This window comes from Equus asinus, chromosome 15 (genome assembly GCF_041296235.1).
Source record: "Equus asinus isolate D_3611 breed Donkey chromosome 15, EquAss-T2T_v2, whole genome shotgun sequence".
NCBI lineage: Eukaryota > Metazoa > Chordata > Mammalia > Perissodactyla > Equidae > Equus > Equus asinus.
In genome coordinates this window covers 46,165,212-46,308,279 of record NC_091804.1, presented here as the reverse complement: position 1 = coordinate 46,308,279, position 143,068 = coordinate 46,165,212, and the positions used below count along the sequence as shown (strand labels likewise).

The 143,068-nt window shown below is 48.0% G+C and overlaps 2 protein-coding genes and 1 long non-coding RNA gene across 10 annotated transcripts; 1 reads left to right on the top strand and 2 right to left on the bottom strand.

Moving 5' to 3' along the window:
- Nucleotides 1-27,270: 27,270 nt before the first annotated feature.
- On the bottom strand, nt 27,271-51,272 carry NPEPL1 (aminopeptidase like 1). Its single transcript, XM_044748290.2, has 12 exons — nt 51,024-51,272; nt 50,135-50,320; nt 49,408-49,578; nt 45,038-45,127; nt 44,485-44,566; nt 42,596-42,738; nt 35,927-36,004; nt 30,812-30,912; nt 29,732-29,855; nt 29,176-29,352; nt 28,531-28,641; nt 27,271-28,028 (listed from the first exon to the last, which is right to left on the bottom strand). Exons 1-12 carry the CDS (start codon nt 51,171-51,173, stop codon nt 27,870-27,872), a joined length of 1,572 nt encoding a protein of 523 aa, XP_044604225.2. The 5' UTR covers nt 51,174-51,272; the 3' UTR covers nt 27,271-27,869.
- Nucleotides 51,273-62,071: 10,799 nt separating this feature from the next.
- STX16 (syntaxin 16) lies at nt 62,072-89,398 on the bottom strand. Of its 8 annotated transcripts, none has more exons than XM_014831764.3 (9): nt 87,300-89,398; nt 79,612-79,623; nt 72,503-72,610; nt 71,938-72,078; nt 70,764-70,929; nt 69,604-69,695; nt 68,918-69,061; nt 67,592-67,672; nt 62,072-65,136 (listed from the first exon to the last, which is right to left on the bottom strand). In XM_014831764.3, exons 1-9 carry the CDS (start codon nt 87,429-87,431, stop codon nt 65,032-65,034), a joined length of 981 nt encoding a protein of 326 aa, XP_014687250.1. In that variant the 5' UTR covers nt 87,432-89,398; the 3' UTR covers nt 62,072-65,031. The 8 variants fall into 8 exon arrangements, with proteins under 8 accessions (XP_014687250.1, XP_014687283.1, XP_044603902.1 ...); XM_014831797.3 differs by having other exon boundaries at nt 87,351-89,398; XM_044747967.2 differs by lacking the exon at nt 67,592-67,672.
- On the top strand, nt 79,630-87,416 carry LOC123277125 (uncharacterized). Its single transcript, XR_006513815.2, has 2 exons — nt 79,630-86,892; nt 87,220-87,416. It is a non-coding gene; the product is annotated as an uncharacterized lncRNA (long non-coding RNA).
- Nucleotides 89,399-143,068: the final 53,670 nt, after the last annotated feature.

Genomic DNA, 143,068 nt, shown 5'->3' with positions numbered 1-143,068 from the left:
CAGTGCTTTGGATCACCAGACATTCCCTGAATTGACTACCTTCCCCAAACTTTTAAGGGTCATTTGCCAAACTGCCCTCCCTCAAGTCCACACCTGCCTGGCTCTGACCTGTGTGGCCCTCTTCTGCAGAAATACCCCCAGCCTCCAGGGCAGCAGCAGCAGGTTTGAAATACAGAGTTGGGGGCATTATCACGTTTGCTTTGGTTTTCCTCATGTGGTTCCCCAGTTTTCGTGTCCTTGTTGGAGACAGTGGGCAGTGTGACCAACCAGCCCCTAGATGTCTCTGCCAGGATGGCCATTAACGGTTATCAGGTGGCTGGAGCAGAAGGGGAAGGGAAGTGCCTACGTTTGTGGGGAGGCGGTATCAGCACATGCTTCCTAGCCTGAAATCTTTGCTCCTTGAGCTGTGGTCCTACATGTGGATTCAGAGCTCAGACTGGCCTCAGAGCCTTGTTCTTGCTGTTCCTTCCCCCAAACATACTCTTTCCATCTTCTCCCTTGCCAGTTTCAAAAGAGAAGAGATCTGAGTCTCTTCTCCATCTGTCCTCTCAGCACCTCAGCCCATTCCAGATCATGTGCTTAGTGCTGACACACATCACCCCAGAGAACAGAAGCTCCTTGAGTGCAATGTGTCAACTCCTTGCCTCTCTGCTCCCATCACTAGCATGGGCCAGCTTTCTGACCTGTACCCCACCATCCTCCTTTCTCTCAGACCCTGTTCTCAATGAGATCTCAGCAACAGAACCTGGTCCCCTTTTCAGATGCAGATTAAGACCAGCTGACCCAGCAATATACTCTTCAATCCACGAGTGTCTCCCAAGCCCAAAGAAGCTACCGGGCATCCAGTTCCCACTTGTGCATTTCCTTCCCCTACCAGATACTAGAATCCTGTAAAGCTACAAGTATTAAAATGGAATGGACCTGGAATAGGATATGGGAGGCAAATCAATGCAACAGGAGCACAAAGATGAACCCAAATGACAATAAAAGAGGTGGCATTGCATCCTGATGTAGGTTCCTTTTTCTTCCAAGCCCACCATGCTGCTCCTAGCGAACTACAGACCAGAGGACGTAGTTCTTGCCAAGATCAAAAGTCATGCCAGTCTGCTATGGGGCATCAGCCCTGCCAACAGAGCAGCAATGGTCAAGGAACTAGCCAATACCACTTTCATCTACATCACCACCTTCTGGACCATTCAGAGGTAATCTGGGGTCATCCAAATCCACAGCCCTGTCTTAAGCCCCCAGTTGTTTGTGGGATCCTACAGGTAAACATTAAGAAGTTCTGAGCACTTTCAAAAATAATCATAATGACTGATCTTGAATGAAGACCACATAGTTGTCAGTCACTGTGTCGGTCTATCTGTCCTTCCTTCCTTCTCTCTCTCTCAAAAATAATTTCTATTTGGAATTTATCCATTGTTAGCCAATCTTTCGCTATGGTTAACTTTTTAGGATTAGTCTTTGCTTTTAATTTTATAAAAGTATAATTGAGAAGCACTGAGAAAGTGTATGTATATATACATGCACACACATATAATCAGTGCAAAGGTTGACGAATTTTCACAAACTGAACACACCGCTGTAAGCAGCACCAGATCAAGAAACAGAACTTCACTACCCTCAGTCGCTACACTCTCCTAAGGGAAACCCACCACCCTGACTTCTAAAAACACAGATTAGGTTTACCTTGCTGTTTTCTCAAAATTCACTGTTTTGCTTTGTTTTGTGAAACGATACCAGAATAAAACAAATACCAATTATTTTTAATTATATGGTTAGAAAGAACACGTTTTAAAAATGGACTAAGGAACAAACAATATTACTTGTCCCAAAAGTATTTTGGCATTATGTGAGTAGATCTTTTATTATCGTTTTGCCTTATGGTCTATTTTGTGTTTTGTGGTAGATTTTTTGAGGAATGAATGTGGAACATTAAATGGGATATATGAGGATGTAATGATGCTGGCTGAAGGCTGAAGAAGAATATGTATTCATGATAACTTTTTTATTGCATCAAAATTTACATACAGCAAATTCACAGATAAGTGTGCAATTTAATGGAGTTTTGAGTAATGCAAATACCCACGTAACCACCACCCCAATCAAGACTGATAATATTCCTATCATCCCAGAAAGTTCCCTCATGGCCCTTCCAGTTCATGCCATGGCAACCACTGTTCTAATTTTTTTTTTTTTTTTTTTTTGAGGAAGATTAGCCCTGAGCTAACTACTGCCAATCCTCTTTTTTCTGAGGAAGGCTGGCCCTGAGCTAACATCCGTGCCCATCTTCCTCTACTTCATATATGGGATGCCTACCACAGCATCGCATGCCATGTGGTGCCATGTCCACACCCAGGATCCAAATGGGTGAACCCCGGGCCGCTGAGGAGCAGAACGTGTGAACTTAACCGCTGCGCCACTGCCCGGTCCCCCACTGTTCTAATTTTGATCACTGTAGATCAGTCTTCCCTACTCGTGAATTTCATACACATGTAATCATAGACTATGTACCACTTGTACAACACAATGCTTTTGAGATTCATCTACATTGTTGCGTGTATCAGTTGTTCATTCTTTTTTTAATATTGAGTAGGATCTCACTGTATAAATATATACAATTTATTTATTCATCCTTCTAATAGACATCTGAGTTATGCCCATTTTTGTGGACATATGTCCTCTTTTTCTCTTGAGTAAACACGTAGGAATGGAATTTGTTTTGTGATGAAGTGGTTCCAGGTTTAACTTTTTAAGAAACTTAGTTTCCAAAGTGAGTGTACCATCTTACACTCCCACCAGCAATGTATGAGAGCTGCAGTAGCCCCAGTTGCTCCACATCCTCTCCAACAATAGATATCATCAATCTTTTGAATTTTGACCATTCTGATGGGTGTGAGTGGTACGTCATTGTGCTTTTGTGTTTCCCTGATGACTAATGATAAGGAGTAACTTTATATGCACTTATTGTCTATTTGTATATCTTCCTTTGTAAAGTGTCTATTCAATATTGTTCTGTTTTTGGCTTTTACTGAGTTGTAGGAATTCTTTAAACATTCTGGATGTAAGTCCTTTGTCAGATGCATGTACGTAAATATTTCCTGCAGTCGGCGACTTGCCTTTGCATGCTGTCAGTGCTGACTTTTGCTGAGCAGAGGTTTTTAATTTTGAAGAAATCCAATTTGTCAATATATTTTTTTGCAGTTAGTGTTTTTTGGGTCCTCTCTAAGAAATTTCTGCGTACCTGAAGTTCATGAAGATATTCTTGTATGTATTCTGCTAGCTTTATAGTTCTAGCTTTTATGTTTAGGCCTATAACCTATCTCAAATTAATTTTAAACGTGATGTGGAGTAGAAGTCAAGACTCATTTTTTTCTATACATTTTCCTAGTTTTTCCAGTCGATTTGCTGAAAAAAATGTTTCTTCTCACTGAAGGGGCCATTGCCTTCACATTTTTGTAAAAAATCGACTGAATACATACAAATCTATCTCTGGATTCTTCATTATGACCCACTGATCTATTTCTCTATGATTCCATCAATACCACACCATCTTGATTACTAGTTTTTGATGCGTTTTGAACTCAGGAAATGTGAGCTCTCCAACTTGGTTGTTTATTTTCAAGATTGTTTGGGCTATTCTAGGTCCTACGCACTTCCATTTCCATTTTAGAAACATCTTGTCAGTTCTACAAAAAATCTTGTTGCTATTTGGATTGAAATTATGTTGAAACTATAAATGTCCCTAGTTCGATTTGGAGAGAACTCACATCTTAACAATATTGAGTCTCCAAACCACGTACATAGTTTATCCATTTAGATCTTTAATTTCTCTTAGCACTGTTTTCTACTTTTTTATATACAGGTCTTGCACACTTTTAAAGTTATTCTTAAGTATTTTTTGATGCTATTTATCAATGAAATAGTTTTTAAAACTTCATTTCCAACTATTTGCTGCTAGAATAAAAAATATAATTTATTTTATATATTGGCTTTGTATCCTGTGACCTTATTAAAAGTACTATTAGTCCTAATATTTTCTTTAAAAATTTTCACATAAATAATCACGGCATCCATAAATATAGAGAGGCTTGCTCTTTTTCCCCAATCTACACAGCATTTCTGCCTTGTTACACTAGCTGGGAATTTCAGTACAATAGTCAATAGGAATGGTTAAGAGCAGACATTCTTGCCTTGTTCCCAATCTTAGGAGAAAAGCCTTCAATGTTTCAGGATAAATATGATGTTAACTAGGATTTTCATATATGTCCCTTATAAGATTGAAAAAGTTGTCTTCTCATCCAAGTTTGCTAACACTTTTGGTCATGGACACAATTTTGGAATGGACAGTGAATTTTGTCAGACACTTTTTCTGTATCTTTTGAAATGATCATATGCTTTTACCCATTTATGTTAATATGGTGAATTATATTAGCTGACTTTTAAATGTTCTACCATGTTTCCATTCCTTGGAAAAACTCTACTTAGTAATGATGTATTATCACATTATAACCACTGGGTTCAATTTGCTAATATCATGCTAGGGATTTCTGTGTCTGTTTCATGAGGAATACTGGTCTGTAGTTTTCTTATGATGCCTCTGTCAGGTTTTGGTATCAGGATTATGCTGACTTCCTAAGATGATTTGAGAAATATTTTCTTTTCAGTTTTCTGAAAGAGTTTGAATAAGAGTTGTATTATTTCTTCCTTCTGTGTTTGATAGTACTCACCAGGAAAGCACTCTGGGCCTAGAATTTCCTTGCAGGAAGAATTCAATATCAAATTCAATTTTGTTAATAGATAATGGACCATTCAGAGTATTTCAAGTTGTATCAGTTTTGTTATGCTGTGTTTTTCAAGGAATTTGTCCGCCTCCTATAAGTGATGCAATTTATTGGCATAGAGTCTCTCATAATATTCCCTTATTTTTTTATGTTTGTAGTCTATAATGCTGTCTTCTCTTTCATTTCTGATACTGCTAATTCGTGAGCTTTCTCCCTTTTTTCTTGTTCAGTTCTGCTAGGGATTTTACAAGAGATTTACCGAAATATAATTGACATATAATAAACTGCACATATTTAAAGTATACAATTTGATGAATGCTGACAAGTATACATCAGTGAAACCATCACCACAATCAAGATAATGAATATTTCCATCACCCACAAAAGTTTACTCATGCCTCACTGTAATTCCTCTCTCCCTCCACCCCTATCTCCATGCAACCATTGATTTGCTCTCTGGAACTATAGTTTGCATTTTCTAGAAGTTTATATAGATAAATTCATGCGGTATATACCATATTATTTGATCCGCTTCTTTCACTCAGCATAATGATTTTGAGACTCATCCATACTATTGCATGTATCACAAATTTCTTCTTTTTTATGGCTGAATAGCATGTTCTAAAGAAATACCAAAATTTATTTTTTCATTCACCTGGTGATGGACATTGGCGTTCTTTCCAATTTTTGCCCATAATCAATAAAACTAATATGAACATTCATGTATAAGCCTTTGGATGGATATATGCTTTCATTTCTCTACCTAAAGTAGAAATATTGGATTGTATGGCATATTTTTAACTTTTTAAAGAAATTATCAAACTGTTTTCCAAAGTAATTGTACAATTTTATATTTTCATCAGCAGTGTATGAGAATTCCAGTTGCTCCACATCTTCTCCAACATTCTATGGTCAGTTCAAAAAATTTTAGACATTCTAAAGGCTTAAAAAAACTATAAAATGATAGTTTCCAAAAATTATATAATAGTTTTATCATATTGTTTTAATTTGCAGTTACCTACTGACAAATGATGTTGAGCAGCTTTTCATGTGTTTATTTGCCATCTACATATCTTCTTCAGTAAAGTGTCTGTTCAAATCTTTAGCTCACTTTCAAATTGGTCATTTGTCTTCTTATTAAAGAGTTGTTAGAGGTCTATATATTGCAGATAAAAGTCTTTTGTCAATTATATGTTTTGCAAATATTTCCTCCCAGGCTATGGCTTGCCTTTGCCTTCTCTTAACAGTGTCTTTTGAAAAACACAGCTTTTTAATTTTGATAACATCCACTCAGCATAATGCTCTTGTGATCCATCCAAGTTGTTGCATCTATCAATAATATGCTCCTTTTTATTGCTGAGTAGTATTTCATGATATGGATGTACCACAATTTATTTAACCATTCACCCAGTGAAGTTCATCTGGGTTGTTTCCTTTTTATCTGTAAAATCTGTCTACAGGTTTTTGTGTAAACAAAAGTCTCCATTTCTCTGGATGAATGCCCAAGAGTACAACTGCTGGGTCATGCTGCATGTTTAGTTTCACAAGAAACTGCCAAATTGTTTTCCATAGTGGCTACACCATTTTACATTCCCCTTATCAACGTATGAGTGATCTGGATTCTCCACAGCCTTGCCAGCATTTGATATTATCACTATTTATTTCAGCCATTCTGGTATATGTGCAGTGATAGGTCATCGTGGTTTTAATTTGCATTTCCCTAATGGCTAATGATGTTGAACAATTTTTCATGTGCTTATTTGCTTATCTGTATATCCTCTTCAGTGAAATGTCTGCTCATGTTTTTTGCCCATATTCTAATTAAATTGTTTGCTTTTTATTGTTGAGTTTCAAGAATTCCTTATGTATTCTAGATACAACTGATTTGTTAAATATGTAATTTACAAGTATTTTCTCACAGTCAGTAGTTTGTCTTTACATCCTTCTTAAGAGGGTGTTTTGCAGAGGAAAAATTTTAAATATTGATGAGGTTGAATTTATCAATTTTTCCTTTTATGGATCATGCTTTTTGTACCAACTTTCTTTTGTCTAGCCCTAGATCCTGAAGATTTTCTCTTATGTAGTCTTCTAAATGTTTATAGTTTTATGTCTTATGTTAATTTCATAATCTGTTTTGAGTTAATTTTTGCATGTTTGCTCAGTGTTCTTTTTTTTTTTTTGCCTATGAATATCTAATTGCTCCTCCAGCACCATTTGTTGAAAAGGATATCCTTCCTCTGTTGACTCGCTTTCTCATCTTTGTAAAAAATCAGCTGGGCATATTTGTGTGGGTCTATTTCTGGGTTCTCTATTCTGTTCTATTTTTCTATGTATCTATCCCTTCACCAATACCACCCTGTCTTAATTACGGTAGCTCTAGGAATCCCTCCAATACCAGTTTTGATTACTGTAGCTCTATAGTAAGCCTAGTGTCAGGTAAAGTAATTCCTCCCACTTTACTCTTTTTTGTTGTTTTAGCTATTCCAGGCCTGGTGCCTTTCTACATAAATTTTAGAATATGGTTATGTCTATTAAAAAAAACTTGCGTGGATTTTGATAGGAATTGCATCAAACATATAGATCAATTTGGGGTGAAGTGACATCTTCATTATATTGAATATTCCAACACATGAATATGGTATGTCTCTCCATTTAGTTAGGTCTTTATTTCCTCAGCGTCTTATAATTTTCAGCATACAGATCCTGCACATATTTTGTTAAGTTTCTACTAAGTATTTTGTTTTCCTTGGAGTGACTGTAAATACTATGGCATTAAAAAAATACTTTATTTTCTCTAGAGCAGTTTTAAGCTTCACAGCAAAACTGAGAAGGTACAGAGATTTCCCATATAGCCCCTGTCCAAAGGCACAGCCTTCCCCATCAACATCATCCACAAGCATGGTACATTTGTTACAATTTACAAAACTACACTGACACATCATTATCACCTAGAGTCCACAGTTTACATTAGGGTTCACTGTTAGTGTTGTACATTCCATGGGTTTAAACAAATGTCTAATAACATGTATCCAACATTACAGTACTATATAGAGTATTTTCACTGCCTCAAAATTCTGTCCCACCTATTCATCCTCCCTCCCCTCTAACTCCCAGCAAACACTTATGTTTTTACTGTCTCCACAGTTTTGCCTTCTCTAGAATGTCATATAGTTGAAATCATACAGTTAGACTTCGCCTTTTCAGATTGGCTTTTTACTTAGTAATATGCATTTAAGTTTTCTCCCTGTCTTTTTATGGCTTGATATCTCATTTCTTTTTAGCTCTGAATAATATTCCATTGTCTGGATGTACCACAGTTTACTTATCCATTCACTTACTGAATGACACCTTGGTTGCTTCCAAGTTTGGCAATGATGAATAAAGCTGCTCTAAAAACCTGTGTGCAAGTTTGGTGTGGGCATAAATTTTCAACTCCCTTAGGTAAATATCAAAGAATTCAATCGTTGGATCATATGGTAAGAGTATGTTTAGTTTCGTAAGAAACTGTGAAACTGTTTTCCAAAGTGCCTGGACCATTTTGCATTCCCACCAGCAATGAACAAAAGTTCCTGTCGCTCCACAGCCTCATTAGCATTTGGTGTGGTCAGTGTTCTGGATTTTGGCCATTCTAACAGGTGTGAGGTAGTATTTCCTGGTTTTAATTTGCACTTCCCAGATGATATAATGTGGAGCATATTTTTACACATTTATTTGTCATCTGTATATCTGTGGTGAGGTGTCTGTTAAGATCTTTGGCCCATTTTTTAATAAGGTTGTCTTCTTATTGTTGAGTTTTAAGAGTTCCTTGCATATTTTGGAGAACTGTCCTTTATCAGATATGCCTTTTGCATATATTTTCTCCCAGCCTGTGGCTTGTCTTTTCACTCTCTTGACAGTGACTTTCACAAAGCAGAAGTGTTTAATTTTAGTGAATTAGAGTTTGTAAATTCTTTTCATGGATTGTGCCTTTGGTGAACTTCACGTGTTCTTCTCATCCCCAACCCCCCAACTTAGGTGGGACAGGATGCTATTGTGGGCTGGAGTTGGGTATTTCCCTTCCCCGGGGTCAGTTAGGCTGTGGTTAACTAGTTCTTCAGAGGGCATGCCTTATTAAGAAGAACAGAATGCTCTGTCTTATTTCAAAATAGTTCCTTTTCCCTACCCCTGCCAGGAGGTCAAGAGGAATTTTCTTCAATATTCACTATGAGGACCCAGTTGACCTCCTGAAGGTAAAATTCGCAAACGAGTAGGGGCCCTCCCATGACTGGGTCCCCTTGGAGCTTTTATCTCTAAGACTTGTCCATGCTGAGCCTCCCACAATTCGTCAATTACAGTTCAGTTTTCCCCTACCTTAACAGTGGTTCACATGGAGATTTGTACTTGTGGGTTTTTGCTGTTAAGTTGTGATTCTCTGTATTTGCCTGTTGGTCTCTCCCATTTAGGGGGCCACTGTTTGCTCTGTGGCCTCACTTCTGTGATAGATCTAAGAAGACACTGATTTTTCAGTTTGTTCATCTTTGTACTTGTTTTTAACATAAAGTGGCAACTTCCAGCTTCTTACATGCCATACCGAAAACCAGAAGCCCAGGATTGTGTTTTAAATTTTGGTTTCCACTTGTTCACTGTTAACATATACAAATGTGACTGATTTCTGCATATTGATCTTGCATACTGCAACATCACTGAACTCATTTATTACTACAAGTTTCTTTTTTTCTTTTCAGACAATCATGTCATGTGCAAATACAAACAGTTTTATTTCATTCTTTCAATCTGTATGCCTTTTCTTTCTTTTGCTTGCCTTATTGGATAGAACTTTCAGTACTATGTTGAATAAGAGTGGTGAGACTGGACATCCTTGAATTGTTCTTAACCTTAAGAAGAAAGCAATCTATCTTTTACCATAAATTATGATGTCAATTGAAGATTTTTGTAGTTGTTCACTATTGGGTTAATATCCCTTCTATTCCTAATTTGTGGAAAGGAGTTTTTATTGTAAACGGATACTGAATTTTGTCACAGGCCTTTCCTTCACCTGTTGAGAAGACCATATGCTTTTCTTCTATGGTGTGTAGATATGAACTACACTCATTTATTTTCTAATGCTAAACCAGCCTCAGTTCCCAGGGTAAACCTCACTGTATTATGAAGTACAACATAAATACATAACTGAATTCAGTTTCCAAGTATATTGTTGAGGAATTTTGCATCTATGTTTAGGACGGATAGTGTTCTGTAGTTTTCTGTTCTTGTAATATGTTTGCCTGGTTTTGGTCTCAGAGTAATACTGGCTTCATAAAATGAGTTTGGAAGTATACTCTCCTCTTTTATTTTCTGGAAAAGTTGGCATGGAATTGGTATTATTTCTACTTTAAATGTTTGGTAGAATTCACCAGTAAATCCATTTGGGCCTGGAGTTGTCTTTGAGAGGTGGCTTTAAAATTCAAATTCAATTTAATAGCTATAGGGCTATTATTCGGGTTACATATTTAATCTTGAGTTTTTGTAGTTTGTGTCTTTTAAAGAATTTGTCCATTTTACCTCAGTTGCTAAATTCATTGACAAAACATTGTTTGTAATACTCACTTAACATCCTTTTCATATCCATAGGATCTTTAATAATAGTCTCTCTCTGATTCTGAGACTGGCAATTTGTATCTTCTCTTTTTCCCTGATCAATCTGACCAAAGTTTATCAATTATATTGATATTCTCAAGAAATAAATTTTTGACTTTATTTTCTATATTATTTTTCAGTTTTCTCTTGTACTTTGGGTTTAATTTACCTTTCTTTCTTTTAGTTTTTAAAGGTGGAAGTTCAGGTCATTCATTTGAATTTTTTCCTACTTTTCTAATACAAGCAGTTAATGCTTGAAATTTCCCTCTACGTATTAGATGCACCTCACAAATTTTGTCATGTTTTAATTTTTATTCAGTTCAAATATTTTATCCTTTCTATTGTGATTTCTTCTTTAAGCCATGGATTATTTACAAGTATGTTCTTTACTTTCAAATATTTGCGATTTTTCAGATATTTTTACACTGATTTCTAATTTAATTCCATTGTAGTCAGAGAATATTATTTGTATAATTTCAGTCTTTTAAAATGCACTGAGAATTGTTTTATGGCCCACAATATGATCTATCTTGACAAATGTTTCACGTGCCCTTGAAAGAGTGCATGCTCTGCTGTTGTTATTGATAGCATTGTTTAAGTCTTTCATATCTTTACTGACTTCCTGTCTACCTGTCTTATCAACTACTGAGGTGTTGAAAACTGCAATTAACTCTGGATTTTTCTATTTCTCCTCTGAAATCTGTCAGTGTTTGCTCATGTAATTCAAACTCTATTAGTTGGTATATAAATATTTAGTACAATTAGGTCCTCTTGATGAATCATCCCCTTTTTCATTACGAACCTCTTTATCCTTGTAATATTTCTTGCTCTTAAATCCACTTCGTCCTATTTAACAGAGTAGCTGCAGCTTTCTTTTGATTAGTATTAGTATTCTATCTTTTTCCACCCTTTTTTAAGTCTTGAAGTGGGTTTCTTACAGACAACATAGAGTTGGGTTATTTTTATACATGCAATGCTACAAATCTCTTCCTTTTAACTGGTGCATCCAAACTATTTGTATTTAATGTGATAATTGATATGGTTGAGTTTAAATTATCTTATTGCATGTTTTTATATGTACCATTTGTCTTTCATTTCCTTTTGCCTTTTTGTGCCTGGAGAGAATTTCAAGGCCATTGCACAGGGGATGGGAATGCAAACAGAGTCCAGTGAGTTGAGCAGAGTTTGGGGTTTAGGGAGGCCAAGGTGGTGAGAATGTGTGAGTCTGAGTAGGGAGAAGTGAAAGCTGAACACAGAGAAAACATTAAACATCTGCAGAGGGTTCCCCTTGAGTCTGTAGCTGAGTGTTGATCATTACATGTGTGCAAAGAAACTATCTAGGTGGTAGAAAAAAGTGCTGGAAAGCAACAAAAATAATAATGCCTGGAGCTCAAACTGGGCCAGGAATAATGTGTATTCCCATGATTCATAGTGGAAAGTCCTTGTAACACATGGGGCACAGAGAGGTGCTCAGGGATCACTGTCTTATCTGTTGCTCATTCTTTATTTCATTGCTTTCTGCTTTTATCTTTATTATTTCCTTTATTCTCTTACTTGGTGTTAATTTGCTCTTCTTTTTCTAGCTTCTTAGATGGTAAATTATATCACTGATGTTTAAACCTTTGCCTCTTTTCCAATACAAATTAAAATCTATAAATATCCCTTTAAGGACTGCTTCAACTGCATCTGACAAATTTTGATATGTTGAATTTTCATTATCATTCAGTTTGAAGTATTAAAAAATTTTCTTTGTCATTTCATCTTTGACCTACATGTTATTTAAACATGTGCTGCTTAATTTCCAAATATTTGGGAGTTTTTTCTATATAGCTTTTTTTATTGACTTCTAATTTAAGTCCATTGTGTTCATAGGAAGGAAAAAAACCTCTGTAAGTTTTCAATCTTTTGACATTTATTGAGAGATTTTATGGCCCAGCATATGGTCTATCTTGATGTACATTCCATGTTTATGTGAAAGAACGTATATTCTGTAGTTACTGGGTGTCGTGTTCTGTAAATGTCAATAAAGAAAGGTGGTTGATAATGTTGTTGGAATCTTTTGTATGTTTACTGACTTTTTGGTCTATTTTTTGGGGTCTGATTTTACATCAGTTTCAGAGAGGAGTGTTAAAATCCATCTATGATTGTGGATTTTTCTATCCTTTTGGTTCTATCAAGTTTTTACTTCATGCATTTTGAAGCTTTGGTATTAGATGCATATACATTATGATTGTTATGTTTTCCTGATGGATTGTGAAATGTTTTTCATGATGAAATGTTTTTTATCTCTGGTAATATTTCTTTTCTTATAGTCTACTTTGTGTGATATTAATGTAACTATACCAACTTAATTGTGTTTGTTGTTTGTATGGTATGTTTTTTTCTATCCTTTTAGTTTTAACCCATGTTTTCATGTTTTTTCTGTTTCTTGCAGATGACATGTAACTGGATCTTGCATTTTTAAAACTAATTGGACAATATTTACCTGTTAATTGGAGTGTTTAGTCCATTTGAATTTTAATACAGTGATTGATAAAGCTGAATTTATGCCTATCATTTTGCTGTTCTTTCAATGTCTTTTTTTTGCTTCTGTTTTTCTTTTTTTACCTTCTATTGGGTTAACAGAAAACTTTTAGTATTTCTAATATTCCACTTTAATTCCTTATTATCTTTTAAAATATGCATCTTTACACTTTGTTTCTGATGCTTGTTGCAGGGATTATAATATGCATTCCTTTTTTTCCCCAATTTTTTTTATTGTGGTAAAATACACAAACATAAAATTTACTATCTGATCATTTTTAAGTGTACAGTTCAGTGGCATTAAATACATTCTTAACACACTACCATCACCACCATCCATTTCCAGAACTTCTTTTATCTTGTAAAATTGAAACTCTATCCCCATTAAACACTAACTCCTCATTCTTCCCTTTCCTCCAGCCCCTGGCAACCACCATTCTAGTCTCTATGATTTTGACTATGCTAAGTACCTCATATATAAATGGAATCATACAGTATTTGTCTTTTTGTGACTGCCTCATTTCATTTAGAATGATGTCCTCAAGATTCATCCATGTTGTAGCATGTGTCAGAATTTCCTTCCTTTTTAAAGCTGAACTACATTCCATTTTATGTATATACCACATTTTGCTTATCTATTCATCCATTGATAGACACTTGGGTTGCTTCCACATTTTGTGAATGCTGCTGCTATGAACATGGATATACAAATATATTTTTGAGATCCTCGTTTCAATTCTTTGGGGTACATACCTAGAAGTAGAATTGCTGGATCATATGGTAATTCTATTTTTAATTTTTTTAGGAACTACCATACTGTTTTCCACAGAGGCTGTATCATTTTAGATTCCCAACCGACAGTGCACAAGAGTTCCAATTTCTCTGCATTTGCACCAACAGTTTTACTTTGTTTTTTTCATAGTAGCCATCCTACTGGGTGTTGGGTAGTATCTCACTGTAGTTCTGATTTCCATTTCCCTAATGATTAACGATGTTAAGCATCTTTTCATGTGCTTATTGGCCATTTGTATATCTTCTTTGGAGAAATGTCTATTCAAGTCCTTTGCCCATTTTGGAATCGGGTTGTTTTTGTTGTTGTTGTTTAGTTTCAGGAGTTCTCCAGATAATCTAGATATTAATCCCTCACCAGATATATGATTTACAAGTATTTTTCTGCCATTCTATGGGCTGTCTTTTCACTCTGTTGATAGTGTCTTTTGATGCACAAAGAACTAAAACTTTCATGAAATCCATTTTATCTATTTTTTCTTTTGTTGCATGTGCCTTTAGTGTCATATCCAAAAAATCACTGCCAAATCTAATGTTATGAAGGTTTTGCCTTATGTTTTCTTCTAAGAGTTTATAGATTTAGGTCTTACATTTAGGTCTTTGATAGATATTGAGTTAGTTTTTGTACATGGTGTTAGGTAAAGGTCCAATTTCATTCTTTTACATGTGGATATCCAGTTTCCCCAGCATCATTTGTTAAAAACACTATGCTTTCCCCATTGAATTGTCTTGACATCCTTGTCAAAAATCATTTGTCATACATATGAGGGTTTATTTCTGGGCTCTCTATTCTAGTCCATGGTCTGTATGTCCCTCTTTATGCTAATACCACAATGTTTTGATTATTGTAGTTTTGTAGTAAATTTTGAAATCACAAAGTGTGAATCTTCTGGCTTTGCTCTCCCTTTTCAAAACACTGTTTTGGCTATTTGGAGTCCCTTGAGATTCCATACGAATTTTAGAATGAGTTTTTCTATTTCTGCAAAAAGTGTCAGTAGGGTTTTTATAGGGATTCCATTGAATCTGTAGATTGCTTCAGGTAATACTGACATCTTTAACAACATTCAGTCTTCCAATCCATGAACATGGGATGTTATCATTTACTTCATCTTTAATTTCTTTCAGCAATGTTTTGTAGTTTTCATGACAGTCTTTCACCCCTTAGTTAATTCCTAAGTACTTTATTCTTTTTGACGCTATTGTAAATTACATTGTCTTAATTTCCTTTTCAGGTTGTTCATTCTTAGTGTGTAGAAATGCAACTGATTTTTTTGGTTGACTTTATATGAATTCACTTAATTCATATTTTATAAATTCATTTATTAGTTCTAACAATTGTTTTGTGGAGTTTTTAGGATTTTCTACATATAAGATCATATCATCTGTGAACAAAGATAATTTGACTTCTTCCTTTCCAATTTGGATGCCTTTTCTTTCTCTTTCTTTCCTAATTGCTCTGGCTAGAACTTCCAGGACTATGTTGATTAGGACTGGCAAAATTGGACATCTTTGCCTTGTTCATAATCTTAGAAGAAAATTTTGCAGTCTTTTATCATTGAATATGATGTTATTTACCCATTCATCTGTTGATGGACACTTGGGTTGCTTTCACCTTTGGCTACTGTGAATAATGCTAAGAACATGGGTGTGGCACTGATTTTTTTTTTTTTTTTAAAGATTTTATTTTTTCCCTTTTTGCTCCCCAAAGCCCCCCGGTACATAGTTGCATATTCTTCGTTGTGGGTCCTTCCAGTTGTGGCATGTGGGATGCTGCCTCAGCGTGGCTTGATGAGCAGCGTCATGTCCGCTCCCAGGATTCGAACCAACAAAACACTGGGCTGCCTACAGCGGAGCGCGCGAACTTAACCGCTCGGCCATGGGGCCAGCCTTTTAAAATTTATATTTTAAATGTTCACTGCTGATATGTAGAAATATAACTGATTTTTGTATATTGGCCTTGCATCCTGTTACTCTACTAAAATAATTTTATATTTTAGGGACTTTTTTTGTAGATTCCAATGTATTTTAGAATTTTCTATGTAGCCAAACAAGTCATCTGTGAATAAAGATAGTTTTATTTACTCCTTGTCAATGCTTTCTACTTCTTTTTCTTGCTTTATTATTACACTTATTAGGAATTTGAGTCTGACAGTGAATAGAAACGGTGAGTAGACACCCTTGCCTTGTTCCTGATCTTAGAGGAAAAATCTTCAGTCTTTCACCATTAGGAATGATGCTAGCCATAGTTTTCTTGTAGATGCCCTCTACTAGGTTAAGGAAGGACCCTACTGCTCACTATTTGCTGAGAATTTTTATCATAAGTGGATGTTGAATTTTGTCAAGTACATTTTTCTCATGATCATATGATGTTTTCTTCTTTAGTCTGTCAATCTGATAAATTACATTGATTTATTTTCTAATGTTCAACCAGTCTTGTATTCCCAGGATAAATTCCATTTGCTAATGATGCATTACCTTTTTCTATACTGCCAGATTTGATTTACAAATATTTCGTTGATGATTTTGTGTATATACTCATGAGGTATATTTATCTTTAGTTTTCTTTTCTTCTAATGTCTTTGGTTTTGATATCAGGGCAATGCTGGCCTCATAAAATGAGCTGCAAAGTGTTCTCACCTCTTCTATTTTCTGGAAGAGCTTGGGTAAAACTGGTATTATTACTTCATTAAATGTTTGGTAGAACTTGCTTTTGAAATAATCTAGGCCTGGAGTTTTGTTAGAAAATTTTAAACTAACAATCCAACTTATTTAGTAGATATAGGCATATTTAGATTATATCTTGAGTTTTGGTGTTTTGGGCCTTTCAATTAATTTCTCTGCTTCATCTAAATTACTGAATTTATGGCACAGAGAGATCACCTTAATATCTGTAGTGACATCCCATCTTTCATTTCTGATATTTATATCTTCTTTCTTCTTATTTTGGTCAGTCTGCCTAGTGTTATCAAGTGTATTGATCTTTATTTGAAAAGATAATTTTTTTGATCTTTATTTGAAAAGTTATTTCAAACAACTAACTTTTGGTTTCATTTATTTCCTCTATTTTTCTGTTTTAATTAGACTAATTTCTGCTCTTACCTTTATTATTTCTTTCCTTCTGCTTTGAGTTTAATTTGCTCTTTTTCTACTTTCCAATGTAGAATCTTAGATTATTTATTGGATACTTCCTCTTGGATCCATGGGTTATTTAGAGATGGTTGTTTAATTTCCAAATTATTGTGGATTTTCCAGATCTATTATCGATTTCTATTTTAAATCCATTATAGCCAACGCATATAAATTGTATAATTTTAATTCCTTTAAGGTTGTTAACTTTTTAATGGCCCAGAATATGATTTATTTCAGTGATTGTCCCTTTGCACTTGAAAAGATAAGTATTCTGTCACCATTGGCTGGAGTAACCTGTAAATGTCAACTAGGTCAAGTTGATAGTGTTGTTCAGGTTTTCCATTCTTGCTGATTTTCTATTTATTCTACTGATTATTGAGACAGAAATGATGACATCTCCAAATATAATTGTGGATTTGTCTATTTCTCCTTTCAGCTCAATCAGTTTTTGTCTTGTGTAGTTTGGTAGTCTGTCATTGGGGGCATCCATGTTTAGGACTGCTACGTCTTCTTGGTGAATTGATTCTTTTATCATTATGTAGTGGTCCTGTTTATACCTAGTAGTTTTCTTTGTTCTGAAGTCCTGTCTGATATTAATATAGCCACTTCTTTTTCTGTCCTTTTACTTTTAGCCCATCAATATGAGGAGCCAGCAAACTTTTTCTATAAAGGGCCAGTAATTAAATATTTTAGGCTTTGTGGCCATATATGGTCTCTGTCTCCTCTTCCTTCTCCTCCTTTTCTTTGTAACCCTTAAAAATTGCAAAAACTATTCTTTAAAACAAGCCATGGGCTGGATTTGGTCTGTGGGCCAGTTTGTTGTTGGTCCCTATATAACTATATTTAAGGTGCATTTCTCACAGACAGCATCTAATTAGGTTCTTTTTTCTTTTTCAATCCAGTGTGGTAATATCTGTTTTTAATTGCTGTGTTTAGACCATTCAGATTTAATGCAATTATTGCTATAGTTGAATTTAGGTCTACCATTTTCTTATTTTTCTTTCTCATTATTTTCTCTATTCTCTTTTCTGCCTTCTTTCAATTATTTGAATTTTTTTAGTATTCCATTTATTCTGTCTACTGGCTTTTTGGCTATATCACTTTGCATTACTTTTCAGTTGTTGCTTTAGGGATAATATACATACCTAACCTTTCACAATCTATTTAGAGTTAACATTTTACCACTGCACGTAAAATATAGAAGTCTTATAATCACATAAGTATCTTTACCTTCTCTATGTTAACTTCTGTATGTTATAGTTGTCATATGTATTACAGCCACATACACTGAACCTCCCCAACAATGTTATCACATTTGCTTTTTAAAGTTATACATATTTTAATAAAGTACTTAACAGAAGAAAAGTAGTCCATTACACTTGCCGAGATATTTGCCTTTTCTGTTGTTTTTCCTTCATTCCCTATATTCCAAGTTTTATTCTGGTATCATTTCCTTTTTGTTTGGAGAATATTCTTTTATATTTCTTTTAGAGCAGATCTGCTGGTGATGAATTATTTTGGTTTTTTCTTCTTCTGAATACTCAGAAGACATATGTCTTTATTTTGCCTTCATTCTTGAAAAATATTTTTGCTGGACTTAGAATCCTGAGTTGACAGTTCTTTTGTTGCATACTTTAAAGATGTTGTTTTGTTTTCCTTTCTTTTGACCACCATTGTTTCTGATGAAAAATCTTCAGTCATTGTTTCCCTCCATGTAAAATGTCATTTTTCTTTGGCTGCTTTCAATATTTTTCTTTATCTTTAGTTTTCAGGAATTTGATTCTGATGTGTCTGGGTGTGGTTTTCTTTGAGTTTATCCTGTTTTGAGTTCTCTAAGCCTCCTGAACCTATAAATTTATGTCTTTTGACATATTTGGGAAGGGTTAGCCATTATTCTTTCAAAAAATTGTTTTTGGATCCTGGTGGAAACTGTGACTGTTTGGGACATTCAAAATAAGTTCTAGAGATTTACTGCAAAACACAGGGCCTATGATTAATGATTAACAACACTGTATTGTATACTTTAAAAACTAGCTAAGAGGGTGGATCTTATGTTAAGTGCTCTTATCAGAAAAAGAGAAAAAAATAAAGAGGCAGGAAGAAACTTTTGGAGGTGATGGATAAGGCCATGGCCTTGATAGTGATGATAACGTCATGGGTGTATTCTTAGCTCCAAACACATCAATTATCTATAATTTATTTTTAAATTATAATTTTTCATAATTTGTTAAAAATATATAATTTAATGCATTAAATATCTATGGCCTGTATATCAATCATACCTCAATAAAGTGGTTACAATTTTTTTTCCTGCACCAATCTCCTCCTCTTCTCTTTTAGGGATTTTAATAAGAGTGTTACACCTTTTAATATTGTTTAATAACTCCCTGAGGCAGTCACTTTTTGAAATCCTTTTTTTTCTCTCATTCTTCAAATTAGGTAATTCCTATTGATCTACCTTCAAATTTACTCTTCCATCTGTAATCTTCATTCTGCTATTAGCCTATCCAGTGAAATTTTCGCATCATATACTTTGCTTTTCAGTTAGAAAATTTTGATTCTTTTTAAATAACCTTTTTCTTTTATAAAATTTTACCTTTTTAGAAAGCTTGCAAAGATAATATGGAGTGTTTCCAAATACCCCTCATCCAGTTTTCCCTAATGTTAACATCTTACATTACCACATACCAAGGTAGATTTGTAAAAAGTAAGATGCCAACACTGGTACATTACTATTACCTAAACTCCAGACTTCACTCAGATTTCACCAGTTTTTACACTTATGTCCTTTTTCTGTTCCAGGATACCACATCACATTTAATGATTCTTATAGCTTGTCTTTCTTTGCCAAAACTTCTATTTTTCCATTCATTTCAAGACTCTTCAGCTTTACCTCATGAACAATGATTAGAACAGCTGCTTCTAAGTTTTTGTCTGATAACTCCAACATCTGGGTCATCTCAGAGTTGTCATCTTTTGACTGCCTTTTCCCTTGAGATTTGGTCAGATTTTCCTGGTTCTTGGTATACCAAGTAACATTGGATTTTTATCCTGGACATTTTGGTTGTTTCTGTTATTGAAGACAACTGGATCCTGTTAAAAATGCTCTGGAGAAGGTTGATTTCCTTCTCCTTTTTTCCCTTTCTTCCTCCCCATTCCTCTCCTGTTCTCTTGTCCTTCTTCTGTTTTCACAGGCAATCTACTCAGCTAGGTTCACACTGCAAGTTCTTTCTCTCCTTCTGTGGGCGGTGATTCCTCTGTCATTTCGGTCTTCCAAACTTTGGCGGAGCTGTTTGCCCAGTGCGCATCCCACTCAGAGGATAGTGCGGAACCTGAGTGGTGGTGTATAAGGTAGCTCAGCTCTCAAAGCCTTTCTACTTCCCTGCCTATGGGACCAGGGCCTATCCAGTCCCGTGTGAGTGTTCACTGTACCCTCTGCTCCTGCAGGTGGTTCTTCCCCAGCCATGGGGGGCTTGCTCATGTGCGTGTGCTCAGCAGGACTTGGCTGAAGACTCAGGAAACCCTCTGCAGAGCCCTGGATCTCTTTGTCTCCGGGCAGGTCTCTGTCCTGCAACCTCCAGCCACCAGGGCCTGGGCCTTCCTGAATCCCCAACTCTGAAGCTTCAACTCGGGAAGACCACTGGGCTCTGATTGGGTCACTCCTCCCTGTACTGTAGCCTGGGGCAACTCGTGGGCTCACCATACTCATTTCCTTTCTCAAGGATAACTCTCTGTGCTGCCTGTTTTCTAGTTTCTGGAAACCACTGATTTCTATACATTTGTCTGGTTTTCTTACTTGTTTAAGGCAGTCAGATAAATCAAGTCCCTCCACTCCATCATGGCTGGAAACGGTGGTGAAACCAAGTTTAAGGGGATGTTAAACACAGACTGTGGTTCCTTCCCCCAACATCATGATTGTCACCTGCTCTGGCAGCCGGAACTCCATCTTCTCACACTCAAGCCCGTAAGATTGTGGCTTTTCATTGGAATTCTGGCCACCCTGTGCTAATGGCTGGGCAGAGTCCTCAGGGGAAAAGTCATGTAAACATGGATCTCTCTCAGCGTGCTTCCCTTCTTTCAAGGCTTGAGCCCCCTTCAATTTCTTATTGCATGTCCTTATCCAGTGTCTTCAAATAGTTGTCTTTCATATTTATCAAGTTTATACTTGTTACCCATGGTTCTTCCATGACCACTGATGCCATTTTGACCCTCAGAACCTCCTGTCAGGTGGACATCAGTACCGTGTTCTCCTTTTTACCCATGAAGGGTCTGATGATCAGGGTGATTGGGTCACTGGGCAAGGTCACATGGCCAGGAAATGGCAGAGCTGGTGCAGGCAGGACCGCACAGCCATGTCTTACCCAGGCACTACAGGAGATGGGAATGCAGAGTCCTGATGGAAAGCAGAGGTGGAACTTGGTTTTTAGGGTCAGATGCCTGGGAATTGTGGCCCCTAAAATGTTTGCTCTCACTGGTCCTCTTTTGAACCTTGGGCCTTCACTGGGACTTGAATTCATCTCAGCTAAATCTGAGTGTAGACTCGCGTTCCCCGTCCGCAAGTGAGAGGGGCAGGCATCTGGTGAACTGCAACCAGAGGGCTCTCTTACAGGTGTGAATTCAACCTGTCTTGTTTGCTGGAGACACCTCAAAGGCGCCCACTGTTCTCAGAATAAAAACATCTCCCGCCTGTGTCCTGCCCACCACTCCCACCTCACCCTCATCCCTACACCCTCCTCTCCTTTCCAGAGACGCTGGCCTCCTTTCTGCTCCTCTAGCTTATCATGGCCTCTCTCACCCCAAGGCCTTGGCACAAGCAGTGCCCTCCGCTGGAAACTATTTCTTCCATCTTCAGCACCATTTAATACTCACTCATCCTTGCACGCTCAGTTCAGACATCACTTCCTGGAGGGAAGCCTTCCCCACCTGGCCCTCCCCCCGGCCCTGTCTCGCGCGGCGCTGTCCCTTCTGCTATCACCGCCATCTGCTGTGGGCTGTTGATTTATAGCACATTTTCTTACCGGAGCCAGGGAGGAAACCGGACTGGGCCGTCGTCCATCCACAGGAGGAAACAGCGCCTTCCTCGGGGGCCCATGGCAGCGCCGTGCGCTCCAGGCCCTTCCCACCCGAGGCGTTCTACCCGCGGGGCGCACTGCTCGGTTTTGGAAAAACTCAAAAAAAAAAAAAAAAAACCCTTTGCAGGTGAGGGCGGCGCGCAGGGCCCTCGCGGTGCACTCGGAACCTTCCCAAGACAGCGGGGCGGGCGGCGGGCGGGCTCTGCCCCGGTCCTCTTGGCGGGTGCGGGGACGGCTGCTCCCCACGGGGAACAGGGGTCCCGCGGCCGGGCCACCTCCTGTTGTCAAAACGCCAACTCTCCCCTCGTCACGGGAAGTGACACCCTCGCGCCAGACTCTCGCGGTGGCCCGGCCTAGGCGGCTGGGCCCGGTTCAGACGCCCACATAGTGTCAGACGAGGAGACCGAGGCTCGGCAGTGAGCGCCCCGCGTAGGCCAGCAGGGAGCAGCCACGTCCGGCCAAGGCCTGGCGCCCACAGACCCTCCTTGGGCAGCCACCAGCGAGCCTGTGCCACGGCGGGCGCCTCTTCCGGCGTCTTCCCAGCAGCCCCCGCGCGGAACCGGAAAGACGCGCCGCCCGGCCGCCTGCCCCGGAAGAAGGATGCCCCGGGCCGCGCGCCAGACTGGCGCGTGTCCCCACCTCGGGCTGTGCCAGGGCCCCACAGGGCTGGGAGAGGAGGGCGCTCCGGGGGCGGAGGGCGGAGGCCGGGGCCCTAGCGAAGACCCCGACTCCCTGAGGGCGGGTTCTCCTTTGTCGCCCTTTCCTTTTGCCCTTGGGGACTGAGCGGGCCTGAGATGAAAACAACGGCCTTTCAGCTTTTCTCAGGTGGTGAATCCTGGTAGCTGGGCTGAACGGGGACGCCTGGGGGCACAGGCTGGGACGGGAGGGAAGCTGGCCCCACGGTGCCGGTGGCTGCGCTTGCTTCTCAGGACCTGTTCTTCCCTTTTCCTCCACCCTTCAGGAATGTGTCTCTGGTCAAGAATGTGGAGGCATCCAGCAAGCACACAGGCTGTTACACAAACACGGAGACCCAGGATCAGCTGGTCCAAATGCCCATCCACACCAGGACAGATCCCGTGTAGGTGTCCCCTCCTTGCTGGAGTGGCCAGGTGCAACTGATACAGGCGGGGGCTCCAGTGTGCAGCAAAGGAGCACTTTCCCTGTTTAGGAAACACTTTCATAGGTCCCTGGTGTCCCCATGCAAAGTGACTTGCTAATTGGCTCCAGCTACGAAAGTGGCAGTCAGGATTTGAACCCACTTCTGCTGACCCAAAGCCTGTGAGTGGCACACTCAGCTATCTGGCCTCTTGGGTCACAGGAGGCCAGAGAGGTCCAGGACCCATCCATTTTACAGATGAGGAAACTGAGGCCCAGAGCCTGGAGCCATACACATAGCTCCCTGGGGTATCTGGCCTATGATGATCTCCCCTCAAAGTGGCTGCCTCTCTCTGTCTGGCCATCCCCGGTCTCATGCATCTATTGACTCACCTCCCTTCATCAACCAACACACACACGTGCTGATTACCTGCCGGGGCCCTGCACTGTGGGGAGGGGCTCCAAGGTCAGAGCACTTGGGATGTAAAGAGAGGATGGGCTGCCTGGGGGGAGTCCCACCCCCTCCCCAACACACGCATTGTCCTCCCCCCCCGGATGGGAATAAGATAATTTGCCTTGCACGAGGCAAATTGCTTATGAAATGTTACCTATTCTAGTGGTTGCTAATAACATCCCTATGGTTGGTACAAGAAAGTGAGCATTGAGGGGGCCTGGGGGATCTTTTTGGCATGCATGCCTCACTCAGCCCAGTCACCTTGGGTGCCAGGGACACAGCACACCTCCAGCCTCCCACAGGGCCAGTCTGGCTCCCCCTCCGAGGCTGCTGGAAATTGCCCTGGCCAGAAACTGGGTTGGGAGTGCAGCAGGCTGGGAAGGCATCCCCACAAAAGGAATGAGCTTTTCAGGGGCACTTAATAAATCCTGGATGAGGAAGCTGGTTTCAGGCCATCGCCACACTGAACCAAGCGTGCTCATGGATGCCACAGAAATCCACCCAACCCGTTGAAGAAAGGAAGACTCTCAGACATTAAAAAGAGATCTACAGTTATGGAGTTAGCAGAAACTTCCTAAATTGATTCAGGAGGAGGGGGAAGGAGTCCGAACCAGGTGGAATTTCTCACACAGCCAACAGGAATCCACAGTTTCGGCTCAAGGCCACCTCATGTTCTAATTGTGCTAATGGTGAATGTGAACCAGGCCTCTGAGCTTTTCAATTTGGGGGTTTTGTTTTCCTTTCTGAAGAATGCCCCTTGGACTCATCCCAAAAGCTCTCAGGACCACAGTGGGGACTGAAGTAAAGCAAAAACGGCCCAGTAGTTGGAAGTTAGTAAGAACTCATTCCACTCCTTGAGGGAGCGCTACCTTCCTGGATATTCTCACCCTCACATCCCTGTCGCCCTCCCCCCAAGATGCTGCTGCCATAGAAGAGAGAAACCCCAAGCCGTCAGCGGGGAGGGCAGGCCTGGGCTTTGGGGACCTGGCTGGCTGTAGGAGGGCATGAAGGCAGCCCCCTTCCCTCCTAAGCCCTATTCACAGCTGTGCACAAGGACCCCCACCTGGGCCAGCATTCTCTAGGAGCTGAGCCTGGCTCAGGGGTGCGGGGCTGATGACAATATCTCGGATGTGCGTGGGGTCTGGTACTTTTCCAAAGGCTTTCAAATGCATTATCTTGTTGGAGGCTCATTTGAGGCAAGAACTCAGCAGACTGGAAAACAACTAATTTACTGAATCCTGAATGGAGAGGAAGCCGAATGCAGCGTGTGTTTTTGCTGAATCTCAAACCAAAACAACCTTTTGTTAAAGAACAAACAAATAAACAAAAATGCTGAACGTCAGTTCACCAGGGAACACAGTCTGAACAGAGGCTCTGGGCAGGGAAATATGCAGCAAATTCAAATTCAACAAACGTGTATTGGGAGAGGGGCCTGCTGGAGTCACAGATGTGCTTATGAGGGGCCCCTAAGAGCTTTTAAGGGGCATTCCAGCATGCATCAGGAGACAAGGTTGATCTTTCCACAGAGCAAAAACACTGAGCCATGGGAGGTGCTGCTGGGAGCTGGCTGGGGAGGGGGCCCTCCAGGTGGGGGGGACCCCTGAGCAAGGCAGGGAGGAGGGGTGCATTTGGACCATGAGACCATGCTGCGTCTGAGTGGAGGCTGCATTGCCTATGGGGGGGAGCATTGGAGGTTCCCCCTCGGCGTAGCACTTGGGGTGATTACTCTGTAGCAGTGAGGTGGGGTGGGATATTTTGAGATGATCAAATGGCCATCAGCATTTCCAAAATAAAAATGATTTTGGTCAGTTTGAGTAGCTTCTTTGAAATAAGTCTATTCTCCCATTTTTGGTGGCACAGAAAGAAAGGTGAAGTGACACAGCCAGAAATGTGTGTGGGCATTTTAGGGGGTTGGTCAGGTTTCTCATGTCCAGGGCCAGGATGGGAGGTGGAGGTGGAGGGCTCGCCTAACCCTGCGTCTACTTGACCGGCCACCCCACACTCGTGCCAAGGGGAGAAGGGCAGGACCAAGGGCTGTGGGGACTAGTGGGGACCCTTGGTGCACAGGCTGGCGCACCATGGGCCCCTACACCCCAGCTCTGTTTATGCACGTTCACAAGGACACATTCTTGGCCTGCAGTTTCTTCCTCCTGCTGGAGACTGGCTTCCTGGAGCCCAGCTTTGAGGGTGTAGAAGCCAGGGATTGGATGGTAAGAAATCCTCCCCCTCATGCCCAGGGTGGGGGCTAAGCAACAGCTCGGTCATCCCAGGATGGGTGGGTAGTGAGCCTGGGATCTCAGCGATCACGGGTGGCTGCCCTTCTCCCAAGGTCTCGTGGCCTCCTCATTCTCCTAAGAGCCAGGTGACAGTCACTTGCTTCCCTAAACATCCATCATGGGCCTGTCAGAGATAACTCCCCTGATGCAGTCACCTTGAGTGGCCCTGGGTCTTCCCTGGCCCTTGGGAGAGCAAGGCCTTTGGCTCACCCCCATGGTCACCCTTGACGCCAGCACTCAGGCCAGGCCCTGAGCCTGCAGCTGGTCCCCAGCTGCGTCCCTGGCCCTGAGGCCACCTTTGCGCCTGCATAAGGGAGACTCAGTTCATCTCCTGCTCCTTGACCCTCCATCCTGCAGCCCCCTGGCGGGGGGAAGCAGACACTGCTAGCTGCCCAGAGAAGGAGGCGCACCACCTCAGTGACCTCTGCCTCCTCCAGGGCATCTCAGAGAGAAGCTGGCAAGAGCTGCCTATTGCAAGGCCATTAAGCAAGCTAATGAGCCATGAAGCCTCCCAGCCTTTCCGGCTGCCAGCCGTGCCTCCCCTCGGCTCAGAGAGCCCATGCCCACCGACCGCCTTGTGACCGCTGTTATTGTTACCTAACGTTTCGGGCCACGGTTTTCCCAGACGGGGCCCAGGCCCCAGAGCTGCTGCTTGCCTTTTCCAGGCCCAGCCAGGGCTGTGCACACAGCAGGCAGTTAACAAATATTTGCTTGGGATCAAGCCCAGAAAGAGTCACCTTGATTTCCAGGGCTGGGGAAGAGACTCGGAGCCTGGGGACCCTTGGGCAGGGGTGAGGTAGTCAGTGGGCCAGAGCACAGCCTGGGGACATGTGTCCTGCAGCCACATTCTCACCCCCCTGTTTTCAAGAAAAGAAGTGTGGGCAGCCACCCATGTGCCAGGTGGGGCTAAAGTCCCCAATTTCTTCCTCTGGGCCCAGGCTGCCCGCTAGGATGGAGCACAGGAGGGGACAAAGGCCCTGCCTGCACTCTCACCCAAACTAGGGGGAAGCTGGCTCCCAGGTGCCCTGAGGCCAGCCTCACCTGCCTTACACTAGGCCCAGGTGCGGGGTGGGGGGGGTCTCCCTGAATCCTGGCCAGGCCCTGCCCTTCAGCACCTAGGACTGTGCCCATGGGGGCTTCAGTGAGGAGGAAAGGTACTTGACCTGGTACAGGCCTCGCCTTGTGATGTGCTCTGGGGTCAGGACAGTCTTCCTTGTGACTGCAGGATCATGAGAGAGCCCTGGAAAGCCCATGGCCTCCCCTTGGAGTCTGAGCTGCGCACCCGCAGAAAACTGAGCTGGCCCAGGCAGTGCAGGCCTGGCCCCGGGCCCCAGGCTGCCCCCCTCCACCCCTAAAGCCCTCCTCCCCAGGACCCAGGGCTCTCATCTGCAAAAATGAGGTCACGAGCTGCATCTCAAAGCCAGATGCTGGTTTGGGAGAAGGTGGCAACAGCCCAGAGCCCCAGACCCACCCGCAGGCTTCAATGTCAGTTTCTAAAATTGGGTGGGAGAAAGAGTGAGACGAGGCAAAGATGAGATGTGGTACAGCCATATTTAATTCAACCTCCAGTGAATTCTAAGGGGCCAGAGTAGAGACTTCTCTTGCTCCATAAAATTGGGTTCCTGAAACAAGTCACCTCCGTCCTTTCAAAGGGGTGGGCTGCTTGGAGGTGGTGGCAGCAGGGGCGTGGGCTCTCTGTAATGTGGGTACCATGCACCGGGCCTGGGGCCAGAGACAGGGCCACGGGCACCCACCACTGGCACCAAGAAGATGCAGGAGGCGTGATGGCCAGCTGGCCAAGGGTGTCAGGGCCACCCCTGTGTCCTGGGGCTCCAAGGTCGTGCAGAGGCCCCAGGAGGGAGCACAGTCTGCAGAAGGTAGCGGGGAGACCGGCGGGTAACTCAAGCAGAAACAAGCCCTAATGCCTCCCGTCCCTCTCCTGGGGCCCCCGCCAAACCCTAAGCTGTTTTCTAAGACATAAGAAGGAGCCATTTCCATCACCACGACAATTAAAAACAAAAAACAAACCAAAGCCAACCTTAAGGTATAATCTTCCAATTGCTTAAAATTAATCAGTGCAAAGTGAGGTAAAGAGCCCTGTGCTGCTGGGGGCTGGGAGACGCTGCTAGCCTCACACAAGCCTGCGCCTCTTGGAGTCCCTCTCCGAATCCTCCTCCTGGGCGTCCACCTCACAGCCGAGCGGGGACACCAGGTTCAGCAGAGGATCCTCGGAGGCCCGGCCGAAGAGTGCCAGCAGGAGAGCCACCCCGAAGCCTGTAGCGCGCTCACCCTGTGGGCAATGGGTGGGTGGAAACACTCTGCCACTGAGCCAGACCCGCTAAGCAAGCCCGCCTCTGCAGGGAGGGGCTCTGGACCCCCACTTGCCCTGCCGCCCCCTTCTACTGTCCTGCCACACTCAGGGCTGAGTGCTCTGGCCCCAACCCCCAGGTCTCCTCGGGGCGGGCAGGGGTGAGACCCAGGGCCCTGGGCCTCATGCCCAAGATGGGCTGGTTGGGACAGGACTGCACATAGCAGCCACTCTGTTCCCAGGGATGAGGAGACCAGAGGTTGGATGGACCACAGCTGGGCCAAGGGCAGTGAGACCCTCAACAAAGAGTGCTCCAGTGCGCTCAGCCTGCAGCACTGGAGCCAGAAAGAGGGTCCGGACTCATGAGAGGGCAAGAGCAGCCAGGCCAGTGGGGAGGGGATGGGTGGCAAAGCACATTGGCTGACAGGCCGAGGGAGTGTCCTAATATGAGAGGGGAGGGCACCCACAGAGGGGCTGGACTCACGGCGTGCACAGGTGCAGCAATATCCACATGGACCCAGACCCCGGGCCAGTCGAAGCCAATGTGTGAGGCAATGAAAAGGCCGGCACAGGAGCTGGGGCTGTTGTCCCGGTCCTGGGGGGACAGGAGGACAGACGGTGACCCTTCCACTCCCAGCAATGAGGGTTGGGGGGAGGGGCTCCACCAAGAGTGCCTTCAGGGCTGCTGCTTCTTGGGCCTGCTGTGGACGTCCCCAAACCCTCTCAACTCCCCATCCTCAGCCACCGCCTCTGCAAGAAGGGGCCTGGAGGGTAGGAGGGCCCAGTGCAGAGAGGCAGCTGAGAGGGACCCCAGGGCCTTCCATGTGAGCTAAGGGGTCTGCCTTCCCCCCGGGGCAAGTGAGGAGCCAGGGAAGGAGCTGATGGGGGGCAACCGAGGCAAACCCCAGAGTGGGGAGGAAACCCTCAGCGGCTGCTATGGTGGATGCGCTGGCAGGGAGACCAGAGAAACGCATGTCTCACATCTGGATGCTCTCGCCTCAGCATGGATCTAGGGCCTCATGAGGGGACCCTCATCTGCACTGCTGCTATTTCTTGGGGTCACTGTCTCCCCAGTTCCCATGATGCTCCCGTCCTGCTCCATCCAGCACGGGCAGCATTCCAAACCTACCGCCACCGAGTTCTTCATGTCGGCCACGGCCGAGGTGAACTCGCTGAAGTGCAGCTCGGGGCAGTAGACCAGCGGGTGCACCAGGTCCCCGCACTGCCTCCCGGCCTTCACACAGGCTGCCTCCCACTCGGCACTGTTGGTGAGCACTGCTGCGTGGTACTTGCCTGTGGCGATGCCCTGGGAGGGTGGACATCATGGGAGGAAAGGGAGGAGGACACAGAGGGAGAGTCACAGCGGTGAGGGAGAGATGGACAGAGCCGCACGGGAAGTGTCCACCATGGGAAAAGAGAGAGAAACACACAAAACAAAAGAGGGGCAGAGGGGCAGCAGGGAGAAGCAAAGGAAAAGGCAGAGGAGCGTGAGCGTGGAGCAGGTGTGGAAGGCTTCCTGTCCTCTACAGGCCTTGGTCCACGGGCTCCACCGCCTGCACCCTCACTGGGTGCCACAGATAAGCTCCTTGGCCTCCTCAGCCAGGTTATGAAGTCACAGTGGCCCCCTCCCCCCTTGGAGTCAAGGTGGGCTCAGGCTCCCTGGGGGCTGCAGCTAAGGGGCCCACCTGCGCTCCAGTCAGCGTGGCCATGTCCAGGATAATGTCAGCTCCCAGGTCCTTGCAGGCATAGGACACACCATCTGCCAGCACCAGCCTGCCCTCAGCATCGGTGTTGTTAATTTCCACAGTCCTGGGGCACAGCAGAGACCCCGGCTCAGGGATGGCATTCCCTGGAGCACTGGGAGTGAGTCTCTTTGGAACTGGGAGACCCTGTTTAGAGCCCCTCTTCCCTCTGGGAGGCCAGGCTGCCTCCAAATCCTACAGCAATGTAGTGCCGGGGTCGGCAGCAGAGGGCACGGGCTCAATCCAGCCCCACTGCTCTCCAGCTGTGAGCCCGGGCAAGCTGCCCAGCTCCCTGTGCCTCAGTTTCATCATCTGTAAGACGGGAGAGCAGGGTTGTGTGGGCAGCATGCACTGGGCTGGCCGTTGGCACAGAGTGCCTGGCTCCAATAAAAGCAAAGGAGGAAGCACCTCTCAGGGTCACCCTGGGGACCGGCCCCCGTGTGTATGTGGGAAGGGGGAGGGGGCGAATGGACTTTTTTATTCTGAATCCAGAATTTTATTCTGAATTCTGGGCCACCTGTTCCTCCAGCTGCCACCTGCTGTGACTTTCAAGTGTGTCCTTTTGCAGCTGAGAAGGAATGGTCTAAAGGCTGAACTCAAGGAGGAGATGCAGGGAGACCCCCAAGGAGGGAATCTGGGGGGCAGCGCTTCAGACACCCAAAGAACATTAAGCCTAAGGGTTGGGAAGGGTTCCTCCCCACAAGGCAGGGTGAATCCTGAGCTTCTGAGCCAGACGCCCTGAGGGAACACAACACCTCGTCCAGTGACGTGGCCCACCCTCCTGGCCACCCCTGGGAGCAAGCAGCCTGCTACCCATGGGGTTCCTGTCACAGGGCATCCTCCCAGAGGATTTGCCTGTGGCAGGGGTGAGCAGGGTGCAATCTGCCCCTCAGCCGGGTTTGGCTCCAGGCTGACCAGCCTGGCCCTGGGAAGGAAGGGGTCGCGAGTTCCAACAACGGGACCACATGCCCAGAGGGAAGCAGGCGCTGTGATGCAGGTGAGAGAAGGGGCAGCCAGCCTTACTTTCCTGAGTACAGCAGGTGGATGTCATCAGGCCTCGTAGCATTGGGCCCCACTGAGTTTTCGGCCAAACAGAACACGGCGTGGAGGTTGTCTTTGAAACCCTGGAGGGGATGAGGGCAGAGGCCCAGTTACAGGCTGGCAATGCGCAGAGGAAGGACGAGCCAGAGGACCCACCATGGCCAGATAGACGGACAGAACTCCAGGGAGCAGAAGGCACAGCTTCCCTGCCACTCCCTGGCAGTCCTGGCCGCGGGCTCCAAGGCCAAGGCTCTCCACACCTGCGGAGTCCCAGCCTCCCCACCAGAGCACAGGCAGTGCAGGGACGAGCCCAGACGTGGGGCTGGGTTGCTGGGTTTGAATCCTGGCCCTGCTGCTTACCAGGGGTACATGGCAGGCCAGTCATTCAGCCCCTGCCTCCTGTCCACAAAATGTGGCCAGCGGTCAGTGTCCCACTGGGCTCTGCCTCGCTGTATGACAGAACACTACACACATGCATATGCAGGGGGTCAGGAAGAACTTGGCCTCACGGAAATTTAGGTGTGAAGTGATGGTTTTCTGATGCCAAAATGCAACATTTGTACACTGAGAAAAGTGCACTACACAGGCGGAGGCGCTTTCTGCCCTACACGGGTTCTGAGCAGGCCTCAGAAAACCCCAAGCAGGCCTCACCCAGGTGGCAGCCGAAGGCGGAGCAGAGGTCCACACCCATCCCTGCCCTTCCGCTGCTCCCGGACACAAGCCCTTAACCAAGACACATCTCCTCTTGGCACTGAGTGTGCCCGGCCTCCTGCCTGCCGCCCCGAGGGCTCTTACAAACAGCTCTATCAGATCCAACATCTTCCTCGGCTCCTGGAACAGGTGATTCTTCAACCACAGGTGCAGAGCATCCAGCAAAGACAAACATGGGCCTGTGGGCAGGTGGAGTCAGCAGCAGGCACTGAAGCACTGTGCTGGGCTAGGGGCAGCTGCGAGCCCCGAGACACACAGCAGCACAGCCCCTGCTCCAGCTCTACACCCTGAGCCTGAGCCCCGCAGATGGCCCTGAACCCCAACACCCACCACGGGGGAAAGAGCCCCACTGGCTTCCTGGGGGCAATAACACTGGGCCACCTGTCAGCTCCCAAAGGCCCTGAGGCTGCCACTACCACGCTCACAGCCAGCCTGCGTGAGAACAGGGCATCAGGGGCTTCTAGACCCTTAGCCTCATCCCTTCAGAGCTCCCCTCCCTAAGACCCCCAATCACTGACATTCAGGCAGCACACAGTGACCACAGCCCAGCTTGTGCCAGGGCTCCAGCCCTTCGCATCCAGGTGGGAGTGGGTGCTGGGAACAAATGAATGATGACAAGATGACCCTTGAGACAGGCCGCTGAGGCCAGAGAGGTGAACCCACCAACGAAGGAGGGGAGCCCTGAAGTCTTCCCAGAGAGAGGGATGTGGGTCCAGAGGGGAGAGGAGTTTGCAGAACATGAGGACAGGACAGGGGCTTGTGAGGAGAGACCAGAGTTCCCAACTTGACCCTGTCAGCCTTCCCCAGGCTGTGGAAACCTGATGCTGGCCCCACCCCGTAATTTCAGATTCAGAAGGTCTGGGTCAGAGCCAGAATCTGCATTTCTAATAGGCTTTTGGGGTCCTGCTGCTGCTGTGGGGAACCCACTGGGAAGGCCGGCTTAGAAGGACTGCAGGCCTTGGGCAGGCAGTCCCAAGGCTCATGTTGCCAGGTATCAGGGTGCAGGGACAAGGCACACGGGTCTTGGGCTCACCAGGGGGACTGAAAACCTGCAGGCAGCCAGGGGTTTTAGTAAGTAAGGCTTGGAGGGCCATTACCACGGCAGAACCTAGCACCACCTTGCTCCCAGCATACCCTCGTGTCAGGATGGCACGTCCTCCCCTTCTAAAAAGGTTAAAACATTTCATTTTGAAATAATTTCAAACTTACAAACAATTTTGCAACAATGGTACAAACAATTCCTGGATACCCTTGATGGCAACTCTTCTAATGGAAATGCCTGGCGTGGTCTACACTAGGGAGTTATCATGGACATGGTGACCGGATCCAGTCTGGGGTCACACACTGCACTTGTCGTCACCTGTCTGTCTCAGTCTGGAGCCTCTGAGGTCTGCCTTTTGTCTTTGGTGACCTTGGTGCTTGCACTGTCTCCTTGTGCTACACTCAGGGCATGCATTTGGCAGGAAGCTCAGAGAAGGGGTGTGTCCTTCCCAGCGCCTCATCTCAGAGGCACATCATGGGCTCTGTGCCTGTCCTGGTGAGGTCCACGGGACACAGTGATGGCTGCCAGGTGCCCCGCAGTACAGTCACTGTGCATACTTGTATGGATGTGCTCTGCAGTCACAACCATCCCATTTCTTATCACACTTTCACGCTCTGATTTTAGCATCCGTTGGTCACTCCTACCTGAAACAATTATTACTGTGCAGCTTGCCAAATGGTGATTTTCTATTTCCATCACTCCTTCTACAGTTAGAACTTGGAATTCCACTGTAGGAAATAGTTCTCTCCTCCCCCATTTCCTTATTCATTCAACAATTTACTCCTACTGGTATGGATGTATGGATTCTTATTTTATTCTGCGGGTTATATCCATTACCATCATTATCTATTTTGTGGTTCAAATTATGGCACGTTGCTTTTTAAGAGGCCGACAAAAATTAGAGTTAAGAGTGGAGCCTTCAGGCTGCAGCCCTTGTTGGGGTGGGGGTTCCTCAGCAGCCAGCTGCAGCACCCCTGAGGTGGAGGGGTCCAGAGGAGTCCTGAGACCACTCATGGCCACCAGCTGATGAATCAGCGTTAATTGTGCAGGGCAGAAGCAAGAGCCAGTGGGCTGCAGGGCCCAGCTCTGAGAAGCCCCAGCCCTGTGCCCTGTGAGAAGCCGCCAGGGCAGTCGAGGACGCCCCCACACCCCATAGACGAGGCCCTCCTTCCACCTGGAGTTTCTGCTTCTCTCTCAGGAAAGAGGCTGGACTCCTGACCAGCCTCAATTAGAAACTACTTGCCAAGACCTTTTAGTTTTTGTTTTCACTTTAAATTTACCCCTGGAACCCCACTGCACAGGTAGCCCCTGTGGGAACAGAGGTCTTACACTTTATGACACCAAGGCCCGAAGGAGCTACACTAAAGAGAAAGTCTCCCTGTGGTGGCCAGGGCACGCTACGCCTGGTTGAATAAACACTCTTTATGGCACCAGGACTTTGAGCTCCAAAGGACCTCACCCAAGCCCTGAGAGATCACAGCTGTGCAGGCAGGGAGGGGCCTCCCGGGAGCCCTTGCTTCCTCCCATTTCAGAGCCTTTGGCCTCTAGTGGTGCGGATGCCCCAGGTGAGGTGACGCACCTGGTTAGTGTGGCTGTCCATGTTCCTGGGGACAAGGCCGCAATGCCCTGAGAACGTAAGAGGGGCCCTTTCCTGGGCAGCATCCTTAATACAAGAGCCTTCAGCAAGCGAGTACCTGCCACCTCCTTGGGGCAAACAGGCAGGGAACAGCCACTACCTGCTGGTCCCTTAACTGAGGACACCCCAGAGTTACTACCTGCTGATCCCTTAACCCAGGGCTCCCAAAGTCACCACCTGGGGGTCCCTTAACCGGGGTTTCCTCAAAGTTACCACTTGCCGGTCCCTTTTATGGGGGCTCCCCCTTGCTCAGACTCTGATTCCCACTGTCGGGCTCCCTGAGGCCAGGCGTGTTCTGGATGAGAGACCTGCTGCTTGGCGAGCTGGTGAGTCTCAGCAATCTCTGACGTATGGCGGGGGTTGGGGGGGAATGGGGTCCCCCTGACTCCCTTGGATGTCTTTGCTCAAAGTGGTCATGCAGGCTATTCCCAGAGCAGACCCTAGTCCCCTTCTACCTGGCCATGGTCCACAAAAGCCAGCCAGCCTCTCCCCACACCCCTACGCTGAGCGCCCTTGAGCATGAGCAGGCAGGCCAGGCTGGGGCAGCCTGCTCCAGAGCACTCCTTCCCCTTTTGGTTGAACTTAGAAATAAGTGGGGACCTGTGAAGCCAGATGCTTTGGCCTGAATGGCACAGGGCCAAGACTACAATCACACAAGGTGACCCACTGGCAGAAGTGGGCCGAAGCAGTGTCGCTCCCAGAGGCCTGGCAGTCAGCCTCTTGCCACCTTTCCCCCACCATTGGCACCACTGCCACTCCAACCCCAGAGGACAGCCCTGCTGCTGGGCCATAACAGACCCTGGATGGCCAGGTTTGCAGAGAAGGAAGATGGCAGCCCCAGGTTCCCACCAGCACAGACGGCACTCCCATGACGTGACTGGGAGATCGTTGGCTGACGGCAAGGGTTGCGTCTTATGTGAAGATAAACAATGGAAAGCTAAGAGAAGCAGGTGGCACTAGACAGGCCCTCCTTCTGTCATAGGACGCATCACCCAGGCCAGAGAATGGAAAATCAAGTCCCCATGGCCCAGTGTGGGCTGTCACTGCTGTCCTCCCAGCTCAAGGACCCCCTCCTGCCGGCCTTTGGCTTCCAACAGAGCAGGACCCTCTGCCAGAGGGTTTCCCTGCCAGCAGGGGGGACCTGGCTTCCATGGGGTGCCTGGGTGCAAATCTAAAGTCCATCCCCACTCCATGGGGGACCCTCAGGGACAATCCTCCTGGCCTGAGCTCCAGGTGTCTGCTGAGGACGAGTGAAGAAGGGGGCGAGCCCTGGCAAAATCATTTTCCAGGGGTCACTCTGACGGGGAGAAAGGTTGTCAGGGAAGAAAACCTATGCTATGAGCTCAGTCCAGGGCCTGGCACATTGGGTTACACCTGATCCTGCCATGTGGTTTTAGGTGAGGCTACTTCATTGAACAAACACTACTGGGGGCCCCATAAATGCTGGGCCCTGAGTGGCAGGCATGGGTGCACCTTGCTCTGGGGTGACACGCTCAGGCAGAGGCAACACCCTCAGGCAAAGGCGACACTCACGCAGAGGCCAAATGCCTGGGCAGAGGAAGCCTGAGAGAAGTCAGGAAGCTCTGGGAGCCTGGGAGGGGCCCAAGGTGGGAGTGCAGAGGAGGAGTAAGGTGCCCAGCTCCCCAGGGAGCTGGGATGAGGAAGCTCAGGGAGCCCTCCTCCCCTGGACTGCGGAGATCTCACTCACCTGCTTGACGGCTGCTCGGAAGGCCCCCAGGATGGCTGCGGCGCCCCCGCAGTCCCTCTTCATCCCTGGCATGCTGGTCTGAGGTGGCACAAGAAGGTCGAGAGAGGGGTGAGTGGATGCTGACCTGCCCCAGCCCTGCCCCACCCCACCCGGCACACTAGGGCCCAGAGGGGGCACCCCTAGTCTCACAGGACCTGGTGCCAGGTCACCCGAGCACCCACAGAACACAGGAAACTTCCATTGGTCAGGTGGGTGTTCTCCAGAAGTGACAGCCTAAGACGACGGGATCCCTTTCGCTGGAACAGAGCTTTAGAGGTTACCAGGTGGGAGGAGAAGAGGAGGAGGGGAAGAAGGGACAGGAAGGGCATGCGGGTGAGATGTCCCAAGCTGCCATGTTATCCGTGGCTGGGCTCCTACACCAACACAGCTGCCCTGGCTCAGAGGCTTGGCCATGACCTCTTCACGCAGCTGCCACGGCCCCCTGGGGGTCTGTCTGCAATGCCTCTCTCTGTCTACTTCTCTGCCTGATTTTTGAGGAAGAAACTGAGTCTGGAAGTCTCCAAGTTTTGCCTGAGGTTGCCAGGCAGCACCACAGGGCTCTGGAGCAGGCTTCCCGGGGGTACAAGGAGCTGGGGGCCCCTCCAGGGGCCAGGACGGGGTGTGAAATCCTAGAGGGGACGGCTACCTCACCTGGACTCTCCACTTATCACAGGTCCTGCTATGTTTAGATGCCCTGCAGGCCCCTGGCCCCCCTGCCTCGAGGTCGGGACTGGCCTCCCACCTTAGAGTGGCCCCACGACCCCCATCTGCTTGGCTGCCGCACCAGGCACCACAGCCCTGTTGGAGAAAACCACACACAGGCTGATTGCCCCTAACGGGTACTGTGACCTCCAGCCATAGCTGGAGGCATGGCCACTCGGCGCTCCGTCCACTCATCCTCTGGAGCCCAGGCAGAGCTCCTTGCTCCCACTGTGGCCTTTCCGACCTTCTAGCCTCTGTCCCCATCAGCCTCACCCTGCTCAGGACTCAGCTTGCTTTCTGCTTCAGAAGCAATCAGAGTCTTATCTTCCCTCCACGCTCAGGGCCTTTACCTGGAGCCACCTCCACCTGTGCTGTCCCCCAACTTGTCCCTCCCACTGCTTCCACTGGGGGCCCAGCCGTGGGTCCCTCCCATGGTGCCAACCTTTCCCTTTTCCCTGGTTCCCACCCCTCAGCTGACAGGCACCCTTGAGACCCTCATCTGAGACAGCCCACGGAGACTCCCCTCTCTGTCCCTGAGCTCTCTGGATACGTTACTTGCTCACCTGCCGCCCGCCTCTCCCAGTGGCCTGTCCCCCAAGGCCGCCATGCTCTGCTGGGTCGGTGGTGCCCCCCATGCCAAGCACCATGGCTCTCAGCCCCTCTAATTCCAGCTGGCCGCTGGGCACATGGGAATGGCCTCTCCTTGCTTTTGAAGCTCTCTGCTCTCCACTTGCAGGCCCACAGCTGGGCCAGCCCCATGTGCTCCTCAGCAGAGGGCCCTGGGGCAGCCAGGCCCTACAGGAGGACCAGGTCTTGTTCTGGTTTCCACAATGGCCTCCCCCGAACACCCCCACCTCCCTTTGCAGCCCTCTCTCTACCACTCTTCTTTCACAGCCCTGGTGTAAGGAAAGAGCCCCAAAGCTTCAACTGCCCCTGAGGTCTCACCCCCACCCAAATCCACAGCCAAATCCTAGGGGCCTCCTGCTGTAGTCACTCAAGTTAAAACCAGGCACCATGTGTCTTCACCCCCACTGCCTCCTCCCCCTGTTCCCTCCATCTTTGTTTGGGACCAAGCCCCCACCCATCTCCCAAGAGCAAATCTCTGCTTCTTCTGTTGCCTCCTGCCTGCCCTTCTGGAAGGTCTGGCTCACCCAGCCAGCCCTCTCTGCCAGGCCAGGCCATGTCCCTCGCTACACCACATGACTGCTCCAGCCTCTCCCACGTGGGCCTTCTGCCCTCACTCATGTCACTGCCAAGACCACCTTTCTGAAGCAGACCACCCTGCCCTGGCCACCTGCCACCCAGGGAACAGGCCCCGCCTCCTCTCACTGGCATTTAAACCCGTCACTGTCTGGCCTCGGCGACACTTTCGGTGTCGGCTCTCTCTGCTCCTCCATGTCACTATCTTGAATGATCTTCTTGGGTTAATGTGAACCCTTCCCTAATGTCACTGTCACATCACCAATCCCACCCCACCACCCAGCCCCTCCCTCCGGTCAAGTCTCCTGTGTAGACGGGTCTAATGAGAAGGCGCTGGAAACAGAGGCGCCTGCTGCCGCAGAGGCAAACAGGATTTTCTATAAACTAGTGGAGAGCGGTTACACGTTTTTACACTTTATAGGCTCCCAACTCGAATTGACAAGTTCATATTTTAAATTAACAACAGGTCATCAGATGTAAGGATCTGGATTTGAAATGTACTGAGTGACTTTTTGAATCCTTATCGGATTACATGAGCCTCGAGTTTTAATGGAAAGTATTTTCAGACACTAACGGAGCTGCTTTTACAATTAAGTCGAGTGAAAATGACCCAGCTAGCACTATTGAAAACAAGCTGTCTCTTTTGACCTAATTGAGGAAGCACAGGATTGTTTAAATGGAAAAACAGGGCCTCAGATCTGGAATCAAAACACTTACAAAATGGCCCACATAGAAAATGACTCAAAATGGCTACTGAAATGGTGTCCCCTTGTCACCACGTAGTCTCCCACAGGCAGAACAAATGTCCAACTGCAGATGGAGCTCAATTGATCGTGTAAGCTTTGCAGACTCCCCCATATGTCATTCCCATCTTTAAAAAAGAAACGATTTCCGTTTAAACACCAAGATGTATTTGCCTTTTTTCACTGGGTTGACACTTGTATGGATGGAGCAAAAGTAATGATGGGTTGGGGCCACAGCTCGGACCAAGGTGTGGCACCCATGAGCCAGCAGTCACTGGATTCATTTCCAGCCCTCCAGGAAAATAAAGCACTGCCAATTTCACTTGTTTCCTTGCTGAAGCAGCAAAATTATTAACTTTTAAAAATCTCAACCATTGAGTACATCCGTTTTCAATACTCTGTGTGGTGAAACAGAAGGTCCTGGAAAAGCACTTCCGCGCCCCCTGGATGCTCGACGGTTGGTTAGAGAGGAAGCCGGGCCAGGTCGTCTGAGTTCTGAGTTCAACCAGCCTCTGTTCATGAACATCATTCTTACTTGGACGATCAAGTGATACATGCTGGGTATTCACACTAAGGGAGCTAGTAGGTGTTTTCTCAAAAATGAACAAAGTGAGCCTCGTGCTTCCAGGACAGCTGACATTATTTGTTGCCAATGGTAAAATGTGTGAGCTTTCAAGCAAAAATGAGAATTTTCAAAAACTCATATTTGCCTCCATGACAGGTTCCTAATATTCAATGACTTCTTAAATGAGATGGATGGTGATATTAAAGAAGCTGATTTTCTTTAATATTACATAATGAAATGTGTTAAGATTTTGGGGTTCTGCAAAACTCTGTGAACACTATTTTCCAAAGGATCTATGCATGATATTACAAAATCATGTATTCAAAGTGCAAGATAGACCAGTAGATTTTAAAGTAACAGGGTACAAAAGCTGACTGATCTGGTTTCAGATTTCATATTATAACTAACCTTTCAGAAACTGCCACTTGTTGAGTTTTGGTGTAATAGCAAAGAAGAATGTCTTTAGTTGTCTGAAAAGGGTACTAAATACTTCTCCCTTTTCTAACTACAAAATGAATGAGGCCAGATTTTCTTCTTACATTTTAACTAAAATAACATATCACAATAAACTACATGCAGATCACAGCTGTCTTCTATTAAGGCAGACACAAAAGAGATTTGCAAAAACATAAAACAATGCCACTCTTCTATTTTTTTCATCTTGAAAAATATAGTTATTTTCACAAAATTATATTATTTACATTAACATGCAATGGGCTTATATTGTTATTTTTAAATGAATTAATAAACATATTTACAATTTCCAAATTTTAGCTTCTAGTAGGGCAAATATCAGCAGACATTACCCGTATAAACAAAATCTCTTTGGGACTAGTACTTGTTAAGAGTGTAAGGGGTTAGACTGCCACATCTGAGACCTGTGAGTTCATGCTGATCCTGATTTCCCTTGGAAATCTTTGGAAATGGAGCTGTGATTGTTCCTACAAAATCAGGACCAACAGCAAAATGACTAATTCCCAGGAAGCCTTGCTTCTCACTCTGACTCTCTAACAAGCCAACGGCCAAAACAAGCATCTGATCCCCAGAGAAACAAGCCAGCAATGCTACCAGCAGGAACTCAGCTGCCTCCAGGGCACGAGCCGGGGTCAAACGCAGGAGGGGCGGGTGGCCAGGACCAGATGCAGCTAGAGGGGGTGCATCGTCTGTGGAGAATTTAAAAACAATAATAAACCGACTAAAAGTCAGTTTGCCTGTTGTCATCAGTGGCAAAATATTCCTCCTGAAAAAAAACTTGTGAAAAGCTTCAAATCCACCAATTTAATTACTTATCCTTTTAGAAACATTATTCTACATGGATGCTAATAACTGCCAGTTACACAGCTAGCCTGACATGCACAAACTCAGCGACGCGCCTTCATTCTGAGAACAGTCCTGACAGGTGAGGATTGTGGGGTCTGCCTGTGGATGCAGCCAGCATTTGCAGGTCTTGCGATGTCGCACATTCTGCCTTCAAACGGTGGCTCCAACCCTAGGGGCAATGAGCTCGTCTCTTCGCCTCCTTCAGTCCATGTGAACAACTGGAGTTGTGTTTAAAGTGCTTTGACTCCACAGACATTTGAAAGCTGCTAGAATCAATCTCAGAGCACTGAAGACGTGGACAGTCTCGCAATTTCTGGAGGTTCTTGGGAAATGGGACTTCAGCAGTCTCTGCCAAGTGACTTTTCCTGAGTATTGCATATCGGTTGCTTCATGTGACAGAAACTCTTCAAAATTAAAATGAATACTGTTTTTGGATCGACTGTGAATGAAGACAGACGACAAATCTGGGACTTCTGTCTGTCTAGTGAACACAGAGGTGTGAAGATCAATTCTGATAAAGTCAGTGACAAATCTGCAGAAGCGAAGGCCCCAAAACAGAAACTATAATGCTAACATTCACTGCCACGAGAGATCAATACGAAGGCATAAGTTTTTTCTATTAAAAAAATTATATTAATGCTATTTAAGTGTTACTCCATTAGTTTTCTTCATTTGTACTATAATATTTATTTTTAATTTTTTACCAGCATGATAATATGTACAGAATTCAATAAAAGAGAATTCACTATGGGTATTTGTTTTTTAAACCTTTATTATTATTCGTTTCATTTCCTGATTAGTCCTGAAAATAATTCTGTTATTTAGAGGAAGAGGGATGTTAAAAAAAAAAGATCGTCCACTCTGGGTGCCACTCACACTAGACAGGCTAGAGGTGCAAAAAGCAGCCGCACAGCTCTGCCCTAAGCAGCAACAGCACTGGGGTGCAATGTCAGAGAGGTGACAGAGAGTGGTGGGGCCTGCGGCAAAGTGGAGGATATAAACTACATCCATGGGGGAAGCTGCCACTTGGCTCCAGCAAAACACCACCAGTTGGGAACATAGGACCAGCATTGCCAGATCTTCTGAGTTCACAAAAGGTCAGAAATCTAGTCTTTTGTGAGAATTCTTCCTGTTTTTAAATGTTGGTAAGTAATTCAAATTTTAAAACACCACTTGGGCCAACAAGACACATCTGTGAGCCATGTGGGCTGCCAGTTTTCAATGTCTGCTCCGCATGAGCTTAGCTTGTCCTCTCCTGTCCAAAGCTCCCTCTCTGGGATGTTTGATTCTCTTCTTCCAGATCTCCTGGGGCATAAATTTCACTCCTCTGCTCCTTCCCAGTCTTTGCCCCTGAGACTAGCTCAGGCCTGGTGCTCAGCAGCCGCTTAATATGAGTTTGTGGGATGAGCAGATGAAGACCCTCACTCCTGCTATTCCTGGTGCCAGCATAGCTCCTGGTGCACAGCGGGCCCTGCACGTGCTGAGCATGGAGGAGGGCAGGCCATCCAGGGGCAGACACTGACAGGTGGTCCTCATGTACTGTCCTCCTGAGATGGCTGGACTGAAAAGGCCATCCATCCATAGGAAAGACTTCTGGAACTCCCAGCCTCCCAGGCAAGGCTCACAGGGAGCTTGCTTCTGAGTCCAAATTCCCCTTGCATTAATGAGGGCGCCTAAGCTTTCTCAGCAGTCTCGTGCAGACCACTCTGAGTGTTCTCTCCATGGAAACCTCAGATGGTCGTGCAGCCAGTGAGCATCACCCCACACACTTCTCTTCACACAACCACCTGACTTCTTGAACCGTGCCTCCCTGGGTTCTGTTTTCTAGCCCTTTAATCATTTCTGTGGCTTTTCTCTGGATCCCGTCCAGACTTTTTGCTTCCAGACTCCTGTTTGAAGTGTGGGCACGAAATCATCTCCTGCTCAGAAGGGGAATTGGCCCCATCGACTCTCTTCCTGAACCTGGCTCCCCAAAGGCACACCCCAACTCCGAGCTCCTGGAAACCTCCCTGCCTTCCTCTGACGCCTCTGAGAGCTGGTGAGGCCACCTGGAGCCCTCCCCAGCCCAGGACGCGCCCAGGCGCCAGACCCACACCTCACCTTCCCTTTGATGCTGAGACCCCCAGTGTCGTAGACGATCCCTTTGCCCACCCATGCAATGGTCTGAGTGGCTCCGTCTGGGGTGTGGCTGAGGATGGCCAGAGCTGGGGGGTGGACAGCGGCTTTGCCAACACCATAGATTCCTACAGAAAGCACAGGGAGAGGGGCGATTGGGCTCACTTTGAACTGAACAGAGGACTTCCAGCAGCCCCCCAGAAACCCCAGCTCTCCCCCCAGAAATATCCACTGCCTTCTCTTGGAGAGCTGTACTGTCTAAGCCTGAGCTCCCTGCCCCCGCTCCGGCCCCCTGGCCAGCATGAGAGGGGAATGCAAATTAGTTCCAATGCTCTGGGACTGCGAACAAATTCTATGCACAGTACTGTTAGGCAAGAAAACCCGCTGAGAAAAAAAATATTGTATCCTTCCCAGAAAGAAATGAACAGAATTGCAGAATGAAATGATTTTTGGATAATGCTTCAAGGCTGCTCCAGCCCACGCTTGTTCTCTCCTCCCTGAACCCTCCACGTACTCAGAACTGCACCACCCTTTCCAAGCTCGCACCCACCACTGCCTTGCTGTTCAGTTTACACACCCCAGCTTCTCAAGAAAACCATGTCCTGCTGTGGGCAGCATCCATGCCTCAAGGTTCCCCAATAACTGACCTGAACAATCACAACAACCAGGACAAGAGCCAATAATGGCTGCCTGACAAACTCCTACTTGTCCTGCAAGACCCACTGCAAATGTCACCTCCTCTGTGAGCCTTCCCTGATAGGAGTGGCCTCTCCCACCACTTGTAACCGGTTTATGTGTCTGCAGTAGGCACTCGAAGATGGCCCTCAGTGATCCCCACCTCTGGGTACTCATGACGGTGTGGATGCTGTCCCCCTAAGTGTGGGCAGGACCTTGTCTCACTTCTTCTGCATAGAGCAGAAGTGAGGAGACACCACTTGCAAGTTTAGGTTACAAAAAAAGACCTGGCCTCTATGTTGCTGCTTGCTCTTTCTTGCTCTCTTGCTTAGAGACCTCACTCGGAGGGAAGCAGCTGCCACACTGTGAGCCACTCAAGGAGAAGCCCACGTGACAAGGACCAGCCTGTGAGGACCTGAGGCCTGCTGGCAGTGCTGTGAGTGAGCCCTGCTGAGCACATCACTGGCCCCAGTTGAGCCTTCAGATGACAGCAGCCCTGGTCAACACCTTAATCACAGTCTGGGAGAGACCCCGGGCCCGGGATCCAGCTAAGCCAGACCTGATTCCCCACCCACAGAACTGTGAGATAATGAATGTGCGTTGCTTTCAGCTGCTACCTTCTGCGGTAATTTGTTTTGCAACCATGGATAACAAATACAGTGACTCTCCCCCAACCAGTCTGAAAGCACCTTGTCCTAGTTGTCACCACACCTCCCATGCCCAGGGAGTTGGGGAGGATGGGCCTGGTAATCAGGGAGGGCTCTCAGGAGGTGGCTTTGAGCTGAGATATGCAGGGGATGATGGCCCCTGCAAAGAGAGTATCTTGGTGGAAAGTATTTTAGATAGAAAGAGCTGTAAGTTCAAGGCCCTGATGTGATGTGAACTTGTGTATTCGAGGAACAGAAAGGCCCTGCTGAGTTGGCCCAGGGAGCCAGGACAGCAGCGCGTGAGGAGGCTGGAGAGGGTGTGGGTGGAGGACGGACTTGTATCCTGCGGCTTCCAGAATCTGAATCACTGCCTCCTTTCTCCCCCAGAGAAGGTCTGCTTCCCAGGGCCTGGCCTTGGGGTTGGACACAGGCTGGTTTCTTTCAGGATGCAGCGTGGGACAACATACCATGTGGCCTACCACCACCCTGCCACCCAAGGTACCCTGGACCTCTCCCTGAGGCCAAGACCGGAAAGGAGCAGCCCCCACACACCTCCAAATCCTCTTGTCTTCAGCTCCTCGTCCCGGATGATGGTTGGGGTGATCCCCACATCTTTTCCAACTTTCTTAATCTCCTGGACATGTTCATGGAAAAAACAACAACAAGAAGGCACGTGAGAACAGCTGAAGTCAAGGAGAGGCCGAGGGTCTGAGCCAGGACGAGCCGAAGCCTGTGCAGCGGGAGAGGAACCAGGCGTGGGAGCCAGAGGCTTCAACTCTCCCGGCTTTGAGAGTGATTAAACCCAGGAGAGCAGGCTCGCCCTCCAAACTCTGCAATTTCCTGCAGCTCATGGCTAGAGTCCCGAAGAGGGGCCTGAGAAGGAGGCTCTGTCTTCCCCACGCCCTCAGCTGAGGCCTGCAGGCCCCATGGAGCTGGGCGGACAGCAGGACTTTGTCTGTGGCAGTCCCAGGCTTCCCCTGCAAGGTGCAGAGACTGTGGCCACTGTCCCCTGCCAGCCCCCAGGTCTCCTCTGACTCTCCTTGGGGTCTACTGACACCCGTCCCATCCTGGCCCCACCCCTGGCATGACCCGCAGGGCCACGAACCTCTAGGAAGGTGTCTGTGTTCATCTCATTGCAGGGTGTGTCCACAATACGAGCTGCCAGCCGCACGCCTTCCGTGGCGTTTGCTAAGCACTAGAAAAGAACCAAAGGCTGTGACTGGGGCCCTGGAACCAGGTGTGAGGGGGCTGTCCCTCTTCATCCATTCCCCCAGGGACCCAAAGGCATCAGACGCACGCGTTACCGGGGGAAGGTTGTGCAGCTGCTGAAAGGGCAGCAAGGGGCAGGTGGAGGGGAGTCACACCGCCTGTTCTCGCTCCTCAGTGCCCGTGACCCACTGAGCAATCTACAGAAAGTTCCACATGGCTCCGCACCCCACTGCCAGAATTTCACAGTCACCCTCCAGCCTGGCGTCCTGACCTGGTATAAGTAGGGCCCACCTTCTTTTCCAAGCCTCATCTCCTGCTCCTCTCCTCATCCTGGTGGCAGGTGGCCCTCAGGCCTGGCCCTGAATGCATGCTGGGCATTCCTCCCTCCGGCCTCCGCCAATCCCATGCCCTCTCTCAGGGGGAGGCGTTGCCTTCTGTTACAGACCGAGAGGTTGAGTCTCCCCAAACTCGCGTGTGGAAGCCCCACCCAAAACGTGATGGTGTCAGGAGGCCTTCGGGAGGGATCAGGCGCAGAGGATGGGGAGGATGGGGGCCCTGTGATGGGCCCAGAGTATCCTTACAAGAGGAGGAGGCCAGAGCCCTCTCTCCCTCTGCCATGTGAGGACGTGGCAAGAAGGCGGCCATCTGAAAGCCAGGAAGAGAGCCCTCCTGGAACCCACCCGGACCTCAACGTCCAGCCTCCAGAACCATGAGGAACGTCTGTTGGTGAAGCCGTCCTGTCCAGGGTATTTTCTTATGGCGGCCTGAGCAGACCAACACACCCTCCCTTCTCTCATCAAGATCCCAGCCGTCGTCTGAGGCACTTCTCAAAGGCCATAAACTCCAGAAGCTTCTCCAGATCCTCTCAAGGGAGTAAAAGCACTCTATGTCCTGAGTCCCTGGACCCGCTGCACCTCCTAGCCGTCCTCCAGCCCAGAGTGGGGGTGTTTTTCTCACAGGTGCCCCGTGTGAGCGTATCATAGACTCCTCACCCTTGTTTTCCTGGTCGTCTGATGCCACACTGCTCTGGGCGCAGGGCACAGAGGGAAAAACACAGACAGACCTGCCTCATGCAGCTCACACTCGACCCAGTGCCCCGGATGGAGCAGGAGCCTGACCCCGCCCACCATGCTCGGCCTTGCAGCGGGAGGCACTCCAGACAGGGGGATATGCACCTGTGCAGAAGTCACACTTGTCCCAGAAACTGGCTGCTTGTGTCCTGCTTTTGCTTCAGCCCTGACCCTGGAACTTCTGTGCCTTCTCATTTGTCTCTGCCTCACTTCTGCCCCCAGCACCTTGCTCTCACTGAGTCTCACAGTGCCTCCTGCCCCACCTCGATCCCCTCCACCCACTCCTGAGCTTCAGACAGCAGGCTGGCCTGGCTGCCTTTCCCAGCACGCAGGAAAGAGGCGATATTAAAAGAGAAAAGCAGCACGGATTTAGCGGGGGTGCAGACAGCATCAAGTTTATCATCACCTTTTCCAGTCCCACAGTGTCAGGGAGGGCAGGCTCTGGGTCAATAATGCCAGCCCAGCCACCTCCCAGACCCTGTCGCATCACTGCGAGAGCCTCTGCCTGTCCCAAGGTAATTAAACCCCCAAGTCTCAAAGGCAGAGACACAAGACGTGACAGCTCAGATATGAGATGCGCCCCTGTGGTCCCTGCCGCCTGTCAGTGGACTCTCCTCTGGGAGGGCGAGGGTCCCTGTCTGTGGGCGTCACAGAGACCCATTGCTCATCTCTGACGCAGCCCAGGGCTGCTGTCTGGGAAGTGCGTCAATGCCCTGAGACTTGTCTCAGAGGAGGCCAGGCGCTCGCCTCACAGACCTCTGGTGAGCTCAGAGCTCCTCTGCGCAGCGCAGCTCCGGGGAAGAGGGCAGAGAGCACTTGCGGGGGAGGCCGGGGAGGCTCCCAGTGCCCCTCCACCACAGCACAGCCGCATGGCACTGGGGGAGAGCCTGCACTTCATTGTGCCTCAGTTTCCTCATCGCCAAAGCAGGATCATTCATTTATTCATTCATTCCATCCACATTTATGTGAGCACCTACTGTGTGCCAGGCTCCAAGCTAGACTCTGAGAATCCAAAGATATCCAAGGGACTCAGGTCCAGCAGAGAGTCACAACACACCATTCCATTAAGTGCTACAAAGGAGGAGGGGATGAGAGGCCAAAGGGACCCAGAGGGGACCAGGACCTGGATGGGGGCTAAGGAGGAAAAGGCCCCACGGGGTGTCAGAACCTCATGTGCTCAAGATCCAAGACAGACGGGAAAGAGGGCTGACAGACGGCGGCCGCAGTTAGAACCTGGCTCTACCCCTTGCTGGCATGGCCCCAGTAAGTCACTTAATGTCTCTGAGCCTCAGTTTGCTCAACTCTAAAACAGCAATAATAATAGGATCCATCTCACAGGCTGCTGAGATGTAAGTAAACCAATCCGTGTGTGCGCACACGTGCTCAGAGCAGTGCCTGATACCGACAAACACCTGGAAGACACTGGCGCTCACGTGGCCAGATCTACCTTTGTAAGGTGGTGGGAAGGGGGAACTGGAGGGAGGGCATGCAGAGGCAGGAAGACCTTGTGCTGCAATGGTCCCGGACAGCAGTGGGGTACCGGTGGGGGCGCCCCAAAGCAGAAGCAGTGGACAGAGTAGGATAGATGGAAGGTAGCAGCCACGGAGACCCCCAACCCACTGGCCCTCGGCATGTGCTGATCTGGTGCTGGGATTATTGCACACAAGACCAGGTCCCTGCCCTCTGGGAGCTCCAATTCCAGTGCGGAGCACAGATAAATAACGGTGCCTGGGGACACAGTCTGAACTTCCAGTCACCCACTTGCAAAGTGGACACTTCCACTGGCCCGTTGTCTTGTCCCACCAGGAAAGGGAGCTAAACAAAGATAAATAACGTCAGGTGGGGGTGGTACTCAGCTTGCAGAGGGCCTGCTGGTGTGAGAGGAGCCATATTAGACAGGATGGCCAGGCCTCCCTGGAGAAGGGATGTGGGCAGAAGCCAGACTGAGACCAGGCAGGCCTGGAGCAGGATGGAGAGGGAAGCTGAGCAGGACCAAGCGTGGCAAGGCCAAGGGACAGCAGTCCCTGTTGCTGGAAGAGAGGGAGGGAGAGAGGGGAGGAGGGGCAGGGATGAGGGCAGGAGGAGCGGGGCTTGGAGGAGGTGGGTGAATCTAGGCTTGATGCTTAGGCGTCCAGCCCTGGGGTCTGATGGATGGTGGGCCTGGAACTCAGAAGGAACTCCCTGGAGCTAGAAGGAAGGAGTAGTCATTGCTGTCCAACTGCAGGATGGGGCCCAGAGGTGCTGAAACCGCCCAGAGAGGAGGAGTGAGGTCAGAATGCTGGGCCTCGGCTAGAGGAAGACTGGGAAAGACGGGCGGCATTGGGTGGGGTGGTGGCTTCAAGGAAGGATGATAAATGTTTGAGTCCAGTAGACAGGGCCCTTAAAAAAACAATGTCAGGAAGGAGGTGGAAACTAGATTTTGGTGGGCTGAGGGGGAAAAGAGAGTTAAGAAAGGCAAAGCAATTAGACCATGTTTTTTAAAAGTCTGGAGATGAAGAGAAGGAGAAAGACGAGCTGTTTCAAGATGGGAGAGGTCAGAGCACGTCCCCTCCTTCGAAGGAGAAGAGTCCAGGTGGACAGGGAGAAGTTACAGACCTCGGGAGGAGAGAACAGAGGAGGGGTGCTCTCTCGGGACTGACTGCAACAGCTTTCCCGAGACAGAAGTGAAGGATGAGGCAGGAGAAAGGACAAGCTGTGTCTGGCTGTTAGAATGGGGGCTGGAGGTAGGGAGGGTGAGACCACAGTGACAGGGTCTGGGACAGTCGCCATGGGGAAGGGAACCCAACAGTCAGCCCATGCAAGGATTTCTAAGTTGGAGATCACTTCCAGCCTTGCCTTGTCTCAAAAGGATTCTTCTGAGGAGCAAATGAAATAACATCTGTAAAAGTACACCATAAAGGGTAATGTGATATATGCATGGACAGGATTACTAGTATTAAAACCTGAAGGCGTCTGGCACTGCTTAGGTGCTCAATAAACACTGGCAGAACATAAGTGAATCCTGAAAACAAAGACCACCCTGAGGGCGAGGGAGCCCGCTGCCCGGGCTCAGAAAAGCCTCTGGGGCCTTCTCAGGAATTACAGCGGCCCTCCCATCCTCCCACCAGTAAGTGGGAGAGAAAGCTCTCCCAACATCTCTTTCGGCTGCCCCGCTCGTGGGAGCCTGGGGACACAGTCTGAACTTCCAGTCACCCACTTGCAAAGTGGACACTTCCACTGGCCCGTTGTCTTGTCCCACCAGGAAAAACTCCACCGTGACAGTCTTCTTCTCCGTGCGCCTGGAAGCACCCGAGCGGTGGGTGAACAGCGGGAAAGCCCGGGCCAGGGCGCAGGCAGAGGCGAACGCATCAGCCCGCTCACAGACCATCTGCAGCAGAGAGAGGCAGAGCCACGATGAGGGGCAAAGAGGGGCACAGGACACAGGAGCAAACCCACCGGAATTGCGATCAGGAAGTGCTGGGGCCTCACAGCTGGGTCAGAGGCCACTGTGGATACAATCTGGACAGAGGTGCCCCAACAAAGCCAACAGCCCAGGGGCCTTCCCGGAACCAATGTCTCGCTACATGAGAAAAGAAAACGTCACCCACCAGATGTTGTCCACTGCCTTCCGAGCCAGGGAGGCAGGACATGGAGGGACGAACAAGAGATATGGGCTCAGGAAAGCTGGGTCTGAGTCTCAGATTTGCCACCAAAACCAATCTGGGGTAAATGGCTTAGCCTCTCCAACCTCGGCTTCCCTGTCTGCAAAGCAGGGGTTACAGTGTCCGGTTGTGGCAGCACCGTGCACCTCTGAGACACTCTGGGCCAGAGTGCTCTCCAGGCATGAGGGCTGAGCTAAGGGAGACACATGTTCCCTGTTATGACTAGGATGGCTTTTGGCACTCAGGGGCCCCGTGGGGCCATCCTCTCTCAGAAGCACTCACCAGAATGCACCGATGGGTTCCCGGCGGCAGGCAGGTCCGCACAAGTCGGGTGAGGAAGTGCGCGGCCGAGGGGCTGTTGTGCCTGCTCACCCTGGAGGGCAGGGCAGCCACGGTGGCATAGTTCAGGTAGAGGGGACAGCTGTCCGTGGGGTTGGGGTTGAGCGTGCTTAGAGCAGCCTGCCAGAGCTGGATCAAAAAGGGAGAGACAAGAGACACACACCAGACTTCAGACAGTCCGCATGCCAGGAGCCCCGTGCCTGTGTGTGGACGCTGGCATTGCTAAAAGGGCACTTGTGCAGCTTCCCCGGGCACCCATGATCCCTAATGAAGAAGTGTCACATCTTGCTAGAGCTGTGTGTGTCTGCTGGCACAACTCCACCCTTGTGGGATTAAGCAGTGGGGATGTAAAAGGCCAGTTTGGGGGCTGCTTTACTTCAAAACGCTGGAAACCCCCACTGGGGTGGGACCCAGCCAAGTGCCACTGACACGGGGGCAGGTGGGCACTGCCACGGGGGTTCTGCAAGGCAGGCGGGCGATCCCCCAGCAGGGCTGCCAGGGCACAGCCCCTCGAAGGCACTTCTTCAGAGGCTGGTCACATCTGCCAGCTCTCCCCACGAGCCTGGGGGCCTGGGTGGCTGCAGGGCCTGCGGCCTCGCAGGGCGGGGCTGGGCACGGCCACCGCCGCTGGACGGGCGCCTGGTCTTCTGCTTCTCCTGAGGCAGGCGGCCCGGGCCTCGGCTGGCGGCCTGGCCGGGCGCGGCCGGCGGGCGGGGGGCTGGGGGCGCCGGGCGGCCGAGGCGGGGCCTCCGCGGCCTCCCCGCCGGCCCGGCCCCCGCGCGTCCTCCGCTCGCCGGCGGGGCGGCGCATGGCGGCCGGCGGGCCCGCTCACCTCCTCGGTGACCCGGGGCTGCAGCTTCCCGCGGACGTGGCTCCAGGGCACGCGGTGCAGGTGGTGCAGCTGCCCGAGCAGCAGCAGCGGCCGGCTCTGCGGGTCCGCGTCCCCGGCGCTCGCCTGGAACTGCAGCCCCACGTTCGCCATCTTCGTCGGCCCGCGCCCCCCGCCCCGGCCGCCGCACCCGCTCCGCCCGGGCTCCCGCTCCGGCCCGGCCTCGGCGCCGCCCCGGCCCTGCCCGGCCGCCCGGCCCCGCCTCCCCCGCCGCTCCGGGCCGCTCGCGAGACGTGCAGGGCCCGCCCGGGGCGCGAGGGGGCGCCGGGCCGGTGGGGCGGAGGGAGGGCGCCCCGACCCCGAGCAGGCCCACAGGCCTGACCCCGGCGGGCGCCGACCCCGGCAGGCCCCGGCCCGAGCAGGCCCCGCTCGCCCGGCCCCAAGCTACAGGCCCCAACCCCCGGGCAGGCCTCCACCTTGCAGGCCGACCCTGGCCAGGCCCCAAATCCCAGGCAGGCCCCAAACCCCGGACAGGCCCCAAACCCCGGCAGGCCCCAAACCCGGGCAGGTCCCAAACCCCGGCAGGCCCCAAACCCGGGCAGGTCCCCAAGCGGGGCCTGCCCTCAAAGTGAGGAAACACAGCGCTCCTGACAGCCGTTCCAGGAAGAGGCCTTGGCCCCAGCCCCAGCAGGCTGCCAGCAGACCCCTGGCAGCCCGTCCTCCAGCGGGTCCTGAGCAGACTCAGGCCCAGCCACAAGTCCACCCCAGCACTTCCGACTACGCCGCAGTCTTTCTAAGCCCTAAGCAGGCCCAGCCCCGCCCTAGCGCAGGCCCCCCAGAGGTCACTGAACAGCCCCGCGGTGGTCCTGGGAGACCCCACCCTGGCAAGGCTGCCCTTAGCACAGCACACCTGCCCCTCAGTCAGGTTTGGATTGGCTCGTGAGTCTTGGATTTGCGCCAGCTCCTGAGTTGTGCAAGGTCCCTCCACCTGGCATGGCAGCATCAACAGTCTCTTCCTCCTCACTTAATGAGTTCCTTGACATTTATCAGACCCCCACTATTTGCCAGGCACTGTCCTGGATGTGAGAGGGGTGTCAGGGATGTGGGTTTCTGTCCAGATTGCTGCTTCTGGAATGGCCAGTTATAAATCCAGGCCTCGTCCAGCCAGTGGAGGACCTTTCCCAGCCCACCCCTTTGCAGGAGGGGTCATCTGGCAATAGTCTGAGCAGGCTGCTGCCACAGCCTACCACCCACCTGGGGAGACAGGAGAAGGTGGTGGAGAAGAGGAGGGGCAGCCGTGGTTTACAAGACAGCACTTGAGCCGCCTCTCTTTGAGGAGAGAAGGCTAGTGGGGGCAGGGGTGCCTGGAGGGAGTTGGGGGCATGTGGTGAGTGGTGGAGGGGCCCTGGGTGAGGGTAGAGGGGGCATCTGGTGGATGGTGGGTATGCTGTTGCTGGGGGCGGGCGGGGGTGTCCTGGCTCCTGCCGCGGCTCAGAGACAAGGTTCAGGGAGTGATGACCCAGTTGAGGAAGCTCTAGCTAGGAGTCATTTAAATATAAAAATCTGTTACTCCATCCTGCCTGCATCCTGATTGCTCAAAGGCCTTTGGTTGGCACCCCTCTCTGTTCCCACCAGCTAGTTCCATGCGCCACTCCTCTTATTTTGGGTTTCCTCTTCATTATCAGCCTTAAAAATAGGAAAGCCAACTCCCTAGTGAGGCATCCAAGGCTTTCAGCCACTGACCTCCGGGCATGTCTCCCCTCCTCCCTGACTTGCAACCCATGCACAAGCCATACTTTCATCTTCCCTGTCCACTCCCTTCATTTCTCCTCCTCAGCTTTGAGCCATGGTCCCTGGCACAGGGCAGGTCAAAAACATCCCACTGGACTAGAGCTTCAGCATTCTGAAGGCAGGTCTTGTTGTCTGCTTTTTTTCTCCAGTGCCTGGCACAGAGCAGGTGCTCAAAAAATAGTTGAATGAGTGAAAGGAATCCCTTCGAAATCCCCAGCCTTCCCGACATAGAAGTCGACGCTAATTGGATCTTATTTTCCTCAAAAGATTTTACAGCAGCTGAATGTTTTCACACATTTGTAAAGGGTATGAAGAGCATATATGAAGATCTATTACTCTTTTCTGTTTGCAAATACATTGCAGACAGGCACAGGGCCCTCTGGGAGGGGACTGAGGCAGCGGGGGATCTTCCGAGAGGGCCAGGGCCATAAGCTACACCCTGATGGATGAAATAGGACTTCTGCAGGCAAACAGGACAGGGGAAGGCATTCAGGTGGGGAGAAGCCCAGGAAGAAGGCACAGACCCGGAGTGCCCGTGGGGATCTGAAAACAATGTGTAAGAAAAGAGGGGGCCTGGATCATAGGGAAGGAGTAGGCGAGGCGGGTGGACCAGGGAGTCTTTGATTCACTCCATAGACTTTTGCAACCTGAGGAAGGATCCAAGAAGCATTTTTAGAATGTGGGATCTTGGGGTTTTGTGTACACGGAGTTGGAGGGGGAGAGAAATTGCTAGTAGAGAGATTATTTTGGAGATTCTTTCCTTTCAGAATTCTTCCATATTTAAGAAGAGACTGAATAACCCCAATGGCCCCAAGAAAGGATGAACAAGATGATTCAATTCAACTATCATTTATTGAACATTTATCACACACAAAGCAAGAGAAAACATTAGTTGCTTGTTAAAAGCAGGTATTCTTGATTCTGGTTTTAAGCCACCCCTGAATCAAAGAAATCCAAACTAAACAGAACACTAAGGAATTATTCCACTTCAAATGCCTGCCAATTTCCTCAAGATGCAGCTTGTGACAGAGACAAATATATTCCAGGAAAGTACTTTCCCTTTTTCACTGCAGACTTTACAGACTTCGACATAAATAAGACGGGCAGCACTTCGTTCAGATAAATTTTTATGAAGGTATTAATCCACAGCTTAGTATATATTTCACTGTCAATGAAAAATTCACCTCAATTTAATTTTCTTTAAAAAATGAAAATTTAAAACAACTTACCAGATCTTTCATGCAACCCAAGAAGTAACTTATGTTTTTGATGACTTGAGTCCCATTCCAAACTCAACTGGGTGTTCAGACTTAATTTAGGAGTTGAGGAAAAGACTAAAAACTTCTGGAAGAAATCAGAATAAAGTTCCCAGGACTTATTAGGAAGTTTTTGGTACAGATCACATTCTAGAACACATTTCTGAAGTCATATCATGTAAGATGGCTCTAGGTGTATGAAATGTCCATTTATATGTCCATTTCATGCCAGAGTTCACCTGTATAAAATCTCCAAATGCCTGCTTAGACTAAACTGATTGCCATGAGGTTCCCAGATTCCGTTATATTTGATATGAGAAAGAAACATTCATTCCCTTGGAGCACTTGCTTCATCTTTCTGGTGTATTCATTCATTCATTCAACATATATTTATTGAATATCAGTTCTGAAGAGATCCAGGCCAGGTCAGGCTTTGGGGATACAATGGAGTGTGTGGGTGTGCGAGCGTGCGCACGCGTGCATGTGTGGGTGTGTATGTATGTAGCAAATACAGCAGTAAAATCCAGAATCTAACCCCTGGGAGAAGATTGAGTCTGGATGAGATATTCGAGCAGAGTTTTGAGGGCAGGTCGAGGTGTGCCAGGCAGTCTGATCCCTGACAAAGGAATTGTTCATGCAAAGGCCCAAAGTACTGAAGGGCGTGCCCCATTACAGAATTGTCAAAAGCTCGTGTGGCTGCACATAAAGTGTTCATGAGATGTATGCTGAGCCACGAAGTTTGCACTTGACCTTGGGGGTAAGTGAAAGCTAGTGGAAGTGCCTTGGTAAGGACTAACATGACGCAAAGGTAGGGCTCATTCCTGGTTGAGAATGATCTGCTGCTTCATGTGCCCAGAGGAAGGGAAGGAAGGCCCAGCTCCGATGACGTCCCTCATGGAGTAGCTGGAGAAGTGAGCCCCCACCCAACAAAGACAGTGACACTTGCACGACCTTCCGGAATACTGCCTGGGTTGTGTGTGTCTGTGCCTTCCCTGACCGTACTGTAACTGCGGGGACGTCAAGGGATGCCTCAGTTACATTTTGTAAATATTGCATCAGATGTGCCGCCAAATGCATGGAACGTTCCCCAAAGGATTAAAAATTAACTAATTGCCATGAAAATAACATTTCTCTAGAAACTTTTTTAAAAAAATGCATTAAGTTATGGAAAAGTTGAAAAACCAGTACAATGAACATTTATATACCCTTTACCTAGATTCATATATATGTATCTGTGTGTGTATGGCTGTGTACATATGTATATTTTTTTCTGCACCATTTAAAATTAGTTGCATACACTTAACCCTGAATACTTCAGTGTGTATCTCGTAGGAACAAGGATATCAGCCCACATAATCACTATAATATCCTTATCACACCATGGAAATTTAACCTTGAAACAATACTATTAGCTAATATACAGTCCACATTGAAAGTTCTGTAATTGTCCCAAAAATGGCCTTCATGGCCTTTTATTTTTAAATCCAAAATCCAAATAAGGATCAGGCATTCCGCTTGGTTGTCAAGTCTCCTTGGTCTCCTTTAATCCAGAACAATCCCTGCCTTTGTCTTTCCTGACACTGACATGTCTTGTAGAAGGTCGCACAGCCTGGATTCATCTGATTGTTTCCTTATGATTTGATTCAGGTTAAATGTTTTTGGCAACAATACACATTGTGTCTCCCACTGTTCTTCAGCAGGAGGTACATAACCCACATGTCTCTCATTACTGGTCAAGGTTGGTTACTTGGTTTAAGTGGGGTCAGCCAGATCTCTTCATGGTAAAGATACATTTCCCCCTTTATAATTAATAGAATTAAAATCAGTTTCCTCTTTGTAATGCGTGGAGTGATGCTCCGAGAGTATAAGCATGCTCCGTCTCCTGGCCACATTTCCCCAGTGGCTTTCCTACCCAATGATGATCTCGGCCTGCATCAAGTACTGGGTGCGACACCGTGGTTTTGGAGCTGCACCATCCCTTCTACACACACTACTTGGTATTCTTGAGTAAAAAAGACCTCTGGCTTCCCACCTCCCCAGAGCTGGGCTACGTCATTTGTGGGGTCTGGTGCAAAGACGAAGACGCAGAGCCTCCTCTTTTTAAAAAAAGAATTTCAAGGATAGCAACAGTAGAGCATTAAACCAAACACAGGGCCCCGTGTGACTGCAATGGCTGCCCGCTCACGAAGGCAGCCTTGCCCCCACTACGTGCGTCCATTTGTGTCTTTCAGCGTCACTGTTCCCAGTGTCTCCACGTAGGCTAGCGCCTGTGTCTTTTCACATATTCTCTCAGTTTGTAAGTACTTTTCCCCTTTCTAGAACAATAAGACGATCTCCAGGCTCACTTTGTTCCTTCCTTGTCCCAAATCTAGAGTCAGCTATTTCTCCAAGGAACCCTGTCTCCTATCAGTCAGAGGAAGGGTTGTTTAGGAAGCGAGAGCTTTCTATTTAGAAACCCAGATCTGTGTGCTAGGTGTCCTCACTGCTCCTTGGGTATCATTGTTTCTGACCCTTTTAGAGGACAGAAGTAGGATTTGTTTTTTAATATCATGAGTTCGTACTGATTCTTCCAACTCAAATCCCATGTTACAGGGCTCGTCCTCACCTGCCCCTATGCCATAACTGGGTCTCCTTCTCCCACGGTGAGAACCCCAGTTCCCAATCACCCTTGTGTGGATACTCAGTCGTCCTTTCCTGTAACACTCACCAAATACCCTCCACTCCTGACTAGCCTACTACAAAAACTTCAAGATTTCTTTACTTCTTTTGTTCTTTTGAATATCCCACTGATATATTCAAAATTTACTTGATTTTTGTGTGGTCCATCTATCGTACATCTAGATTCGTGTTTCTGTTTGACTTCAACAGAAGGGTTTGCTGTTTTCCTTCTTTGAATACATAAAACATTCATATGGTTCAAAAGTCAAAACTGTAGGAAGGAATGCTCAGAGTTGTCTCATGGCTCCTCCATCTTCTTTCTACTCATCTTCCCATAGGGAATCATTTTTATTAGTTTTGTGTTTATCTTTCCTGTTTATTTTGGGGAAAAAAATACAAGATTATATATATTCATAGATCTTTCACAAAAGATAGCGTATTGCATGTAATCTTTTGCACTTTGCCTAAAAAGCACATTTTGTGCTATCTAAAGCACTGTGTTTTTACCTTCCGATATCAGTGGGATGAGAGAATGTGTTAATAAAAATGTACTAGTGGAATCATTTATTAACAACAAAAATCGTTCCTTCTGACATCAGTTTTTAGGACTTCTCAATAAAATGAGGGGGCTGAACGAGGAGCTCTTGCAGGTTCCTTGCTGTTCTCACCGCCTAAATTATTCTCCCAGGAAGGGCACAGTGTCAGATAGTAATAACCCTCATGTCTCGGGAACTAAATTCCTGTTTACTTCAGAACACCAGCAAACTTATTTTTGTAGCTGCAAAAATTTTCAAGGGCATATTGAAGACCTGGAGCCTGGGGATGAGGTGGCTGCTGAAAGGAAAAGAGAAATAATTAACAGACCGAATGTGGTTCCACATTCCTTGAAGCAAATTTAGCATATGAAAATGGAGATGTATGGAAAAACAAAATGAGGGTAAGTTTTATTTTGCTCAAGAAATCTTTTCTTCAACAAAACCTTCAGCTATTAGGATCCTTTTAAGTAGTATGTTTCTCCAGTGCATTGAAAATGATTCAATCTTCAAAACCTGAGTCACATTTTTTCCAGAAACACCCTTGTGTAAAGTAACACGTCTATCTGTACTATCTAAATGTGGATCTTTTAAAAAGTAAAAAAGAATCATAAATCTGCTGCCGAGGACCTTGGCAGCTGAGCAATGTGAGGAAAGGGTGGGGGAAGGAACAACTAACCAGAAATTGTTAGTTTTTTTAAGAGCCAGGAGAAGGAAATTCAGTATTTTTTTCTCACTCCATCTGGAGCAACCTTACTTATGTTACAATGCAGGTTAAAATGCTAGATTTGAAATAAGATCACTTATGCCTTCTCAATGATTTACAAACTTGAGTGACATTATAACCCAAACAGAGTAAAAAGCATTCCAATCAGGTCTGCGGTTCTCCTAACATCTTCATAAATTCAGTAATACTTAAGCATTACCTACGAGAACCATAAAAAGACATTTTGAAATCTTTTTCTTAACACATTGGGAACGCGTAGTAAATATGCACTATAAAGTACCATTTTTAAAACATGATTTATTTTTTACATTATAAACTCGGCAGCACATGAAACCAAGTAGAGTACACAGCAAGACTTCCCTCTTTTTTAAAAATTTAAATGAGAGGCTACTTTCCATTTCCCAATACTCTTGGGGCCACAGAAAAGAGAGGATGGGAGATGAGCAGGAAACATGTGTCTCTCAGGACCAGTCCTCTCCAGGGCGGACTGTGGGAATCGGAGGGGAAGGAGTGAGCGGGATGGTGGCCAGCTCGGGGACTTACCAAGCCAGGGTTCATGATCTGCTTGTGTGAGTGCACTGTGCTGGGAACTTCTGCAATGCAATGTTATGCAAAAGCACACGACGTGTGCCTCCACGAGGCGCGAGGCAAGCGCTGAAGTTCCTAGTAAATTTAATTATTAGCATGAACTGAAGGTACTGGCATTGTTTAACTCAGCTGACCTTTTAAATGGATAACCAACCTTGAGGCTTAATTGGATTTAAAAAAACATCAATTTCTCACCATTGCATAGTGTGGAAATGAAGTGCTGCGTTCTTAGGCAGTCGTAAAATCAGTTTTGCTCAAGACTGTTTTTTATTATTTATAATTTTAAAATGACATTCTCCATCTTGGTAAACGTTTTATGTATATATATACCTTTTATAAACAACCATAAATATACATGTATGCACGCCAAGTCATGGAGCAAAAGCATCATTATTCTCTGCTCAGTGGCAGGCTTAGTCATCAGCAGCAATCTCTTCACACCAATTACACGAAAAACTGAACTAGGGATAATGACATACCACTGTTTGCAAATCTCTCTTAGCCTCAGTCTGGTCTAATCCTTGTAATAAGAAGAAAAATCCTTGAGGAAGCTTTTACCAAATCACATCTTGACCATTAAATCTTTCTGGAGGAAGGTCACTTAATTTTATGGAAAGAAATGAACAATTAAAGTGGCACAAGCAGAAATAGCAGTGGTCTGGAAATTAGAAAGGTGAAGATTTTAGTTCCAGCCCTGGGTTATATCAGTCGTGAGACCCCAGCAAGCCTTCTTGTGGGTCTCACTTTCCCCATCTGGAAAAGGGGGAGGTTTGGCTTGGGGGAGAAGGTGCTCTCTTTCCCCAACAGTTGATGGAAAGGGAGGTCTATTATGGTGTCCTGAGTCAGAACACCAAGTTAAAAAACATTTCCTCAGCATTTCTTCCGAGAAAGAGACCAAATGATGCAACCCAGAGCCCTTTTGCCTCCATTAGGACATCTATAAAATGAAAGAAAGAGTGATTACTAATGGCGGAATTTGGATGATTAGCTAAAAGCAATTCTAGAAGAATAGTTGGCAAACAGAAAAAGGCTAAACCCAGTGGTCTGTTTTAACTAAGCCCAATTTAAACGTACATTGTGCTGAATAGAGTCTCATCTAAATAGTGCATTTTAGCCAGATCGCAGAGCTGAAGTGGAAGCCCGCACAACTATCCTGAGCCTTCAGGACAGTCCTGGGGAACTAATTCGGACAATTGGATGAAGGATTATCTTCTTTTGCCTCAATTGACCAGATAATTGTCCACAAGTCTCTGCCATTTGACTCTGTGGAATGTCCCTTTGTGTTGTAAGGAGACCCAGCCATAGACTGGGAGAATGATGAGGAGGATGGCGTGGAATCAGGGACAAGACACACACATCACACAGCTGATGCCCATTGTCTAACTCCATGCCCCCAATCCGAGGCCCTTTCAGACGAGCGGAAAGTCTCTGCACGCCCACCAGTGAGCGCCCTCATTAGTTCACTCTAATACCCATGATTTTGAAGGGGGTTGTTTTCCCTTGATTTCAAAACAAAAATAAACAGAAACATCAGGCAACATGGTTAGTGGTGGCACCTGGGTGGTCAAGGGAATTTGGAGAGAGAAAATCAGGAGTTTTTAAGGGCTAACACACAGAGATATACAATTCAAGACCCATATTTGTAAGTATGCACAGCGCTAAGTTTCAAAAGGTAGCTAACATCCAATGAACCAAGTCTGCCTACCTAAATCTGAGAAGAAATGGAAACTTACAACCACTAATCAAAGAAGCAGCAACACTGAAGTGCTGTCCTCTCCTCCCTACAGCCAACTAACGCTCGTCCCTTCTGTGAAGATATTAGCTGGGTCTCTCCATATGGTTCCCTAGATGTCTTGCCTAGAATAAGGGATCCTAACGATCACAATTAAGCCCACGTGGAGAACACCACGCTATCTTATTAGATACAAATCATGCTAAGCTAGGTAAGTTGTTTTGCTGTGGCTACACAACTACGACAGACAGAACGGAAAGAATTCTAGGTTGCTCAAGTTTGGGATTATGATCAGAGTTCTTAAAGGAGGTTCATGAAATTTAGCAGGGTAAATCTACATCCAGCCTGTTCTCCTACAGTCCATGTGGGCATTCAAAAGGAGCCACCCAATGGTCCATACTTCCGATGCCTCTAGGCAAGTCACACCTGAGGGCCAGGACCTGAGCCTTCACAGCTCTCTGCTCAACAGGCGATGTTTCCGATTGTATCTGCACACTTGTAGCATGATTTCAAGAGTGAGCCACCAAAAACTTACTTGGAACCATGACCCATGAGGTCACCACTCACGAAGTTCACACACCCTGCAGAGCCTACACATTCACACATGTTGCCACTGTTATGGCAGTCCGCATCAGGATGGAGAACTTCTTCAATGTATTTATCACTGGTCAGAATGTTCTCGAAGCCTATGGTAAACGTCTATCCTTTGAGGATGGATTTGATTCTTGGACAGAGCCAATGGCTGATGAGTAAGTTGGGGGTATGTAATTTCTAGTCAAAAAATAAGGTGAGAGCACAGTAAGAAGAGTTGCTTCTGGGGCCGGCCCAGTGCCGCAGCGGTTAAGTGCACACGTTCCACTTTGGCGGCCCGGGGATCACTGGTTCTGATCCTGGGTGCGGACATGGCACCGCTTGACACACCATGCTGTGGTAGGCGTCCCACATATAAAATAGAGAAAGATGGGCACGGATGTTAGCTCAGGGCCAGTCTTCCTAGGAAAAAAGAGGAGGATTGGCAGCAGTTAGCTCAAGGCTAACCTTCCTCAAAAAAAAAAAAGAAGAGTTGCTTCTTTTGTGTGGTTCATCAATAGGCTCTGGAGGTAATTAATTGCCATAAGCAACACCAGCATCACAGGACTAAATGCCTAGCTTGCCAAGGTGACTACTTGGAAAGACAGCTCCTATGTATGTACAGACTCTGGTGTTTAACTAAAAAGAGACATAGCCCCAACGTGCCTTGATGACATCTCCCACTGGGCATACACGGGTGAAAGTTAATGCTCCTCCCCAGCCTTTGAGGAAGAGCCAGGGCACAGACACATTTGGGGAGAAATATAGTCCTGCCTTTGAGTTCAATGGGCAAACACTATCCCTGAAGTTTTTGCTGTAAGAGGATAGGAAACATTCAAAGTCACCTAGAAATTCAAATCTCCTGGAGCCTGTGTGTAACAAGGCACACATACTACAATTTTATCTCAAGATCTCCAAATGTTTCTCGGTATCTATATAAAGTATACATTGTCATAAAAAAATAATTATCTGCCTTCTAGGCAATTTCTCTTTTTGTGTATTGGATAGCAAACAGATTGGTCCCTTTGAAAGTGTCCATTAGATAGACAGATGGACTTACAGACACTGAAGCAAAGGCCTCAGGCACAAAACAAACAGCCATTGGCCAGACTCATCACAGATGGGCCCTCCCCTAACACAGATGCATTTGAAGAAAACATGAACCCCATCGTTCAAATTAATACTAGGATTGCAGGTTGTTCTTTAATCTGCACGATTGCTTTATTGTATAAAAAGTTTCCAGTAACAGTAAATTAGTTTTAAAAAAGGACAAAAAAAGTCATTTTGGATAGAAGCGCTTCACTAATTGCTTTATTTAAGCACACAAGAAAAAAATCTTATCTGACCAATTAGGTTGGAAGGGTTTTATTACCTTTACGAAGCCATTAGCTAGGATAAAACACTGAAAGCACTTGTGTCAAAACAAATAAATAATGCTCTCTCAATTAGCAGAGAAAGCCATAAATCCGTTAAATTAGAGACATACACTGCTTCACGCCCATGGCGAAGCCTGAACCCCCACACCCCCAAATTAATAAAACAAGAGACAGTAGATTTCAGCTACAATCTCGGGAAAGACCAGGAGCCTTGGAGACCTGACAGTAAACATTTGCACTTCTCCTCTCTGGCCCTGCTCAACGGAGTCACCCATCCCAGGATGCATTCAAGGGGGCAGGTGCCCAGAAGGAGCCGTGCCTGCTCGTCCTCTCCTCAGGGCACATCCCAGGCAAGCAGAGAGACTGGACTGGGTGATCTTCACCACCAGAGCCCAACAGAGATGGAGGGGCTGGCACAGCCTTCCCGCAGACAACGGCTGTGGGCAGGAAAACAAGCCTGTCTCCTTCAGAGGGAAGAAACTACCCCAGGGTGCAAGGACACGATTACTAACTTTTTCTTACTTCTCCCAATGCTGCTGATCTTTCCCCACATAAAGGCTCAACAGAAAAAGACAGTGTTTTGAGGAGCCCAGCAAGTTAGCACACAGGCTCTGGGGCCACTTCCTGCCTTGGGACACGGTTATGACAGTGGACAGCTGGGGCTTTAGCTGGCACTGCGCTGGTTTCAGTCAGAATGGGACTGTTGCCCCATCTCCACATGAGATCCTTAAAACCATTTCTAATCAGATCCATTATCTTACCCAAATGGGTTGGGGGGATAAAAACCAACCCTAAATCACCCTATTCACTGAAAATAAATATAAATAAATGGTGATCCTTCTTAAAGGGTCACTTTCCTTCAAGGGTTGCTAAGACTCAGCATTTAAAAGCTTTAACAATACTCCAGCATCACCATCGTAGACCACCTGGGAGGGAAGCCCCGGGATGTGAACAGCCCCGCTCTTAGGAGGAGCTGGTCTAACAGGACATCTCAACTTCACCATTGAGTTAAAATCTGCTGGGACTAACGGACACCTACAGCTACTCTCAAGATCTGTAAAAGCCCCACATTTCAGGGGCGATCAAAGAGGTGCTGGATTCTTACTCCCTGACCTTCTTTCCTAATAAATAATTGTTTGTCAGGGAACACCAGGCTATTTCCTCAAATGCCAGGGACACCTTGAGATCATTCAATAGCCACATCAGTAATAAGAAAACCAGTGGCTGCCTGGTGTTGTAAACAACCTGGGAAGGGAAGGGTGGGGCAGGGGTTTGGGTATTAAGCCCATGCTCTATTTGGACGACATGAATCTCTGGACTTGAGTTTAAATTTCTGGAAACAACTTCAAAGTCAATTCTAGAGAGACATTTTATGTGACTGGTCCAAATAAAATGTAGCACATTTAATGAGGTCATGCTCTTCTTAAACTTTTTAAGAGAGGTAAAAACAATGGAAAAGCCACCTAAAATTATACAAAGATCATTAAAACTATACTGGTGTCCCAAGACCAACTAAAACATGAACAACTCCAGTTTTTCAAAGTTATCATCACTTTCCACATTATTCTAGTTTCAGGAATATATTCGAGCACCATATTGATACCAGGTAAGTAAACGACAAAGTCCTACTTTGGCAATCTGATTCACGCTCACACAAGTGAGGGATTTCCTAGTCAAGATTTTCACAATCCGCAGGAATATGCCTACTTTCTGGGCATGTTAAGTGGCAATGTAAGAGCCAATAAATCAAACCACTGGTGGAATATTTTACCTTGAAATAGAGTGATGTTTGGTTAATAATTTGAGAGCCACTAGTTCTAAATGGGGTGACCCATTTAGAATGGCCTCTGTGTAAATTCACAGTTCATTAAATGGTGTCTGGTTTGAACAGGTCATTATGTAGTTAGTATATAAGGAATGGATTGAGCAAGGATGGCTGGGGACGAGCACAGGGACACACCGGCTGATTCTGGTGACTCTCATGACGCTGCTAAGTTTCCCTTTAATGTGAGGTTAGTTCAAATCACCAACTTTTAAATTTAGGTGGCTTTGCTCTGTAACCCTTTTGGTTGACAGTAGAAAATGGAGTGCACACACTTTAGATGAGGAATACTCCATTTACCATTAATTTAAACTTATGAAGCTGTTTTAACTGGCCCATCTAAATGTGTTAATTAACATCAATGATGGTTTCTTATTTTTCACACTTTGTTACTCTGATCATTAACAGTGATGGAAAAGCTAAATTAAGTTAATGGGGAATGGATTATAAATTCTTAAAGGACTTCTCAGTTTGTTTTCAACTGGAAAATATATAGAGAAAGATGAAGAGGCATTTTTGCCTCTACTCATAAATTTTTGGTACCAAATTTCTTAAAAACCAGATGGTTTTAAAAAAATTTTTTCCAAAAATTATTTTAACATGCTGCTCAGACATGACTGCTAAAAAAATAGCATATACACACATAATATTGAACAGCTTGCGGAGTGCCTGTAAACGTTCAACTCATTTTCTCTTTCTAAAAAAATATATAACTGATGACAGAACTCAATCTCTATTCTGCAGCAGTACCAAAGGTTCTTAAATTCTTGACAATGAAAGAAAAACAGAAGCCCACTGCCCTTGCTCGAGCATGACTGTTTGACGAGGAGTCCATGGAAACGCTCGCCGCCCTGACGCAGATCCGTGGGGCTGCACCTCTGCAGGCAGCCCGCGGAGCGCGGCCAAGCCCCTCACACCTGGGAATCCACACGTGCCGCACACACAGACCCAACGCTGCTTAGTGAGACTTCACGCTGACAAGGACAACAATGAGGACAATGATGATGACAAATAATATTAAAATCACAAGCATCTTCCGATTCTTCTTTTGATACTGCTCTGCCTACAGAAAGAGGAGGGAAAAAAAAGCAGTCAATTTCCCAAAAGTCCAAAATCAAGTCTCACTCGTTTCTAGTTCTAGGCTTCCAGCTCCATCTGCATAACTCACATCTCTGCTACAGGCTACACTGTAATCCCTTCCATCAATTCAGGTGAATTCAATCAACATGAGGGGAAGCATTCCATGATCCTGGAACTGCCTATTTATCCCGTCTTCGCTCAGGCACGTGTTTGGGGTCTACCATAAGATGAAGGCTGGAGGGAGAAGTCAAAGATGCTGCTTTCAGGTCCAGATGGATCTGCTTCTCCTTACTTCTACTTCCACTGACCGTAATGACCCCCTCCTTCAAGGAAAGCCTCCCATTTCTGGACATAGTTCCTTGGGTGAACACACACCTCCTTCACTATGAAATCAAACAACTGGCTAAGGTTACTACAGTCAGTATGTATGGAACTGATGGCCCCAAATAAGCTTGTTTTCTGCCTCCCCTGAATTTGGAAACAACACAAAATTCATCCTCTGAAATAAAAATGGGAAAGTGCACCCCATGGGTGTCAAGTGCAGAAAGAATCCACCTGAGGTAAGCTCTCCCTGTGCTTCTGATGACACAACAGGGAGGAGCTTCCAAAAGCTTGACAGCTTCCCCAGCTTCACGGGTCAACATCAGCCTGGCAGCCCAGGAGCAGCATCCTGAGTTATACCATGCCTGTCATGCAGAAACACGGCCAGAGAAAGGAGAGTGGGAAGGGAGTTGTGCGGTGGCTCTAGCCACATCAAAGGAGGCACAGCCTGCCCTTTTCTGGGGTGCGATTTCACGGTGAAGGACGGGAGACAGCTTAATGGATATACCTGCTAAGGACAGCCAATCTCTTTTGTTCTACTTCCACGTTCACCACCAACCTTCTGACTGGTAGTTTTGTTTCCTAAGTGAAACTACCCACCCACCAGGAGCCACTCATCAACCGAAAGGAAACATCAGGACAGACTGGTTAACCCATCTGGAGAGTCCGGCCTGTGTGAAGCAACTCCCAAGGCTCAGACATCCTCAGATGAGCTGCCTGCCAAGGAAACAGCCAGCCGTGCTGCCGACAGCAGCAGGACTTGGGAGATGAGACGGAGCATGCTTACTTTCCTAATAAGTAATTCAGACACCAGGGAAGCCAATACTAAATGATACACTTTAAAACCTCTCAAAATGATTTATAAAGTAGAACCTAAAACAAAATTTTTAGTTCCCACTAGATTTGTACACTCCCATGGAAAAAGCTTTTCCCTTTATCTGTGTTATATTACAAAACATGTTTTACTAGTTTTTATTTAAGAAACTTCAAAACCAATGCATAATTCAACAGCATATCAAAACCTGGGTATTACAGAGTGAGAAACTAAAGTTAGTTTTCACTCTTTTTAATATACAAGGCTTGGCAACCAAATGAATCTTAGTGCTTACACAGCCCTCTGCATGCACAAGGCAAACCTTTTCTTTCTCATATGCTAGAGTCTCATTCTGACCCCGCACGTTGCAACAAGCACATGTAAGAGAAAGTGAAGGGTTTCTCGTCAGACCTGTGCAAGTTCTCACTTCTGTAAACCTGAGACTACTATTAGATGGGGCCATCTCTGCTAAAGGAAGTGACTAGTTTCAGAAAAATGAGAGAGTAGTACATTAGTGAGTCAGGAAAATGCTCATTATATGGCTAGAAATACCATTGGGTCTCAAAGATACAGGAAATGGATGGAATTTATTTTATTTGTGAAGTATTATATTCCCTTTAAAGAAAATATGCACCCAATTATATACAAGAGCCTTTCAGCAGCATAACGTATATGTTTCTCATGACTGATTACAAGATTTCTAAGATGCTTTCCATTTATTTTTAACAAATATGAAAAATATTCCTGAAACAGCAACCTTATTAGCAAAGAATAAGAGAGCTAATATTCTCACTTCAATAACCAGTCTTTTCTCAAGCTAGTACACAGATACACAGACAAGTGGTAATTAAAAGGGAAAATTAGATTTTTATCTTCTCCAGAAAATTCTCTACCAGCAACTCATCAGAAATGTGCCACAACAAGAGAGGCCTGAGTCAGGAGCAACAGAGAGAATGTTCAACACATATTTTAGCAAATGCCCATTCAATTGATTTCCTAAAACAAGAAGACTCAAAAGATGAAATATTTTCTAAAAGTAAGAAAACCCCTATTCATTTAGAATTTACCATCACAGAAGGAGTTCTCAGCAATTTCAAATCTAAGTGTGAGGTGCCTAAAATGGCAACAAGCCATGTGGTCAGTTTTGAATAAAACGATATTGTGCATTTTTACACTACTATATTGAGAGTCAAGATAGACAAGAGTGCTGAAGACAGTTATGATGGAAGAGAATCCTCTTATGAATTCTTGATATTTGATAACAGTTCCTCAAATTCTCAACTACTGAAAGATATGATATTACCTTGTGAAGCTGTTTCAAGCCATCTTCAGTTTTGATACAGGACTGTTCAACATTATAGTCAATTCTATCAAGGACTGTACCCTGAGCAAGAAATGACAGAGATGATCAACAACCACAACTGGGAAAACTGAACTTCAAAAATGAGATATGCAAATTGCAGGCACCATTATCCACAGGATTATCTGTTTCACTTAACTGTGTTGTAAAGGTACACACTGAAAGCTCTGGAATCCATCATCAAGCAGCATCAGGCACTCAATGGCAGAGTGCTGTGTTAGTTGCAATAAAGTCTAGCTCATGAGAAAGAAATACTGACAAACTGAGATTTCCTCTTTGGATTTAGACACTATAGGATATGCCATATTCAGCCTTACTGGGGCTTTAAAAAAAATACAGTTCAGTGAAAACAGGCTCTGAGTGGTGAAGGGGTAGCTTCTGTGCCCACTTGCTGCTTAAATACTGGGATACAAGTAAGCCGAGAACGCCAGTTAAACTAGACCTGGTTACGGTTAGTCCTGGAAATTGACTATCCTATCTATAAACGTCAACACAGGTCTCCCTGGGTGAGAGCGATGACGGTAAGTTGCGATCCACCCTGTAAAACTACACATGTGCCTCGAGGAGAATTTTGTTTTTAATTGTTTAATCTCTTGTTTCAAACAGAAAGAAGGGAACACTGGGCTATGTGGAAGAACAGGGCTCTTAACGGAAACACACTGTGTTAGAAGAGATAGCAAGAGCAGTTCCTCAGGAACCGTGGGAGTAATTAACGTAACTGGTCTTCCACAGCCTCAACACTCCATCCTGCAGCTGGTTCCAGGGGGATCAGGACCCAAACCCCTGCTGGCAAGATAATAAAATACCCTAATCAGATTGTAACAGTGAACAAACAATTGAATTCTGCTTGAAAGCTAGCGGTTCCAGTCGTCATTACACAATAACCTGCCCCAATTCGACGGGGAACCTTATCTATTGCCAGAATCACTAAGCACAGGCAGAACCAACCAGACCTCCAGAGCAGGGAGCTCTCGTGAGTACCCCTGGACTACGGGCAAAGAATATGAGAACCTCTAGTGACATTTATTTTTTATCTGAAACAAAACATTTATTAGTAGCTTTACAGGGACCGACTGCGGTAGATGGCTATCATTTGTACGTACACACATACACATCTATCTATCTACGTGTGTGCATACAAGCACACACACACATACACGGGGGGAGTAGGTTCACATGTTTTCCTGACAGGAGTGCAGAGTCAAAGAAGTCTGGGGAAGGGCTCGACGTCTCGGCAGGAACATCACTGAGGAGGGCAAACTCACGCACCTGTTCTACAATCATTGCTCCTAAGTCTCTGAAAATTTCATTGAGGTCAGAAATAGACTGTACGATCTGGCGAATCTCCCGCTCCCTCTCTTCCACCATCAGTGTATTCTGCTCCACCAGCACTAACTGGTCATCTGTAAAACCCTAGCAAAACAAAAAAATACAGAATTTGAATGTTAGGTTTTTCCCCCCTCAAGAAAGCTATGGTGTGCCATTTTAGATAAAATTTAAAGAAAATGAATTCTGAAAATATTTCTGTAAAGCCTCTAAACAACATATAAGCACTTATTTTTCCCTAGCAGGAAAGATCCAAATTCCCAAATTTGGAGCCCTCTTGGCCAAAGCAGGGGGCACAGAGAGCACCCCACGTCTGCAGCCACGGAAGACTGATTAGCAAAACCAGGGGGAACAACCCTGTGCTTCTCTGGGTTCCTCCCAAGAATGGGGTGTGCAGATTGCCTCCCTTAAGGTTCTGGAAGGCAAATCACAGGGTCTCCCGGTAGCCTTTGGAAAGGAAGAAAGTATGGCCCCATGACTGTTCTTCCACATGTTGCAAAAACTACTTGATGATGTACAAGTCAACCAGCACGGATCCACCTGGACTGCATGGAAGCTAGAGGTCTATGAAGAGAAGGAAACAGAGGAGGGCAAAGGTACACCAGTCAACTGTCAGCCCCTTCACGTACCCGATCATAAAGAGTATTATCGTCTCCATCATCCATTAGTGGTACTGATGTATCAAAAAAATGCTGGGATCTTTCCTCTCGATTCTTCACGCCTATCATAGATAGGAATTCACTTTACTCGAATATGTAAACCATCCTGGTTACTGTTCCACCATTAAAAAGGGGAAATCTAGAGCAAAACTCAACAATCAAAATGGAGATATTCTTAGCAGCTTTAAAGGAAGCCTATCTCCAAGAGACGTGGGGGGAGAGTAAAGGATTATAAACACACAATATGCAAGCATTTGGAGTTATTCAAGACAAACAGCACACTGTAAATGTATACAATTCACTTGATGCCAAGTGAATGATAAAATGACACTTACAACCATCTGAGAATCTCTAAGTGAAGCAGAAATATTTAATCTAACTGCTGTTACAAAACGTTAAAAAAAAAAATCAATATTTCTCTCTAGAAGCATCTCCAGTAAGAATTCCAAATGGCCCTAATCAAATTTTAGAAGTAATAAAATTAAAATACAAATATGCTAGTTGTCAGAGGAAGGGAGTAGTAGTTTTTTTCGGAGTATGAGGGGATATTATTGATTATACTGGCAATAAAGAAAAAACCAGTCTACAGGATAATTAGAATGAGGATGTAGCTGGAACCCGATTGGCACTATTTAGGAAGAAAGGGTAGGCTGAGGAAATCACTGTGCCAGCAGGGAAAGTGTTAAACTGTTCCAAGGACAGGTTCTCAGGCACCCTCAAATACTTCAGTTGTTACGCAAACACCAAATCCGGAGCTTTGTGATTATGGCTGTTTTTTACCTATTTATTAGCAGCTCCCCACACCTCAACATCTAGAAATCTGCAAGTTCTCAAATGTGCTAGATTGATTTTCAACCTCTTCAAGCTTGGCGCAGGGTAAGTTTTATGTTCTTAGATGTGGACTATTTTGACACCTGGTCCTCAGCCTCAGTCCAGGCACAGTTTCGCAGGAGGGGGCTTCCTTTTGTTGTAGAAGGTATGAATGGACTCAAAAGCTAACAAAGAAAGGTAGAGAACAAAAAGGAGAACTAGTAGCAAAAAAGAAAGAGGAAAACAAAGAGTAGTTCTGTGGTTCTGGCACTGGAACTCTTATCCCTCACAATCCCTTCTGTCGCCCGGGCAACACTCACGTTTGAGGTAGCCTGACTGTGCGCGCCGGAAACTGGTGGACAGCTCCTGCAGAGCCTGCGCCAGGGAGGCCACCACGTTGCGAAGGAGCCGCTCCTCCTGCTCCGAGCAGACCCTGCGGGCCCGGCTTGGCAGAGCCTGCACCGCACGCTGGCATCTGTGGAAGAGCTGGGGGAACAAGCCCACGGCTCACAGCAAGCCGGGAGAGAGCCCTGAAGCGCTAAGGCCTCTACACTCAAGTCTGAGGGAGACATAAATAACACGCTCTGCTCATACAGGCCAGCATGGAGAGATGTGAACAGATAAAAGTAACCTGAGGCTTAATTTACACATGTAGAAAGACTGAACGTAATGTGAACAAACGTTGTCTACGTGCGTGCTATGTGCTAGGCACTACACACATGTCCTTAGGCTGTGTTACCACGCATCACTCTATTACTGCATTCTTCTCATTTAATCCCTACAACCACTCGATGAGCCAGGTGTTACTATTAGGATTATTCCCATTTTATACACAAGAACACTGGAGTCAGAAGGATTAAATGAGAATCATGCCGCTGTTACACTGCTAAGAGCCAGGATTCAAAGATTCCAACACCCCAGTGCTTTTCCCACAGCACCACACTCCTCCTTGGATCATTAGCACCCAGGAGATTTAAACAAATAAAAAAATGTAATCATGAAAGTTTAAACACCGTATTATCTAAAAATTACTCAAATTCAACACTTTACAAGAAATTTTTCTAGGATACTAAGTTTCTCTAGGAAACTAATATACTCAGTCCAGGGCAATAGCGCTCAGTCTTTTCAATTAGGGGCACCATTTTTAACATGAAAACATTTTAAGCACTAGTACACAATAGAAGTTACACATTTTAAAATTGAATGGTTGAACTCAGTAATGCTCTGAAATTTAATTTGTAAATCAATCCACAGTAGAGTCTATCAACAACTGAAAAATAGCTCCACTCCTCCAGGACATTGTGTACACACGCTGAGAAGTGGAGAAGCTCAGGGCCTCCTGAAGCCCCTTTGTGAACTTTGGGTTGGGAAGCGGAACTCTAGGAAACTGACTTGTAGTCTGATTTGGAGTTGTACCATGTTCCAGCTTCTGAGAGAGTCGTGAGAAGGCTGGGAAATGCCCGTTCCCACCTGGGGATCCACTTCCATCCTCACCTGAGTGATCTCTTGGGTGGTTATTTCAATGGCGTGCTCCTGCTCACTGCTGTCGTCCAGGGTGGGTCTGTTCAAATGTTGGTCATGAAGGCTAGCTAATTCCTTCATCTTCTGCTTAATTCGGCCAACATCGTACTGTATCTAAACAAATGAAATCACCAATACTCCACTGACGCCTGCCAGCCACCTGTCTGCCTCTGAGACAATAAGCTGCACTCAGAATACAGAGCTCAGTCTTCAGACAACTTGTAGGCTCACTGACGCAGGAGCAACTTCTAATTCAAATTACCAGAAATTCAAACACCATTCCTCCTTCTTATATACAGTTCTTCCACTTCTATAATTCAGGAAGTTATTACTAAAGCCCAAATCATTAACACACACACACACACACACACACACACACACAGACCCTTTCTTGTGGTATGTAAACTGCAGAAACCTAAAGTATTTCCAGGCACAAGCATTTACCTGTAGCCAAATCAGATTTAATGACAGAGATCTTAAAATATTTTAATGTCATAATTAAAGAAATAAGATAGTGTGAAACTAACATTCAACTTACTTCATCCACTCCATCCACCCACTTAGGAGGTGATCGTTTTGTCACGCCAATTGCTGCTTCTGGATCTAAGCTAATGCCTGATACCAGAGCCATACGGTCATCAGCAAGCTAAAGGGAAATAAAGGGACATTTAAAAAATTATTCAAATGCAATTTAGAAAAGCATACTCTTGCTCTCCCTTTTAAATGTCGCTCCCTAGGAAGAGATAGAAATGTAGGAGTGAATGCATTTGCCTGTGTTGTAAACTTGCTTTGATACTGCTAGGATTTGGAACTGTTCTCCTATCTTTTCATGCACCAGTTCTTAATTTCCTTGGACATACTTGTGAACATGAATTTGACTTGATTTGGCTATAGAAATGTAATGAAAAAGTCAACAGGGAATCCTTAAAAGAAAGATTTCTTAGTATTAGTACTACGATAGAATGGCATAAACCTCAGCAATTAATGTGAGCAGATACAAATTAAAAAAAAATACTAGCCTGTAAATGGAACTAACACAAAATTTCAGTTGCAGCAAAGTTTACTTACACACATTTAGCTTATTTTGGAAATAGGGCTGATCCAGTTGCCTGAGTCAGAAGATAACTAACCATGTGTTAAAATGTGTAAAAGCACTGCCTAAAACGGTTAACAAATCATCCACCATTTGGCAAAAGCAATCCTTAAAATCTCAAAGCAATTTTACACTGTCGTTTCCTTTCTTCAGTCAAATGTCCACAGGCAACATTTTCACTTATTTTGAAATGATATCAATAGTTCTTGTTTATTTTACCTATATAATACACTGCCTTAGAAAGCTTTTAAGAATGGGAGGGAAATCATGGGTTTGGCTTGGTTAAGCTGTTCTCTTGCCTGGAGGCAGTGAATGGGTGGAAAGGATCTTGAGGTGCCCTCCGAGCTCAGAAATCATAAATGCTAGTTTCAAAAGATCCAAATGATGATCAAAAAGCAATGGAAAACAGCATATAAAACTCTTTTATAAGTAATACCTTGTAAGTTTTCTAAGTCTTACATTAGAATGGGGTGAAGAATTTATATTGCTTTTCTTCCCCCCGTGCATTTACCTAAATGTATCTTTTCATTCAGCAAATATTTTTTGCTTTTCTAACAATAAAGGAACAAGACAAAATTTAAAAGTCCACAGACAAAGGAGAAAAGAAATATCACATAAGGAAAAACCTAGAATAAAAGAATTCTTTAAGTAACAAGCCCTAAATCCTGAACAGAGAATTTATAGCAAAACTCCTAAAAGCAAGTCGGTGTCTTGCATCTGCCCCCACCCCCGACCCCCCAGTGGTCCTACCCCCATCTGCTTAAGGCACACCGCGTATTCAGGGGGCACCGCTTGCGCAATGGCCACGCTGAAGGGACCGGAATCCCCGTAACTGCTCCCCAGCGCCTGTGCGTCGTGGTTAAGTCTAGAGGCGTCAGCCGCCGAGCGGACCCTGCAGGGCCACAGTGTCATTTCAGGTCTTAAGCAAACGGTGTGTCATCCAACCTGCACTATCTGGGGCTCTGAGTCTGTGAAGTGGTGATTCTCAACCATCGCCACGTTGTTTGTTTTTAAGAGTTCACTAACAGGAATTTTACATTCTTCTTATTTGAATCCTCACAAAAACTAGGTGAGCTAGGAACTATTATTTCAATCTATAAATAAGGAAATTGAAAGTCAGAAAAGTTAAGTAGCTTGCCCAAGGTCACAAAGCTATTATGTGACAGATTAAAACCCGGGTCGGCTGACTCCAGAAGCCCCATCTACTCCACAAGCTGCCAATCACTTTGGCAGGCCCATGAAATATAACTGCCATTTGCTAAGAAAACAAGCCCTCCGATCAAAACACCACCACAAAACACAGGCCTCCCATCCATTCCCTACCAAAGGCACTAGGGACTACAGGACGGGCTCCGAGCGAGCATATAAGCATAAACAAAAAGCAGCCTCTCTCGGGGCCCATCTGTGGGGAGCTGCAGACCTCATCCTAGAGAGAGCAGGCACACACAATGAGGGGCAGAGCGGTTTATTCCTCAGAACTCCCGCTCCTCAGTCACCAAGGAGCATGAAACTTTGTGGAGGGTACACTGACCAAGGCAGAAGGGACAAACCACACAGCGAGCTCCCAGCGTCGGCCAGCTATACAGCAGGTGCTGAGGAGAGCTGCCAGACTGGAGCAGAATTTGAACTTAAGCCTCCAGCTATTTATACAAAACAAAACCCAAAATTGCTAAGGTACCTCTTCATGAGTCACAGAATTTCCACTATGCCAGCTTATTATCTAATGCACTATATTTTCTTATTATATCATATTTCAATAGAGTAATAATAATAATTTGTTTTATTTATAGTTTTAAACTCATGATCTTATTTTTGCACTGTTTCTACTTCTTACAAATATACATTAAACTAAAAAAGATGGAGAGAGTGGTATTTATCTAAATTTATCTGCACAGTAATTAGTATTAAATTATCTGAAACAAATAAGAAATTATAAATCACATATGAAAGTCAGTTGAAGTGGGTTCAATTCTTTTAACCAGTACTTGATTTCACACAACAGACGTCTTGCCCGCAAAATGCAAGTAAATCAAAACTGGGGCAAAAACATTCTCTTTAAGTATCTAAGGAAGCTTGCTCATTAGGAGATCCCCACATGAAGGAGACAGATGCCAGCCCATCTAGCTACCCCAGCCTTCCCACACCCTGTATCAGGATTTTGTCAGTAAGAGATTCTTGGGACTGCAAACTTTAAATAGGGAATAATTTGTCCCCTTTATGATATAGTCTATAGGAATAGCTCATCACAGTAAAGAAATGCAGCCCTACTCAGAAGAAACGTGCCATTTATTTTCTATGGATTTGTAATATGTATCACAATATGCACTATTTTTTTAAAAGGCTCTGTTTTGGGAAGAGAAAACATAACTGAAGATAAATGTCAATTATTTGAAATGGGAATAAATATGAACAGAAAAAATGCATTTTAAGTGCAAAACAATCACCTTCAGAAACCTCATTTCCTCTCTGAAAACGTTTTATTCTTTTTTTAAGATCCAGGATATATCAGTTTTCAAGTTGTCATCTCAGTCAATACAGACCTTAACAAACTGCCAGATATTTAATTCTCTTTACTTATCCTGGCTGAATTTCAACTTAGTCCCCTATCTGCATATATGATTTTGGTCATTAAAGCTTTTCGTTTATAAACTTGTGCTTCTGAAGTAGAAAAATCTTTTCATGTTTTTTTAAATAAAAAAAATTTTATAAAAATTGTACTTATGAGAATTAAGAATTTAAGAACTCTCATCTCTCTGATTTGTAGCTCTGTCCTCCAAGAACTATGGAGGTGCACTAACCTAACCGAGGGCCACCTAATTCTATGTCATCAATGCAGGAAAATTCCAATGGATGCTCAAAACAGCACACTCAAATGGCTTCTTGCTAGTCTCACTAAAGTTATCTTTTGTCCTTGATTCACTTTAGACGTTGACATTTGTCCTTTTCAAGAGTACCAGACAGTATGGACAAGTTCTTGATCTATGGAAGGAACACACACACACACACACACACACACACACACACACAAACTCTTATAAATCTTGCTGTTCCAAATATACAGCCTTCCTACTCAGATAAAACCTTGCCTTTACGAGAAGGCTGATTTAGAGCACTGTAAGATTAAGGAAATGGCAAAGCCTCTGTAGAGATTAGAAAAGTCAGACACATGTTCCCCCCATCTAAAAAAAAATAAACTAAGTTCAGCCATAATCCATTGGTAATAAGAAACAATACTGACAACTCTGCACTGTCTGAGGCAATGAACATTTAAAACATCTAGAAGGGCCATTCAAAATTATAGCCTGGCATCTCTCGCTTCCATGTGACACAATCTAGAAGCAGGTATGATGAAGTCGACCACAAGCATAACTCACCGGGCTCAGAAGGCTCGATGGCTTTGCTAACAGACAAGCAGCTTAAGAAATCTCAGAGTTCTCTGAAGGAGTGAATAAGCATGTAGATAAAAGAGAATCAGGGGATGTCAGCACTGCAGTTTTTTAAAATCTGTGATAGTTTTAAAATAGTGTTTACTTTTTCTGATGAAATAATAAATGTTCAAAATAGACATTTTTCCAAGTGTGCAAAAAATACAGAAATAAAAAAATCTGAGAGTCACACCACCCAGATGAATGTTGCTAGTTTCACTGATTTTCCTTTTTTCTCAACTGATATATAATAAACAAGTAGGGGGCAATAATGACCTGCATTCTGCCAGGGCTGTACTCCCACTGGTTTGATCTTTTTAGACCCAACAACAAACCTTCAGAGGGGATTGCTCCCTGCGTCACAAATATGGACACTAAGGCCCAGCTGAGTTCAGAGACTTTCTCAAAGCCGCCCTTAGCCTGTGGCCCTCCATGTCCCACTCTATCACCCTGCCCTCCCCAGGCTATAAGGTTTGGGAGCTTGACATTTACATTTTGTAATTTTTTAATACTTCCTATTATGAATTTTAAAAACCCAACAACTTAGGAGATGACTCTGTCATAGGAGGGAAGTAGACTAGCACAGGGAACAAAGGAAAGCGGCAGACACTTCTCTGCATAGAGAAGGAATGGTGGGTGGGCTTCCTCCTCAGGGACACCTTAGTGTTTCTGGAGAAGAATGAAGAATGGTAGCCTCAGGGTGCAGATTTTAGAGTTGGTTTGAGTAGGAGAATGACAGACTGATGTGGACAGACCACAGGAAGCCACGAGATGGCTATACTCTGGGAGGCCCAAGTGATGCAGTCAGGACTTTGCTCAGGCCTCACCTACAAAGGGGTGGGCTTCCAACTAACCCAGGCCAGGAGCTAGGGGTCACTTGTACTATTCCCAGAAGACATAGATTTGAAGGCGAAGTGCAACCTTGGCAAAGCAAGGTTCTGAATACCATTCCCCATACATCCCCAGCTCCCAGCTCAGCCCTTGGCACGCAGGAGTAATAAATGTACAACTGTAATTAGCTGAATGAGTCAACAGCAAATGGACGGAATGAATGAATGAAGTAAATAAAACACATGTCATGTACAATTCTGGAAGCTACACTTCATAAAAGATATAACGGTTCTGGACAAAGGACAAGAAGGAGCAAGTGAACTGGTCGGGGGGATGAAGCGGCTGTGCGAAGCCAGAAAGGAAAGACTGGGACTTTGAGCTCAGGGCATTCAAACAGCATATGAGGTGTGTGTGGTGAAGACAGTGGCTCTCCACTCAGGAGCTCTGGTAACAGAAAGTGGAGACCCTCTTTAAACATCCAGAAGCTAAGAATAAGAAAAGCAAAAGGGCCTGCCAGTTCCCACACTGAGTAGCCAGTTTCTGGAACTTGCTGCCAGAAGAGGAAGTCGGAGAGACCAGAAATCAGTTCAGATGGCAGACCCCTAAGTAAACGTGACTGCTGACGTGCTCCCTGTGTGAAAACTATTCAAATGCTTCTTCAATCTACGTTGTTCTATTGTTTGTTATTTTTCCCTCACCATACACTTCCTTTTTGAGGCCACAAGTTCCAAACTGTTCAGTAAGGGGTAACATCTATTCTAAAAGGCCTACTCTCTAAGCCCCCACGCCTTATCACTTTTAGAATCTGCTCAGCAAACCTCACGTCTGCTGTGCCTCAGAGATCCTTAACTTCGTTGTGTGGGAACTGAAGTGACTTCTCATCTCTCCAGGGCCCAGTGCCCAGGCCGGGTGCTGGCAAGGAGGTTCCTGAGTCAGACCTGGCCATGGCACCTGACTCAATGAGCTACCAGCTAAGGGTTTGTTTTTAAATACTAATTGTTTTTTAATGACAAAAGTAATACATGCACCTGGTTTAAAAATATATATCCAACCTAAGAAAAGGGTTTGCAATAAAAAGGAAGTTTGTCTTCCATCCCAGACTTTTCCTGGAAGGTATCCACTGTTAACAGTTCCTTGTGCCTCTTTTTAGAAATTTTTTTAAGTATATAAGCATTAATGTTAGTTTTCTTTAAAAAAAAAAAAAAAAAAGGCACGGGAATCACACTGTCCACATTGTTTTGCATCAGGCTCCTTCACTGAGCGATCTGTCCGGGAGCTCATCGTATCGCAGCCTTCATAGAGGAACTGCACTTTTTAACAGCTACAGAGAATCAAAGATGCTCTATAACTGATTTAGCCAATTCTCAGTGAAGGATGTTTAGGTTGTTCCCCATCTGGTTATTATTAACTGGTTAAGGTTTCAAGAACTTACAGGGAGATCTCAATCTACTAGTTAGGAACCCCCTGAATTTTGAAGATAGTGACCCTAATCCCATCTCACTGTTCATACTCATAATTAAAACAAACAGAAACAAAAAAAACTCCCCCACTTATTCTTTTTAAAAGGTCTACCCTCAGGAAAAATATTTTTACCCCTTCATCACTGAAACAGACAATAGAAACACACAAAATTAACAATCACAGTTCACTCTCCTTTTTCCTCAACCCCTTTATTAGCACTACTAGAAACAGTGCTATGAATATGTACTCTCTCCATCTTCTGGGCAAATTGCTACCAAGTAATGAAAAGGCTAAGGGTGTGCTGCTGGGAAGGAGGCAGAAAGGGACCATGTGATGAGTAGCTTGGTCAGCACAAATGAGGGTCACTCACTTCATTCCAAACATAGGGACTGTGAAGACCCCTCAACAGGTCCAGTGGCTCGAAGTCATACTTCCTTAGGGCTGTCACCAGACATCACGTCCTTCTACATTCCACCTGAGCAACCTCACCACACACTTCTCAGAAATCAAGAGAGTTACACACATAATCCTAAAAACAATCTGGCTTATTTTAAGTTCAAGAAAATGTTCAACCTTTACTGCTTCCAAAGTTGAGACACTCTCCCAAGAATAGTAAATAATGTTCCTAAACCCTCCTTTAAATCATCAATTCACCTGGTATGACAATATATTAAATAAATCCTAAATACTAAATTGTTAAGCACGATAATTACAAGTAATCAAAACAAATGCTACAACATGTGTAAACTCTGTTGGCATTTTATATACGACCATTGACTTCAGAAAAACAGGGATAATTCTATAAACGAACATACAAAAATATTCAAAACACAATACCTCATCCAGCTCCTGAAGAGATATGTTGTTCCCATCAGTCCCATCCAGTTAGGGATAGCAAAAAGAAAGAAGGATGGGGACAGACAGACAGACAAAGTACGGTCAGTCGAGAAAACACTGAAATTTTAAGCAACTCTAAAGTTAACTAAAAATAAAGATCCACTAAACAAGGCATTTAAAAAATCTCCCCCTTCTGATTCTACCTTTTTTTTAAAAAAAGCTACATCAATACATTTTTTTAAATTTTTATTTACTGTGATTGTTGCTTTGGTAAAAGAGATAGGAAACAAATAGTTGCAAAAATTAAAATACAATAGAAACAAATAAAACACACTTGATTAGTTTCACGAAAATATAATGCTACCTGTTTCATAAATATCAAATATCACACACAATATTCTAAATTTCCCTTAGAAAGATTAAATAAGAGAGCCAAAGCTAAAATGTAATTTTACCATGTCGAATAAATGTAAAATTTTAACATGTAAATCAGCCCTGCAAATGCAGCAGAATTAGAAAGTGAACAGTCCACAAAAACTGTCTATGGCTGTGTTCAGACAGCACGTGAGTGACCACATATGTAAGGTCTGCACAAATTCAATCCCGCAGACCTGGCTCCATCCGTGCTAACAAGCAAGCCGAGAAACCCCTCTTCCCCGGAGAGAGACACAGGTGTTAAAGGGAAAAAAAACGCTTCCCATTTGCTTGGCATATATTATTACTAGTCTAGAAAGCACACAGTTATTTATGAAGCGATTATAAAAGCAAATAAACAAAACAAAACAAAAGGTAAGGAGAGAGTTTTAAAGGGGGAGTAGGAAGGAGGAAGCACCTGCAGCCCTAAGGATTAAGTTTCCATTTAAAACTGAAGGGTCTTTTTTAGATCGATGTGGAACTCTAGCTTCCGGACAGACATTTACTAATGATAGGTAATCTAAACAACTAGGTCTTTTTTTTACAGTATTGATCACTGAAATAATTAGTGGTGAATTTCAATAATCGACAGTGTTGATTTTTTATGCTCAGCAGTAAATTTAGAAAATAAAAAACATAACTTCCTTATTTAAAAATTAATAGTGCAAATGAAACTAGTCTATCAGGGCCAAAATATTATTAAACAATGACAGCAATAAAAATGTAATTAAATAACATTCCTCCACGGAGACATTACAGAAAACTGAATCCTCTTCATTCCTTCTACAGTTTACAATGAGAGCAAAAGAGAACTATATTTATATACATACACCCTGCTATAGTAGTATAAGAAGATATAGAGAAGATAGTGTCAAATGGAAATCTGATTTAATTACCTTTTACTTTAAAAAAGAAAAACATTTCTATTTTTTAAAAGTTTAACATTTTCAGCAAGAAAGCACCAGAGTGTTTTTATTATTAAAACAAGACACAAGGCAACCCCCTAACTTCAGCATCTGAATCTGCACGTCAGCCGGTTCTACAGCGGCTCCTTGGCATCTAATCTTTGAACAAAGTATTACTGCACACCAGGGTGAAGCTCTCTGCTACACGTGAGCCTGTCCTCCTGGATTATTAACCAAGCACACATCCCGATGTTTTGGTTTCTACAATTATTAGTTGTTAAGAGGCGAAATCAGAATCATGGGTTAGATGTCACTTTTTTTTTTTTTTTTAACAGATAAGAACACCAAGCTTCAGAATGTATGGATCCACTTCCCCAAAGTCACAGAACTTGTTAATGGCTGGGATGGAGACAGACCCAGGTGTTCAGGCCTCCTTCCAGCCTCCGTTCCAGCTTCTCTAATTTTATTAACAACTTGGGGAATTGCTAGTGATACACAGCCACCACCACACCACATCAGGAATTAAATTCACAAGTTCATCTTTTCGAAGAGCGCCCCCTTCCACTTTGCTACTTAAAAACATGTTTTCAAAACTCCCCCTGCCACCAAATTACCAGAAAATTTTGTCAAGATGTGAATCAAAACATTTAGAATTACCATCAGGAAAAACCAAAACATAGCCAAATGAAAACATGTTACTACACATCACCACCTTCTAAATCTTCATAATGTCTAAATCGAGGTTTCTGACCTGCCCCAATGGCACACAATCAAGCAAATAGTGAAAACTCCAAGTAGCATGTGGAATTTATAGTCTAAAGAACTTTCTACATAAAACTGAAAAATAAGTGGAAACCCATCTGTGTTTACTCAGGAAGTCTGGAAAAGTTGAGCAAAATGAGTTGGAAATACAGGTCTATGCTATAGTGATATTTACTTTATTTCCGTTACTGCCAAAATAAAAGTTTGCTTCACCTTTATCCAACAAAGTACCCTTATTCTCGAGTAAGCCTCACTGCTCCAATGGAATCTTTAGAAATAGAAAAGCAAATAGATCTAAAGAGAAATATACAATGATTTCATACTTGGATTCTAAAGACAGAGAACTAATTTTCCAACAGACTCAGCCTGGACTAAAACTTAAAACTTTCAATAGGCAAGTTAAAATTGACTGCGTATAGTTGTAAAGTGAGATAAAGAAAGATGCTATCCTAGTGCACGAAAAAAATTTTTTAAACAATGGGTCTTTCCATTTTCCAGGACCTGCAGCACAAGTCCTGGAAAAGCAGCCAGCACTCATGTGGCCCAGTAGCTTAGCACAGGGCTCTGGAGCCAGGTTTGCCTGAGTTCCCATCCAACTCCCTGGCTCACGAGGTGGGCGACACTGGGCAAGTTTCTTAACTCCTCTAAACCTTAGTTTCTCTATCTGTATCATGAAAAGAACAGCACCTAGTTGATAGAGCTCTGTGAGGATGAAATAAGGTGGCATATGGAATGGGCTTAGAGCAGTGCCAGGCACAGAGGAAGCTCTCAATAAATCTTAGCTGATGTTATAGTCAAGACTCAAGAAGCACCCCAGCCTTCTTATAATCCCAGCTAAACCTTAGTTTTCTTTTCCTAAAGCACAACATAGTTTATTAAAAATACTGTGCTAGTTTCAAACTAATCTAAGACCAATTAACTCTAGCTTTCATTTTTAAATTGTGTTGTTTTAAAGCAGAGACTAGATTAGGCAGTAAACACTAACGAAGTGGCTCCCACCCTTTATTAGATCCATTCCCTGAGACCAAAGGTAATCACACAAGTCATACAGCACCTCATCAGATGAGAACAGCAACTCAACATCTACTTTCATTCATTTAAGAGACACATTTTTTAAGAATGCTTTAGCTTTGTAAATTCATTTCAGCTTCTTAATGTCAAGCTGCCTGTAACTGTTTGAATGAGTGCTGCCTTAAAACCTGTACTTGGCTGATGTAACGTCAAAGTTACTTTTGCATATTGGGGCTATTTCTAAGGATTTTTGCCCAGAACAGTGGGCTAACAGGCACAGCAATGTTGTTAACTATCTGTTTCTCCTTTTCAAATTAAAGCTAAGGCTGTGTGCCTTGGTCAGAAGAAACAATGTATTAAATCAGAACTTGAGAAAGCACTTTTGAATCCACAGGGCCACTAGAAATCACCTAGCTCAAACCCCTCAATTTACAGATGAGGCAAAAGGTGTTGGAAGAGATTAAAAGCTTGCCTAAAGACACATTCTGAGTCAGCCACATAGTGAGACTTAGCCCTAAATTTCCAGACTTAGGGTCCAATGCTCTTTCCTTTATTTCACACTGCCCTACGGCATAACTGCGATGGGGCATCAAAAACTGAGGTCAAAACAGAATGAATAATGCCAATAACTGCATCTTGATGACAGTCTAAAAATCAAACTCCAGTCTGTTCTTGACAATTAGTTTCACTCATATCCACATAACCAAAAACACAAGTAGAATTTTGTTCAGTTCTGGGTGCTGAACTTTAAAAAGAATACAGAAAAACCTGACTTCGTTCATAGGCAAGAAATTTAACCACGCTGTCTGAGCTGGACTGCTGAGCTACAGAAAGCGCCGGGAAGAAGGCGGCTGCCGGGTTACCATGCAGAAGCAAGAAGGAGCTTCCTGTGTCAGAGACCCTGAGGGCCAGAACCAGAGGTAGGGTCACAGGACGCAAGATACAGACATAGTTAGGGTTAATACAGGCAAAGACTTTTTTGGTCGTATGAGAGGTGGAATGACAGGCTGCTGGAATTTCCTATCGCCATCGCAAACCATGGTCAAGGAAGGCAGGCATAGGGGTTATCACAGATGAGGATGTTGGGCCAAGTGACCTTTAGGTCCCCTCTGGCCCTTGGGACTTTTTGTTTGTTTTGTCATGGCACGTCCTCCTTAAATTCCTGCTTCGCTGTGACATATTTGCCTGAATGCTGCACAAACCTGTTTTAGCAGGAATGTATAGGTACATACAATAACCTATCACCATCACTCAACTTCTAGTTTCTTCCTCAAACTTAGGATGCAAAAAATGCAGGTTTAAATTTTTTGAATGATTTGGCTTTAGGTATGCTTTGTTTTGAGGTGTGTGAGATACATACACACACACACACCACTTTACAGTCAAATTCCACAGCTTTTTCCTTAAACAAGGACATGAAAATTCTGGTTTAACCTAAAAAAAAAAGATAAAATCTATTACTTTAGATGTGATTTATTTTTTGTTGTGTGTGAGATAACAAATACACACACCAAAATCAACTTCTACAGCTTTTTCTTCTAACCAGGACCTAGAAATTCAGGTTATGATTTTTTAAGTTAAGGTAAACTTTAATTTACTTCCTTTTTAATTACCTGACTTTTAGATAAATATTTACAAATTGTCTCCTTTTAATTGTTTTACTCATGTTTTGAACATGACAGGTATATATCTTTTAAGTTTTTATTTATAATTTTTCAAACATACCAAAAAGTATGTAAAATGTTAAACATCCCCCCACATATTCATCAGGACATTTAACAATTAGTAACACTTTGCCTTATTTTGTTTCCTTTTGGGGGCGTTAAGTATATGAAATAAGTGATATTTTGACATTACTAAATGTTTCAGTAACCCTTTCTAATTATTAACAAATTTAATTAATTATAATTAGTTTAATTAAGTAATAACTTGTTAATATCACCTAAAACCCAGTCCATATTGACAGCTACAGTTGTGTTTGATTTGCTACACGGGTTTGAAATTTACAAGTTAGAAATAAGGTTTTAAAATTTCTAGAGCTAGATATGCAGTGAAAAACATTGTATGAGTTATTCAATGAAGTTTTTAAAAATCGTGTTAGACATGGGTTTTTCCCCAAAATGTTTGTAACACTTTTCTTACTTTCAGAAAAGCTGAAAAAATTGTATCATTTACTTAGTCATGTTTACATCTTCCAATATTTGAGTGTGTGTGTGTGTGTGTGGAAATAGTTTCTGTAGAAGCAATTGTAAGCAAATTGAAGATAAAATACTTCACCCCTAAACACTTCAGAAATTTGATATGCCATGTGTTTTTTAATGCACACAATTAAAATATATGAATGTGTGTTTTCTTTTTTAAATTCTGACTTAGGTAAACTATTTTTGTTTAATTGCAAAATCTATTTTTTAGACGGTCTGAATTGATTGCAAGGATATTTTAGATGATCTGATTGCTTATAATGATCTAAAAAAGATTTTAAATAGACTAATGTAAGTTGCAACATTTTAAATGGTGTGACATACAGAAAATATGTTTTAATGTTCTGACTTAGACATGTATTTTTAGTTTGATTTAGAAATCTGTTTTCAAGAAATTGTCTGGCTTACCTAAATATACCTGTACATTTTCTGACATATCTATTTTTCCAAACTGTACACTCTAGCTACTCATTTTTAATTATTTGACTTAGCTTATATATTTTTTTAATTGCCTAACTTAGAAAACTATTTTAAAAATCGGTTTGACTTAGAGATGCACTGTTAAAAAGCTGCCTGTCTCAGACACCAGGTTTTTAAACTGCCTGACTTAATTATTAACAATAATAATAAAAAAAATCTCATGTTACCCAACAGTTCAGGGTGTTCTGAACCTTATACGATTAAAAATTTAAAAGCAAACAGTACGTTTTCCAATCAACTAAAAATGATACCTCAGAAACATTAACGGGAATTTTAGTTCTGTTTTTTTTCCCCCTCGAGGTAGCATAAAATCAAGCCATTAAGGAACATGCAATTTTTACATCTTATTTAACAAAACTAAAGTTCCACTGAGGAATTTTATTTATTCAATTTCTATTCTCTAATTCTTGGTTTATTTCAGAATATTCTTTTCAAAATTAGTACTGTTTAAACGGGAATTAGCCCGTTTCCATTTTACACTCATTTCAATATAATACCATCTTTTTCAGTTTACAAATGCAAAAGACCTTCAAGTTCTTAAGTAAACAAAAAACTAAACATACTCCGTTCCTGTTTTGTTTTCTATGCTTTTTGACTGAGTTTACGTGATTTTTTCCCTAAAACTGCTCACACGGATTAAAATAGGTTTTCTATAGGAGCAATACGGCCAAAGACATTTTCCACTTGTGATTTACAAAAAGGAAAAACTGTCTTTGCAGATGCCCTGTCAATAATTAACACACATGGCATAATTTTTCTGAGGCATTTACATAAGGTCATAAGACAAAAAGTAAAAGGCAATACAGCCCTTAAGAGGCGAAATAAGTGTGAGATTCCCAAAGCTGTATATTTCAAGTACAATCCCTAAGAATGTGGTCTTGGGGTGACTTGATTCCCTCATCCTCTAACGCTGCTTCTCTTCAAACCCAGCCTGTCTACAGCCCCAGACCACAAACTAGTTTCATAACTTCAATTTTCAATTTAAGATATTACGGAGCTAATCATCATTGTCTTGTATGGATAATCCAGACCCACTCCCTTATCTAACAGAGCAAGAAACTGAGGTTCAGAAAGGGAAGGCAGCCCTCATAAAAACAACAAAACATCAGTAATCTCTCCAGGCTTTCCCTATAAAAGATTGTACTGCTGGGCTAAAGAAAGGTCCAGGTTAATTAAATCAAAAAACCTAGGCTATTTAGGGGGTTATTTTTCACATACACACACAGGTTTTCTTTTTAAAGTTCGAATGGAGGGAAAAGCTTAATTTCCTGTCTGAGATATGGAAAACGAAGAACCTAGCACCTTACAGTCTCACAAACAGAGCCCCCAGGAAAAACAGGGAAGCAATTATTCAGAGACAACACGGCCACACAGAGGGCTGCGAGGCCATTAAAAGAAAACGGGCGGAAAAACAACAACAACTCCTTCCTCATTTGGGGGAGTCTTTCATTTGCAAGGATTTGGGTCTTCGATCCAGCAACTCGGCCATCGGGACCAAAGTGAGGCCGGTAAGAGGTGGGGGGGCGGGGGGAAGGGAGGGAGGTTTAGAACAAAAAGAGACAAAAAGGCTTCGGCAAGGCTCAGCGCTTCCAAATCTTAGCGTTAAAACATATGTAAATTGAAGGCGGCCGGTCGTGCCGTGACGACGGGGAGGGGGGCGGGGGGGGGGAGGAATGGGGAGGGTTGCGGAAGTGAAGAGAGAGAGAGAGCACAGGCAGAGGTGGAGCAGGGGCCTAAAACTGGTTTTTTTCCCCATCCAGGGTCATAGATGCCCCGGACCTTGCATTTCCGTATTACTCTTAGTCTTATTATTCTTATCTCCTTTTTTCAAACAGAGAGACAGACAGAGACAGACAGACAGGCAGAGCCGCAGTGCACACGGTGCGTGTGTCGGAGAGGCCGCCGGGAGACTCACCGCAGCAATGCTACGTGAATGCAGAGGGCTGGAGGTGGTGTGACTACTCACTTGCTCGGCTAACAGCTGCCGGTTTTGGATGGAATTATTCCGCAACAACAAGAAAGCGTCGGTTAAACGCCTGGTGGCCATGTCTCACCTCTTGTGACCCCCCTCTCAGGGGCCCCCCGCCCACTTATATTCCAGATTGATTCACTTTCTTTCCCTTAGCCTGGCCTAGTCGGCCCACCCTGCACACAAGCCTCTCTTGACAAGGCCTCAGGCCTCAAGCCAAGCAGTTGCAGCTTTGCGCTTCGCCAAGGCGCAAAGACCCCTCCCCAAATAACCACCTAGGCTTTCCAATTGTCTGACTCCCCCTACCCAAGGCCTGCCTTCGATCTCTAAGCACTTAAATCCCCCCAATCCTTGCACAGTTAGCCAACGTCCCAGAGACCCCACCCCAATCCAACCTTGGATCTACAAGCGTCTAACTCGCCAATCCGGCTGTGGACTGGGAGGCCCTGAAGCCCCCTACCCGCCTTAGTCTCTGAGACCCCTAAGGGTTCTTGCTCCCTACCCCTAACTTGGCTCACAGGCGGCTAGGCCGCGCCCTGAGGCCTTGCTCTGGCTCTGACTGTGACTCCACTAGAGGCCTGGCCTAGGTCCCCTCTGGACAAGCGAACCAGGCCTGGGCCCTGAACTCCAGAGGGCCTGGTGCTCCCTTCTTGGGCCTTGTCTGAGCCTACTAAGGCCGGGCCCGACCTCCTGATCCCTTCCCTTGCTGGGAGGCCTGCGCCTCCACTGCCACAGCAGGCTGTCAGCCTCCAGGAGGGCAGCAGGGCCTGCCTCCCCGGCCTCCTCACTCCTCTTCTCCGGCTCCCTCCATCCCCGGATCTGACTGCAGCTCAGCCCCGGGCCGTTTCCGTGCTGTGGTCCCGGGTTCTGGCGTCCCCCCTGGCCCTCTTCCTGTCCGTCTCTCGCGAGTGCCCCCCTGCGACGTTAGCAAGCCTTGCTTGCAACGTTCCGGGCGCGGGAGCTCCCTACCCCCGTGCCCCGGGGCGCGGGAGCGCTCCGCCCTCTCCCGGGTGCTCGGGTTCCCCTTCCCCAGCTGGGCCCAGGCGCGGCGAGCGGGCGAGCGGGCAGGCCTGGGCCTCGGCAGGGTGGCCCCCAGGCTGCCCACCGCGGCCAGAAGCCTTGGCGCGCACATTAGAGTGGAGTTGCGCGGCAGGCAAGTTTGGGCTCCAGCAGAGCCGAAGTTTGAGGCGCGCGCGGAGTTGGGGCAGGAGAGCAAAAGTTGGAGACGACTGCCTCTGGAGGCCGAGCACGCTCCACTGCAGGCGGCAGCTCTCGCTCGCTTTTTTTCAATTCTGAAAAAAAGATGTATCCGAAAAACAACCAGGGGGAAAAAAAAAAAAAGCAAAAGCAGGCGCTCCAGGCCTGCTGGGCCGCGCCGCCGCCGGCAGTCGGGGTCGCAGGGGCGCCCGCCCTCCCCGGCGGCCGCTTTCTGTAGGGGGCACTGCAGGGTTGTGGAATCTCAAGTGGAAAAGTTCCCGAAACTTTGACGGCCCTCCCCCTCGACAACTTTTTCCTGCCGAGCAGGCCAGCGCGCCAGGGGCTGGGCCTGGCCCCGGCCCCGCGCCCCGCTTTCCCGCGCTCAGACCTGGCCGGGGGCGGCCGGCGACCCCGCCACGTCGCCCAGGGCCCGGATCCGAGTATTCGTTCGGGCAGGGGCTGCTAGGGGCTGCGTTGGGCTCCAGCCGCCCGAGCCCGAGCGCGCGAGCAGGGGCCAGGCGGCCGCCCCTGGAGGGAGGCCCGTGTCCCGCTGGGCTCCCGAACCCAGGCCACCCCACGGGCACCCAGAGACCAAGGCCCGAGCCGGGAGCGGCCTGGGCTGGGCGCGCTCGCCGGTGCAGGTTGGGGTCGCGGAGCCGGGCTGCCGTGCCTCCCCGGAGCCCGGGTCCCGGGGCCTGGGCAGGACCCGCTTCCCTTCCCCCGGGGAGCCGAGATCACTGCGGGGCTGCCGGGCAGGGCTCGGGTGTGCGGTCCTAACAAAGGAAAATCGTCCCGAAACCCGGGAGCGGGCCCTCATCCCTGCGTTTGTTCTTGCATTAAACAAACTTTACACACACGTGTGTCTTTTTCGAGCGTTTCCCGCGTGCAAAGCGCTGGGCTTGCAAAGAGGGGTAAAGCAAAAGGAGAAACACAAAGCCGGTGTCGGCGCTCACCAACGGCGCCCGGGTGGCGCGGAGACAGCGGCGCTGCTCAGACAGCCGCACCAGCGGGGGCCTCGGCCCAATTGCTGGCGACCCAGGAGATAGATAGATAGATAGATCTCTATACATCTATATGTATATTTCTTTTTCTAAAGGAGAATGTTTCCATGCGTCAGTTCTGTAACTAAAAATTAACGTTAAAAATATCTTTAGAGGAAATAACACAATGCATAAAATAAAAGAAAAAGAAAGGAGAGAGCCAGAGAACCGAGCTCGCGCGTTCATTTCGAGGAAGGGGCTGTGGCTTCCAGAGCCGGGGCGGTGGGAGAGGGCGATGCGCAGAGAAGGGGCGCTAGCTCGCCGACTTTTCCCGGCCGTGGACCATGGTCGGGCGAGAAAAAACCTCGCAGCCTGTCTCGCCGCCGCGTGTAACCGCAGACAACGAGCAGCCGGTCTTTCCCGAGCTAGAGGCTGCGGCGGGATGAAGACGTCGCTCTAAAGGCAGGGACCCTCTGTTATCTCGTGGAGGGAATTTCGGGGAGCCCGGGTGTGGACCCCCAGGCTTAGCTCGGCACCCCGGGAAATATTTGCATGTTTACCGAATGAGGGTGAACCGTGTCCCCACACCACCTCAGATCCCCCCAGCGAGCTCTGACCGCAGACACACGGCTCAGCCCCCCAACTCCCCCTTCGGAGGACAGATTTTGTAAATAACAGCTGAGCCGGTTTTCGGTGAGAACATCAGATTAGAAACGTGGTCGCACTGTGTTCTTTTCTCCAGAGCACTCATCACCTTGCAAAGCAGGGACTTGTTTACTTCTCCTGGCTCTCTCCTCCAGGCTAGAACGTGATCTTCCTCCTACGCAGGGACCGTGTTTTATTCATCTTTGTACCCACTGCCATTTCATCTAGCTTGGAATAGTCTCTGGATAAATGTTTTTGAAATATGTGCATAAATGAATTAGAGACCCGAGATTTAGTCCCCAAACTCTCTGACCTCCCTCAAGTGACTTTAAGCCTTTAGAGCCCTTACCTGTTCAAAAAGAAAAAGTGCGGGGTTTTAATAATCCTGTAACCTGTGCCCTGTCTACCTCTCCGGGGCTATTGTGAAGATCAAATGAGATAAGTGAAAACCTTTGTAAACTATCCAGTGGTGAGCAGATATTATATACGATGGTTATTCATTTATTCCCTTCGCTTGGAAAGCTTAACAAAGTAATTCCTGGGTTTGTGTTTCAGCAGATGGTGGTCGCCCTTCCTGGTCAGCCTTAAATATTTATTGCAGGACAATCTCGTTCTTACATTTAGGAAATCAATCAAGCTTCCATTTCTTTGAGAGAAATGAACAGTGCTTGCACACATAAATAATGGAAGAAAAATCCTCATATTCCCCAAACAGCTACTCCAAGCAACCCAAGAGCCCAAGAGCAAAAAAAAAATCATGAAGAATCCATGAGATTGGCATAGCAACCCAAAGGCAGTACCGTGCAGCTATAACCCGGCTGCGAACAGGCAAGAGATTATGTGTGGGAAATAGTGTTAAGTGAAAAGAAGGGAGCCCTGGAGAGGTCATGCACACTGGTGGCAATCTTGTCCATATGTATCCTGACCCATATTGGAAGAGATTGGGGTGGGGGGGATGTAAATCATTTTACTTGAATGTTTCTTGGCTGTTTTATTTTCCTGTCAAGTGGCTTAAGCCTGATTTTTTTTTTAAAGCATTCCCTCATGGCCAAGTATGTGTTTCCTTGGAAGTGAAATCTAGGTTGATGGTTTTATATTTTAAAAGCTTTCATTGTGACTCATTCTTGGCCTGGGATAGGATTCTGTAATACTCCCCAAGCTCAAAGAGCCTGGGTGTCCTGTTTCTTGGGCTTCATACCCACTTTCTAACATTTAGCCAATGGATCCAAGAAGTCACTTTTGGAGATAAGTGTTTCATTGTCTTCTTGTCATCTTAATCAGTGCAGAAGAGAACTATAAACATGGAATTTCTCTGCTGAAGCCAGACGATGGCAGGGGCAGAAGAAGGTTTTCAGGAGCTGACAGGTCAGTGGTTAGAGAAAATGCGTCAGCAGTGCGAGACTCGCCCTTTGGTGAAGAAGTTTAGATGAGGTAGGGCTCGTGAAGCCCTCATAATAAGTGCTCCAAAAATGGGCAACATGGTTTGTTCCAGCAGCCTTATTGCTGACACAGCTCAGGGGTCTGGACTCTCCCTGGAAGGCATCACAGCAGACTCCAATGAGGAGGGCGTGGTCCTGAGAACCGGGTACTCTCCAAGCACATTTTCAAGATTCTCATTCTGTGGCTTGGGAATCCAGATGTGTCTGCAACACACTCTCATGTGGAAGAGGGGTTTAAACAGTCTCAAATGGATACCTTTTCACTTTGGCCTTTCTAGCACCTACTGAAAGACAGATGGTCATTCTTTTATCAAGATGAGCCACAAAAGCCCCCAACCCTAATGAATGTCTCATTTGCACAGACCTGACATAACAGGCAGACTCTGGCCGGATTTAAGAAACAGAAGCTTTGTGTTCTCTCTCCCCAAATCGCTCCTCAAAATCTTGAATATTTCCAACCTCAGAAAACTCCCTAGCTCTGTCTTCAGCCACGATGCCTCTGATAAGCAGAGAGACTCCAGAGAAAGGCAGTAGTTTTGCTTGTCTAGACTCTTAGGTTTTTATACCAGACAATTCAATGCAGTGGGCATTTCTAAAACTCTAGCAGCGGCTGTGCCTAGCTCTTGCCAGGCACTGCTAAAAGGGATGAAACAGCAAAACTCTTGCCTTCAAGGAATTTGCAGTCTCCACCTCCTCTGCCCAAATGATGGTTCTCATCATGTGCATTTCTCCAACAGCCTCCTAATAGCCACTCTCTCTTTCCCTCCGTCCATCCTTTACCCAGAAGCCACGGTGACCTTTCCAAAGCACAAATATCATCATGTCACTGCCTGATTGAGGCCCTGAAACAGCTCCCTCTGGCCCACACCAGCGATGCTCAGCAGAAAACAGGTGCTCTCTAAGCCGGGCCATCACTAATAGTAACTAATGATGGTCTTTTCTTGGTTGGCAGAAAAAAATTAAGCTAATTGATGGAATAGTCTCAATTCTAAGTGTTTCTCCCCTCACTTTTTCTTAAGCCTTTCGTCCCTGCTACCACTTGGCTGTATTAGAATATAGTATAATACTATACCTGATTTATCCCAGAATTTTTTTCACATAGCAACATCTCCTGATGTTCTGCTCTCTCAACGTGGTGGACTGTCTACTGGGTTGGAGGCTTGGCATTCAAGGCCATTTCCAAGAGGCCCCGCCCAAGTGGTGAGGTTTTCCTTTCCAGGCCTTGGCTCATGTGGTTTTCTTTGCCTAGACCGTGGGTCTTCCTCCTTCTATTCGGTGAACTTCCTTAGTGCCACCTATTGTCTGGTATAATAAATGTTTGTGGAATAGATGGATGGATGGATTGATAGACAGAAAGATGAGATGAAATATATTAAGTACCAGAGTATACCAGAGAGTCAAGACCCTAAATGGGTGGCATAGGTGGAGTATGGTGATCCTCCCTCCCTCCTCACTCACCATGCTTCAGCCACACTGGCCTTGTTACTATTCCTCAAACCACCTTAGCACTTGCCGTTCCCTCCTACGTAGCCTCTTCATGTGACTGGCTCCTTCTCTTGACGTGGGTCTCAGACCACCCCATATAAAGTAATCTCCTCATTTTTTCCGTGCCACTGGGAAAGGACCATCCCCTCCCAGGGCCCTAGGCTCATCATACCATGTGCCCATGCTTGGTCAACTTCAAGACTCAAACAACATCTAACCTCCTGGCTTTTAGTCTTTGAGGCCAAGAAAGAGACCTCTTTGTTAATAGCTCATGCCAGCAAAGCATATCTTCTGCACTCTATTTTCTCTTTCAGGATGATGTTGACACGTGTGTACTCAAATAAATCAACCTTCCCATCTTAACCATCTTCCTTGGCAGGAACAATAAGTTGATGTGCCAAGCCAGGGCTGACCTGAATGACTCAACCCTTGAAAAATATAAAGGAAATCATTGTGTTTTCACGCTAACAGGTACCGAGACATGGCCAGTTCATCCGTTTCTGGTTTTTTCCCAGCACTGTAACCACTGACCTCCTTGTGGTATTCTGTGTGATGTGCAAGTACAGAGCTGGACTCTAGTCTTCTCCAAATGCTAGTCTTGTAACCAGCAGCCTCTTATTAGCCACGTGGACTTGTATGGGTCAGGACCCCTTTGGTTGCAAGTGCAGAACCCAAATCAAATTGGCTTAAGCTTAAAAGCGAATCTATTGGCCCAAATAACTAACAAAAAACCTAGGCATAGCGGGATCCAGAGGGTAAATGATATCAACAAGAGTCTCTATCTCTCAGCTCTTTCTTCCTCTGTGTTGGTTTCATGCTCAGGCTAGCTCTCCCCAGGAGGTGGCAAATTGATATCCGGAAACTCTGCCCTGGTATCTCACAACATAGCAACCCTAATAGAAAGTACATTTCTCTTTTCCAATGGTTTCAAAAAGTCCTAGAATTGATTCTCATTGGCCTGACTCTCTTTATCCCTGAACACTAAACCCTAAACTGTGACCAGAAAGTAGTCATCATCTAATTGGTCATGCCTGGGTCAACTTCTGAACTCAGGAAGCTGAGGGTGGCTGCATCAGAGCCACCCAAACCAAATGCACTGCAAGTTTGCCCTTTTGAAATCGGTATGTTGGACCCAAGAAAAGGGATGTTGGGTGCTCACATGCAACAGATTTCTGCCTTAGGCCAGTTTTCAATCCTTCCTCTGGGCCCTTTACACATTGCCATCTGCCTCTCCTTGAAGCTCACTCCTCTGGCTTCTGGAACTTTAGTCATGACTGTTCTCCTTTGTGATCACTCTGTGGCCCAGCCCGGAAATGTTGATTTGCCCCAATGTTTCATCCTTGCTTTTTTTGCCTTACCCTTCACCTACTTGTAATTACAGGCACCATCTACCTATAGGCTGTCTCCACAAACTCCACCCTCTGCCCCTACCTCTCGTTCCGGGTACTCCATGTGGATTTCCAACTTCCAACTGCACGGAGCCGCCTGGATGTCCTACACGTCCCACAATCAACACTGGCTTCCCATCTAGGTATTCTCCTCCGTCTCTGTTCCTGACCTTTATCAGTGGCACCACCAGTCATTCAGTCCCCCTAAATAGAGCCTTTGGCATCTCCCATCCTAGCTCCTTTTTGCGTGGGCCAAGATACCATCCACAACCAGAGCGTGAAAATTCTGCTTCCTAAATATCAGCAGTCCTTCCTCTCATACCTACTGCCACTCCACTGGTCTTGTCTCTCTTGCCTGGGAAATCTCAACAGTGGCCTGTCTAGCTGGCCCCATGTCTCCAATGCTGGTCCCTGGTGCAGGATGTCCTCTGAACCATTGCCTTTCTAAAAGATCAATCTGTTCATGTTCTTATCCTGATTAAATACCTGCTTTCTCATCCTACTACTGCCTATAGGAAAAAATTAACTCCTTAACTTTGCCTCTAAAAGTGTCCTTGACCTTTCAAGCCACATTCACCTCAAATCCTATGTCTTGTGGAAACTTCTCTGCACATTCCGTTCTTACCATTTCTGTCCCTTTTGATGTTTGATATCTTTTGCCTTGAATACTTATGTCCACTCCCATCCCCTTCTTCTAGAAGACTCTCAATCACCTTTCAAGATCAAGTTCAGGTGTTACCAGTGAGCCCTTCCCCATCCCCCCAGCCAACATAAATCACTTTTGCTTCTTGGAACACAAAGCGTGGCATTTCTTCTTGGCCTGCAGGATGTGCCATCCTGTCTTGTATGGATCTGTTCTCACGTCTGTCTCCTCCACTAGATGGGGAAGGTGGGGAGGGCAGGCCCACTCATCTCTAAGTTACCAGTGCCTGCCAGAGGAAGGGCTTGCTCATTGTGCATGACTGAATGAATGACATTTTGAGCATCCCTGATGAGGGATGGGGAGTCAGGTGGGTCCACCAGGGTCAGAGAGAGCTGGGGAGGCATCGTACAGCATATCACAGTAGGAAGATGGATCCTTGTTTTACAACCAAAGCCCAGGTTTAGGATGTGAGGCTTGTGAAGCTGGGTTGGGCCAAGCAGAGTCCAGGTAGATGTCTTTAGGGCCTGGTACCTGTAATCAGTAGTCATTCATGAGCCCAAATTTCTTGGGAAGTGTTTGGGATAATGAGAAGGTTGTATAAACCGATGGCAGAGGAAGAAATCCAGCTAAATTTTGCATCTCCCATTGGTACTTCTCCTCGTCCCTTTGAAAGGCCAGCTCATCCTTAGCTGGCAGTCTAAATCAATTTGAGCCTGAAGGTTGGATTGTTGGTGATAAACACACATGTCTGGTACCCTCTTTCTCTTTTTCCTTCCAAAGCTCAGTAGCCAACCTAGTTAAATGTTTCCTTTGGCTCTATTAGATGGGACTTAACTATTCCACCCTGATGAGATCGACAGCCTGCTTCATGTCTTTTTGATAGAAATAAAGACTGATTGAGTTGGACTTGTGTCAAATTCTCTCTGGAAATATGACTGGACATGGGGTCTGGGTGAAGTTCATTCAATTCTCCCTGGGTGCTCCATTTCTCCCAAGGAGCCAAGAAAGCGGGATGGGTATTATGTGCAACTTCCAAAGGAGAGAGGGTTTGAGGTCCATAGGGACTGCAGAGTGATAAAACTTGGTGTAACTAGGAGTCACTCTTGCAGAAAGCCCAGTCTTAATGGGGTGAGGTGGAGGTCTAGAGAAGAGCCAAGCTCCCACAGACTCCTCTACATGAGTCCTGTCTCCTACTACGAAGGTTGTCAGGACTGTGATGTTTAGCACTGCCTTGGTGCCATGAGGACCATTTCCAGGAATCAGTATTAAGGTCTGACTTAATCAATGAAGGAACCAATTGCTTTACCAATACAGAGGTATTGAACAGCTGCCATGAGCCCAGTGTTGTGGAAGATGCTAGAGTTGTGTAAGACATTCTGCTCTCAAAGAACTCACAGTCTAGCTGGGGACACAAAACCAACAGACAGGAAACAATTAGGGAGCAATGGAGCTTGAAAAACTATGCCGAAGTGACTGTAAAGTCAGTAGCAGTTCAGAAAAGGGGGAGAGTGATATTTCAGCGAAAGCTTCCTTCTTGAAGGAGCTAGAGGAAGACCCGTGCTTTGAAGGATGGGAAAGGGCTTCTGAAAGGGGAGAGCATTCCAGAGAGGGAAAAGCAGCATGAGCAAAGCTGAAGAATCAAGACTCAGAATCAGGTGGGCAAGAGACAAGAGGATAGCCAGACTGAGCCCATGGGCACTGAGGAATTGTGGGAGGTGAGGATGGTGCATAAATTAGGGCAGAGCAAGATTTGGGGTCCCCCCGAAAGTCGGGAGTTTAAATCTGACATTCATTCAATTCAGAAACATTTATTGCATGCCTACTGTGTGCCGAGTACTGTGAATTGTGCTGGAGACTCAGAGATGAGCAAGACACAAGGAAAGTCAGACACATCAATAATTATAGTAAGTGATAGGATGGAGGTACACACCAGATGCCTGGAAGCCAAAGAGGGGCAGCCAACCTACCCTGGTAAAGATTTGGGTGGGCTTCTTAGAGGCAATCTCGTAGAGCACTAGAAATTGGCCAGGTTTCGAAGGGGCAGGAGCATGATCTGAGCATGTGTGAAGACGTTCCCTGCAATGCTGTTTATCAGAGTGAAAAAGAGGAAACAATCTGAATTTCCAACCAAGAGTGACCAGTTAAATCAATTATGGTCTGGGGATACGGAATCCCATTCAGTGGTCAGAAAGAATAAAGCAATTCAGTATATATGGATTTGAAAATTCTCCAAAATATAGTATCAAGAGAAAAAATGCAAGATCCAGGAGAAATATATATTGTATGCCATCTTTCATGTGAGGAAAAAAATATATAGATTTTGTTGGTAAATGACTGGATTATCTCCGGAGAGAGACACAAGAAACATGGACTAATGGTTGTTTCCAGGGAGAGGAACTAGAAGGAGATCAGAGGAAGCCTGTGACTCAGGTTTGGTGCGAAATGACTCCAAAAGGGTCCACTGCTTGAAGCTTGAATCTTAAGAGGTGCTGAGTCACCTGGAGGATGGGTGAGGAGCAGTATTCTGGGCAGAGGGGACAGCCCAAATGAGCCTGAGCTGTTTAGAGACCCTTGAGGAGGTTTGGGAGGAAGCTGGACTCAGGATACTGGTTGGTGGGCAGGCAGAGACTGGATCAAGAGAATGATGTGCCAGGCTAAGTCCACACTTTCGTCCAAAACCACTCACTCGCTCCATCAGTCAATAGTGACGTGGACCTTGTGTGATGGCTTTCGAACGTGTTAACCTGGTGTCTCGGTTGTCCTGTTCAGTGCGGTCAGGCTGCTATAACGAAATCTCACAGACTGGGTGGCTTATAAACAACAGAAATTTATTCGTGGTAACGGCTCTCTTCCTGGTTTATAGCTGGCAGCTTCTCAAATGGAGGAAGAGGGGAGCGAGCTCTCTGGGGTCCCTTTTATAAGGGCGCTAAGCCCATTCATGAGGGCTCCACCCTCATGACCTAATCACCTCCCAAAGGCCCCACCTCCTAACACCATCACACTGGGGCTTAGGATTTCAACATAGGAATTTAGGGGGGCACAAACATTCAGACCATAACACTTGGCCAGGCTGAAGCACATTTCCTAGAATTCCCTTTCTTGTATGTTTCCAGTTAGGATGGGCCACCAGGAGATTCTTGCAGGATTCAGCAGGCACTGTTCCCAATCGGGGATAGAGCAACGAAGACACCAATGTGATGCCTGCCTTCCCACAGTTCACCTTCTAGGAGGAAGAATCAGAAAATAAACAATAAACAACATGATCTCAGAGAGTGGGAAGCACCAGGAGAAAACTAAAAAGAGGGGCCTGCTTTAGACCAGGGATATTTCAGAGAGTCCCCTCAGAACAAGCGACGTCAAGCAGCAGGGACAGCCAAACGAAGAGCACTCAGCCTGAAGTACTGTCCAGGTCAAAGGTCCGAGGAGGGGCGAGCCGGAGTCTTCGAGGAACAGGAAGGAGCCAGGCAGGCCGGCGGGTCACAGAGGAGGGGCGGGTGTGCAGGGCAAGGTCTGAGCCAAAGGCCACGTTGGCCTTGGAAGCTGAAGTCAGAGTTTGGATTTTATTCTAAGAGCGTGTGGAGTCCAGGCGTCTTTCAAAGTTGGCCGAGTAAAAGCCCACACACAGCTTTTCCTTTGAAAAGTGGGGATGAAACATGGTCTTGATGTGTGTGTGTGTCGGGGTGGGGAGAGAAATTTCCCGTCGGTCCTGGCCCCTGGTAGACTTGCAGACCTTTCCATCCTGCTGCTGTGCTAGGAGGGCCCGGCTCCCCGCTGGTCTCACCAGAATTCCATCTTTCCAAGGAAATCAGACTTCCTCCCGCTCCGGCGTTCTTTCCAGGGCCCCTGATAAAAGCATTATGTGAAGCTGAATAACTCGTGCGGTTTTCCGCTTCATTTCCCCGGGATGCCATCAGCAACAGCAAGCCCTTCTGTCTTTATTCGACAGAATTTCCTACCCAGTTCTGCCTGGAACAGAAGGAAAACAAAGGGGGAGAAACGGTGCTGGGAACGTGGCCTGGGAGTGGAGTGGTGGACTGGCCCTGTCAGGGCTTTTGGAGTCCAGCAGAGGGAGGACCTCTCAAAACGTGATAGATGGCAGCCATCCTCCCAATGGGTCATTGGTCAGCCCCACATACTCTGGCTCCTATTCCAAGCCTCCTGGCCTCAGCGTTTCTATTTAATTGATTTAGAAATAATGAATTTATTGGATAGATGCCTAGAGACCATGTAGGCCAGAGAAGGGAAGCCATTTGTCCAAGGTCACACAGCTGCCTGGTGCCTGGCTTTGGCCTTGAATCCAGTTCGAGTAGCCCTTTAGCGCGCTCTAGAGTCCCTCAGGGGAGAATTAGTACCTTCCCAAAGTCCCCTGTGAAGACCAGTATCTCCTGTGTTGTTCTCTGGGACAATTAGTGTCATTTCTCACCTCGGAGATGAACTCTCTTAGAGCAAGAGTTAACAAGCAGGAGGTGGAGCGGGAAGCGCAGGGAACCACTTACTTGCTGGTAGAGGACTCAGACCCTTTTACTAAGCCACACGCAAGCTTAGAACACATCCAGCTCTCCTTGGAACCACCTGGTGCATAGCATGTCTTCAAGGAATGTTGAGGGGATGAGTCAGCAGGTGGTTGATTGCCACGTAGGAGTGCTGGCTGTGCTCATTTCCCTCCCATCATTTAAAGACCTGAAGCTCCACCTTCAGGAAGCCTTCCTGGATTGATGAAAGAATGAATGGATTCTTTGGCCTTGACCAGCATGTCTGGACTCATTGGTCATTCAGTAAAGGTTCCAGAACTGAGTCTCATTGGCCTGACTTGGGTCACATGCTCCTCATCCCTGACCCAATCAATTGCTGTCCCCAGGGAAGTGAGGCTCCATCTGGCCCATCCTGGTTCACCTGCTCATGAGAAAGCCAGAGCCAGGCCAGGCCCCTGAACCACAGGGACTGAGGCTGGTGGGGGAATGCTGTCCCGAGGGAAATCAGGGTGTTGCTACCAGAAGAAGGAAAAGTAGACACTGGGCACAAAAAAAGAGCAGCGAGCCCCATAGACCGAAAACAAGGCTTTTCTTGTCTCCTTTTCCAAACCGCAAAGAGCTGTGGGACCGCGTATACCTGTTCATTTCTGTATTATGCTCGCGCAGAGTGAGGGCTTTGTAAATATTTGTTGAGTGAATGACAGAATAAATGAATAGTAAATGAATGAATGGACCTCCTGAGAGCAAAAGGCAGTCCTCAGGGTGGGAATAAAGCAGGGGCCCCAAGGCGAGTTGCAGGGAAGGGCCCCAGGCCCCACGCACAGCAGGGACTGGCCTGCGAGCCTGTTCCCGGAGCCCAGGCTGCGCGGAGTGTGGGGCCCCCAGAGGCTGCACTGCACCCCTGCCAAACACACGGGCTGCACATTGAGCAGAGGCTGCGTGAGCTGGCACATTGGTGGCAGGTCTGTGGGCTCAGGGTGCAGTTCAGTGTGAAATGAGGGGCTGCTTTTCTCAAATGTGTCAGCCTTGGCCAGTGGCCCTGTCCTGGAGGAAGTTGTGAGGCAACAGATGGATCCAGAGTGATAGAAGAGAGCCCCGGGGTGTGACAATTCCCTCGCGCCTTGAAAGCTGGCCCGTCGCCAGCCCAGAATGGAGACTTATTGATAGGCATTTCTCTTAAGTTGGGTGTGGGTTGCTGGGGGTCTATACAACAGCTAGGAGAGGTGACGGGGCAGCATCCTTTCCCAGAGACTGGCCTGGCCTGTGTGGGGCTATCTGGGCCCCTGACAACAACGCTGGGCATATGTTGACAGTGACTGAACCTATAATTCTTTTGTTTTCAGTGCAGGCAGCTCCAGCAGACAATCTTGAACGTTTGGAAAAGGTAGTGGGAAGGGGCCATGCATGTCTGAAGGCTAAATGCAGCTGCTTTTCATGCAAATCCCATGATTAAGTTTTCCATGTGCAGGAAGCGGCTTTTTCACAGCTCCTTGGTCTTTTAAAATGAGAGGCGCATGGAAGATGGCACAATTTGGTGGCCCCCCAGGGACTACTGGGAGAGAAACATCCCCAGGCTCTCAGCTTATGAAGAAAAAGCATCTGGTTTGTCAAGAAACTCTGCCTAACCATGCTTCTCCTTGAGAGGAGGGGTGCAGTAGCTACAAGTATGTTCCGCACCTGTAATGAATCATCTCACATAACCATCCACGAGCCTTAGGGGCCAGAGCTAGGCTCTCCTGAAGAAGTGTGTGACTGACCTGAGGTCACAGAGAGTCAGAGCCAAGATGGAACTCAGGTCTGGCTGGCTCTAGAACCCACGCCTAGCTCCTCAATCATGTTGTTAATTTGGAGGAAATCTACTAATGTCACCCATGAGGATATCTTAGTTAAGCCCACTCACCTAGAGCATCTTGTAACCAAGTCCTCCAGGGACCAACCTAGCAGAGCCCCCAGGAACAGGAGTGCAACCCAATCCTCAACAGATATCGACAGAGCAGCTACTATGTGCCAGGCAAGGAGCTGGCTGCTGGCGATGCCGTGGTCAGCAAGACTTACAAGGTCCCTGCCTCATGGCAGACAGTAGACTCACATGAAGGGTGGTCAGGGAAGGCCTCTAGGAGGAGCTGACATTGGAGGAGGGAAACTGTCCAGGAAGAGTGTCGCAGGGAGAGGGAACAGCAGGGCAAGACTCGGGAGAGGAGCGTAGCTGGTATGTTCATAGAACAGCAGGAGAGGAAAGGAGATGAGGAGCAGTGTGCAAGCCTGCGGGTGCAGGGCCCACGAGGCTGCCGGGGGGCCTCTGGATTCGGCTGAATGTAATCAGGCTATTGCCCACTCCTGGAATCGTTACACGGGGCCCCCTCAGCAGTTCCCTCTCTGGTTCTTAGCTGCTTAGCGCGCCCGGGGTCTGTGGTCCTGAGAGGAGCAGATCCCCCGGGCTGGAATCATTCATTCAGGCCTTCCAAGCTGCAGCCATGCAGAAGGTTCTGCGTCGGCCTTTCCTTTTAATGTTGGGTCTGGCGGGCTCCCACCAGCTGGGTGGCCTCCTTCCCACATCCCTGTGGTCGCCTGCCCTCACCACCACCTGGGATGGAAGGATTGTGAGGCCCTTCTCCCTCTAATTTCTACAGAACGTCTGCATGTGCCACAGGCTGGCCAGTGTGTTCTCTCTGCTCCAGGGAGAGTCACGATGAAGAACAGTTTCTTTCTTTCTGTTTTTTTTTTGTCTCTCAACCACCACAAGTCTCCAGTTGGCTTTCCTCTCTTTCCTCTGGTGGAAAAGGTTGCAGGAACGTTTTTGGCACTCTCGCTCACTTGTTTTTATTTTTAAAAACGCAAAAGGCCACCCATCAAAGAACGGAGGAGGAAAGAGAGAGTGAGGAAGGAGGGGAGGTGGTGGGAGCGGCCGTCAGGTGACGATCCTGGCCTTTGAACAAGTCACTTCCCCGCTTGATTCCTCCTTTGTCCACTCCTCTGATGGGCACATCAATCCTGGACCCACAAGAGAATCCTGAGGGACGGCGGGAGGGGACCATGGTACCAGCATGTGCTCGAGAGCAGGGAGGCAGGAGAGAAACCTCTCTGGACAGGGGCCCAATCTTGGCACCTCGGGGCTGAATAGTCCTCTGTTGGGGGCTGTCCTGTTCACTGGTGGGTGTTCAGCAGTCTCCCTGGTCCGCACTCATGACATGCCACTGGCAAACCCCGCCCCCTAGAACTTTGACAACCAAAATCTCTCCAGATACTGCCAGATGTACCGTGGGGGCAAAATGACCCCAGATAAGAACCCCTGCTTTTCACCTCCCAAGGCACTGGATGGTGTCCCCATGGCTGCTGACTGCCTGGACCTGGAGCCCCTCCGAGAGGCTCTTGGTGACTCCAGGGCTGGAGCACATTGACACTGTGGGGACCCAGGAGAGACTGTGGCACGAAGCTGACGTGAGGCGGCCCCTCACCTGGACCCTGTGTCGTCAGCAGGAAGCCCTGCTCTTGGCGTTTGGAGGGGCTGTCACCTCCGCCAAATGCTCAGAAAGCCAACTGGGACACAGAGAAGCCTTCTGAAGCCCCCTGGTCCTGCTGGTGTGTGTGCTGTAGGAGCCTTAGGAAAGATGCGGGGAGAGATGGGAGTCTGAATACTTCCAGCACATCCGGGCCCGTGGGGAGTGTGCAGCTCTGAGGAAGGTGGGGGGCTGGGAGGGTGCCTGGCAGAACTTTGATAAAGCTCCCCAAACTGCAGTGGGGATGGCCTGAACTTTTCTTACACTTCCATTTTTAATCTTCTTTCTGGTCTTGGCTCTGGAAAAAGTGGAAAAACATATGCGGTGACCACACTGCTGATGCCTTGGTCAGAGAGGAGGAAAGATTTCACAGTTCCTGAGAGAAAACACTGGTTGACATGTGAGCTAATAAATCGCGCCCACATTGATGCATCTGCGGGTGTGGTTCTGTATGGTATTTTTCCTTTCTCAAGAAGAGAATTTAAACTCTAGACTCTCTGACAAGGCTCCATTAAATAGGGCCTTTCTCCTGCCTGCTGACGGCTGCTTTCATAAGGGTATTTGTCAAACAGAACCTGAGCCCTCCAGCCCCTCCGTGGGCACACCAGGGCCAGTGCCTCAGCTCTGAAGACCCGGCCTGGGGGGAAGGCGAGCAGGGTCTTTCTGCATAAAGCTCATGAAATTAGACACAGGAAAGCTACCTTCCTGAGCAGGGGCCTGGCACCCCAGCGTCTAGCTGCCAGATAGGAGATGAGAAACGTGTGGAAGACAGGAGTCAACTGTCTCGCCAGTCTGGGCATGAGAGTCATTTTTCTATGCCTACCAAGTACCCAGCGCTCTCTTATTCCCTCTCTCAATCCCACCCGTAGTCACTAGGCTATAAAATGACTGCTGAATAAACTATCGATCAAACAGCAAATCGTTTTAACATCTATCATGTATATGCCACTGGATTAAGACCTAGAAAATGTATGGGACTTTAGGGAGGGGGAATGAGGTTCTCAGTTATGAAGGATGGCAAATACATGGCCTGCCAGCCCCCGGGCTTCCCTCCCGGACCCCTAGCAGATATCGCCAACCAATCACCACGCACGGAGCTTCAGAATTCTGTTGACAGAGAGTCCTGGGCTGCTCCTCCTTGGGAAGGTCTTTCAGTACGTAGCTCTGGGAGATAAGGGATCACCCACTTGACCAGCCAGATGTGTCACATCAGTCCTGGTCATCAGTGGAGTAACAGACATCATGTCACCCTATTCTGGGTATCTTGGGAGGATCAGAAACTCACCCCTCACAACGCAAAGAAGCTGAAGAGGCAAAGCCATGGGTGGTGATGGCCACACGAGGCCATGGCAAGAGGCCTATCTTTCTGCAGTGTTGCTGCTCACCTCCTCCCAGGCCACCCTGAAAGACTTCCTGGAGGAGGTGACATGCCAGTGGGTTAGCTATCTCACCTCTCCTGAGGCATTTGTCTTTGATCAAATGGCAATCCTGCAGCCCTGCTCCTCACCAGGGCCCACTGCTGTCCAGCCACAGTGGCATTGGACACATTCCTAGAACTGGCCAAAGCTTCCCCTCCTCAGGGCCTTTGCATTTGCTGTTCCCCGTGCCTGAAATGCTCTTGCCCTGGCTCATCTCAAGGATGGCTTCCTCCTTGCCTCCAGGTCCCAGCTTGAATGGCTCCTCCTCAGAGAAGTCCTCCGGCTGCACTCTCCTACCAGGTCTTCCCACGAGTCTCTCTCTCAGCCCCTTGTCTCATCCACAAGATGTGAGCCGGCCTGGTCTGCTTGCCACGGTGACCTGACACCAACTGTCAGGCACTCTGTAAGTACCCAATAAATATTTGTGCAAAGAATGAAGAAGGAATGCAGCCCAAATGGTTTCGTGGAAGGCAGTGGGGACAAGGAGGCTTTGCAAAGCCTCTCCACAGAGCAGCTGATGACACTGTGGATTTCCAGGAACCCTGGAACTCTGGTCGCTGCTCTGAAGCTGCCATAATTCTTCTGCTGCAGAAACCCGTGCAGCAGCCCACGTCCCCTGCAGTGGGCTCACCGTCCTCCGTGAAGGTGGCTTCTGCATGTCCTTCCCACCTGAATGGAGAGGGGCATCAGCCTTCCCCAGGTGAGCCTTGGAGGGAGGCCCTGGTGTGGCTGATCCATCAGCTTGTGGAAAACGATGGGGAGATCGAGGCGGGGAGCCTGGGACAATGTAAAGAACAGCCCCACATCCATCCTCGTCTGGCCGGGCCCGTGCTGACTTCCGCAGGTGACTTCCCTTCCGTCCCCACAACAACCCGGGGAGGTGGGCGCTGTTCTTATCTCTATTTTTACAGATGGGGAAACTGAGGCTCAGAGAGGCTCAGCCATCATTTTATAGAGGGGGAAAGGGGAGCTCAGAGAAGTAAAATCACTTGTTCAAGGCTGTACAGCTAGTAAACAGAGAATCAGAACTCAAACCCAGACGGCACGATCCTCTGAGGGCCTGATGCTCGTCATGCAGAGTCCCTCCAGCAGAGGGTCTCAGAGGGGGAGGCAGGCAAGAGCTGGCCAGAGTCAAGGTGTCCACCCCATGCATGGGCTCAGAGCTGAGCGGCTCCCCCTTGGTCAGGTGGACCACCCGAGAAGGTTGGCTGCTGCTCCTCGGGGGGACTTCTGGCCACTGCCATCCCAGGGCCTCTGGTCCCAAGCAGCAAGCAATGTCAGACACACACTAGGAGCCCAGCCCACAGAGGATGAGGCTCTGGGGGCCCTCACCTGCCATCTTGGGTGTTTTAGGCCATCCATTTCCTCCCAGAGTTACTGGCTGTCAGAGCCCCACACGACGGGAACAGCCCCCTCCGCAGCCCAGTCCACCCTCCCCTCTGCAGCCTCCCGGCCCGGGCCCTCAGCCAGACTCCAGTGTCTTCAATGTCCACAACTGCATCCCAACGAGGCTCAAATTCAAACTCCTTTGGGTCGTATTAGTCTCCCGTGGCTGCCGTAACAAAGTGCCACAAACTTGGCAGCTTAAAACAACGGGAATTTACTCTCTCCCAGTTCTGGAGGCCAGATGCCTGAAACCAAGGTGGAGGCTGGGCCACACTCCCGCTGGAGGCTCCAGAAGAGGGTCCCTCCTGGGCTCTTCCAGCTCCTAGTGGCCTCTAGTGCTCCTTGGCTTGCGGCTGCATCCTCCAATCTCTGCCTCCATCTTCATATGGCCCTCTTCCCTCTGTGTCTCTGTGTCCTCTCCTCCTCTTATAAGGATGTCAGTCATTGGATTTAGGGCCCACCCTAAATCTGGAATAATGTCTTCTCAAGATCTTTAACTAAGTATATCTGCAAAGACTCCATTTCCAAGTAAGGTCCCCGTGGTTCGAGGTAGATGTGACATTTGGGGAGGATACTATTCAATCCCCTACAGGGCCATTAGGGCAGTGGTGTGGGCAGACTTCCCCAGGGATCCAGGACTGCCCTCATATCCAGACACCCCAGAGGAGAAAGAAGATCAGTAGCCCAAGCTCCTGGGCCCCTCATCCTGGTGGGTGTCATGGCTCCGTCCTCCTCTGAATGGAGCTCCTCCCCCGTGGGGTCCGCATGCGCCCCGGTCTCCAGGAGGGTTTCCGGAAGGGCCGGCATTGCCTTCTTTTCTTTAGGGGCCAGATGGAGGTAAGGTCACCTTGGGTTCCATTATCATCATCGATTTTTACTTTGTTTTTTGTTGTGCGTGTGTGTGTGTTTAACTTGTTTTGTCCCTGAAAAGACACACCAGGACCAGGAAAGAGTCTTTAGGTCCTTGTCATGTTCACCACAGGCTGACGGAGGATCTACGATCAGTGGGGCCAGAGGCCCTCTGAGCAGATGTAGGTCTCTCTCCTTCTGGGACCTGGAGCTGGTCTCAGCGGTCCCTGAACCCAGCTTTTGCTGGGAAGTGGGCTACAGAATGGACCCTATGGGAGTCATAAACCCCAGGCTGGAATGAAGCATGGTTTACAATGCTAGGATTTGGATGGAATAATATACAGCCTGGGAGCTAGGCCTCCTCTTAGTCCAGGCCTGGAATGCTTTCACAAAGCCCACAGATGGGATTCCTGCAGAGAGCTGAACCAGAACAGAGACGGAATGACGTGTGTGCCAGCCTGCCTGCCAGTGTTCAGCAAGCAGAGAGGATCAAGCCGGAGTTTGCCCTCACGGAGCCCCCCCATTCGTGAGGGAGACCAACACGCAAACAGGCAGTCTGCACATGGTGTTGTGGGTGTGGAGGGAGTCGGGAAGGGCCAGGGAACCCAGGGGTGGAGAGGTCGAGAAGCAAGGCTTTGGACTACAGCAGCTTCTCTCCACCCCCCCACCCCAGGCCCCTCACTCTGCTCCTGGGTCCCTCCTGCACCTCCACACATTCTCTACACAGGAAGAGAGAGAGCTTTTAAAAATCAGGTGAGAGTGTTGTCATAGGTGGGGCTCTCTCAGATGATCCAACAGCAACTATTTTATTGGTGGTGACGAGGACAGAGTTTACATATCTCTATTCCTTCGACTCTATCTCAACCCTGCTTCTCCCACCCTCCTGCGCTTCTCCCCCTCTCCCTCAGCCAGCAAGAGCTGTTGCCAGGACACGAGCGAAGGTCTCTCACCACAGTGAGCGCAGGGCCTCTCTGAGCTCCCCCCGACCAGCGGCCCCCCCACTGGAGCACTTCTTCCCTTCTGGCCCTTCCCTGACTCTTTTGGGGAAGTTGATGAGCATCTCTGCCTACAAATTCTCTGTTCTTTGAAAGTCACACACAGCTCTTGAGACCAAAACAACCAACTTCTCCCAGGCTTAAAGCGTCCCTGACACCGACTGAGGGCCTTTGAGGAAAGAACTTCTCACCCAGGGGATGAACGCATCCCCTCCGTAGGGAATAGCACCTGGATTCCAGAATGCGTCAAGGAAATCCATGGGTACCACTTCCAGGTGGTTCGTGATGTACCTGGCACAGTGCCTGGCCCATGGTAGAGGCTCGACCAATATGTGAGTAAACCAGGTAACAGTAATGTTCCCCATGACGCTGTTACAAGTGGCTTTTACTGGGCACTGACAAGGAACCAGTCTCTGAAAGCACTTTACCCTTAACGGGAAGACACAGCCCTTCCCCTGCTGTGGTAAGACCAGGCCCATTCCGGCTATGCGCAGGGGAGAGAGATGAATGGACATCTGCCTAGCCCTCTGGAAGCTCACATCTACGTAGAAAGACAAGACACGGAAAACTTCACTGCTGATAAGGGTTAAACAGCTGTTCGATACAACAATAGCAGAGATATTCCAGGCAGGACATGATTAATTGCCCCGTGAATTGTAGGGATGATAAATGTTTTAGGAACTCAGAGGAGGAAGCCATTTCTCCAGGTCAGGCGGAAAAGACAGACACCATCAGGTGACCGTGCCCTTTCCAAGGGGGCTGTGGGGCTGTGGTCTGGGGGGTCATTGTCTGGGGGGGCCACGACGGTGGGAGTGGGGAGGAGAGTCTTTCTTTTTTTAAGGGGCAGGTCTGATATCCGGTTGCTCACTTGCTGCAGTCTACCCGCGCCAGAGTCTTCACAAAACCAGTTTGTTCAAGGAAATGGGGAGCCAGTGGGAGCTTGACATTTATCCCCCTTCCAGCTGTTTAAATTTCTCCAGGACAAGCCATCCCTCTGAAATCTCCCCTCCAGAAGGTGGTATTGGAATTCAGTGTTTGCATTATTTGAAAAAAGGGTGAAGACAATGGCTTTGAGCCCCCAAAGCAGCTGGGGCATCTCTTCCTAGGCCAATGGGTCCCCAATAATATTACAAAAACACATCATTTTCATGGCAGTGATAAGACTGACAAGTGTTCGGATTTTGCCTGAAATTTCAAGAGGCTAGAGCTGAGAAGTTTCTTTGAAGCTCCCAGAGCTATGGATTGTGTTCAGTTTGGGTATCTATTAAGAAAACAGCCATTTCATCACAGCTAGTACCATAAATTGATTCGTGGATGCCCAAGGCTTTATCTCATTAAATCGTGTCACTATCTGTAAATGGCATTCAGGCTGTTTCTCCGGGAGCAAGGTTATCTGACTATTTAGAAGCTCCAATCAGAATGGTGAGATGCTGCTATCTGCAGACTTGGGTGAGACGACCAGCATTTCCAAAAATGCAAACCATCCAGAAAGCCCTGCTGCCCTTGCAGGGGCTGCGCTGGGTCAGAGGGCAGCTGTCTCCCAGCCCGATGGGCCCCACTCCAGGCTCTGGCTGGCCTAGCAGTGAGAAAGCAGATGGCTGCTGATGAATCACGGGCTGCCGGTAGGGGCTGGCTGGTGATGTCACAGCTGGGGAGGGGGATTTGGAGCCAGGAGAGGCCCAGAGACAAGTGTGCTGGGCACTGAATTAGCCACAATACCCCACCCTTCTCCCTCCCTCTCCTTCTTTTTTTCCCCTCAAACCTAACTGACTTGAACCCCTCATGAAAAAACGAATATCTCCAAAGACACATCTTCATCACTAATGTTGTCGTCAGAGCGCCTCTGCCCCAGCTGTGTTTTAAAAGGCTGCCACGTTGGAATCCTGATGGGAGCAGTTCCACAGAGGAGTTCGGAGGTGGTCTTCAGGGTCAGAATTGGGGTCAAGTCCTTACTATAGCACTCTACTTTGGGCAGCCCACTCAGCCTCTCTGCGTCTCAGCTGCCTCGCCAATAAAATGGGCTTGCGAGATGCATGAAATCAAATAACACATTCCAACTGTTAGAAAGTGCTGGGCGTGGAGCAAGGGCATGGGGAGGCCCCAGCATTGGCATGGAGGGACGTCACCATGAGACCAAGTCCCCTCCACCTTTTGTCCAAACCTTCCAAAGATTCAGGCCACTGTTTTCCTTCTCAGAACACTCTCCCAAGGGTAGGGAGAGGGGAGATGCTTGGGGAGGGAGCAACATGGTTTGCTCACTCAGAAGGATGAGGAGGGGGAGATTGGAAGGGTCAAGCATGTCTGTGGGGCTTTCCTGGTCCAGCCAGGGCCTTGGCGTGGTCCCTGAAGCACGGGAAAGCTTGGCCAAGTCAAGGAGGGAAGAAGACTTTCCAGGCTGGAACAGTAACAAAGCCCCAGAGGTAGCAACAGCCCCCGTGTTTGCGGGGCAGCCTGGAGCAGCGGCAGGAGGCAGGGGGAGGGAGAGGAAGGGGCGGGGGGAGTTGCTGTTCTTTTAAATTAAAAATAAGTTCCATATGTTGATGGTCCCCAAGGAAGGCAGCTCAGCACTGAAGGCCCTGGCAGTCATTTGAAGACAGGCTCTCTGGGGAATAGGTCTTATAGGAGAGCATGTCACCAATATTTCATCAGTTGTTTGAGCTGTTGGAGAAAAACAATATTCCATGAGCCCCCCTGGCACACAATGCCGCCAGGACACGAAGCTGGAAGGAAATAAGAGGAGGAGAGGCTTCCAGAGACCCTAGACAGGATGCTCCCCAGCGACAAGGCTGGGGAGAGAGAAGTTCCCAGAAGCAGGAACAATAGCGGCCACTCAGCAGCCCCAGAGGTCCCTCCCCGCTGGCCACCAGTGAGGAGACTGTGCCTTGCCCAGCACAGAAACTTCCAGGGGCTGCTGCCCATTCCCCTCATCCTGCCAGGGAGAGTGCAGACCCCTAGCCTGGCGTCTGAAGCTCCTCCACAGGGCGGCAGGAAATGTGGCGGGAAGAGCATGGCTCTGGAGCCCGCAGGCCCAGCAGGATGCCAGCTCCACCGTACACGCCGGGCAGCACTGCCCCTCTCTGTGTGCCTGTTTCTTCTTCTGCCACGCAGGGGTCATGGTGGAGAACACTTCCATTTAGCCTGTGTCATGAGGACTGAACGGTACAACAAGTCACGTATGCCAGGCACTCAATAAATGTCTCATTCATTCCCTTGCAGGGTAGGCACCGTGTCCCCCTTTAATTAGTCAGGAAACAGGATCCTAGAGGGGAAGGGGCTTGACCAAGGCCACATAGCCGGAAAGCTGTGAAGCCAAGCTTGGAATCCAGGTCCAGATCCTCTTACCCATCTCATTTTTTTGTTTCTTCCTAAATTGCCTTTCTCTTCCTCCACACCTGTGCCACACCCGGGGCCACCTCACTCCTTCATGGTCCCAGCCTACTCCAATGTGACTCTCACCCAGTGCCATCTTGGTTCCACCTGGATCTGGGCCCCTCTCCTTGGCTCTTCCAGTGGTCTTGCCACCGTCTGCCTTGCACCCAGGCCAGCTGGGACCGTGTCCAGCTTCCTCTCAAAAAAGTGAGCCCCTGCAGGTAGTTGGCATGCAACCCATGTGTGGTAAGTGGCATTGGGAATCACATTAGTCTCGCGATCTTGGGTGGCACCGCCATGCAGCTGTCCATGTGTATCCCATAGACTCTCTTAGAAAATCAGCTTCAGCAGATGTGATGGTCCTTCTGAAGGAACTCAATTCTCAGTATGAGACAGGGCGATCAAGGCAAGGAACCTGCACAGGCCACTCTTGTCCTGTCCTTAGAGCTCCCTGGATTCTATGCAGAGAGAGAAAAGAAAGAGGAGCAGAGAAGACGTAAGGAGGAGAAGAAAGAGGGAGACAAGAAGGAGAGGAGGAGAAAGAAGGTAAGGAGAGAAGAAAACAAGGCAAAGACACAGAAGGAGGGAGTGAGAATAACACAGTCGAAGGAAGAGTGAGATGATTGAGAGAGATGGAACAACCTTCCACAGTTTGAGCTCCACCATCTTGCGAGTTCACCCATAAACCCCACATCTAATCCCAAACTCGGGCCATCTCTGAGCTGGGCGCTTGGGAGGCCACAGGCTGGCTCCAGAGGAAGGTATCGCTGAGGTTCTCTGTCAAGTGCCACCCCAGTAAAGGGAAGCGGGCGTGGCAGGAAGGCCCAAGCAGGACCAGGGGCATTTATTTCCAGCATGGCCTTCAGATCAGAAATATCCAATACTCAAAGCTTTTGAAGCTTTTGCCGCTGAGAGCGTGCCACTACGTTCTCTGTCCTCAGTTGTAACAAACTGGTCCTTAAAAGGTTTTGCAAGTGCTACGCATAGCTCCTCCAGTCCCGCGAGCTCACCTCAGGGAGTCCAGGGCTGCTGGGCACCTCCTGCAATGGGGACACTGGATATCCTGGGTGAGGGGCGTTCCTTGGGGGCTACCTGGGCCGGCCCTCCACCACACTCCCTCTGCCCCCTGCCTCCTCCCATCTGGGCAGGACTAGGGTGAGGCAGGCCAGGCATGAAATGTAAGGTGCAGGGTCGGCCCTGACGGGGCGGGCTGTGAGCCCGTGTACACGCACAAATGCTGCGGGATTAAGGTGGTTCTAACGGCTGTGAAGGAGCATCGAGCAGCGCCTCCCACCATCTGATCTGTTTCTTGTTATGTCTCTCTCTGACTGTCGGTCTGACTGTCTGTCTGTCCTCTGTCCCCGGGTCGGGGCTGGCCCGGGGCCACGTGTGCTCAGCCAGCCCCGGGCTCCGAGCAGGGCGGCAGCCTGCCCTCTGCTCTCTCGGGGCTGGCCGGGGGGAGCGTCCGCTGTCTCCGAGGCTGTCACTCTCCCAGCCACTCCAAGAAATGGCATTTTTCAACACAACAATGAGCACAGGAGTGGGTGTGGGCGACTCGGCGGGGGCGGCCGAGAGCGGGAGGCCAGCGGGGACTCGGCGCGGAGAGCGAGCGCCCCCGCGGCCGCCCCGCCGCCCGGTGACTCACCGGCAAGCGGCGTGAGTCAGCGCTGCGGGGCCGCGCGGACGCCCTCGGCACAGCGATGAGGCCGCATTGAAATGCACATTGATAATGGGCAGGGAGCACGCGAGGACGCCACACACGCACTCACCCTCGCACACATGCATAGCACCCCCCAGTGTGCACACTCACACCCACCTGTACACACACACACCCATGCGCTTACACAACACTGTCATGGGCTACACACACATACATGCACACACTATGCCCAGCCCCTTCCTTCCCTCCCTCCCCTCCTCCTTCTCACCTTCCTGCCTTCTCTTCTTTCCCTCTTCTCCCCTCCCTCCCTCCCTCCTTTCCTTCCTGTTGAGAACTCTGGCTTGGGAACCAGGGACATCATACTCCCCCCACCACATACCAGCCATATGTGACCACAGGCAAGTCACTCCTCAGCTCTGTCCCTCACGTCCTCATCTACAAGACATGGAGACTATTAATGCCACATCCTAGGATCCAAGTCCCTGTGCAGAGCTGGAAGGAGACCTGGCATGTCATCGGTGCTCTGGGCTGGTTTGGGCTCCTGCGCTAGGATCATTCATTGATCGGCGCATCCGACAAGCAAGACTGGGCACCCAGTCTGTGCGGTGCAATCCTTGTCTCCACAGGAGCTGGGGTCTGGAGAAGAGATGGCAGGTAAACAGCTTGTACCCACACTTACACATACTCGTAATTACACTCAAGGCAGCACATGAGTTACAGAGCTGAGACCTAGTGGGGTGGGGCCGAGGCCCAGCAGGTTTGGGTTTTTCAGAAGAAAACCACTGCCCTAATTTGGAGGGAGCACTGAAGACAGGGAGACGACTCCCAGATCAGCGCAGCTCAGTCCTGGTTAGTCCTGCAAACAGTGTGGGGAGAGGGGCGAGCGGGGACCCTAGAGCCAGGCAAGTGGCCTCTGGCAAGAGGAACCCAAAGATGACCAGGGCTGAGTGGGAAGAATACACTCTTCCTGTACGCTCTGGGAATCTCTGGGTGGACGTTCAGGATGTCTTTTTGTGTCAACAGTGCTCTTTTCGTTGACAAGGGCAGAAACTCAGTTCAGTGACTCAAGGAAGAATGTAGGACTTCATTGTCTCATCAAAGTGCCTATCTGGAATGGTAGAGTGGATTTCAGGCATGGTGAGATCCGGGGACATGAAAGCTGCCATCAGTATCTTGCTCCACTCTGAGCCCTGGTTTCCTTCATGTTGGTTTCATTCCTAGGCAGGCTCTCCCCACACGGTCTCTCGTGGTAGGTCCTGGCTTACGGCCTCCCAGATTGGCCATCCCGTGGGAAAGCTTTGCTTCCTTACATCCCACCCAGAGCCCTGTAATTGCATCTCCTTGATGCACCAGCCGTGTGCCATCTCTAAGTGAGCCATGGTAGCCAGAGGTTGGAATGCTCTGATTAACCAGCCCTGGGTTATGGGCCCCACACAGAACTCATGGGTTGAAAGTTGGGGAAGGGTAGCCCCCCAAAAGGGAAGCCAAGGCACCATTACTAGAAGCACGGGGAATAGATGCTGGGCCATCAGGAGCAACAATGTCCATCTTCTCCAGCAGCAGGACAAGGAGGCCTGTTCTCCGAGGGACCGTAGAGGGGCAGGGAGAGGTGGTTGGGGGCTGGGAGATGGGCTGGATTCGTGAGTGGGGGCACTGGGGAGACAAGGACAGGCTACATCCCCAATTAGAGACTGATCTTCAAGGTGGATGAGGGGTTGGGGTTTGTGCTGGGTTGATGGAATTCCCTGGGGTAGGGTACTAGATCCCATAAGGGCCGGACATTAGTTTCCTAGGGCTGCCGTAAATTACCACAAACTGGGAGGTTTTAAACAACAGAAATGTATTCTTTCACAGTTCAGGAGGCCAGAAGTCCAAAGTCAAGGTGGTGTTAGCAGCCACCTTCCCTCTGAAGGCTGTGGGGATCTGACCTAGGCCCCTCTCCCAGCTTCTGGTGGCTGCTGGCGGCCCTTGGAGACCCTTGGCTTGCAGACCCCTCACTCCCACCCTGACTCCATCGATCTTCACGTGGCCTTCTCCCCTGTCTCTCTGTGTCTCCTCCTCTTCTGTCTCTATAAAGACACCTGTCCTTAGATTTAGGGTTCTCCCTAATTCAGGACGATCTCATCTCCAGGTCCTTACCTTAATTACATCTGCAAAAACCCTTATGCCAAACAAGTCCCTGTTTTGAGGATCTGTCTGTATGTTTCTTTTTGGGGGACACAATTCAACCTACCTCAAGGAGTCTTGATTTATTTTTTATTCAGGTTATGATAGTTTACAACATTGTGAAATTTCAGTTGTACATTATTATTTGTCAGTCATCTTATAGGTGCACCCCTTAACCTTTCGTACCCACCCCCCTCCCGCTTCCCCCTGGTAACCACTAATCTGTTCTCTTTGTCCATGTGTTTGTTTATCTTCCACGTATGAGTGGAGTCATACAGTGTTTGTTTTTCTCTATCTGGTTTATTTTGCTTAACATAATACCCTCAAGGTCCATCCATGTTGTTGTGAATGGGACTATTTTGTCATTTTTTATAGCTGAGTAGTATTCCATTGTATATATATACCACATCTTCTTTATCCAATCATTAGTTGATGGGCACTTGAGTTGCTTCCTCATCTTGGCTATTGTGAATAATGCTGCAATGAACATAGGGGTACATAAGTCTCTTTGAATTGTTGATTTCAAGTTGTTTGGATAGATACCCAGTAGTGGGATGGCTGGGTCATATGGTATTTCTATTTTTGATTTTTTGAAAAATCTCTGTACTGTTTTCCATAGTGGCTGCACCAGTTTGCATTCCCACCAGCACTGTATGAGGTTTCCTTTTTCTCCACAACCTCACCAACATTTGCTATTTTTTGTCTTGGTTATTTTAGCCATTCTAACGGCTGTGTGGTGATATCTTAGTGTAGTTTTGATTTGCATTTCCCTGATGATCAGTGAGAATGAGCATCTTTTCATATGCCTATTGGCCATCCATATATCTTCTTTGGAGAGATGTCTGTTCATATCCCCTGCCCATTTTTTGATCAAGTTATTTGACTTTTTGTTGTTGAGTTGTGTGAGTTCTTTATATACTTTGGAGATTAACCCTTTGTTGGATATATGATTTGCAAATATTTTTTCCCAGTTAGTGGGTTGTCTTTCTGTTTCAATCCTGTTTTTCCTTGCCTTGTAGAAGCTCTTTAGTCTGATGAAGTCCCATTTGTTTATTCTTTCTATTGTTTCCCTTGTCTGAGAAGACATGGTGTCCAAAAAGATCCTTTAAAGACTGAGTCAAAGAGAGTACTGCCTATATTTTCTTCTAGAAGTCTTATGGTTTCAGGTCTTACCTTCAAGTCTTGATCCATTTTGGGTTTATTTTTGTGTAAAGTGTAAGATAATGGTCTACTTTCACTTTTTTGCATGTAGCTGTCCAGTTTTCCCAGGACCATTTATTGAAGAGACTTTCCTTTCTGCATTGTATATTCTCAGCTCCTTTGTCAAAGATTGGCTGTCTGTAGGTGTGTGGTTTTATTTCTGGGCTTTCAATTCTGTTCTATTGATCTGTGTGCCTGTGTTTGTACCAGTACCATGCTGTTTTGATTACTATAGCTTTGTAGTATATTTTGAAGTCAGGGATTGTGATGCCTCCAGCTTTGTTCTTTTTTCTCAGGATTGCCTTAGCAATTTGGGGTCTTTTGTTGCCCTGTATGAATTTTAGGATTCTTTGTTCTATTTCCATGAAGAATGTCATTGGGATTCTGATTGGGATTGCACTGAATCTGTAGATTGCTTTAGGTAGTATGGACGTTTTAACTGTGTTTATTCTTCCAATCCATGTGCATGGAATCTCTTTCCATTTCATTATGTCATCATCCATTTCTTTCAGGAAAGTCTTGTAGTTTTCATTGTATAGGTCTTTCATTTCCTTGGTTAAATTTATTCCAAGATATTTTATCCTTTTTGTTGTGATTGTGAATGGGATTGTGTTCTTGAGTTCTCTTTCTGTTCGTTATTAGAGTATAGAAATGTAATTGATGTATGTAAGTTGATTTTGTACCCTGCAACTTTGCTGTAATTGTTGATTATTTCTAGTAGCTTTCCAATGAGCTATTTAGGCTTTTCTATATATAAAATCATGTCATCTGCAAACAGCGAGAGTTTCACTTCTTCATTGCCTATTTGGATTACTTTTATTTCTTTTTCTTGCCTAATTGCTCTGGCCAAAATCTCCAGTACTATGTTGAATAAGAGTGGTGATAGTGGGCATCCTTGTCTTGTTCCTTTTCTCAGAGGGATGGCTTTCAGTTTTTCCCCATTGAGTATGATGTTGGCTGTGGGTTTGTCATATACTGCCTTTTTTATGTTGAGGTACTTTCCTTCTATACCCATTTTATTTTTATCCTGAATTTTTATCACAGTTTTTGAGTCAGAGTTTTTATCATGAATGGATGTTGGATCTTGTCGAATGCTTTCTCTGCATATATGGAGATGATCATGTGGTTTTTGTTCCTCATTTTGTTAATGTAGTGGATCACGTTGATTGACTTGCGGGTGTTGAACCATCCCTGTGTCCCTGGTATCCCACTTGATCATGGTGTATGATCTTTTTAATGTATTGCTGTATTCGGTTTGCCAATATTTTGTTGAGGATTTTTGCATCTATGTTCATCAGCGATATTGGCCTGTAATTTTCCTTCTTTGTGTTGTCCTTATCTGGCTTTGGTATCAGGGTGATGTTGGCCTCGTAGAATGTGTTAGGAAGTGTTCCATCTTCCTCAATTTAAGAGGCCTGTATTTTTGAGGAAGAATTTACAAACTTCTACGTTAGTAAGAGACTAGAGTTCCGTGATGAAGTCAGATGAATGCGTTTGCTTATTTACTGATCTATCCCAATGTCATTAAGCGTCAAGCAAGTGCACACATGAGCTGGTGCTCAGGGATGGATTCAGCAGTGAATGCGACAACATCCTGCCCCACTGGCACTTACCCTCTAGCTGGGGACGCAACATGTGACAGGTAGCGACTGTGGCAGAACTAATTCCATGCACATGTGCACAGCCCCCAACAAGGTCAGCAAAGTTCCTGGAGGAGGTGACGTGGCCTGGGTCAGCTGTGGAGAGAGCGAGGGAGGAAGGGGTGAAGGCTGATGCGTGGATTTGAACTCTGGTGACCAGGAGGGGGGATGGTGGTGACGTTCCCTGAGAATGGGGGCGGTGAGCAGGTTTGAGGGAGACGATGAGTCCCTCGGTGGGTGGAATGGAGTCCTCTGATGGGGGCCCCAGATTCGGACCGTGTGATGGGAGGGCTTCTGAGGAGGTGGAGTGAGAGCCATGGGTGGGGCTGGTGTCCAGGGGTGTGATTTCCATGGTGGCTGTAAGCACTGTGCTTAGTTAGTCCCAGCCCACGGCGGGAGCCCCCAGAGTTTTGGAAAGTGTTTACCACGACAACTCTGAGCCAACAGAAAGAAACGCTACAATGAAGTCAGACCCTCACAGAGCCCCAGTCTTCATTTTCTTGGGCCCAACCTGGCGGGTCCAGTCCGCAGTCCAGGACCACCTCCTGACACCAGAAGGCATGACGAAGGCTTCCTGCAGGGCTCTTGGAAGAGCTGGTTCTCTGCCCCAAGAGCTACCCATCTGGCCTCCCTGGGACCAGGGAGGGAGGTGGGAAGGGGACCCCAACAAGGAGGACAGGTTCTCACAGGGAGGTCTCAGAGTCCCAGATCCACCCCTGTGAGGGAGCTTGTCACAGCCGGCTCATTGTTGGGATTGTCGTTGCCCATAGATACTAAGGGGTTTCGAGGGATTGTCTCTGGGACCACCCAGAGTGGGCCAGGTTTAGATGTTAGATTTACTGAATAGAACAATGCACACATGTTCTCACACATACACACTCTCACACACACATTCACTAGACACAATTCCTACTCACAGAAGAAAGATGTGAGAGGAGAGAGGAGTGGGAGGGAAAGGGAAAAGGGAAGGAAAAAACATGAAAAGGAGGGGAGGGAGGGGAGGGAGGGGTAGGAGGGAAGAGGAGGGAGGGAAGGTGAAGGGAGTCGAGGTGGGGAGGGGAGAAGTTGACAAACCTTCCAGATCACAAAGAACCCACCCCTCTGGGCGCAATGTCTGCTGTTCTCGGGCTCCCACGTGCTCGTCTTTACCCCCTGACCCATCTCAGCCTTCTCGACCCACTGACGGGGAGAAGGCTGCCTTCAGGAGTCCTGGAGGGAGGCAGCTCTTGGGCATGTGTCCATCCATCCCCAGGAAAATGGAGCATCCACACGGCCCAGGGCATTCCCGTCTCCCTCTCGAGGTTCTGAGTTCCCAGAACCCATCCACCACCACCACCTCCACGGCAAGACCAAAGGAGCAGACTTCCCACCAGGGCCTGCCATGGGCTGTGACAGCGACCAGTAGTGCCAGTCGGTACCGTGCCCTGAGTTCCTCCTTCATGTTGGGCGTGGGACATGGAAAGGCCTGTACCTAGCTGGTGCTCAAGAAATAGGAGCTGAATGAAGGAGCTACCTTCTGAGGTAGATACCAAGTTCATAAAAGAGGCACCTGAGGGGAGAGAGAGATCCTCACCCAAGGTCACACAGATTGTGCTCGAGCCAAGATGCAGATCCAGTTCCGGTAACTCTGAAGCTAGTTGTATGACATTCCTGTTGCTACTGTAACAAATAACCACCAGTTTAGTGGCTTAAAACAACACAAATCTGTTATCTTAGAGTCCTGGAGGTCGGAAATCCAACATGGGTCTCACTGGGCTGAAGTCAGGGTGTTACTGGAACTCCATTCCTTCTGGAGGCTCCAGGGTACAGTTCGTTTCCTCACCTTCTGCAGGTTCTAGCAGCCTCCCACACTCCTTGGTTCACGGCCCACTTTCTCTATCTTCAAAGCCACCCATGTGCATCTCTGACCCAGCTTCTGTTGTCACATTTGTCTGGCTCCAGCCCGGAAATGTTCTGATTTTAAGGACCTGTGCGATTAGATTGGACCTAATCTGATAATCTCAAGGTCCATAATTTAATCACTTTTGCAAAGTCCCTTCTCATAGGTTCCAGGGAGTAGGACGTGGGCACCTTTGGGGAGGCAGGATTCTGCCCACCACACCAGTGCTCTGAACTGCTCCCCAACCAGCCAGGGCCTCCAGGAAGTCCCAGCAGAGTCCAGCTCTACTCCAGGCCTCTTTGCCTAAAGATCCAGGTGGAGTGGCACGAGTGGGTCCAACGGTGCCACTGAAATCCTTCCAGCAAGGCCCTGGGGGCAGGCGGGCAAGGTTGAAGATGCATGTGCAGGGATGAAGCTGGCAAAGAGGCGAGCAAGTGTGTTCTGTGCATGAGGCAGAGGGCCTCTGGGGACGAGGGGGCTCAGTGAGGTTGGAGGGTAGGATGCGGGGTGGGGGTTAGCTGCGAGGGTGGTGCTGGCGAGGTCAGTAGAGGCGGGACCACGAAAGGCCCTGCGGAGTTCTCAGCAGGGAAAGGCGTGTTCCATGTCGCATTCCAGAAACTTTGCTAAGGTGTGCTTGGCAAGCTGAGACTGGCAGCTAGGATTCCTGTGGGAGGCTTTGGGGTCGTCAAGAGGAGATGTGGCTACACGGAGGGATCGTGGTGGAGGTGGAGGTAGATGGATGCGTTTGAGAGCCAGGTGGGAGAATTGACAGGGCTTGGTGATTATCTGAGTGAGGGGGTGGCCTGGGAGAGGGAGGGCGAGGACACAGGCTGGGGCTGCCCAAACACAACTTGGTTTTGGGATAGAGTGAAGGCCTCTTCCTTTTATAAGAGTCAATGAGGTGCAGCTCTGCTTGCCTTGGTCCTCTAGAGAGGCCAAACCAGCCCCTCAGCTCCGAGAACTGGGTCTGGGGACGTAACTCCCCTTCCTCGGGTCACCCTTCCTGGCACTCTCCAGGCTGCACTGCACAGGAGGAGTGTTACAGGATACACTCCATAACTATGTTCTTAAAACTCACTTGAATAGTGCTGTGCTGTGTGCAAAAGTTCTCTGGTCTTGGCTCCAAGTGTCGCTCAGTGACTCAGTCATGTCCAGAATGGAAGCTCCCATTCCATTCCCAGGAAGGAGTGAAAAAGATCAGGAAAAGGCAAAAATAGATAGATATTTTATCCCCAAAACTGACCCTAACTCAACCTGAACCCTAAACTAACATTAACCTTGATACCAAGCCCAACTGGAAACCTAACTCTACCTCCAACCACAATTCAATTAACCAACCCAACTCAACCTCAACCCCAAATCTAACCCCAGCCCTAAACCAAGCCCAATCCAACTTTAACCCCAGCCTAACCCAACCAACCCAACTCAATCTTAACTCCAGCTCTTGCCTCAACCCAATCCAGCCTCACCCAACTCAACTTACTCCCAACTCTAAGCCCAGTTTTAAACCCAACCCAACGCAACTTTAACCCTGTCTCAACACAACTCAGTTCTAATCTAAACTCTACTCCTAACCCTAAACCTACCTGCATTCCAACCCCAACGTCAGCTCAAACTCAGCCCAACTCTAACACCAAGAAGTTTTCCAATGGTGACTTCTCAGAAAGGCCTTCTAGGGACTAGAAAGCAGATCCCTGTGCTTCGAGGGAAAACAGGTAAGCACCCCTTGGCCCATGGTCCCGATGGGTGAAACAACGTGGTAGTGAGCCCCAGGAGTTCCCTCAGAGCCAAGAGCTAGGTTCTGGCCCCTGGGACCAACCCCGGAGCCACAGCCAGATCTGCTTGGGCAGGGCTGGGATGCGGGAGACAGTGGGGCCTCGGCGTGCCTGTGTTTCACCTGGATGGCCTGTGGGACTCGTCTCTGCATTTACTGTCTTGTAGAGACTTCCCTGGCCAGGGCAGTGTAAAGAGCACGTCGCCATGCTGGCCGGGGTAAACGGGATGACCTTGCACCTGCCTAAGGAAGCTGGAAAGGGAGACGCAGAGGAGGAGCTCTGGGAAAGAGGGAGCTAGGAGTGAGAGCAGACGTGAGAGCCTTTCCAGAAGGAAAAAAAAATGGTGCTGTCACCAAGATGCCATTATCCTGCTCCATCCAATCTGTTTAATCCTCTGAATGTGGAGCTGCGGGGAGAGAAAAGCACCCAAAAAACAGACACCCTAACCCAGCATAGCGGGTTCCAGATGCAGGCAGCAGCCGAGCTGCCTCCCAGGCCTGCAGCTCTTATCTCATCTCCGTTGCCTAGCGTGCACTGGTACCTGCCCGCCTGGCCAGCCCTCTGGAGGCCACCTCCAGGTCCACCTGGGGAACGCTGGCATGGCTGGGCAGGGAGCCGCTGACCCACTCAGGGGCAGGATTTCTCCACGGGGGATTGGGGGAGCCTGAGGCTTCTGGCCTGGGCTCCAGGATTTGAGGCCTTCACGTTTGTTTGTGGGCAACACCCCTGACATATGTCGTTGTCCTCAAGAGAAGGGAAGTGTGCACCGGGCCATGTGGTTTCCACTGCCGTCCAGAGCACTTTGGAGCACAGCTGTCCTTGTGTCCCCTACAAATGTCTCAGCTTTAATATGGAGCCTGAAGGATGTTGGGGGCTCTGCCTGCCCGTGGCCGGCTGGAATAGGCCCTGTGCTGTGGCTTGGCCTGGCACCGGGGAGCCTGGCAGAGGTCAGGCCTGTGAACCCCACCTTTGCCACCAAGTCAGGAGCACACCTGGTCTCTCCAGAGCCTGGCCTGGGAAGCTAGGCTCCCCACCCCAACCTCATCCCTAGCGGTAGCGTGGGCATGAGCAGGATTAGGGCAGAGGCTCCTTTGGAGGGGCCCGCAGGTCAGCGGCTGGGGGGCCCAAGTCTTGGTCTCTGCCCTCAGGGAAGAGTTGGCACCTCTGTGCCTTCATTTCCCCAGCTGAAAAGCATCAACTCTGGCCCTAGACCCTGCTTGAGAAAATGCTAATCCTACTCCCATTCCTATCCCGGCTCTTCATTCCAGCCGGGAGACCATGTGCAAGTCCCTGGGCCTCTCCATGTCTCAGTTTGCCCATCTGCACAATGGAGATAGCAAAAGTACCTATTCATATAGCTGTAGCCAACGTTGAATAAGTCAATACACAAAAAGTCCATAAAATAAAGGGCTTACCACACACCTATTAGCGCCCAAAGAATTGCTGATTATTATTGTTATCATCATCATTGTTGTTGTTACTCATCCTTTCCGGCTCAGTAAAAATTTGGCCGTCTCCCACCACCTTGTCTAAAATACGTAGGCTTTGCTATTATCTCTGCTCACATTCTTTTCTTCTCCTTCATGGCACGTTGCACATTTGTAATTATATGTTTACGTGCATGGTTCTTTTACTTCGTGTGTTTCCTCCACCAGACTGAGAGCCTGGGAGGAGGCTGGGTTTTGCTCCCCACTGCACATCAGGGGTCTAGCGCAGCCCCAGCGAGTGGTGGGAGTCAACAAATATTGAAGGAAAGAGTCATTGGATGATTGAACGGCAGATCCAGGTTAGTGAGTGAGGGGGCAGGATGCAAAGACAGCTCTGCCTCGCTGCCCAGTGACGGCCCCCCATCACCTGCTGGGTGTCTGCCCCTCGGAGGGAGACCCAGGCAGGGAGCAGTGAGCACCTGTTACCCAGCCAGCCCCTGGCTGAGGGTGAGGGAGCCGGAGCACCTGGGAGCTGCAGGAAGGCCCCTGGCTGAGAGGCAGAGAGTGTCAGAGCCTCTGGCCAGAGCTGACCACAGACGCTCCTGCCTGGTGTTCAGTACAGGGCAGGGCTCTGGGCACAGAAGAAGGCTGTTCCGCCTAGTCCTGCCTCCTGTCTGCCCTCCAAGGGGCAACGGGGCAGTGTGAGCCCGTCTGGCAGCGAGGGGTCAGGTCCAGGCATTTCCAAAGCTGTTTCTTCCCCTGAGGTCTGCTGATCTCCAGGTGCACCCCAGTCCTTGCCCCAGACCTTTTGGGGCATCTCTCCCTGGTTTCCTCTGCTTCCCCTTCTCCCCCAGTGTTATCTGGAGGCTGGGCAGATGGGCCCCGCGTTGCTCTGCCTGTTAGCCCCAGCCCTCCCCGGGCCTGAACCTGGGCAAGTGTGTCTGTGGTCCAGAGTAGACGCCCCAAGCAGGGCCCGTGGGGAAAGAATTGCTCAGTCAACACCCCAGCAACCAAGAGCAGGGGGAAACGATGCCTCAGCTTTGGAACACTGCACATTGTCTCAAGTTACATAGTCAACGTGGCGAAGCTGGCGATAGGTTTTGAAATATCATTAGTGAGCTGAGCCCACAACTTTTCTTCTCCCAAGGCCTTGTGAGCCAGCTGAGTGGCTGGAGACCCCCTATGACAGGCTTCGTTTTCACATATCCCGAGAGCCAGGACTGGTTTCTTTGCTGATTTGTTCAAGGCACAATTTTCTAAAACAGAGCAGTTGTAGTTTAAGTGAAAAAGAAAAAAGAAAGGGCTCCTCACGTCCCCAACACAGAGTAAACAAACTTGCCGTTCACTGAGAAGTCCTAACAGAAATGGGGTATGCTAAATATCCGGAAAACCTATAAATCATGCGCTCAGGCATGAAAGACAGTAAGCAGACGACTGGAGATATTTGTGCGGTTATTTCGGGAGACTGTATGTAAAGCTCGGGCACTTGGCAGGAGCCCAAAGGGGGACTTGGATGGGGACTATGCTTTGTCCTAAGCCCTGCATCTCCCATGGGTGGGAATTATCCCCCAAAGCTCTATGCTTCAACCCTAAGTTGGAGTGAAGAATCGAGGCCTTGAGCAAAATAATGGCCTCGTACAACAGGGTTTGCCGGAAGGAGTCTGGAAGCCCCAGGAACTAAAAATCTAACTCTAGGAGAGGGGCTTCCCCTCATGGACCTGCTCTTTCAACAGCTGAGCAGCTTGTGTTACCAAGACAGAAGCGTCAAGATGCTGACATGCTACAGAGCTGGGCACCGCTTGGACAGACCTCCCCGGCCCAAAAGGGGACTTCCCAAGCAAGTGCAGAAGCGATCAGAAGCCCATTGCACAGGGCATTGTGCTTAACGGTTATAAAGGTGTTGGTGGCTGCTTATATGTGTCCAGTCGGTCACAAATGTCAGCTGCTCTCATCTCTGTGATGTGCATGAAATCATTGTAGACACAAGCTGGCCTGCAATTTGGGGACTGCTCACACAGCTGGAGAGGTCTCAGCAAACTCGAAACTAAGCTCGCCTTCACCAGGTCCCGCCCACCGAGAGGGAGGGGCAGGCAGCAACCACAGCACCCACTCTGTGCTTTCAGCTGTTATGCATTAGGCCCAGTACTCAATCGGTGATCAGTAAATAGCTATTAAATGAAGGAAGGTAAAAATGCTGAGTCTCTTGTCCCTCCCTCTCTTCCTATAAAATTCTTCTTGTCCTTTGGGGCCCTCCTCAAAGGACACCGTTCCATGGAGTTTTGTGCTTCCCCCACACGCACCCTGTGTGACCATAGAACACCGCTTCCACTCTGCCTCCACCTCCACCTCCCGAGGCAGGGCCAGACACACCCAGGTGTTGACTGGCTCAGCGAGGAAAGAGGAGGTGCCGTGTGGTTTACTTGGATGCTCCATTCAAACCTCACCAGTCCCACTCAGCAGGGGATCTTGTGGAGCTGACGCAGGGAGAGGGGACCTGGGGGAGCAGGGAAGGAAGAGCACGTCCTCATTTCGTAGAGGGGGAAGCAGTACGTCAAAAGTGATGGGTAAATGCGAGTCAAATCCACAATGAGATGCCATGTTACACCCTCTAGGACGGCTAGAATCAAAAAGACAGACAATAACATGTGTTGGCAAGGATGCAGAGACATTGAGAGCCCCATGTGTTGCATCTGGGAATGTAAAATGGTGCAGCTGCTTGGGAAAACAGAAAGCAGTTCCAGCGGACAAAGCCCCAGGCTGCTGTCTACCACCCTGGTGGCTTTGAGGGTGTCCCTTGCCCTCACGTGCCTCAGTCTCCTCACCTCCCTGGGGAGGCGAGCCTGCCCACTTCTGACCTGCACCCCAGGTGGAGGGCAACCAAAGGCCGCAGGGCCCGGGGCACACCGCCCAGAAGCGCAAGCCGCATCTTTGCTGCTCACGGGGTGCCGTGGGGCACCCAGGGATGTGCAAGTGGTGGGGGGGCGGTGAGTGGCAGTGGGACCCCACCTGGTGGAGGCGCAAGCACGTGGGGGCGGTGTGCACAGCATGGCCAGGAGCCCAGCGAGTGTCAATCAAGGAGTCCTCGCTGGTGTCCAACGAACCCAAACCGCCTCCGGCTCCTGTGTCCCAGAACCGTGCGGCCTTGGCGTCCCACCGCCCCGCCTCATCAGGGCATTTGTAGAAGAACAGATTCCCGATGTCTCAGGACCGCGGGCTGCTGGCGGCCGTGCAGCCAGGTTTGCCCCAGCCTGAAGTGGGCCCAGGGGCACAGCATCTAATTTGGGCATCCTGATGTTGGTGGCGGGCCGCCTAATTGGCGTGAGGTGGCGGCGGTGGCCATGGCGCCAGGGACAGGTCTCCCAGGCTCCCACACACCCGAAGCCCGGGCCTTATTTAATTTTGTCCACTTCAATTAAGATCACCCCTCGCCCTCTGCAGGGCCACGGCTCAGACAAACACGGGCAGAGTTCCTTCCAGGACGCCTTTTTCCCTTTTCTTTCCTGACTGCATATTTCAGCCTCTCCTCTTGAGAACATTAGGGTCTCTGCTCCAGGAAGCTCCCACCTCCCTTTCCTTTGTCCCTCTCTTCATTTTTCCTTTCTCCTTTCTTCTAGGAAGTGACTGGCGACTAAATTATCCTCGAGGGCAGGAAGGGGGAAGAAAGCGCTGACCGTCGTTAGGAAGCCAGCGCCATCCAAATGTGCATTGTGTTGAAGCAACAGAAGAAGAGTGCAAAACCCTTTCCACGGCCTCCTCCCACCAGCCCCCTCCTTAGAAGGAAAAAGAGGTTTCTGTCCACTCAGGTTCCCACAGTGATAGAATGTAAGTTTTCAAAACAACACAAACATTTACCTTGGCAGATGGCCCCGTGCAAGAAATAGGCATCATCCGCACCACAGAATGAGTTAAAAAGATGAGACGCCCTCCCCACGGAAGCGGAGAATGCGGCGTCTCTGCAGGTGTGTTCATGGGACGACGGCGTCAACACAGCCCGGGCCCCCGGGGCCTCCTGCTGTGGGTGCAGCCTCAGCCCCAGGCTGCCCCCCGCCTGTCTGCAAGGCACCCTCGTTGTCCACTGTCTGGGGCACAGGGGCTGCACAGGTGTCCTCTGCCCTGCGGGGATGCACGGGCAGGGGCCGAAAAATGTTAGTTGACTGGCTAAGTCATCCAGTTCCTAGAGGAGGGAGAGAGAGAGGGGAAAGAGGGCAAGGAGGACTCCTGGAAGCTGGGTGAATGGACAACAGGAGCAGGAGCGATGAAGGGAGAAAGGGAGGGAGCTTCCTCTCCAGCCGCCTGGATGCTTCAAGCAGAGACGTGAGAAATCTAGGTGAAAAGAGCGACAACTCTGGAGGTCAATGTGGGTCGGAATCCCCGCCTGCTGTTTCTAACCGTGAGAGCTTGTGGGCATCTCCTGACCTTGCGGGGCCTCAGTTTCCACATCTGTAAAACAAGAGCCACCCGCAGTGCCTGGTGTGTGGGGCTGCACACAGGTGGGAGGGAGCCGCTGCGCTTAAGCTGTTCGTAGCTCAGCGGCAGCCAGGGCAGCACGGGGCTGGGTTAACACAGAAGCAGGCCAGGGGACGTCCAGAGCGGTAGGCTGGGGACAGCCGATCAGAGCCCTCCCAGGTGGGCACGGCAGACAGGTGGCTCCAGGTGGGACCCAAGGGAGGACCCGAGGTTTGAGAATGTCAGCAGGAGGCCTGTGCCAGGCTCCAGAAGCATGTTCTCCTCCACATCCTGGGAGAGCACCCCAGGCGCCCCCCTGCCCAAGCCTGCTGCTCAGGGGTGAGACCAGTCTGGGCCAGAATGTGGCCCCTGGGCCTGTGGCCTTTAGAGGTGAGGAAAGTGAGGCCCAGAGAACTTTAAGTCACCTGCCTAGTTCAAGTTCATCATCTCCACGCTGATGGGAGATGTCCGAGAGACACTGGTGAGGCCCCGCCTTCCTTCCTGGCACCCCCACCCGGAGGTCCACCAGTAGGAGCACCCACGGGTGGTCTCTGTGGCCCATGCGTGTCCCCTGACGGCTCCCAGGCAGGAGGGGGTGCTAGCTTGCAGCCATCCTTGCAAGGGGCCCGTCTGTCTGGGCTGCAGGAGGAAGGAAGTTTCCATGAAGGTGCTCTGAGCTCCAAAGCCCGGGGCCCTCCGAGGCCTGGCCTGAGCGTCAGCTTTGATTAGTGCCACTTGTCCTGTTTGTCCGGCTCTTTCTGCCTAATTGAATTCTGGGTCCCTGCACAGCCCTGCTCACTCATCCAGAGGCAACAGGAAAATTTTAGGAAAATACTCCTTTAAGAGAAATGGAAAAGCCGGGGCCTGGACCCCATTCTTGTAGCCTCTGAGACCTCCCTTCCAGCCCATCCTTGCCCTGGGTCCTGGGTGGGGGTTCTGGAAGCTTCTCTGAGATATCACACACACGAGCAGTCCCTACTCTCAGTGCCCTCATGTCTAAAAGGGGATGGTGCCTAGAGTGAGCTACCATTGAGCAGGTCCTGAGGGCCCGGGCCCAGCGGGGGAATGAGAAAGCCCCCACCTCCATGGAGCTTGTCATCTCACACAGAGAGAAGGACAAGAAACAGGTACACAGAGAAACAAACAGAATTGCTGTTCATGATTAAAGCAATAAAAAATGAAGTCAAGAAGGACTGGGAGGGGCAGCGTGGGTTCCACGTGGTCTGGGAAGGCCTCTCTGGGGAGAGAACAGTTCAGCTGTGACTTGGAGGCTGAGAAGAACACAGATGTGGGAAGAGGGTTCCAGGCAGCAGAGCAGCGTGTGCGAAGGTCCTGAGGCAGGACAGGCGTGGCCTGTTTGGGAGCAGCAGGTGGCCAGTGGGCTGGAGCCCACTCAAGGAAGAAGGTGATAGAAGAGGTGGGAGGGGAAGGCAGGGCTGGACCATGCAGGGCCTTGTGACACCTTCCTGATGTCTTAAGACAGTGAGTTTTCACCATGCTCTGGGAGTCCAGATCAGGAGGGTGAGGGCCTTACCATCCGCCTGGGAAGTCGTGTGAAGTGTACAAACCCTGCCTCCCCCTCAGTGCCAAGGACGGGCCCTGGTGGCTGAGGCTGGAGCCAGACCCAATGCCCAGGGGAAGCCACAAGCCCCTTTGGGGGCTCACCTTGAAGCTTTCCATCCCTTATAGCTTCCCCTGACTTAGATCCATTGACCCCCAAGTCCCTGTGTATGTGATCGTAATAATAACAATTTCAATAATAAATAATAGTAATAGCTCACATTTATCGAGCGCTTAGGTGCACCAGGCACTGAACTGCATACACTACACAAATCAACTCATTCGGTCTACACCGTGACCGCCTGAGAGAGGTCCTCTAACAAGCTCTGTTTACAGATGAGAAAACCGAGGCACAGGGACGTCAAGCAACTTGCCCAAGGTCACACAGCTGGAAAGTGGCAGAGCCAGGATTCGACCCCCAGCAGTGCTGCTCTCAAGCCCAAGCTCTTAACTGCTCCTCTGGGCCACCTGCTGTCAGTGACAGTGACTATAAAGCAACAAAAGTCACTGAGCGTGTCCCGTCTGCCGGGCCCAGCGCTCACTCTCCACAGCGGCCTTTTGTGAGATTTCTCATTCCTGTCCCCCTAAGGGGCACTTTGGGACGAGTTTTCCTAGTCGCCCCTCCTGTGAAGTGTCACTGCCGTCGATACGCCGGCACGTCTCCTTCCGTGTCTGTGCCTCCTCCGCGACGGGAGTAAAGTCCCACCTCCCCGCGGGGAGCAGACCCTGCCCCGGGAAACGCAGCCCCTCGCCTCCTCCTGGGCGACCTCAGTGCTCGCAGGATGCCTCTGCGGGCGCAGGCGCAGGACGTCGCCCTTTCTGAGGAGCCTGGGCCTGGAAGAGGCTCCAGACCTGGTCCCAGGTCACTTGGGGCAGCCAGGGTCCGACCTGGCTGGCCGTCCTGAGGACGATGCTAAAGTCAGCTCCACAGCCTTGGCCAGACGACAACCAGACGCCAGGACTATTTGACCTGGGCCGGAAGCTCCCAGAAATCCCGCGCCAACCATGTGCCCCTCACCAGGGGGAGGCCGCCTCAGCGGCCTCTGCTGCAGAGAGGTCACAGTTGGAAAGAGCCCTGACTCCCAGAGGCTTTGGGGTGCTGGGCACGGCCCCAGCCCAGGAGCTGTCCCCTGGGCTTTCTGGATCCCTGGGGTTCCACGGCCCAGTCACTTCTGGGCACAGCAGAGCCCCCGTGGTGGCCCGGTGGCCCTGGCCTGGCTCATGTTGACAGCGCCCAGCCCCCCCCAGTCTTGGGGAGGAAGTCCAGCCAGCCGCGGGAAGTGGGGCCCACAGCGCCGATCGACCCCTGGGCCAGGCCCTGACCTTCCTTCTGCCCGCAGGCCAGGCCTCCGTGGACTTGGACAGCTGGCCTGGTGGCCTGGCCTTGTCTGAGGAAGTGCCCGAGGCGGCAGGAACGATGGGGCATTGTGCACCCCTTGGGCAGGAAGCCGGCCACGCAGAGCCAGCTGACAGTGACCCAGCCACCCCGGGGCCAACACAGGCGACCCAAACGCCAGGGGCAGCATGGCTTCCTTCAGCGGCTGTTAGGCGGGTTTTAAGATTCCCACTCGTCACGGCAGTAAAGTGAGGATCAGAGAGGGTATGAGCTTTGCTGAGGGTCTCAGAGCTGGTTTATGAGGAAGTCAGGACTTGAACCCAGGACAGACTGGTGTCATTGTCTCCGCCTCCCCTTTCCATGGTCCACGGAGTGGGGGAGGGCTTTCTGGGGCCCCAGGGACTGCCTCCCCTGGTCACACATCACGTTGGGGAGCCCACTTCTCCTCAGGGCTTTAAAAGCACACACGTTAGGGCTGTCCCACTCTCTTAATGACTCCCCTCGGCTCTCGTCTAAGCCCCCAGGGCTGCACGCAGGCCTCCCTCCCTCCTTGTCCCCCTCCAGCCACGAACCAGGGCAGCCAGACCGCAGTTCCGTTCTGGGGGCCCATCTCTGACTCTTACTGCCATTTTCCCGGATTTATTTTGTACTTTGTGGTCCCCTGTGTCCTCTATGTGACTGGGACTGCACTGTCTCACGTCTAGGGCTCGGGGCAACACAACCCTCAACCTGACCCAGTTGTGATTCGAACAGACACCAAGTCCTGAGAATCCCATGCCATGGTGAACTGTGGGCCTCAGGGCCATTCCCCTGCCAGCCAGGACAGCACTCACCCGGGCCATCGCCCTGCGTAAGCATACTGCGCCTCTCTGTACCTCAGGCTCTCCATTTGTTAAATGAGATTGGCACAAGCCTACCCCTAGGACTGCATGTACAGCTGTTCAGGCTGTGCACTGCACAACCCCAGGCACTGTGCCTGGCAGTGGAGCCTGGTGGGGATGAGGATGCCCTGAGTTAATGTAAGCAGAGTATTTGCAACAATGCCAGGCATGGTGGAATGCTAAACCTGTATTCGTGAGGATTGTTGTTATTACTATCGTACCGTTATGAATCATTGTTACGTTTAAGTGCTGTGCTCAGCACTTTCCATGAATGATCTCAATTCATCCTTCTGACAAGCCATGAAGTGCTCCTGTTGTCATCTCTCTCAAAAAACTGGAGGCCAGAGAAGTTAAGCAACTTGCTCGAAGTCACACAGTGAGTGAGCAGAGGAGCCAGGATTTGAACGCAGAACCACCTGACTCTACACTCCAGGGGTTTAAGACAGGACATTGAGCTGACCCTCGATGCTGCCCCAGCCCCGGGTCTGGGGGGTGCACGCTGTGTGACCATGGGAGGGGAGGAAAAGGCAGCTCCTCCATCCCCTCTCGACCCCTGACTTTGGCCCCCAGGAGCCACTGCGTGTTTCTCCAAGCGTGGAGGCAGACCCTGTGCATCGAGATGCCCAGGAAGTGAGACCAAAATGCAGACTCCTGGGCCTCGCCCCCACCCACTGACCCTGCTCCTCCGAGTGGCTGATGCCTTCCCCAGGTAGGGGTTGAGCAAATAAAACACAGGACACCCCGTTAAATCTGAATTTCAGATGAAGCACAAATAACTCTTTAGCATAAGCACGGCCCGAATATTTCGTGGGACACAGATTATCTGTGGTTTATCTGAAATTCGGATTTAACAGGGTGTCTTGCATGTATCCTGGCAACCCTTGCCCCCGGTGACACAAGTGCAGGGGGAACAAGACCTCTTCCGATGACCCATACCCTTTAGGCCCCCGAATTGGGCAGGTCCGTACTGAGTGCACAGCTGGGTGCCAGCCCTGGTCCAGGCTCCTGGCTCCAGCCAGTAACAGGCAAGGCCCCTGCTCTCAGGAAACGCACATGCCAGCCGCACCATCCAGGGTTGCCACCAGCTTGCACAGATGGGGAGACCGAGGCTCAGAGAGAGCATGCTTGGGGGGTCCCTCTGAGAGAGGCTGGCAGAGCAGGCCCAGAGGCCGGCCAGCCCCCCGGTGGAGCTCACATCCAGGGGGCCTTCCCGGTAGGTAGTCAGGGGCCGTCTGGCTCAGACTCGGACACTGGCAGCTCCAGAGCAGGAAACAGCCCACCCAGCCCCGGGGACGGTCTCCCGCCCGCAGCGCCAGATGGCCTTGCCGGGCAGGGGCTGGGCAGGCAGGGGAGCCAGGAGCTGATGCCGGAGCCAGCCCAGACGCCTCCGCAGGGCACAGAGCAGCCGCTGCGTTCCTTCCAGCCACGGAGACTGGCCCTGTTTCCAGGAAGGAGAGAACACACACAACACCCAGCGGCCTTCTGGCTGTTTCACTTCAAAGAAACCGCAGGTTTAGAAAGAATCCCGCTAAGCGTCTCCCCCCGAGTCTTATCTCACGTTGAGTGTAATTGCTCCTGAAACCTGCCTCATCCTTGCCCAGGCGCCAAGGGCTCAGTGGTTCCGCTGCTACCTGGGGGTGGGGGTGGGGTTATGGGGGCACCAAGGTCTTCTTATGGGCAATGCTAGAACTCATGAGCCGGTCCTCCTCTCCCCTTCCATCCAGCACCCACCCCACGCACCCCAAACACCCTCCCTTCGGGAGTTTTGGGCATTGACTCTTCAGGCGCTTTGGGAGTTTTAGCCGTTGACACTCTTCTGCAGGTTCTGAGAACCAGACGGCTCTGGATTAGAATCCTCTTGACTGACTATACGACCTTGGGCGAGTCACTTAACCTTTCTGAACCTTTACAAAATCTGTAAAATAGAGCTTAACGTTGTTTCCTTCCAGGATGGCTGTAGGGTCACGTGACACACGGGGCCTCCCCATCGCTGGTGCCCTGTGAGTCACAGATGCTCTTCTGATTGGTGCTCATTTCCTCTCAGTGCAGCTTCACCGTCCATTTCCCTGTGAGAAGCTTAGTGAGGATGGCATCTTTATTCTGGCCCCTGCGGGATCCTGGCTCCCAGCATCGGGAGCAGCACCAGGCTTATGGTGGGTTTTCAGTAAATCAATGAAGGAGAAAATGGATGCCCTGGGGTCTGGGAGGAGCTGGAGTTTGGCTTCAAAGAGCTGAATGGCCCCCTTGAAGGAGAGTGGGTTTGAGGCAGGATGAGGGTCCACATAGGTCTGCAACGTGCTTTCAAAGATGTTTTCAAAGTGAGATTGTCATCCTCATTTCCAGATAAGGAAACTGAGGCTGAGAGAGGAGAAACAAATTCCCCAGGCTGCTAAGAAAATGCAAATGCAAATGTGGTAGCCAGTCACCAGGGTGGTCCCCAAAGGTTGTCGCCTCTCACTATTTATTCATGTCCTTACATAATCTCCTCCGACGTTGCATAGGGCTGACCTGTGCAAACGAGGCGTTCGTGGAGGTGGCGGTGCGTAGCTTCTGAGGTGAGGTCATGAAGGATGTTCTCGGTCGCCTCACCGGCTTAGCTTGCTCCCTCGGCGGGGAAGCCAGCAGCCGTGTCCGAGCAGCGCTCCAGAGAGGCCCATACGGAGGAACCAGAGCCTGCTGCCAACAAACGGCACCACGTGAAGAAGCACCTTGAGGGCAGACCCTGCAGCCCCCGTCAGGCGGGCGGGTGGACAATGCGGCCCCGCCGCTTGCCTTGACTGCCCCCTCACGAGAGCTCCCAAGCCAGAACCACCCGGCTGAGCTGCTTCTCAGTTCACGACTCCTGGAAATTGCTGAGATGATGACCGTTTATCATTTTAGTCTCTAAGTTTGGGGGTATTTGTTATGCAGCAATAGACAACTCATACAGCAAGCCACGAATTGGGAGAAAATGTTTGCCAGAACATATCTGATAACACATATATCCAGAATTGTGAAGAACTGTCACAATGCAGTAACCAAAAAACAAACAACTCAAGAAAATGGGCAAAAGATTTTAACCGGCATTTCACAAAAGATATATGAACAACCAATAAACACGTGAAAAGATGCTTGACATCAATAGTCGTTCGAGAAACCCAAATTAACATCACATTGAGATGCATCTATGCACCTATTAGAGTAGAAAACATTTTAAAATAGGACAATACCACGTGACGCGAGGACACAGAGCAAGCAGAACTCTCCTTTACTGCAGGTGGGAAGGCAGAATGATGCAGACACTTTGGAAGACGGTATGGCAGCTTCTTATAAAGTTAAACGTATATTTATCATGTGACCCGGCAACCCCACTTGTGGGTAATTACCCAAGAGAAATGAGAACTCACGTTCACAAAAAGATCTGCACGTGAATGTTTCCAGCAGCTTTATTTGTAATTGCCAAATCTGGAAACAACCCAAACGTCCCTCTACAAATCATGGTATATCCGTACAATGGATACTATTCATCAGCAAAAACGGATGGAGTGTGGATGCAGGCACAGTGTGGATGAATATCGGACGCCTTCTGCTAATCGAAAGAAGCCAGGCTCCACGGCTGTGCATGATTCCACGGAGACGATATGCTGGACAGAAAGCAGACCCGTGGTCTCTGGGGGCTGGGGTTGGGGGAGAGCGTGACTACACAAAGAGGCAGGAGGGGACTTCCTGGGGTACAAAGCTGTTCTATACCTTGACGGTGGCCGTGGCTACCAGAGTGGACGTGTCTCTCAAAATTCACGGAACTGCACCCCTGAGAAGTGTAAACGTTCCTCTAAGCAAATTCCACCCCAATAAACTGGATCCTAAAAGAGATCTTCCCGGCAGGAAGCAAGGAAAGGCCCTCTGGAGTCTGACTCTCGCTTCCAGAAGTCCTGGGAGAAAAGACTGGTAACCTCACCCACATCATGAAAACTCCTGTGTGACGAAACAAAACAACCCCGAGAGCCAAAACCACACGCCTGTAAGCAAGCTGAAATAAGACAAATTGGTAAGACGTTTGAAATGCCCGTTGTAGACAACGACCTGAAATCCCTGAAATATAAAGTCATTTCAACAAATAAGAAAAAAGTGATAAAAATTGGTAAAGGATGTGAATGGATAATTCACCAAAAAGGAACTATAAATGGGTCTTAAATACATGAAAAAGATGCGTAGTCTCACTCATAATATACAGGATACAGATTAAAACTACATTGAGTTGCTCATTTTTACCCTTCAGATGGATGAAAAACCAACAGTTTGATAACACACTGTGTAGATTAAACTGTGGAAAGATCAGTGCTCTCATACATTGCTGGGGGGGCTGTAACTTGGCACAAACCCTAACGGGATGGAATGGGACAACGTCTACAACAATAACACATTCATCATGTACTTGTGGCGTCAGCAATTCCAATTCCAACATTTTGTTCTCAGAAGTACTTGCACATGTGTAAACTGGTGTATGTACAGTTATTCACCAAAGCATTGTTTGTAACGGCACAAAATTGGAAAGAATCCAAAAAAATATTACGCAGCTATAAAAAGAGAGAGAGAGAGAGAAAGAGAGAAGAGAGGGTGGGAACCTACCCTGTCTGCTCAGTGACTTTTCAGTTTGCTTGTTGCCCGTGGCCCCCCTGGAAATCTCAAAAGTTGCTCTTGAGCATTTTAGGGACCTCTTAAGAATCACTTGCAAGTGCTAATGGCCAGAGGCCTAAGTTTTTAAGCTTGATTTACAGAGACATTCATTTAGAGAGGGAAAAAACTAGTTTCGCTTACTATAGTCTGTTATACATATAAATTTGTGAAATAATTACAGTCAGATAAAAAGTCACTGACTACTCATGTCTCTATTTCCAAAATGTAGGAAAGAAAAAAGAGAGCCCTCCCGCATTTGATGAGTGCCAAAAGCATCCAATGGGACCATAGTCCTTTCAACAAATGGTGCTGGGACAACTGGATATCCACATGCAAAAGAATGAAGTTGGATCCCTACCTCATCCCATACACAAAAATTACTTCAAAATGGATCAAAGACTTAAATGTAAGAGCTAAAACTGTAAAACTCTCAGGAGAAAACATAGGGCAAACTTTCATGACCTTGGCTTGACAAAGATATACCTCAGATATGACACTAAAAGTATGAACAACAAAAGAAAAAAGAGATAAATTGGATTTCTTCAAAATTGAAAACTTTTGTGCCTCAAAGGACACCATTAAGAAGGTGAAAAAACAAAACATGGAGAAAATATTTGCAATCATATATCTAATAAGGGGCTTGAATCCAGAATATATAAAGAATGCTTACAACTCAATAATAAAAAGACAACCCATTTTGTAAATGGGCAAAGGATCTGAACAGACATTTCTCCAAGAAGATATACAAACAGCCAATAAGCACACGAAAAGATGCTCAGCATCATTAGTCATCAGGAAAATGAAAACCAAAACCACAGTGAGATACCAAATCACATCCAACAAGATGGCTAGAATCAAAAAATCCAACAATAAGTCTTGACAAAGATGTGGATAAATTGGAACCTCCATACACTGCTGATGAGAACTCAAAATGGTTCGGCTGCTTTGGAAAACAGTATATAGCAGCTTCTCAAGTAATTAAACATAGAGTTACCATATGACCCAGCAATTCCTGTCCTAGGTATATACCAAAGAGAAATGAAAACATGTGTCCACACAGAAATGTGTGCACAAATGTCTACAGTAGCATTATTCATAATAGCAAAACACAACCCAACTTTCCACCAACTGATGAATGGATAAACAAAGTGTAGTTTACCCAGACAGTGGAATATTAATCATTCAGCCATGAAAAAGAATGATGTACTGATACACACTACGACATGATGAACCTTGAAAACATTACGTTAAGTGAAAGAAGCCAGTCACAACACACCAATAGTGCACGAGTCCCTGTATATGGAAGTCCAGAACAGGGAAATCTATAGAGACAAAAAGTAGCTTAGTGGTTGTTCAGGGCTAGGGGTGGGGGTAGGGGTGTCACAGCTAAAGTTTATGGGGTTTCTTTTTGAGATAATGAAAATGTTCTAAAATTGACTGTGGTGATGGTTGCACGTATCTGTGAATATACTAAAAACCATTGGATCATACACTTATGATGGGTAAATTTATGGCACATGAATTACATCTCAATAACGCTTTTAAAAAAAAAGAAGAAGAAGAAGAAAATAAAGGAAAAAATGATCCCCCAGGCCCTGCTGGACGGAAGACGAGAGTTGCTGAGCAAATGCCCAGATAAGGCTCCCACGCTCAGCAGGAGAGACTGGCGCACCACCTGTTTTCCTGGCTACAGCGTCACCTTAATGCTGTGTTTTTTGTTTTTTTTTTTTAAAGATTGGCACCTGAGCTAACATCTGTTGCCAATCTTCTTTTTTTTTTCCTTCTTCTCCCCGAAGCCCCCCACTACATAGTTGTATATTCTAGTTGTGAGTGCCTCTGGCTGTGCTGTGTGGGATGCCACCCCAGCATGGCCTGATGAGCAGTGCCATGTCCATGTCCACGATCCGAACCAGTGAAACCCCGGGCCACCGAAGCGGAGCGCGCGAACTTAACCACTCAGCCATGAGGCCGGCCCCAGTGCTGGTATTTTCAAGATAATCCCTTCCCGTATTTTTTCCCTTCTGTGGAACATGTGCCTCAGAAAGCAGAAATTCTCTTCTGGGGTGAGTCTCGGACCAGCCCTTGGACTTTGTAACAATCCCCAGGCGTGGCCCCCGAGCTGAGATTTGAGAGAAGCCAGGAAAACCCCGACCTTCCTCGTGCAGCAATTCCCATCCGCCTGGCAAGGCTCCCCCTTGGTTAGACCCCACCTTCTCCAGAGAGCTGTTAGAACTGCGATTGTCCCCAGGGAGGACAGAAGGTACCAGGCTCTTTGGGGAAGAATTAAGTAATCAGATCGTTTCTTTTTCTTGACAAGAAAGAACCAGAGACAGCTGGGAGACGCTGGAGGCCTATGAGCTCTTCAGGGGAAATGAAACCTTAATGCAACTCGGGTCCTGCTGATGGTTGAATGGAAGAACAGATTAACTTGGGAAGCGTGGCCCCCACATCTGCCAGGTCAGAAACTCTGAGTGTGGGGCCAGCAATCAGGTTTTAGAAGTCCCCCAGGTGATTCTGATGTGAGCTCATGTTTCAGAACTCTAAACTAATGGGTGAGTTCATTCATTCATTCATTCATTCATTCAACAAATACTTACTGAGTGTTCCCAGATACACCTGGAATTTCTCGGGCCTCAAGGGTTAGACACACAGGTGAACAAGACACAGTGGGTTGAATGGTGGCCCCCCACAAAAAACGTGTTCCCCTAACCTGTGACTGTGACCTTATTTGGAAAAAAGGTCTTTACAGACATGAATAAGTTAAAGATCTTGAAAGGAGATTGCTCTGGATTGCCCCGGTGGGCCCTAAACCCAATGACAAGTGTCCTTAAAAGAGACCGAAAGGGAGAAGACACAGAGGAGGCCACACGAAGACAGAGGCAGTCATCAGGTGATGTGGCCACAAGCCAGGGAACATCTGGACCCACCAGGCGCTGGCAGAGGGAAGGAAGGCTCCTTCTGCAGAGCCCTTGAAGGGAACTCAGCCCCGCTGACACCTTGATTTCGGACTGCTGTCTTCCAGAACTGGGAGAGAAAAACTTCCTGCTATTTTAAGCAGCCCAGTTTACGTTAATTTGCTACGGCAGCCCCAGGAAATGAATACGTCTACAAGACGAATAGGGTCATGAGCTTACAGAGCTTCTGTTCTAGTGGGGGAGATAGGTAAGGGAGAAGAGATAGATAGATAGAAGATAGATAAGCAATATGAATAAGTGACCGAGATGATCGCACACCGTGAAAGTGCTGTCATGGCAATAAGACAGAAGGATGTGCTAGAAAAGGGGACACTGAGTTGAGACCTGGAGAGCCACTCACACATCTGGGGAAGCTGTTCCAGGCCAAGGAACCTGGGCATCTAGAGTGGGTGAGTCAGGGGAGCGAGAAGGGGCTGAGCCTGCAGAGAAACAAGGGCCCTGGAAGGAGTGTGGATTTTCCCCAGGGGACTGAGGCAGTGGGGAGCCCGTGGAGGTCGGAAGCAGGGAGACTGCTGGGAAGTGGACTGGGCAAGGCGGAGGAGGAGGAGGCCAATCAAGGGCCCGTGCGGGTGTGCAGGTGAGCGACGAGGCTGCGACTACAACAGCAGCTGCGGAAATGGAGAGGAGGAGAGGAGACAGGGGTCTGTTTGGGAGAGAGCCAGTAATTCCTGCTGGCGGATCAGCTCTGCAAAGCTTGGGCCCCAGCAACTGGGTAGGCAGTGGTACTGTTTACTGACATAGGAAAACTGGGTGTATTAGTTATCTGTTGCTGTGTAACAAATTACCCCAAAACTTAGTGATGGAAACGGCACATATGTATTATCTCCCAGTGTCTGTGGCTTCCTTGGATGCTTCTGGCTCAGGGTCCCTTGTGAAGCTGCAGTCAAGGTGTCGGCAGGAACAAGGTCATCTCAAGCTTGCCCCGGGGAGGATCTGCTTCCACGAGCACTCCCACGTAGCTTGGACTGAGGGCCTCAGGGCCTCACACGCTGTTGGCCAGAGACATCCGCTCCCTGCCCCTGGGCCTCTCCATAGAGTGGCTCACGCGTGGCAGCTGGCCTCCTCAGAGGGGGCACGTGCGGGGAGCCAGAGAAGGCACAGATGGAGTCCTAGTTCTCTGTAACCTAATCTCAGAAGAGGCCGCTCACCACTTTTGCTGCATTCTATTCTTTAGCAGCGTCCCCCCCATACTCGAGGGGAGGGGATGACACAAGGGTGTGAATACCAGGATGGCAGGAACCTGCCTGCCACACGGGGGAAACCAAAAGTTTCATGCAGGGTATGATAAGTTTTGGATGCTTCTAAATGACCGATTGAGACTGTAGCATGGCTGGTGGTAGCTAGGTAGTTGAAAGATGAATGAATGAATAAATGAAAAGATGAGTAGGTAGACAGACAGGCAGAAAGGTGGATGGTCTATTGCTAAAGGCTGGTCCTGCCAAAATCACTTAAAAGACCCCTGCCCCCATCCCCTCAAGGACAAGCTCTCTCAGAAGCAGCGGCCTTCATAACTCTTGCTCCATGTCAGGCTCCCTAGCTCCCTCTCCCGCTGCCTGCAGGGGACGAGATCTTGGGAAGATGAGCTCAGGGGTGGTTTTCTGCCCGGCCAAATGGAAACATGGGCTTCCATCCTGCTAGAGAAACATGTCAGTGTGTGGGGGTCTGCAGAGGAAACCACTGGCTGCCTTGGAAGAACTGCTGAGAGATTATGGAATTCCACGGCCAAGCCATCATCTCCAGGCCAATGAGCTTGAATTATGACAGAAGGATTAGGAGCCGGTGGAAACTTGGAGGTCACCCACGAAGACATCTGAACATTTGTTTTCTATCTGCAACCTCGTTTTCCAGCTGCGTGGTACACTTAATCCAACATGAAGTATTGCATATTGAATTTTCTCCCTGATCAGAGTCCTCATTCTGGAACGATCTCTGGCACCCAGTGGGCATCTGTTTGCATTCTCTTGGGGTGTGCGTGGTTTCACCCCAGCCTTTTGTATTTTGCACGTTGTTTTCTCTCAGGAATCTGTGCTGGGATGGGTGCTGGAGTGGGAGCACACGGGAGCCTGAAGCACACACGATGCCTGTCAGAGAAACCGCGGGGCCGGCTCCCTGAAGGATCCAGAGAGCGGGAATGCCAGAGATAATTGGTATGGTCAGGGCAAGAGAGAGCTTTTACAGATTAACTGGGCTACTAGGGGTGAAGATTCTGAGCTTCAAAAGAGCCTCCCAAACTTCAGGCTATGAAGTTATTATGGCTGATACATTCGGAGGAGCCTCAGCTGGCAGGCCCCTAATTGGCAGCGCTCCTGCAAATTTATGGGAATGGGCGGGGTGGGGAAGGCTGAGGTCACGGGGAAGAACGGCCCCGCCCGGCAGAGGCCAGATGAGCCGGGACTGGAACTGACACCCTGACATCGTGGCAGGCCCGCTGGCAGTTCCTTGCTGTCTTTTGTTCCCAGCGGCCCCTTGGCGCAGTGGACTCTGGGTTCTTCACAGGCTGCCCCCATTTGCAGGGCGAGAGGAGGCCAAGACAGAGGTCAGGGGGCTGCTGAGGATCAGAGTGTCCATTAGCCTTAGCCGGCCGAGCACCACATTTGACCCTTCAATCCTTCCTCCATCCAGAAATGCATGTTGAGCCCTGGTGGTGGGAAGGGAGCTGGCGGCCGGTGTGACGGGGAAGGGTTAGTAGTCAGAGCGAGACCGTCTGGGTGCACGCAGGAGAGAGCAGAGCAGCAGCAGGGTGGCTCCGCGATCTCCAAGTGGAAGAAGCCTCAGGGCTTCTTTTGCCCAGCAAACTTATGGTTTTTATTTAGATTGTATGTTTATTTGGAGTGCCTTGGGGGTGTCTTATATTACAGGTTTTGCTGCTATAACAGAGAGAACCAAAATAATAGTGGCTTTAAAGAACAGAGAGATTCATTCCTCTCTCCTGTAAATGTCTAGGGTCATAGTCCAGAGTTGGTGGAGCAGTTCCACAGTCATCAGAGATCCAGGTCCCTCCTACCTCATTTCCCCGTATCTCACATACATACCTTCCACTTCAAGATATAAAATGGCTGCTCCAGTTCCTGCCATTACTTCTGTATTCCAGCAAGTGGAAAGGAATAAAGGGGCAAGGAGTGGGCATGCCCCTTCCTTTTAAGAACGTGATTTGGAAATGGCTTACACCATTTCCATTCACATGATATTGGCTAAAGTCTACCACATGGCCACATCTAGCTGCAAAGGAGGTTGGGAAGTGTGGTCATTTTTTCTGGGTGATCACGTACCCAGCTATATTCTGTTTATTTAGAAGAAGGAAAATCAGCAGTGGATCCCACAGAGGACTGTGATGGAGCCAGGGTGAGAACCAAGCCTCCAGCCCCAGCATCCCTGGGTATGCCCTTGGGCTATAGGGATGACTCCCTCCCTTCTCCCACATTCAAGGCAGTATGCAAAACCCACCTCCTCCAGGCAGACTTCTGGGATTAATTACTCCAGCTGCTGGCCAACTGGTCAGCCTCCTCTCTGGCCCACTCTTCCCTCTGCCAGATGCCCTTGGCTATTCTAGAACCTGGGCATTTCTGTCAAGTCTGTCCTAGTATCCTTAGCAGACTCCATGTTCCCAGGACCAGGTATGCCATTTCTTCTTTAGTGTGTGTGTACCCAATCCACCACCCCTAGCCCCAGATCTGTACCCCCAGGCAGTCACTGCCAGGGCTGAGCACTCTGGTCACTTTTTGGAAGAAAGCACATGCTACCATCTCAGGGTGGAGAGCTCTGGGAGGGCAGGGGCCGCGTGCTCACCATTTGGCCCCCAGGGCTCAGCATGAGCCTGGTAGGCAGAGGCACTCCGTGGGTGTTGCTGATGAATGAAGACGTCTTGATAATCATAGTAATCATCACCAGCACCCCTGAGGTTTTCTGAGGACCCCCATGAGCAAGGCCAGCCTTAGACCACAGCCGTCTAACACAGGGATTGGAAAACTTGCTCTGCGAAGAGCCAGGTAGTAAATGTCTGGCTTTGCTGGCCAGAAGGTCTCCGTGGCAACTGCTCAACTCTGTCATTGTGTCTCAAAAGCAGCCATAGACCATACGTAAATGAATGGGTGGTGTTGTGTGCTGATAAAACTTTATTTACAAGAGTGAATGCAGGCCAGATTTGGCCAGTGAGCTATAGTTTGCTAACTTCTTATTCAAAACAAAAAGAACGTCCTGGTTTGGGCAGAGATCTGCAAGCATCTTGTAGAGCCAACATGGGTGTATGTGGTAGACCGGGCAGGGGAGAAGGTGCCAGAAGACCTAACATCTAGGCCTGGAGTAGACCCATCTTTGGGGTGCTGGCCTGGCTCAGTCCTCCAGCCTCTGAGAA

Excerpts from the sequence above, each read along its gene's own strand:
- STX16 (XM_014831764.3), bottom strand. The coding sequence starts at position 87,431 with ATGGCCACCAGGCGTTTAACCGACGCTTTCTTGTTGTTGCGGAATAAT. Across the intron at positions 69,696-70,763 it reads ACAGTCAGGCTACCTCAAAC|GCGTGAAGAATCGAGAGGAA; the intron begins GTGAGTGTTGCC and ends TATCTATGATAG. Across the intron at positions 69,062-69,603 it reads ATAATACTCTTTATGATCGG|GGTTTTACAGATGACCAGTT; the intron begins GTACGTGAAGGG and ends TTGTTTTGCTAG.
- NPEPL1 (XM_044748290.2), bottom strand. The coding sequence starts at position 51,173 with ATGGCGAACGTGGGGCTGCAGTTCCAGGCGAGCGCCGGGGACGCGGAC. Across the intron at positions 50,321-51,023 it reads AGCCCCGGGTCACCGAGGAG|CTCTGGCAGGCTGCTCTAAG; the intron begins GTGAGCGGGCCC and ends TTTTTGATCCAG. Across the intron at positions 29,856-30,811 it reads CACCTGCTGTACTCAGGAAA|GACTGTGGAAATTAACAACA; the intron begins GTAAGGCTGGCT and ends GCTGTGCCCCAG.